At 43.2% G+C, this 144179-nt stretch overlaps 4 protein-coding genes and 1 long non-coding RNA gene across 10 annotated transcripts in view; 3 read left to right on the plus strand and 2 right to left on the minus strand.

Moving 5' to 3' along the window:
* Window positions 1-12910: 12910 nt before the first annotated feature.
* LOC135510617 (ATP-dependent RNA helicase DHX15) lies at window positions 12911-50841 on the minus strand. 4 transcript variants are annotated; one of them, XM_064931680.1, is made up of 15 exons: window positions 50415-50841; window positions 49190-49202; window positions 48197-48500; window positions 47255-47448; window positions 46800-46959; window positions 44539-44757; window positions 34215-34382; window positions 27699-27785; window positions 27083-27232; window positions 26345-26453; window positions 19944-20135; window positions 18221-18343; window positions 17164-17354; window positions 14369-14538; window positions 12911-13984 (listed from the first exon to the last, which is right to left on the minus strand). In XM_064931680.1, exons 1-15 carry the CDS (start codon window positions 50461-50463, stop codon window positions 13867-13869), a joined length of 2247 nt encoding a protein of 748 aa, XP_064787752.1. In that variant the 5' UTR covers window positions 50464-50841; the 3' UTR covers window positions 12911-13866. The 4 variants fall into 4 exon arrangements, with proteins under 4 accessions (XP_064787752.1, XP_064787750.1, XP_064787751.1 ...); XM_064931678.1 differs by lacking the exon at window positions 49190-49202 and having other exon boundaries at window positions 50629-50841; XM_064931679.1 differs by lacking the exon at window positions 49190-49202 and having other exon boundaries at window positions 50407-50841.
* A 13434-nt stretch (window positions 50842-64275) lies between these two features.
* Window positions 64276-89121, minus strand: LOC135510618 (coiled-coil domain-containing protein 149-like). 3 transcript variants are annotated; one of them, XM_064931682.1, is made up of 13 exons: window positions 88976-89121; window positions 78623-78784; window positions 78341-78379; window positions 74871-74978; window positions 74664-74780; window positions 74303-74475; window positions 73851-73923; window positions 73513-73597; window positions 72369-72513; window positions 72019-72095; window positions 71643-71675; window positions 67061-67174; window positions 64276-65728 (listed from the first exon to the last, which is right to left on the minus strand). In XM_064931682.1, the coding sequence occupies exons 1-13, from the start codon at window positions 89024-89026 to the stop codon at window positions 65181-65183; spliced, it is 1725 nt and encodes a 574-aa protein (XP_064787754.1). In that variant the 5' UTR covers window positions 89027-89121; the 3' UTR covers window positions 64276-65180. The 3 variants fall into 3 exon arrangements, with proteins under 3 accessions (XP_064787754.1, XP_064787755.1, XP_064787756.1); XM_064931683.1 differs by lacking the exon at window positions 71643-71675; XM_064931684.1 differs by lacking the exons at window positions 67061-67174; window positions 71643-71675.
* Window positions 89122-92137: 3016 nt separating this feature from the next.
* On the plus strand, window positions 92138-100107 carry LOC135510621 (uncharacterized). Its single transcript, XR_010451138.1, has 4 exons — window positions 92138-92226; window positions 93297-93413; window positions 93647-93881; window positions 98616-100107. It is a non-coding gene; the product is annotated as an uncharacterized LOC135510621 (long non-coding RNA).
* Window positions 100108-103362: 3255 nt separating this feature from the next.
* LOC135510619 (zinc finger protein 883-like) lies at window positions 103363-112873 on the plus strand. Its single transcript, XM_064931685.1, has 2 exons — window positions 103363-103901; window positions 111280-112873. Exons 1-2 carry the CDS (start codon window positions 103604-103606, stop codon window positions 112251-112253), a joined length of 1272 nt encoding a protein of 423 aa, XP_064787757.1. The 5' UTR covers window positions 103363-103603; the 3' UTR covers window positions 112254-112873.
* A 25234-nt stretch (window positions 112874-138107) lies between these two features.
* The window catches only part of LOC135510620 (oocyte zinc finger protein XlCOF19-like), a 13044-nt gene continuing 6972 nt past the window's right edge, over window positions 138108-144179 (plus strand). Inside the window, exon 1 of the mRNA XM_064931687.1 lies at window positions 138108-138791. Within this exon, the coding sequence (XP_064787759.1) occupies window positions 138737-138791 (55 nt within the window). The 5' untranslated portion in view covers window positions 138108-138736. The remainder of the gene's footprint in view (window positions 138792-144179) is intronic.

The raw sequence follows: 144179 nt of genomic DNA on the forward strand, positions 1-144179 counted from the left end.
TTAAACTATAGTAGGCCTATAATTATTTCAATTTTATATTATGTTATGTATGACATTATAAACTGGATGGTTCGAGCCCTGAATACTGATTGTCTGACCGCCGTGGTATATCAGACCATATAGCACGGGTATGACAAAACATTTATTTTTTACAGCTCTAATTACGTTGGTAAACAATTTATAATAGCAATAAATCACCCTGAGGGGATGTGGTATATGGCCAATATACCATGGCCAAGGACTGTGTCCAGGCACTCCATGTTGCATTGTGCCTAAGAACAGCCCTTCGCCGTGGTATATTGGCCATATACCACAACCCCCCCAGGCTTTATTGCTTAAGAAGCCTACAGGTCAGGATATATTGAATGGGTGATGTCACCTCACATGTCATGATAAGCCTATCAAGTTTCCAAAGGTTTATTTGGTGGGATGTCCCAGCATGGGGACAGTGATGTAGCCATAGTGCAGTAAAGCAGCATAGTGTGAGGACACCATAAGAATTAGGCTAAATTTAAATAAAGACAACTCTTCTTAAAGTGGGAATCAGGAGTTCAAATAATATTAAAGCTTTTCCCGCCCATGTTTCAAGGATGGGGCTGGAGAAATGTAACCACTCAAGTTCATAGGGATATGGATGCAAGGGCTGACCATCCATGATATCAACATTCTAGTTTTAACCATGTTTTGAGGCTATAAAATGTTTTATATTTACTTTGTTTTCAAACATTGTAATAAAACAAGTTTATATGTTGGGTTTTTAATGGGGTACGACCGTTGAACTAAGCTCATGAGGGACTTCTAAATTATATTCTTCAAGAATCAAAATGGGTACATATTTAATTCATTTATCATTCAAAAAATGTATGTAGCAACTGCTGATTGCCCCTTTAACTGAATTGTCGCCATCATCACGTTGCATTTGCCAGACATGGTTCAATTGCTTTGCACGATTTCCTCAACTTCATTTATGTCTACCTCGGTTATTAAAATGATACTAGCAGCCTAGATAGACTACGAGCTATTAACTGCTGCGCTTCTCAATGGGTTTGAATACATCCTAAAGCATGCACCTGCTCGCGGCAAAGGACAGGATGGATACTTTCATAGAGTCGGCGAGGAAGAGCGGAGTCACGTTCCTACCTGCTCATAAGAATTCTCCCAGGTGAGGTTCAGGAGGCAGGAGGAAAACAGCTCATCTTCTGTCAGCGCATAACCGTCCATGGTCTGTTGTGTCGCGACGAGTGAGTAGAATTTTTGGTTCGGAAAGGTTTTATTTCTTCCCTCGACGAGTGTTTCTGCCCCGCTTGCTGCTCTGGCGCCGTGTATTAAAACGAACGACCGCTGTATTGCTTGCTGGCTCCGTCACGTGGGCACCTTCTCCCCAAAATCGGGGATGCAGGACACCTTCACTGGACCAAGATTCTAGCAAACTCGTTTTTTTGGTTTTCATTCCCTGACGACAGTCAATGGACTGTCAGCACAATAATTGAACCAACGTTTTGCAAACGTATTTGCAATTGTTGCCTCGCAGTCAGACGTTGTGCTGGTGGTGACTTGGCATAAACTTCAACAGGTAGCCAGCCTAGTTACCTCATGGGGGCTTTTCTCCATCATGTTGCCTAAGAAACTAGGCTACATCAGGTACTCTTTCATACAGAGACTGAAATAACTGAAATGTATCTTTTTTGAATGTAGTGAAACCAAGTCCAGTACCCATAGATAGCATTAGAGTGCCATCCCATTTATATGGTACACATAGCCTACCTGTTGTTGTGTGCATAATAGGGGAAAGTATAACATCTACAGTATGTGGTTCATTGACCATACTTCTAAAATGTCTACATGGGAATTTGCTCTGCATTTCATCATTGGGAAGCCATTGATTGGTCAAGCTAATACTGCATTGTATGTCGGGGATTCACATGTACTCTCCCCTACTTATTTACTTGGACAGTGAAGCTACTACTTTTAACGTGGCACTATAGTCCAGCATTTTGGATTTGAGATCAAATGTTTGAGGCAACAGTACATAATGTCACCTTTTTAATATGTATTTCTATACATCTCTTTGACCGTTTAGAAATGAATGCACTTTGTGTGTCCAGTCCCAGCATTTAATGGTGTTATACACAAAACATTAAGAACAGGTGCTCTTTCTATGACACACCAGGTGAATCCCGGTAAAACCTAGTATCCATTATTGATGTCACTTGTTAAATCCACTTCAATCAGTGTCGATGAAGGGGAGGAGACAGAAAGGATTTTTTAAAAGTCTTGAGACATGGATTGTGTATGTGTGCCTTACAGAGGGTGAATGGGAAAGGCAAAATATTTAAGTACATTTGAACGGGGTATGGTAGTAGGTGCCAGGCGTACCGGTTTGTGTCAAGAACTGCAACACTGCTGGGTTTTTCCACGCTCAACAGTTTCCCGTGTGTATCAAGAATGGTCCGCAAAGGACATCCAGCCAACTTGACACAACTGTGGGAAGCATTGGAGTCTACATGGGCATCCCTATGGAACAATTTCAATACCTTGTAGAGGCCATACCCAGACAAATTGAGGCTGTTCTGAGGGCAAAAGAGGTAGGGGCAGGGGTGCAACTCAATATGAGGAAGGTGTTCTTAGTGTTTTGTACACTCAAGCAGTATCAGCCTCTCTCCAAAGGTGAGTCCAGCAAGCAACCCATGTACAATACACAATAGACAACTTAGTATTTCACAGACATGGATCTGCTAAACTGGACACGACAATGGCTGGGACGTAATACCCAACCTTCAACAAAGTAAAAAGATGAAAAAAGTCTAGGCAAAAACACCAACTCAGACATGCATTTCAATAAACATTTATGGAGTGTGCAACTCAATATTAGAAAGGTGTTCCTAATGTTTTGTATACTCAGTATAATTATTCAGATAAATGTAATTCACTAAGTTAATTTATCAAAATCTATTTGTTCCCATATTCCAAGCTCGCAATTACTACCTCAAGCTTGTGACTACAAACTTGTTGGATGCATTTGCAGTTTGTTTGGTTGTTTCGGTTTGTTGTACACAATAGAAATGAATAGTAAATCATGTATGGTGTCATTTTTGGAGTCACTTTTATTTTAAATAATAATAGAATGTCTCTAAACATGTCTACATAAATTAAGGTAATTCATGAATGAATCATGAATAATGTTGAGTGAGAGTTGCTCAGCACAACACAACCAAAACAAACTGCAAATGCACCTAACAAGTTTTTTGAGTCACAAGCATGATGTAGTCATCGCGTGCTAGGAATGTGGGACCAAACACTAAACCTTTGATGAAATGTAATACACTAAGTGAATTTGTCCAAATACATAAGACACCTTCAAATGGGGGGGACTAGATACATAAAGTGCTTTAATATCTAAACGGTAAAAGAGATTTTTATTTTTTTATTCAGCAATCAACACACAATGCCCCATAATTAATTGGGAGTAATTGGTAAATTCAATTGATTGGACATGATTTGGGAAGACACACCTGTCTATATATAGTTGAAGTCGGAAGTTTATACACGCTTAGGTTGGAGTAATTAAAACGTGTTTTTCAACCACTCAACAAATTTCTTGTTAACAAACTATAGTTTTGGCAAGTCGCTTAGGACATCTACTTTGTGCATGACACAAGTAATTTTTCCAACAATTGTTTACAGACAGATTATTTCACTGTATCATAATTCTAGTGGGTCAAAAGTGTACATACACTAAGTTGACTGTGCCTTTAAACAGCTTGGGAAATTCCTGAAAATTATGTCATGGCTTTAGAAGCTGCTGATAGGCTAATTGACATCATTTGAGTCAATTGGAGGTGTACCTGTGGATGTACAAGCTCTACCTTCAAACTCAGTGCCTCTTTGCTTGACAACATAGGAAAATCAAAAGAAAATCAGCCAAGACGTCAGAAAAAAAATTGCGGACCTACACAAGTCTGGTTCATCCTTGGGAGCAATTTCCAAACGCCTGAAGGTACCACGTTAATCTGTACAATCAATAGTACGCAAGTATAAACACCATGGGACCACGCAGCCATCATACCACTCAGGAAGGAGACACATTATGTCTCCTAGAGATGAAGAAACATTGGTGCGAAAAGTGCAACTCATTACCAGAAAAACAGCAAAAGATCTTGTGAAGATGCTGGAGGAATCAGGTACAAAATTATCTATATCCACAGTAAAACGAGTCCTATATTGACATAACCTGAAAGGCCACTCAGCAAGGAAGAAGCCACTGCTCCAAAACCGCCATAAAAAAGCCAGACTACAGTTTGCAACTGCACATGGGGACAAAGATCGTACTTTTTGGAGAAATGTCCTCTGGTCTGATGAAACAAATATAGTACTGTTTGGCCATAATGATCATCCTTATGTTTGGAGGAAAAAGTGGGAGGCTGCAAGCCGAAGAACACCATCCCAACTGTGACGCAAGGGGGTGGCAGCAACATGTTGTGGGGCTGCTTTGCTGTAGGAGGGACTGGTGCACTTCACAAAATAGATGGCGTCATGAGGAAGGAAAATGATGTGGATACATTGAAGCAAAATCTCAAGACATCAGTCAGGAAGTTAAAGCTTGGTCGCAAATGGGTCTTCCAAATGGACAATGACCCCAAGCATACTTCCAAAATTGTGGCAAAATAGCTTAAGGACAACAAAGTCAAGGTATTGGAGTGGCCATCACAAAGCCCTGACCTCAATCCTATAGAAAATGTGTGGGCAGAACTGAAAAGGTGTGTGTGAGCAAGGAGGCCTACAAACCTGACTCGGTTACACCAGCTCTGTCAGGAGGAATGGGCCAAAATTCACCCAACTTATTGTGGGAAGCTTGTGAAAGGCTACCCGAAACGCTTGACCCAAGTTAAACAATTTAAAGGCAACGCTACCAAATACTAATTCAGTGTATGTCAACTTCTGACCCACTGGGAATGTAACGAAAGAAATCAAATCTGAAATAAATGCTTCTCTACTATTACTCTGACATTTCACATTCTTAAAATAAAGTGGTGATCCTAACTGACCTAAGATGGGGCATTTTTTTTTACAATGATTAAATGTCAGGAATTGTGAAAAATGGAGTTTAAATGTATTTGACTAAGGTGTATGTAAACTTCCAACTTCAACTGTAAGGTCCCACAGTTGACAGTGCATGTCAGAGCAAAAACCAAGCCATGAGGTCTAAGGAATGCTCCTGAGAGCTATGAGACAGGATTGTGTCGAGGCACAAAAAAGGGTACCAAAACATTTCTGAAGCATTGAAGATTCCCAAGAACACAGTAGCCTCCATTCTTAAATGGAAGAAGTTTGGAACCACCAAGACTCTTCCTAGAGCTGGCCGCCCGACCGAATTGGGGGAGAAGGGCCTCTGACAGAACTCCAGAGTTCCTCTGTGGAGATGGGAGAAGCTTCCAAAAGGACAACCATCTCTGCAGCACTACACCAATCAGGCCTTTATGGTAGAGTGGCCAGAGGGAAGCCACTCCTCAGTAAGACTCACATGACAGCCCTCTTGGAGTTTGCCAAAAGGCACCTAAAGACTCTCAAACGTTGAGAAACAAGATTCCCTGGTCTAATGAAACCAAGATTGAACTCTTTGGCCTGAATGCCAAGCATCGCATCTGGAGGAAACCTGGCACCATCCTGGTGAAGCATGGTGGTGACAGCATCATGCTGTGGGGATGTTTTTCAGCATCAGGGACTGGGAGACTAGTCAGCATCGAAGGAAAGATGAACAGAAAGTACAGAGAGATCCTTGATGAAAACCTGCTCCAGAGTGCTCAGGGCCTCATACTGGGGCAAAGAATCAGCTTCCAGCAGGACAACAACCCTAAGCACACAGCCAAGACAACGCAGGACTGGCTTTGGGACAAGTCTCTGAATGTCCTTGAGTGGGCCAGCCAGAGCCCGGACTTGAACCCGATCTAACATCTCTGGAGAGACCTGAAAATGGCTGTGCAGCGACGCTCCCCATCCAACCTGATACAGAAGAATGGGAGAAACCCCCCCCCCCCCCCTCTAGCCTAGTGGTTAGAGTGTTGGACTAGTAACCTGAAGGTTGCAAGTTCAAACCCCCGAGCTGACAAGGTACAAATCTGTAGTTCTGCCCCTGAACAGGCAGTTAAACCCACTGTTCCTAAACCGTCATTGAAAATAAGAATTTGTTCTTAACTGACTTGCCTAGTTAAATAAAGGTTTTAAAAAAAGAAAATACAGGTGTGCCAAGCTTATAGTGTCATACCCAAGAAGACTCAAGACTATCAAAGTACTGAGTAAAGTGTCTGAATACTTATGTAAATGTAATATTTCCCTTATTTTTAATTTGCAAAAAATTCTAAAAAAACAGTTTTTGCTTTGTCATTATGGGGCATTGTATATAGATTGAGGGGGGGGGGGGTTAATTGAATACATTTTTGAATATGGCTGTAACAATGTGGACAGTGAAAGAAAAAAAAGAAAATAATACAAGAAGTCAAGGGGTCTGAATACTTTCCGAATGGAATGTATGAAAATACCCTCAAATAAAAGGTGACATTCTGTACTATCGCCTAATATAAATCATTTCATCTCAAATCCAAAATGCTGCAGTAGAGCTAAATGTAAAGTTTTAGCTTCACTGTCCAATTAAATAGGTAGGGGAGTGTACATGTGCAGGAGAAGAGACATAACAGCAAGATGTCATATTGACCCAGAAAAATGTCAGAGGAGGGGGTGTGTCAGCTAGCAAAGAGAGTCCACCCTGGTTCCTGCACTCGCACTCGGCCAAACATCTACGTTTTTTCTCCAAATGCAAATCATGTATCTTCCCGGAGTCCAGCGCTCACACAAAGTTTGGTTTTGGGTTGTTGAGATTAAAGCAGTGGTTCCCAAATGGTTTCGCCTCGCGACCCAATATCTGAAAAGTATTTGTAATGCTATATTGATAGAAGTAGCAATTATATGACAAAGGAAAATTGGAAATAATTACATGTTGCCCATATTCTTCATTAAGAACATTAATAAGATCACTATTTTGAGACCATCAAATTGACCAAATCCGCTAAATAGCGCTGCTAATAGCATAAAAGAATGCCATTTCAATTATTGAATCACTTTCTACCTGGGTTTAGTTATTTAAATTCAGACTGGAGTATTTCTAAACCCCAAAAAATATATAAATATATTTTTTCCCCAGACACCTGGACCCATTCAAAACCTCACAACCCAACAGTAGAGAATCACTGGATTAAAGGATACCAAACGTTGCTCATCAAACAAGGCTGATTCTCTTGCCTGTATTCTCGACTCACTTCAACTAGGTCCACCAACAGAGCTTGTTTGGAGGGCTGTCTTTCGCCTGTTTATCATGACTTGTTGCTGAGGACCACAAAGCAGCCGGAGCCTTTCATTCTCTCCCTGTATCTCTCTTTGCTCTCCTCCTCGTTTGATTTGACGTGTGTTTGTCACGCATCAGCTGTGACCTTTTTGAATTTTGGTTGAGTGGCTCAATGTTGTGCATTTTCATTCACACACAACTTGTCATACACTTCACTGGCTAGAGTAATGTAAAAATGAAATGGACACTGATGGTATTAACAGGGAAGGAGAAACTGTGTTCACTGTAAAAGGCTTTTCATACAGCAATCAGATTTCAGTATGGTCACTTGGTTTGGAGGAAGATAAGAAAAACACATGTTTAATGTGTCACAGTTAATGTGGCCAATAGGGAATTCATGTATCATGCAAATTTCACATCAAAATGCATACTGTAATTGTATTTAATTTGTCAATTAAATATGATCAAATTGTCTTAATTGGGATTTACCACCAAGGATCATTAGTGTCATGTTTCCACTATAATTTCTCCTACACATTCCTCCTATATTTCCCTGGACTAGTGATTGCAAATGACCTTTCCTATTAAGGTCATTAGTTAGAATTCCCAAGTGTGGTACTGCCTTATAGAATGACTGTAAATAGCCTAAACCTAGTTTCTATGGGTCGAAGAAAAAAATAGGTTAACCAATTAAGTAGTAAGAGTAAGGAGGCCTAGATGAAAGTATAGAGAATGGGGGGTGGGGGGGTGACGCATGCTATATGAACACTGGGGGGGGGTGCGTGGTTTGTGCTTTATCTCTGTCATAATCTACCATAATCTGTCCTCTACTGTAGATTAATTTAAAGATTGCAGAGCACCATGCATTTACACAGCAGAGGGGAGCTGCACAGCGAGAGAAATCCCAATAGTCTGAGCAAGCTCTTTAAAAACAAATGTATTACGGCACACGCTACCCTTCAGGGTCCATTGCAATGTACTGAATCTTTGCTTTCTGTGATCTCCCTTTCTTATTACGTCTAATTCTAGGGGCATATTTGTTTTTCAGAGAAATCGCATTGACAGGTAGTAATAATCCACTGTGACAATCATGTGTGCCATTTCAAATACTGGTATATTTTAATAATTTCCTATTTGTTTTCATAAGGGGACCACACCAGTGAACTGGTTTGGTGATATGTCAGGATATCTATCTACTGAGCTTGAGGAAATAGATGAAGTCACAAATGATGCAAATATTGTTTTTCCATTTCCTGCCAGCATGTTTCTGCATAGATCCCTCTAGTTGGGGGGCGAGATTAATTTCCAATTGGCAGCTCAATTTTAAACATGCAGACTACCACCCACCTCCCCCTATATAGCCAATCTATCAAGCCTAACCCGGTGGTTCATGCATATATACCATATCACATAAAGGGCTGGCAAGCGACTGTCAGAGATGGCATGATTGAATTGTTCCGTTGCACTGTCACCAGAGAGGCTATTACTTCAAATTAGCATACAAATTCAAACCAGGACAGATGGATTTGTCACATTCCAGTCGCCATCTTCCTGTGAGATTGGCTGCTCTTGTGCTGCGTGATGGAGATAAGACACCTGTCTGGGCTCGTATTGGGAGGAAAGTCTGGTGCAGGATGGTAGGGGGCTAGATGGGTTAGATGGTGGAAAGGGTTTGTGAAACGCTGATGTGTCTTGCAATAACCCCCTCCCAAACTGATGAGGCCTCCATCCATCGCCCCATGGGTGGTCCAGAGATGCAGTCGTTCCCATACAAAGTGGTGATTTGTGTGCCGGTTGGCTAGCCATTTCCTCGTCCTTTTGTCTCAGAATTTGTGGTTTTGGTAACTTATGTTCGCAGGCCATTGTTGAATGGTCCCTTGTGTTGTCCTCTGTCACATTCAAAGGGGGGCACATCAGCAAAGGCTGAGAATGACCATGTCAGCAGGTGAGGGTTGGGTGAACAGTGATGATCTGAGGTTACTCTGGTTCAGGCAATTTCCTTCCTCGACCTAATAATGTATCCATGGCCTTTTATCACCCAGGACTAAAGGTTCCTCTAAAATAGAATGCATTTGCTGAAATTATACAACTCCTTTATACTGAAGCATGAGATTACTAAACTTCAATCATGACTGCTTAGGCATAAAAGAATGGCTTTTAAAAATGGGGAAACATCAGCTAGTATGTGGACGGTCCATGTTGTAAACTATTTAAGTACAATTGAGACACAGAGGACATTATGTTTACATAACACACATTTCACCATGCCACTGAAATGAACCGTACGACACACCATTGTCTTCCGACAGATGGAGACACTAACGCAGCAAACGTTGTCAGTGCAGACGGCCGTCGTAATTCCAAAGGATATATGGTGGATGGGTCTAAAGAAGGACATTTTGTTAAATATATGTTATACTTTCACTGTGTGTCATTAGCCACTCACTAATAACTTATAACCCCCCCCCCCCCCCCCAAAAAAAAGGAGTGATTTTTATTTTCTAATTATGTATGACAGAATGGGTGGATTGGAAATATTGAGCATGACAATATCCCAATCAGCTCAAACCTATGGGTTTTCCGTTGGCTTCAGTTAGGGGTGCTAATCTCCCTGGCACCATCTCGTGGTTACATTCATGTTCCTGTGGAAAAAGGAGTCGATTTAAAAACTTGAGCTGAAAAACTTGCCTCCCAACAGTCTGGAAATATAAAATAAACATACTAATCTCCTGACTTTGCATACTGCACAAACCATAGCCTTAATACTCCCTCAGTAGTATAAGGTGCCACATTCCCCTCCTCTCTCTCCTCTCGCTACTAAAGACCGCTCTGAAAACACTTAAACTTCCCCTCCCCACTTGGCTGACTTGCCTTTGAAACTTCAATCAGGGGGCAAATGCCAAGTTAAGGGTCGCTTTTGAAGTTCGTCTTCCTCAGTAGTGTCTCTTAGCATAAGACTCAACACTTCTCAGGCACACGGGTGAGATATATTACGCCATAGGTGGAGAAAAAAATTATTTGGTCCTCATGTAAGACTAATGGATCATCACGGAGCTAAAAACAAAAAAGACCCCTTGGGTGCCGTGGCAAACTGCATTCTCGCCCACGTAGTCAGCTGCAGAAACATGAACCGTGCTGCTGCAAATGCTTCAGTTTTTGCCCAGCAACACAGGGGCAGCCATTTTTAAAAGAAATGGACATAAAAGTACCTGCAATGGCAGAGGTGTCCCAGACACTTGCTGCCATTCAGGTGAGATGAACTGGACACTTCATAGCCTTACTGAGAATATACAATGAGGTAGAGAAAGAGGGGAAAAAAGAGAAATGTCACAACAGGGAAAAACCAACAGAATTCACCCGCAACGGTCAGAGTGCATAAAGCACCATATATTAGGGAATAAGCACTAAATCTCAAAGAACTGCATCCACAGCCATTGACATTTTTCTTAAGGCATGATCTACCATAGAGGGACTAAAACGCCAGAGTTCATATAACTGCCAGGAGGCTTTAACTCTGAATAATACAGAGATTTTATGGAAGTTGCAGAGCCTCAGAGCCAGCTGAAGCTGCCTTGGACACACACTGCGAAACCCCCTCAACCCAAAGCAGCCACGAGGGAGCCTTGAGGGGTGGAAGGACCCAAGATGCTCCACCAGTTGGGCTAGGTCTTCTTTGGGACCTGGGCTGACCTGAGCCTGGGGAACAGCCCTGTCTTCAAGGCTCTCATCTCTAAGGAGTCCTGCGTCCAATTTCCTGTGGCTTCACGCACCGCCTCACACAGCGATGATGTGTTTAATTTGGGCTGCTGGCCCATCGGATGACAGGGGAGCTCTCTAAGAAACTTCTCCAGGGCACATCAAACTTTCTTGGCTAGAGAAGCAAATAAATATTAAATTCCTTTGTTCAAAGTTTGATAAGAAATTGCTGTCCAATCCCAATGACAAATTAGGAAGTGGACTGAAGAACGTTTTGAATTTTATTGGGTCCTGTTTCAAATTACTATGCAGCCTCATCAGTGGCTTGACAAAAGCTTGAGCAATTTTATGCAACTATAGTCCCTACCACTCCAACAGATGCAGGCAAAGAGATTGCCACATCTTTTTAACCCTCAAACGTTTGTAATTAACTCATCTATGATTACTTTTGACTAAAAGTGATATCTGGAATTTTCCTGAAATGTGCAGACTTCAAGTTATGGGCTGATATACACTGAACAAAAATATTTTAAAAACGCAAAATGTAAAGCAAGCCCATTGTCGTGCCATTCATCCGCCTCCATCAACTCATGTTACAGCATGAAAATGCGAGGCCCCATGTTGCAAGGATCTGTACACAATTCCTGGAAGCTGAAAATGTCACAGTTCTTCCATGGCATGCATACTCACCAGAAATGTCACCCATTGCGCATGTTTGGGATGCTCTGGATCGACGTGTACGACAGCGTTTTCCAGCTCCAGCTAATATCCAGCAACTTCACACAGCCATTGAAAAGCAGTGGAACAACATTCCGCAATCAACAGCCTGATCAACTCTATGCGAAGGAGATATGTCATGCTAAATGAGGCAAATGGTGGTCACACCAGATACCGACTGGTTTTCTGACCAAAAAGTATGTGGACATCTGCTCGTCGAACATCTCATTCCAAAATCATGGGCAATATGGAGTTGTTCCCCCCCTTTGCTGCTATAACAGCATCTACTCTTCTGGGAAGGCTTTCCTCTAGATGTTGGAACACTGATGCAGGGACTTGCTTCCATTCAGCCACGAGCATTAGTGAGGTCGTGCACTGATGTTGGGCAAATAGGCCTGGCTCGCAGTCTGCGTTCCAATTCATCCCAAAGGAGTTTGATGGGCTTGAGGTCAGGGCTCTGTGCAGGCCAATGAAGGCCTTCCCCAAACTGTTGCCACAAAGTTGGAATAACAGAATCATCTAGAATGTCATTGTATGCTGTAGCGTTAAGATTTCCCAATCTGCCAAACTCAAGATTCGTCCGTTGGACTGCCATATGGTGAAGCATGATTCATCACCCCAAAGAATGCTATTCCAGAGTCCAATGGCGGCGAGCTTTACGCCACTCCAGCCGCGCTTGGCATTGTGCATTGTGATCTTAGGCTTGTGTGCAGAAACCCCATGAAGCCCCCGACGAACAGTTCTTATGCCGACGCTGCTTCCAGAGGCCGTTTGGAACCTGGTAGTGAGTGTTGCAACCGAGGACAGATGCTTTTTATGCGCTACATGCTTCATCACTCAGCAGTCCCATTCTGTGAGCTTGTGTGGCCTACCACTTCGTGGCTGAGCCGTTGTTGCTCCTAGTAGTTTCCACTTCACAATAACAAATCCACTAATTTGAAGGTATGTCCACATACACTATATATACAAAAGTATCTGTGACCAAAAGATGCATATCTGTATTCCCAGTCATGTGAAATCCATAGATTAGGACCTAATTTATTTATTTAAATTGACTGCTTTCCTTATATGAACTCTTTGAAATTGTTGCATGTTGCATTTATATTTTTGTTCAGTATGCAGAGTACATATCTATATGCCAAAAAAATGCAAAGACCTTCATTACAAATTATTACAGTTTATTCATGTTATCTAAAATGGATGACCAGGTGATTTCCCAGTCTGCACACCACTATAATCTCACATTTGTTCACACAAGGGGATATCCCTTGTGTCCATTTACATACATTAAAGGCCCTATGCATCTGTTTTTATATCAATATCAAACCTTTCTTGTTAAATAAGTACCTTACTGTGATAGTTTTCAATTAAAATGGTCAAAAATAAAAAAAATAAAAAAAATAACTTAGCTTGGACTGTCTGGAAGTGGTCTGAGTGGCGAAGGGAAAACAGAAAACTAGCTGTTATTGGCAGAGGTTTGGAACTCTTTCTTATTGGTCTATCAACTCATTTACAAAAGTCCATCCCATCAAAACAGGCTGAAATGTCAGGCTCTTTTCAAACAGCTCTTACACTAAAAGGGCATTATCATTTTCACAGTATTATTCCAACCTCAAAAACAATATATAAAACACAAGACAATCACGTTTTTAACATTTCAACCTATTGAGCCCCTCCCCCTAACATAACACCAAAGTCTGGTAGCTATACAAGCAAGACGGTGGGCGCTAAACCGTCCACGCTGGTATTTTTCCTTAAATTGAAGTCAAAGTTGGTTCAATGAATTAGCATGGAATGTCTCTACCTAAGTACATTTCAGTAAGAGTTCACACTTTCTAAAAAGGAATGTCAACATCTACATAAATGGTCATGCTTTACCATGGTCAATGGCAGTAACTGTGTTGACCGCTAACTCCTACCCGGATCGGCCGCAGTGCCAACCACCTGTTAATCACAAATGACTACAGGTGGTCAAAATAAGGAAGACCCAAACAAAAAGTATGAAAAGAATACATTATGAACCAATGAGAAGAAAAGGCTTTGGAAGAAAATGAAGAGTGCTCAGATAAAGAGTTCAGATGCCCTTAGTGCTGGTATTGTTCTCATACACACTTGTGTTAGTACTGAGAATATTCCTTGGTTGAGAGTTTAGCTACGATGCGCTCCAACTGTCTCTTGGCTTCACAGTTGGGGAAGTTTCCCATCTCATAGTACTGCGGGGCGATTTTCACCAGCCTGGGAAAGGACACAAATAAACAGTCATGAAATGTGTGTGTGTATGAGAGAAAGAAAGAGAGAAAGAGAGAAAGAGAGAAAGAGAGAGAGAGAGATCGGTGCAGACATGTAAACCAACAACGCGCACAGTCCCACAAAAACATAAGGAGCGGCCTGACTGCTTTTTTTTACACCCGCTACTCACATTCTCACCAGTCTAGAAGGAAACATGAACACTAGAAGCTGTAGTCTCTCTCTCTGGAATATGTATCTAGGAGCAGGCGGGTTTGACTGCAGGCAAGCACATTCACAGACGCCTAGAAGAATCTAGGCGAGGACCGACTATAGTCAGGAGCACACGCACTAGACAAGATGGACCTGGGGCTAGGCAGGATGTGAGCTTACCACTCTGGTTTGATGTCGGTGCAGGTGCGGATGTAGTTCTTGGTGGTCAGCACAAACTCATTGTACATCACCCACTCCGGCTTGTGGTCCAGCACAGTGGAGGGGTGCAGCTGGACCACCTGGTTGTCCTTCACAGTCAGGTAGTGGCCTGTACGCTCCAAATGGGCTACCTGTCAATCACATACAGAGACAGTAGGCTAGATAGAAGCTGCACTGGGCACTTGTTCACACAAGACTAACTACATTTCAAGAGGGCTTCCATTGACATTTATTAACAAAATCTCACTAATGCATACAGTATCAAGTCCATAGACGAGGGATATGCATCTTTCTCTTTCAAGACGATTCGATGTGTATCTAGATACATGGGCTCCGATACGATACAGAAACAATACGTTTTAGTTTGAAATTATTTGGTGCGGTTCGGTTTGATTAGAGGAATGAATCGATGCGGTTCGGTGGGATACTCGGTTCAATGCTCTGACATCTGTTGCATAAACACATTAATTTTCAATTCAAATCTGCTGAGCTGACTTGTGTCTAAATTATGTCCAATATATGTCTATGGTGTATGTAGTCACCTGAGCTACTGTTAGATTGGGGGGCAATGTATGATTTTCTCTTTTGATCTGAATTAAACATGTTTTAGCTAGTAATGTATTAAATAATTAGCTATGGCAATGAATAAATAGCACAACTTTGGATTTAACCCCGTCTCAAAACGAATAGTTTTGGTCGTTATGTAATTATCAACTTGATCCTGTATATCTAAAACTGACCATATACACAGATTATTTAAAGCAAAACAACCAAAACTATTGCTGAAGGGGAACCTGAATATAAGCCCCGATCAGCAGGTATAGTCTATAGCCAGATGAAAGTTGTCTCCGGTAGCTTACTTTTATTCCAGTAAAACACATTTTTCAACTGCACAATAACCTATAAAATTACATTGGTTTTCACTCAACTAATAAAGCCTAATATTGTGCAAGCCAGTTTACAAGCATTTGAATGCTGAAGGTGCCGCGCAAAGGTGCAAGATCAGGAATAGTCCGCCTACATCTTGTTGGTCTGCGCACGAGGCAGCACAGTGAGCAGTTTGACTCGGCTACTGATATTGCCTGTGGTGTTTCAGCATGAAAAAGGACTTGTAGATCAATGACGTTCAACACAGTTACATGCTTAGCTTGACACTGAAGAAGAGGACGTATCAGTTGTCACAAAAGAGTAGGTATTTTCAGAAGGTAGAAAAAAGTCATATGAGCAAAACGTTTTAGTGAACCGGCGATTCATAACGTTTGAATCTATTTTCTGACCGATGCATGCAACATTTGGAACGGTTTGAGGTCCCACAGACCGATGCACTCAAATCTTAAACATTTGAACCAGGGACCAATGCATATCAAACATTACATCCCTACCATACACGCACAGAAACACAGTATCAAAGGTTTGCTGATCAGGCACTCATGTTTTTTTTTAATCCTGAGGTGATTTAACATGGTAAAAAAAACTATCTATAATCCCTGCAGCCGAATCGCCCTATTCAGGTTTGAACTAGACTGACCCCTTGGAATGTAGTGTACATCTTAAAGTACAATGAACACAATCAATTACACAGAAAAGGGAAGAAGAGGCAGCTCTGGGCTTAGGCGTTTTAACTTCAGCAGAATTTGCCAAGTTAAAGAGGGCGGTTCAATTTTGGTTTCCGTTCGGGGTACTTCAATATGCAGACGATGGCTGCTGTGATTAACGAGGCCAATCAATCAGTCTCAATAAAGACCTCTCCAAACAAAGATGTGCGCTCAAACGTCTCTGAACTACAATATGAGCTACAAATGTGTCTTTGCGATAAAAGGTTAATGTTGACAAATATTGTTATATTAACGGCGTAATTCAACTTGTCAGGTCCCTTGTTTTCAGGTTCCCCCAGAAATGGACTTTCAACAAAATGTCATTTATTTTCCCTTAGCAGGCAGCAAATTGCCTTGAATTCTTATTATGTGTTTAACTGGTAGTGCCTGTGTGCGCACACTTAGGGGAGGCGATCCATTACAATAAGCATCTTGACGTGTTGTGTTTTAAGCAACAGTGTAAACACCTGTTAACTAAACAGACATGGTGAGTATCGAGAAAACACCACCAAGGTGAAGCACAAAAGCAGCGCTGCATCTTACTTCAGTCTTAAAGGGGCAATCTGCAGTTGCTACAAAGAATTTAACTTCTGTCTCGTGAGTTTAGTTCAACTGTCGTACCCCATCAGAACCCAAAATATAAGCTTGTTTTACGCCAATGTTTGTTAAAGTAAATGTAAAATTATAGCCTCAAAACATGGTTAAAACTATCATTTTTAGATCAGTCCTTGCATCCATAGCTCTGTGTATGAATTTGAGAGCGGTTACATTTCTCCAGCCCCATCCCTCAGCTTTTTACTGAAACAGAGGTGTGGAGTACGCTTTGTTATTGTTTCAACTGTTGATTGCTACTTTAAGGGATGGCATTAGTTTGACAAGCTAACAAGCTTATATTGAAGACGGGTTATCTAACCATAAGTCAGTGGTACAGTGCTATTTTCCAATTTCAAAACATTGACTAGGGTTAACTGACTAATCCACATACTCTACTCTGGCCTGTGACATTTTTGGAACATGTACAAGGGACTAGCCAACTACCCAAAGGTCAAAACCAAGTGCTGTGTTGTTGGGGGACAATATGGCGCCATAGAGCATGACAACACATTCCGAGACAGAACCCTCTGGGTCCTTCCTTTCTTTGTTTGGCCAGTGAGCACTGACCTGCATGAAGAATCCTGTGACCAGCGCTCTGCGAATGTTGATGTAGTAGTCTCTGCTGGTGAACTCTGTGCTGCGGCGGGGCAGGCTGAAGCGGTCCATGATCCGGGACAGCTGCTGGCGCACGTTGTCGGCTGACATCAGCGACCTGTAGTTCACAAAGTTGTCGTAGCACCACTGTGTCGACTCATGGTCTGTGAGAGGTGAGATATAGATGCTTTCAGAAAGTATTCACACCCCTTAATTTTTCCATATTTTGTTGTGTTAAAGCCCGAATTTTAAACTAAAGTAAAACTACAAAACATTTGACAAAGAAATTAACTTTTTGTCCTGAATACAAAGCGTTATGATTGGGGCATATCCAACACAACACATGAGTAGCACTTCATATTTTCAAGCATGGTGAAGGCTGCATCATGTTATGGGTATGCTTGTCATCTGCAAGGACTAGGGAGTTTATGATAAAAATAAATGGAATAGAGCTAAGCAGAGGCAAAATTCTACAGGAAAAACTGTTTCAGTCTGCTTTCCAACAGACATTGAGAGACAAATTCACCTTTTAGCAGGACAATACCTTAGCACACAAGGCCAAATATACACGGGACCTGCTTACCAAGACAACATTTAATGTTCCTCGTTACAGTTTTGACTTAAAATTGTCTTGAAAATCTCTGGCAAGCAATGATTACCTACCAACGTGACAAGAGCTTGAATATGTTTTTAAGAATAATGTGCAAATGTTGTACAATCCAGGTGTGCAAAGCTTTTAGACTTACCCAGAAAGAGTCACAGCTGTAATTGCTGCCAAATGTGATTCTAACATGTTCAGACTCAGGGGGTTGAATACTTATGGAATCAAGATAAAACACTATCTTTCACAAACATTTTACAAAAGTTTGAATTTTTCTTCCACTTTGACATTGCAGAGTATTTTGTGTAGATCGTTGACAAAAAGGCACTGTATGTTAGGTGACATTAAGGTTGGCTTACCGGACACAGATTAAGCCTAGTCCTGAATTCTAATGAAGCATGCTCAATGGACATTCTGTGGGACACGTACTCTGTTTGAAGGCGTGGTAGACATTGAGGAGGGTCAGGTGGTCTCCGTCAATGTGGGCGAAACGCATCTTGGACTCGTCGGCCGCCTTCCTAGCCTCCGTGGGTCGTACGAAGCACTGTGGGACTAAACAAGGTTGGTATGGGCCCCAACACAGCCGCCCATAGGGATGAGTTAAGCAATTCCCACAGAGAAGAACAAGGCCTCGGGTCAGAGAGGCCAGAAAGAGCACTTCACGGGGCACAGAGCATTGCCACAGGTGCGTGTCGGAAGAAGGGGGTGAAGGGGGGTGGGAGAAGGCAAAGGAGGGTTGGCTTTCTCCTGCTTTGCGCAGGAGATGAGAGGGGCAGGGTATGAGAGGGGCATAGAAAGGGGCTCCAACCCCCAAAACATTATCTTTACTCAAACTGTTTTGCTAAAGGGCATTTATGAGGCAAGCCTGCATCTGACTCATAAGCTCTTTAAGCGGTGGTGCAGAGGGACACCAAAGAAAGTGTCCTCTGAACCACTCAATCTTTGCCTGAGCACTTTAGAGGGAAACCCGTGGTCTTGCATCCACACGGAAAAGCACTTGTACATCAAAAGGCTGCATCAAACACCTCCCGCCTTCCCAAAACTTGTTGTGAGCAGCCTAACGTTAAAACATGCTCCCATCGTGGGCTTAACGGGTGAAAGCTGAGTGTTTATCGATTCGAATCCCTACACTTGGTTGCCTGGGCAATGCGAGGCCTAGTATCCACTGCTGACTCGGTAATGAACTCAGCAGAAAACCGGGTTCCTTGACACACCAGTTATAGATGTGCAGCCTGTCCAAACAGCTAGTTAAATTCCCTTTCCCTCTGTTCAAAAGCATCGGATTCATCTCAATGAGCAGCACTCTGCTTTGGCAAGCCTAAAGTGCAATTACTGCCGCAGCACATTGGTGCTGCTCAGACTATAAACTCATTAATTTACTGTAGACACACATTTTTCCTGCCTGACAAATATTAACTGACTGACACCACCAACTCCTTCTGCTCTACTCTTTCTTCCTCACTGTGTTCAATGGGGTCGTGTGCAAAGTTAAGGCCCATTAGAGATTAAATTTGCTATCAGCCGCAAGTCAAATCACATTCATCAACATCGTTATTGAAATTCACAGTTGCAGAGATGGAGTTCAGATTACACCCCCTATACACAGCTCTTTTTAGAACTCCATCAGTACTAGAGTGATGTCATTGTTACAATGACAGAGAGGCATGGTTTTATGTTCTTTCCCGGACAAATATGTTTTTCTAACGAACCAGGTGTGAAATGCTCGGACCAGCTCTAGACACCAGACAAACAAATCTAATGTCAACAACTACATATCAAAGGCTAGATAGAGTAGAGTCTTCATGTTGTGTCTGCAAACACAATCACATTAAAGTCTTGAGTTTCAGGAGAAGTTCATGACTTTTTTATTTTACTTAACTAGGCAAGTTCATGACTTTAAACATGTCATCTAATTATCTCCAAAACCTGTCTGGTGAAATAGACTAAACAAGAAAGGGGTCAAGGGTGAAGGGATCATCGTCTGGACAACTAAGAGAAAAGAAATTGCAGATGCAGGGCACTGAATTCATCGTTTGTGGAGGATGAAGTGCAAATTTGTCATGAACATACAACTTTCACAGGAAAATTAAGTGTGCACAATAATGACGGTGGCTTGTGATGGGCATACCACACTTTTCTCCCTGAGTATTACCTGACAGCATGGCTGTGATGGAAAGAATCTCATTGGAGCAGTTGAACTCGCAGGAGGCAATCACCATCTTGGCTAGCTGCGGGTCTAGGGGGAACTCGGCCATCATGGAGCCTAGCTCCGTCAAGTCGCCGTCATCGTTGAGCGCCGCAACGTAGTTGAGCAGCTCCAGGGCCCGCATCAGGGTTTCCGGTGCTAGGGGGAGACGAGGGTAAGAACATATTTGTACAAACTGGAAGTCTTCCGACTAGCTTGGAAAGACAGTACCGTGCAGTACCGAAGAGCCCTTACTGCTGCTCGATCATCCTATTTTTCTAACTTAATTGAGGAAAATAAGAACAATCCGAAATTCCTTTTTGATACTGTCGCAAAGCTAACTAAAAAGCAGCATTCCCCAAGAGAGGATGGCTTTCACTTTAGCAGTGATAAATTCATGAACTTCTTTGAGGAAAAGATCATGATTATTCGAAAGCAAATTACAGACTCCTCTTTAAATCTGCATATTCCTTCAAAGCTCAGTTGTCCTGAGTCTGCACAACTCTGCCAAGACCTAGGATCAAGAGAGACGCTCAAGTGTTTTATTACTATTTCTCTTGACACAATGATGAAAATAATCATGGCCTCTAAACCTTCAAGCTGCATACTGGACCCTATTCCAACTAAACTACTGAAAGAGCTGCTTCCTGTGCTTGGCCCTCCTATGCTGAACATAATAAACGGCTCTCTATCCACCGGATGTGTACCAAACTCACTAAAAGTGGCAGTAATGAAGCCTCTCTTGAAAAAGCCAAACCTTGACCCAGAAAATATAAAAAACTATCGGCCTATATCTAATCTTCCATTCCTCTCAAAAATTTTAGAAAAGGCTGTTGCGCAGCAACTCACTGCCTTCCTGAAGACAAACAATGTATACAAAATGCTTCAGTCTGGTTTTAGACCCCTTTCATAGCACTGAGACTGCACTTGTGAAGGTAGTAAATTACCTTTTAATGGCATCAGACCGAGGCTCTGCATCTGTCCTCGTGCTCCTAGACCTTAGTGCTGCTTTTGATACCATCAATCATCACATTCTCTTGGAAAGATTGGAAACCCAAATTGGTCTACACGGACAAGTTCTGGCCTGGTTTAGATCTTATCTGTCGGAAAGATATCAGTTTGTGTCTGTGAATGGTTTGTCCTCTGACAAATCAACTGTAAATTTCGGTGTTCCTCAAGGTTCCGTTTTAGGACCACTATTGTCTTCACTATATATTTTACCTCTTGGGGATGTCATTCGAAAACATAATGTTAACTTTCACTGCTATGCAGATGACACACATCTGTACATTTCAATGAAACATGGTGAAGCCCCAAAATTGCCCTCGCTAGAAGCATGTGTTTCAGACATAAGGAAGTGGATGGCTGCAAACGTTCTACTTTTAAACAAAAAGGACAAAACAGAGATGCTTCTTCTAGGTCCCAAGAAACAAAGAGATCTTCTGTTGAATCTGACAATTAATCTTAATGGTTGTACAGTCGTCTCAAATAAAACTGAAGGACTTCGGCGTTACTCTGGACCCTGATCTCTCTTTTGAAGAACATATCAAGACCATTTCAAGGACAGCTTTTTTCCATCTACGTAACATTGCAAAAATCAGAAACTTTCTGTCCAAAAATGATGCAGAAAAATGTATCCATGCTTTTGTCACTTCTAGGTTAGACTACTGCAATGCTCTACTTTCCGGCTACCCGGATAAAGCACTAAATAAACTTCAGTTAGTGCTAAATACAGCTGCTAGAATCCTGACTAGAACCAAATAATTTGATCATATTACTCCAGTGCTAGCCTCCCTACACTGGCTTCCTGTCAAAGCAAGGGCTGATTTCAAGGTTTTACTGCTAACCTACAAAGCATTACATGGGCTTGCTCCTACCTATCTCTCTGATTTGGTCCTGCCGTACATACCTACACGTACGCTACGGTCACAAGACGCAGGCCTCCTAATTGTCCCTAGAATTTCTAAGCAAACAGCTGGAGGCAGGGCTTTCTCCTATAGAGCTCCATTTTTATGGAACGGTCTGCCTACCCATGTCAGAGACGCAAACTCGGTCTCAACCTTTAAGTCTTTACTGAAGACTCATCTCTTCAGTGGGTCATATGATTGAGTGTAGTCTGGCCCAGGAGTGGGAAGGTGAACGGAAAGGCTCTGGAGCAACGAACCGCCCTTGCTGTCTCTGCCTGGCCGGTTCCCCTCTTTCCACTGGGATTCTCTGCCTCTAACCCTATTACAGGGGCTGAGTCACTGGCTTACTGGGGCTCTCTCATACCGTCACTGGGAGGGGTGCGTCACCTGAGTGGGTTGAGTCACTAATGTGATCATCCTGTCTGGGTTGGCGCCCCCCCCCCTGGGTTGTGCCGTGGAGGAGATCTTAGTGGGCTATACTCAGCCTTGTCTCAGGATGGTAAGTTGGTGGTTGAAGATATACCCTCTCGTGGTGTGGGGGCTGTGCTTTGGCAAAGTGGGTGGGGTTATATCCTTCCTGTTTGGCCCTGTCCGGGGGTGTCCTCGGATGGGGCCACAGTGTCTCCTGACCCCTCCTGTCTCAGCCTCCAGTATTTATGCTGCAGTAGTTTACGTGTCGGGGGCTAGGGTCAGTTTGTTATATCTGGAGTACTTCTCCTGTCCTATTCGGTGTCCTGTGTGAATTTAAGTGTGCTCTCTCTAATTCTCTCTTTCTTTCTCTCTCTCGGAGGACCTGAGCCCTAGGACCATGCATCAGGACTACCTGACATGATGACTCCTTGCTGTCCCCAGTCCACCTGGCCGTGCTGCTGCTCCAGTTTCTACTGTTCTGCCTTATTATTATTGGACCATGCTGGTCATTTATGAACATTTGAACATCTTGGCCATGTTCTGTTATAAGAAGAGGACTGGCCACCCCACATAGCCTGGTTCCTCTATAGGTTTCTTCCTAGGTTTTGGCCTTTCTAGGGAGTTTTTCCTAGCCACCGTGCTTCCACACCTGCATTGCATGCTGTTTGGGGTTTTAGGCTGGGTTTCTGTACAGCACTTTGAGATATCAGCTAATGTACGAAGGGCTATATAAATAAATTTGATTTGATACTATTGTCAACCGCTGCCATCTTGGACCAGGTCTTTTCACACAAAAATTTGATTTTATATCAAATGAGAGTAACCTGGATAAATAAGGTTTATATAAAAGAAAGGTTTAAATAAGAAATTGAAGAGAAGCACAGGAAGCTCAAGGGAAAGTGAAAAAAAGAAACCGCAGAGGAAGATGGAAAGAACACAAGGGGAGATTAAAACAAGCACCTCTTTATGTGATGGCCGGTTACCCCGAACGGAAACTTTAATCGTGGAGTGGAGGCTCATTTTTCATCTTCCGCTCCGCTGATTCAAAACAACTAATGCAATTACAGGGGAACCCTTCACTTAATGCATCAAAACAGGGCTCCCACGTTTGGTTAAAAGATTTTCCCCAAGATGCAATTATTGACCTTCGGCTCGGGAAAACTGAAGCCTAATGACCAGTTGCATGTCAACTGAAAATTAGCTTCGGCTTCAGCTGAGGGCCACGTTGTCCACTTTAATTTCTCTCAAATAAGGAATCAAAAAAAGCCTTTTTCAAAATACAAGCAGGTATTTTCTTATGACGAACAAATCGATTCGGGGGCATCAAACCTGCTTTTGCTATAGAAAAGTGAGATTGAGCCACATGGCTTGTGGCAGACGCACTCCTTTTGGAGGAAAATCTGATTTTGCAGTATCTGTAACATGATGCACAAGTGTGGAAATGCAATCTATACATGATGCACCTCATCAGAAATAAACTATTGACCACCTCAATACATGAGAATCCAATATATTAACCAAGAGCCAAATCAATGGGACTAAAGGCTGAAAGGTACATTAAACTCACATTGGCTTTGAAATGTACTACTCTGCAAATGTCAAGAGGCAAATGAATCCCACCTAAGGCTGGTCCTTCCTGTAAATCGCTACTGATTTCTCTGGGACTTTATGTGATTTGGTGAGCCGCTTCACGCCACTGCCACTGTGCTTATTGAGCGTGGCAGGTTGACAGAGAAATAGACTGCCCGCTCGTGTGCTCCATGGTTACAGGGTGGAAACCAAGGTTCTCCATTAAGATTCAGGCCTCACTCAAATGCAACACAAACTAAAAGCCAATGGCCTACATGCCTGGGTTCTTTGGTTAACCTTAAAATATATGGACCTCTCCAATCCTTGCCCACTCCAAGGTATCACCCTGCCTGCACCGTTTCATTGCATACAGCCACAGAAGAGAGCAGCAGCTCAATGACAGTGTTCCCACTTGCCTTAATGACAGCAGCACAAACCCAAGTCGTGATTAAATCCTTTTAATGTGCCCAAATTGATGATAAATTAAAACAAATGGCTGATGGGACTCATCCCCCCACCATCATAGCAGAAGAGGTTTTCAATCGTCTCAAGGAAGCATTCCATCTCTCAAGCCCTTTGAGGAGCTGACATTTTATTCATTGGGTTGTCTGGCCTCATCAGTCAGATGACGGTGTGTGGACAATCCAAATGGCTACAGGCTAAGGCAGGGGTTCCAAAACCTTTTTTGGTCCGCAACCCCATTTGTGATCCCAATTTTTTTTGCAGCTCAATTTTTACTTTTTTAATTGGGGCTATGCCAGTCTATTACAAACTGGGACGAGCGCTCTGGCCTGGCGTTTAGAGCGTTGGGCCAGTATTTCAGAGTTTCTCTCACGACCCCATTTTTCAAAATCAGGAGACGCCTAGTTTGGGAAACGCTGGGCTAAGGAGCAAAACATGTTCCAATCATGCCCCTCTACCTGGAGTCCCACATCCATTGCTCTCTTTAACCAGTTCCAGAGATCCACTTGGCTGAACCCAAAACTCTGGCATAGCCATCCTGGGAGTGGTTCTTCTGCACCGCATGTCAAATTGACCTGTGCGCCGGCGAGATACAAAGACTTTTCTTGGAGGAGAAGCTTTGAAGTGCGTTGGAGCGAGGGCACAGCATACTACGGCTATTCATCTTTCTAGTCCAATCAGCTCGTGTTCCCGGGGCGCTAAGCAGCTAGTTAGACGGACCCAGTGCCTCCACTGACAGCGTGTAGAACTTCCAGGGACAGCCTTTTTTTCTAAGTGGATGAATAAGGTAATCATTCCTTCCCCTCATTCCCAGTTAGACTAAATGGACAAGGCTTGAGTGGACCAGGCGGGGGGCTAACCCTTAAGTGCTAGGAGACGTATAGTTGTGGGAGAGAACTGAAGGGGGTGGGTGGCGGAGGTTGGGGGAATAGGTCAGTCACGTTTCACCGGCGGAATATAAAGAGAAGGCAATAGCCAAGGTGATACCGGGGCTATTGATGTAACCAATTTCATTCTCAAAATGGTGTTTGGCGCCGTGGATGGGGAGAGATGGGTTTAATCTCAGAGGTGAGATGAAAACTGTATTAAGGTGGTGGGGGGGTCTGGGGTTGAGGCTATGGACAGAGAGTCCGGGGGGGGGCAGTTCTCCTTGGGGAGAGTAAGAACACACGCATGGTGTGTTGGCTCCAGGGCTGCTGGGAAGAGAAGTAAGTGACATTGGGACGAGACAAGGCACCTCTTGTGCGCTTTGGCCAGGCTCCAGCCCAGTGTAGATGAACAGGGGGAATAGGGGGTGCCTGGAGAAGTGACAGCCCAAACACACATCGACTGACCAGCCAAACTACTCCTCCCTAGTCACTACACCATGTCCACCCAGAGCGGGTAGAAACAGACTTGTTTTGACAGTGCAGTTTAACTACCTATTCCGGCAAAGGAGCAAAGAACCACAAGGTCCAATGTGGCCATTATGCTCAACTTCCAAGACAGAACAATTATTTTAGACTACAAACACTCCACATTTTCTCTTTTTCATTTTTCTAAGCTCATAGCTGACCCAGATTGGGTGTCATACATCAAACATTTTCAGTTCAACAAAAATGTTTTTGTGGACCTGAGCTGTACCCATCCATACCTATTCATTAGCCCTTAACAGATGATTCTGTGATTGAAATGAGACAGAAATTCACCATGGTGTTATCTATCAAAACCCAAACTTTACCACTTGAGGCCCTATTCAATCAATCTCCGTAACTGGGTTTCCAGGATAAGTCAAGAACATTAATCTCTTTTAAGTAAAAAAAAAAGAAAGTAATGTTTGGCTATGTGATTTACACTGTGAAACAAAGAAAAACTCAGCAGCATATACAATCACACTGTGTACACACACTGTGCAGAAAATAAATTAATTTAGCCTTGACTGAGATTGACTGAATAGGTCCCCTAGTAACACAAAAACAAGATATTAACACAACAAAAAGATCTATCCCTTTTGTCAAAATGCAATAAAAGAGTTATTACCTGGTGGGTCCATGAAGTCGAAATGGACCAAGTCGTCGATACCTAGCTTCTTGAGCTGCAGCACGACCGAACCCAGGTTGGACCTCAAAATCTCTGGATACGTGTTGTCCTGTGACAGAAGAAAGGGAAACCGGAGGAGACGGTTTCAAATCAAAACAAATTAGTAAGGGTGCTGATTATCTCTTTACACGCACTCGTACGTCAAAGTGAACAGAAAATAGAAGCCTAGGGCCGCTCGAAGGGCTATTTAACTTGTTTTAAAATGCCCTCTGCCAGTCAGTGTGACGTGAAAGAATTACCCTGTGGAGGACTGGGTCTTTCACGTGTTCATTTGTCACGGGGGGGATCCGTGTCATTGGCGCAGGTTATTAAAAAGGGCTGTGGGTGATTGGTGGGGAATCTGTCAGGGTGGAAAGGGCTGAATAAGGAGTAGGAGACTTGTGTTCTAAGTGGAAATACTGGATAGCTGGGAAATTTATTTTCAGTGTACAGGTATAATTAAGCCTCATATGCCTTTTCTCTGTATAGTCTAGAGGTACAAGTGCACTGCACTTATAAGAATCACGGATACAAGTAAGCAATGAACGACGATGCTCTGTACACTCTCTGGAAATAATGTAAGATGTAGGTATCTCGACCTGGGGACATTAGCATTCCTAGGCAGCTACAAATAATCAAATTGGTTATAGACAATTCATCTGGGACTAATATAATTCTTATAGCAGTACTACTACTAACCTGCATCTCGGTCTTGTAGGCCTTCTCTGTGTAGAGGCGGAAGCATTTCCCTGGGCGTGTCCTCCCGGCGCGCCCCGCCCTCTGCTGGGCCGAGGCTTTGCTGATGGCCGTGACCAGGAGGGACTCCACTCTGATACGAGGGTTATACACCTGAAAGGAACAGCAAGGGGGACAGGTGAGGTATTGAGAGGATTCAAATCACAAACACAGGTACACAATCATTTACAAAAGGGATGAGGCATAGGGGGCATCATGGTTGAGAAATAGACCAGCATTTATATCCAGGTTACAGGGGGAAATTGAGTTTCACACATACACAAGAGACACTAACACACATATTCCCAAATCACATACACACACAAGCACAAACACACATGCACACACAATCCAACCGGGAAAATATATCATCTCTGATTGAGCCACGTGTATGACTTGGCTCTGGGCTAGAGAAATGTCAGAGGAATAAATAACAGGCTTTTCCATCTCTGCCGCTGTCAGGTGCAGCGCTGCTCTGTTTATCTGGGGATTTTCAGGCAACAGAGGCAGATGATCGGAGAAGATTAGGCTAAGGAGGGGTGGATGGGGGTGATGTAGGGGAGGAAGGACAGCAGCAAACCTTTTGCTTGGCAAATCCGGGATCAATTACAAACACCACACCGTCAATGGTCAGGGATGTCTCAGCGATGTTTGTCGAAACCACGACCTGCGGAAATTAGTACAGCTGGGTTTAGAGTCAGTCGTTAGGGAGGAGTTGTAACATGGGTCAAGGCCCTGTAATGGAATGGCACTATTCAATCACTCACTCACTCATTCCGGTATTTGGTCATTTGATAGGTTAAAAATTCAGTCATTCACATATCCATGAATTCTCAATTTTGACACTGAGTCTAGTCATAAGGTGTTGAATATGTGAGGGAAATGATTAGGTCATAGGTCAAAACCTACTGCCATTGGGGGAGGTCAAAATATCTTAGTATGAGAGCGAGACGGAGCAAATGTTTTAATAAAGGGAAAAATGACCAATAGTTAATGTGGCCCCATACAAATCCCCCTTTAGTGGAGACACTGCTCAACACTCAAGTCACTACACTTCTACAGCGAGCACGCATCAACATCTGAATGAATTAAGTTCTGCAGACACTTCCATGGCCCATCGCAGACACATTGTCTAATAGGACCCAACAGGGGAGTACTGCAACAGTTGTTGCAATCAAGTCGAATGAGGCGTCTGCAAACTGCAGCGGGCTGCCTCGCCGCTGAGTGTCCCTTCCACATGTATTACCACTGCTCTTTTTGGAGGGGGTGCCGCTGTCAGCTCGCAGCACGCTACCAGTCTCCACGAGATGTCATCTTCTCTCTTACAAAAAGCTCCTCCCACAGGTCTTCAAAATTACAACAAATAATTGATGTAATAGTTCCTTTTCCAGCGGGTGGCCTGCATTTAAAATGCAGTTCTTTCAGAATCACTGTGTACGTTGACGTTCATCCTCCGAGATTATAGTCTGACAAGACTGGAGGAATTTGTTTTAGATTAAAATGAAAGTTGCGGTGAAAAAAATGAAAGGAAATCAAATTCTGACTTGCTTTCTGAGTAATGGAGCCTGTCGCCTTCAACAAACAAAGCAACACGCGGATGTTTCATGCGCCCCAAGGTGCAGGCGTCATGTGGCAGCAAGAGAGCGCCCACCAAATTAAAATCACTCACTCCGGCAATCAGAGATGTGCTCAAAACCCACCTCGAAATAGAAGCGAAGTTGCATTAAAATTAATAAGCTCGGAGGATTGCGGCAATTATGTTTAGAGTCACAAAAAATGAGTCACGGCAAAATGAGGCTCTAAACTAGAGCAGGTGATGAGAACAGAGATTTGTTTTCAACTGCTTCAAAGCTAAGGAGGGGGTTTTCTTTTCCTATGATTCCCCATTTCCAAGTATAATGTTAGAAATATTACAGCTGGGTTTCTTTAGGAGAAATTCCTCCGAGGTAACACATAGTAATACTTAGAAGAAGCAGAGGGGAGACGAGGAGGGAAAAAAGCCCACTCCTCAGCTGTCAGAAGGGTGCGTCGGTTGATCAAAGCATCAGGGCCCGGCTGCAACATTTATTTTCCCTAAAATGTAATAGGGTGCAGACAAATACTGCGTAAGGGAGGGGAGAGAAGGCAGAGAAATAACAAATGAAAAGCCGTTTGGGTTGTGGTATCAACGCAAACGGGGAAGCTGCTGTGGAGTTGCACGTTTCCCAGTCCCAGATCTTTTTCTATTACAATTATCCCCTATAGCAAGGCTGTCTATGAGCAATGACAGCTGAATCGGAGCATCGAAATCAAATGAGTCACATCACCCTATGGGTCTCTCTCTGTCAGCGTTTACACAAACAGGAGAGGAGGGGAGGAAGGCAGATCTGCAGCTGCTCTCACGCGAGCCTTGACCGCCGCTGGGGGGGTGTTCCCGTTATGTAACGATAGAGCCTGATTGGCCCCAGAACCCTTCAAACTATGTTGTGCACCATGGCACTGGAGACTGGAGTCAGACAGGCAGAAACCTGCTGTACTGGGAACTTCCACTCCCACTCCAATGTCTCAGCATAATGTAGGGGGGGTGGTAATAAAATTGCTTCATTGCATATTCTGTGCACTGCCACTTCTTTCATATGGAAAAGTGATACCAGTTCAACTACAAGCACAGGAAAGATGCTAATAATGAAAGTTTCCCATTTACATTAAATCTCCAAAAGCATTGAACAGACACTTCCTTACAACGAATGACAGGCGTGAGAAACATTCTTCCAAGGAAAAAGACAGCATCACTTTCCTCTAACAAATCTGCCAATCATGTACTTAATTTGTTAGTGTACATGTGGCTTGTATGTGAATGCATTTAGTTAATGCTTTCACATCTTTTGATCAAACATTTGCCGGTACAAAAACACTTCTGTGAGTTATCATCCATCGATATGGGTCCAAAACAGATTCTGAGCACTTGCCGCCCATCCTGCGTAGCTCCGTTTCGTTTGGCTGTCTAAAGCGGTGAGCCTTAAAGCCTTTTCAAAATCCTACCTTTTAAGCGAGGATTTCTCTCCAGCCAGAGAATGCCTGACTGTTTAGTTATTAATGCCTTGGACATTTTTGGGGGGCCCAGCCCTTGGCCTTGTGTAATTCTGCCGTTAGAAGTAGAAGCATTCTGCTTTCTATTCATGCTGAGGAGAGAGGCAGCATCCAAAGACGACCCATTTTAAACCTGTCAGAAGGCAGCCTGGCCAAGCCAACGGTCACTTCGATTAGTTTACACCTCCCCCTCGGGAGGGATGTACATCTTGATCAGATTGAACACTAGAGGTGCATTGCAAGAATCCACGGTGGCAGGTATCACTTCACAATACGTCTGAGGGGATCTCTTTGAACTAAGAGGAATCAACCACCTTTTGAAACAAAATTACATGCTGACAACTAGAGCAAAACTGTAATTAAACCAAAGCCAATTGCTTGGCAAAAAGTTCAAGACATTAAGAACACCTAGCCATATTCAGTGACCCGTAGGTGTGGAGAAATTGCGTCTTCTTTGAGTCAATGACCCAGCTGATAAGCAATCTTGAACAAAGTTGGCTAGCCTAGCATGGACCGGCAGGTTGGGCCATCATCTCTGGAAAACAACAATGTCGGCCAACATTTCCGCAAAAGGAACGGGTGGCAAGGAGCACTTCGTGTCCTGTTCAATGGGATGACTCCCACCAGTTTAGGCCAATGACCTGTACGTCAGGGAAGACTAAGTCAGTGCTTTAGCAGCTGCCACAGTAGCTAGCCTGCCTCCTCACATTTCATAACCATATAGGAGGGCCTCTCATTGACTGCATTGATTCAGAATGCGTCTGGAGGCTGGGGCCTGTTACACAGAGAAGCACAGTGCGGCTCCTTCCTGTCTGTCTGTCAGCTGTATTGAGCGTTCCAGACTTTTCATCAGTAATATCATTAGAGCATCATCTCTGCGCATTATTTCTGGGTTATTAACCTGCAGGGGGTGAGCACTGTGGCTAACAGGGGCTATCTTTCACTCCAACCCTCTGGGAGGAACTGCCTGTTGAAAAATAAAACCTTCCCTTGATTGGTAAAAATGGAGGGCGCCTCGAACAATTTGGGCCCTGCCACATCAGTGACTTACTGGAATGGATCCCAGCGGGCGTGCGTCGCTGACTATTGAAGGGATATCCACACACGTGAGGATGATAGAAAACAAACCTAACGCTAAACAAGAGCCCATTTGTCAAAAGCGCATAATGATGATACTTTGAAAGGGAGAGGGGGGATTAAAGTCTTTGCTAGTAATCACAGTGAATTGAAGCTCCAACACTAAATCATTAAAATGTTCTAAAATGGGAGATCAGTGGCTTTTCTGGGGAGACATGACGGGCAAGCAAGTTATGTTAATGGAGGGAGTGCTTAATGCAGCCATTAGCATGCGGGACAGCAGAGGCCGGGAGCCTTAATTCTTTCATTGTCTCTCCTTGGACTTGCTTGGGTGACATCTCACCTCAGCTAAGGCTCAGCCACTGACGGCGTCAGACTGACAACAGAAGGCCAAACTCACTCTGTGCATGCTTTTGTCCATTCAAGACAAATGCCATTGGCTGCCACTGCTACATTCAAGACCCTTGACCAATTAAGCTAAGTGAGAGACCAGAATTGATGATATTCATCAACCTGGACATTGAGTGAAAGCAAGTCATATGGTGTTCCAATGATCATTGCGACCTACACGGTCATTTTAGCCTCACTCTCCCCTTTTGCAATGTAAGTTCAGACACCGACAACAGCTCACCTCCATGTGACAGTCCCTTCAGGTGAGGAATGGGGGACAACATGAAGAAAAAACTACCTGAGAGGTAGCACGCTGTTGAGACGGTCTGTAAACACCAGGGAGGAGTCTGGCACTGCTGAGAGTGCATATTGGGAAGAGGTTCTTTGTTCAAAGAATTGTTGAATGCAAATTTACAGCCACTTAACAATTCTCCCAACCATCCAAAACACCCCGTCCCGATCTATTAAGATGTGGAAGTGGCGTCTCCTGGGACCAGGCATCCAAACCACTCCCTGTGCTGCCTGTGTCCTTCTTTCATGTCAACATCCCTTTGAACAGCGCAAGCAAACACAGGGATGATGTTTGAACTTTGGAAAGATCCCAGGCCCTGGCTTAGGCCAAACTGTTGAGCCTACTTTACACAAAACGCACACACGTGGAGGAGAGAGATAAAATAATGTCACACCGGGAGGGTGAGCGAGGAAGGCCGGAGCAAGCATTTCATCCGACTTGTCTTGAACAGCAGAAAAAGATGGGCCTGTCAAAATGCTGTGGGTCAGACCGCAGCGGTAGAAAGGAACGTGATGACAGCAGCCTTCCTAGACTTGCCTTCGGAAAGTACTCAGACCCTCAACTTTTTCCACATTTTGTTACGTTACAGCCTTATTCTAAAACTGATTAAATATATGTTTTTCCCCTCAGAAATCTACACACACCACCCCATAACGACAAAGTGAAAACAGGTTTTTAAGAAATGTTTGCAAATGTATTAAAAACAAACACAAAAATACCTTATTTACAGTATTCAGACCCTTTGCTTTAAGATTCGAAATTGAGCTCAGGTGCTTCCTGTTTCCATTGATCATCCTTGTGATGTTTTTACAACTTGATTGGAGACAACCTGTAGTAAATTAAATTGATTGGACATGACTTGGAAAGGCACACCTGTCTATATAAGGTCCCACAGTTGACTGTGCATGTCAGAGCAAAAACCAAGCCATGAGGTTGAAGGAATTGTTCGAAGAGCTCCGAGACAGGATTGTGTCGAGGCACAGATCTGGGGAAGGCTACCAAAAAATGTCTGTAGCATTGAAGGTCCCCAAGAACACAGTGGGTTAGCCGTGCAGCAATGCTCCCCATCCAACCTGACAGAGCTTGAGAGGATTTGCAGAGAGGAATGGGAGAAACTCCCCAAATAACGGTTGGATGAAGGGTCCCTTGGTTAAAGGGTCATACCCAAGAAGACTCCAGGCTGTAATCGCTGCCAAAGGTGCTTCAACAAAGTACTGAGTAAAGGGTCTGAATACTAATGTAAATGTTTTTAATACATTTGCAAAATAAATATGGGGTATTGTGTGTAGATTGATGAGAGGAGAAAAAAAAACAATTAAACCAATTTTAGAACAAGGCTTTAATGTAACAAAATGTGGAAAAAGTCAAAGGTTCTGAATACTTTCCAAATGCACTGTATATAATAAAAATGATCAGGCGGTGACTTCATTATTACAAATAAGTCATCAATAATCTTTCGGGGCTCCAATGACAGCCAAATCAGCCTCAATTGGGTAGGCAGCACACAATGAGTCATTCATCAAATCCCAGTCAGATGTTGGGGCAAATGTTCGCAAATTACTGGCGGTGTGACAGGGTTTTGATATTCCATCAGATTCCTTGCCAACAGCGTGGCCGTCCAGGTGGTTCCACTGCTGTGATTATAGTGCGCTCGTTTGAACACCGAGCCATAAACAAAACGCTGGACAGGTTTGCGGCCCGTATTAATAATGGAACATGAAGTCGAAGGGCCGTACATTGCTCTGTGGGACCAGTTCAGGACAAGTGAACAAGAAGAGGGGAATGTTCACACATTCTTTTGTAGATGAGCAAAGTTCCAATAATGCATGCTGCCTTTCCCTGGCACTGAGAAGACCAGATGATTGTGGCCTCTGTTCTCTGAGATAGAGGCTGTGCAAAACCAATAGAGGAGCGCAAGAGATTAAAAGACTGTGGCTTCAGTGCTTTCCTCAGGCATGGAGGGAGTGAGTAATACCCCAGTTATATTTTAGAGCAGGGAATCATATGCTGACAAAAGCAGCATATGTTGTGTGAGTCAGTCCTGCACCAAAGCAGAAGCGGGAAAACAGTTTTTCTAACCCCCCCTCCCACTCCTCCCTCTCCATATCCACCTACCTACTTCCCCGTCTCTCTGCCACTCTCCAATTCTCGCTTCCTTTAGCCCTCTCACTTTCTCCCACTTTCACTCCCTCCCTCCCTCTCTGGAAGGGAGATATTGAGTTGCTGGGATGCCCTGTGCTGCTGAGGAGTGAATCGAGTGGCGTTTACCTTCCTCCCGATGGCTCCGTTGGGCTTGCGGGGTGGTGGCGGCTCAAAGATCCTTTGCTGCTGCTGGGGCGGCAGCGTCGAGTACAACGGGATGATTTTGATGTCCCCCGCGTCGTGTCCCAGGTCGTCGATGTCCCTCTTGATGCGCTTGCAGGCCTCGTCGATTTCCTGAAAGATGAAGCGGAAAAAGTAAAAATGGGCAGGCAGGTGAAGGGTGGCTGACGAGGAGCAAGCACTTGGGCACACAGTAACCTGGGGCTTGGTTTGAATAGCACCTTGAGAGACAATGGGGAGAAAAAGGTCTGAAGAGGAGAGTAGGGGTTAGAAGGAGAACATTTGTTCTGCCCATCTCTCCGTCTGACTGAGGAAATTAAACCTGGACTGCCGCGTGCTTGGTTGAGCTCCCCATGGCTGTGTTGTCAAATGCAGCAATCAGGAGAACACAGACACACGGTTCATTATTCCATACCGCAATATTGTAGGAGAAATGTGAAATGAGAATGCTGCACTGATGCATAACCAGCGGCAAATCATGGCAGATCAGTTTAGTGGAGCTGAACATTATAGAGCCAGTGGGCTCCCAGACAGAGAAACTTAACAACCAGGGGAATAAGAAAACATGACAGACGACAAAAGGCTAGGACTCCGACTGAACTAGGCAGCCTGAATACAATAAACCAACATGGTACGGACTGCCATAATGTGACGTTAGCAAATGCAACATATCAAATCGGTAAACGGCCCATGAATAATTAAGACTATTACTTTGCAATCGACCATGCCCACGAGAACCCTAAGTGACAAGCGTATATACAGCCTACATAATACTATATAGCCTGATAGGTGTCTATGATTCCTGGAATATCTACACTAAACACCACACTTGTTTTGTCCCCCCATCTCCAGACATTGGACAATGTTAGCTATGAAAAAGACCAGAAAACGTACTGAAGCGATAGCCACTGCATTTTCATGTTCATACTTAAAGGAAAGGTTGCACCATATATATATATATATATATATATATATACATACATATATATACATACACACATATATATACATACACACACACACACACACACACACAGTGGGGCAAAAAAGTATTTAGTCAGCCACCAATTGTGCAAGTTCACCCACTTAAAAAGATGAGAGGCCTGTAATTTTCATCATAGTTACACTTCAACTATGACAGACAAAATGAGAAGAAAAAAAATCCAGAAAATTACATTGTAGGATTTTTTATGAATTTATTTGCAAATTATGGTGGAAAATAAGTATTTGGTCACCTACAAACAAGCAAGATTTCTGGCTCTCACAGACCTGTAACTTCTTCTTTAAGAGGCTCCTCTGTCCTCCACTCGTTACCTGTATTAATGGCACCTGTTTGAACTTGTTATCAGTATAAAAGACACCTGTCCACAACCTCAAACAGTCACACTCCAAACTCCACTATGGCCAAGACCAAAGAGCTGTCAAAGGACACCAGAAACAAAATTGTAGGCCTTCACCAGGCTGGGAAGACAGAATCTGCAATAGGTAAGCAGCTTGGTTTGAAGAAATCAACTATGGGAGCAATTATTAGGAAATGGAAGGACATACAAGACCACTGATAATCTCCCTCGATCTAAGGCTCCACGCAAGATCTCACCACGTGGGGTCAAAATGATCACAAGAACGGTGAGCAAAAATCCCAGAACCACATGGGGGGACCTAGTGAATGACCTGCAGTGAGCTGGGACCAAAGTAACAAAGCCTACCATCAGTAACACACTACGCCGCCAGGGACTCAAATCCTACAGTGCCAGACGTGTCCCCCTGCTTAAGCCAGTACATGTCCAGGCCCGTCTGAAGTTTGATAGAGAGCATTTGGATGATCCAGAAGAAGATTGGGAGAATGTCATATGGTCATAATGTCATATGGTCAGATGAAACCAAAATATAACTTTTTGGTAAAAACTCAACTCGTCATGTTTGGAGGACAAAGAATGCTGAGTTGCATCCAAAGAACACCATACCTACTGTGAAGAATGGGGGTGGAAACATCATGCTTTGGGGCTGTTTTTCTGCAAAGGGACCAGGACGACTGATCTGTGTAAAGGAAAGAATGAATGGGGCCACGTATCGTGAGATTTTTAGTGAAAACCTCCTTCCATCAGCAAGGGCATTGAAGATGAAACGTGGCTGGGTCTTTCATCATGACAATGATCCCAAACACACCGCCCGGGCAACAAAGGAGTGGCTTTGTAAGAAGCATTTCAAGGTCCTGGAGTGGCCTAGCCAGTCTCCAGATCTCAACCCCATAGAAAGTCTTTGGAGGGAGTTGAAAGTCCGTGTTGCCCAGCAACAGCCCCAAAACATCACTGCTCTAGAGATCTGCATGGAGGAATGGGCCAAAATACCAGCGACAGTGTGTGATAACCTTGTGAAGACTTACAGAAAACGTTTGACCTCTGTCATTTCCAACAAAGGGTATAAAACAAAGTATTGAGATAAACTTTTGTTATTGACCAAATACTTATTTTCCACCATAATTTGCAAATAAATGTATTAAAAATCCTACAATGTGATGATTATGATGGAAATTACAGGCCTCTCATCTTTTTAAGTGGGAGAACTTGCACAATTGGTGGCTGACTAAATACTTTTTTGCCCCACTGTATATATATTCCACAAATCTAACAGCTAAACAGCCTTCATGCAAAAATGTACTAAATAATTAATGCACTTCTATTTTCGCAATTTGAATTAAATGCATTAAAACCTCATACCAACAACACATTGCGGCTTTGACGTCAAGAGAGGAACAGCCTGCTGGTGGCTTCGGTGATAGAGGCGATTCGGGGAAAGTAGGTACTAAAGTGCCCAAAGAGTTTTGTCATGTTATGTTGCTAGTAGATTATTTAAAAAAACAAAACTTAACTATTTTGTGCATTTCACAAAATAGATGGCATCATGAGGCAGGAAATGATGTGCATATATATTGAAGCAACATCATCAACATCAGTCAGGAAGTTAAAGCTTGGTCGCAAATGGGTCTTCCAAATGGACAATGACACCAAGCATACTTCCAAAGTTGTGGCAAAATGGCGTAAGGACAACAAAGTCAAGGTATTGGAGTGGCCACCACAAAGCCCTGACCTCAATCCTATACAACATTTGTGGGCAGAACTGAAAAAGCGTGTGCGAGCAAGGAGGCCTACAAACCTGACTCCGTTACACCAGCTCTGTCAGGAGGAATGGGCCCAAATTCACCCAACTTATTGTGGGAATCTTGTGGAAGGCTACCCGAAACATTTGACCCAAGTTAAACAAGTTTAAGGCAATGCTACCAAATATTAATTGAGTGTATGTAAACTTCTGACCCACTGGGAATGTGATGAAAGTAATAAAAGCTTAAATAAATAATTCTCTCTACTATTATTCTGACATTTCACATTCTTAAAATAAAGTGTTGATCTGAACTGACCTAAGACGGAATTTTTACTAGGATTATATGTCAGGAATTGTGAAAAACTGAGTTAGCCAAATACATTCTAAGGTATATGTAAACTTCTGACTTCAACTGTAACTTGCAGGATATCATGGTGGCTGATGTTTGTGTTAGCCATTACACCTGGATTTACTGTTACTACTGCTAGTAACGTTAGTACTCAGGTTAGCATGTGGCTAGCTATAGCTACCATCACCCAACAACAGTTTGGTTATAGATGTTCAATGTCTACTATGATGGTAAAGGTTAACTTTGATTTTGTGTAACAGTACAATAAATGCTGATGTGCTGAACTGCTAATACAGTGCATTCGTAAAGTATTCAGACACCTTGACTTATTCTACATTTTGTTAAGTTACAGCCTTATTCTAAAATGGAATGAATTGTTTCCCCCCCTTATCAAATCTACACACAATACCCCATAATGACAAAGCAGCAAAAATCTGGTAAAATTGCACATGTACATAGGTATTCAGACCCTTTACCCAGTACTTTGTTGAAGCACCTTTGGCAGCGATTACAGCCTTGAGACTTCTTGGGTATGACGCTACAAGCTTGGCACACCTGAATTAGGGGAGTTTCTCCCATTCTTCTCTGCAAATTCTCTCAAGCTCTGTCAGGTTGGATGGGGAGCTTCGCTGAAAAGCTATTTTTAGGTCTCTCCAAAGATGTTCGATCGGGTTCAAGTCAATGCTCTGGCTGGGCCCCTCAAGGACATTGAGACTCGTCCCAAAGCCACTGCTTTGTTGTCTTGGCTGTGTGCTTAGGGTTGTTGTCCTGTTGGAAGGTAAAACCTTGGTCCCAGTCTGAGGTCCTGAGCGATCTGGAGCAGGTTTTCATCAAGGATCTCTCTGTACTTTGCTCCGTTCACCTTTCCCTCATTCCTGATTAGTCTCCCAGTCACTACAGCTGAAAAACATCCCCACAGCATGGTGCTGCCACCACCATGCTTCACCGTAGGGACGGTGGCAGGTTTCCTCCAGACGTGACGCTTGGCATTCAGGCCAAAGAGTTCAATATTTCACCAGACTAGAGAATCTGGTTTCTCATGGTCTGAGAGTCCTTTAGCTGCCTTTTGGCAAACTCCAAGTGGGCTGTCATGTGCCTTTTACTGAGGAGTGGCTTCCATCTGGCCACTCTACAATAGGCCTGATTGGTAGAGTGTTTCAAAGATGGTTGTCCTTCTGGAAGGTTCTCCACAGAAACTCTGTCAGAGTGACCATTGGGTTCCTGGTCACCTCCCTGACCAAGGCCCTTCTCCCCCGATTGCCCAGTTTGATGGTTCCAAAGAGTCTTGGTGGTTCCAAACTTCTTCCATTTAAGAACAATGGAGGCCACTGTCTTCATGGGGACCTTCAATGCTGAAAAAAAATGGTAGCCTTCCCCAGATCTGGGCCTCGACACAATCCTGTCTCGGGGCTCTACGGACAATTCCTTCAACCTCGTGGTTTGGTTTTTGCTCTGACATGCACAGTCAACTGTGGGACCTTTTATAGACAGGCAAGTGCCTTTCCAAATCATGTCCAATCAATTGAATTTACCACAGGTGGACTCCCAAGTTGTAGAAACATCTTAAGAATCATCAATGGAAACTGGATTCACCAATTTCCACTCAATTTCAAGTCTCATAGCAAAGGTTTTTTATAAATTTGCAAACATTTCTAAAAACCTGTTTCTAAAAACCTGTTTTTGCTTTGTCAGCATGGGGTGTGCAGATTGATGAGGATAATGTCTTACTTAATACATTTTTAGAACACGGCTGTAACGCAACAAAATGTGGAAAAAGTGAAGGGATCTGAATACGTTGATGTTTCAAAGCTGTTTGTGGGTAGGTAATAGGGCTGTAAAAGGGGCAATGCTAAAAGCATGTGTACTATAAAAGTGATTAAAAAACATTTTTTATCTGATATAGAATAAAGAAATCACAGGATATGGTCAGATGATAAGTTGGCTTTATTCAGAGTGCCAAAAATATTTTTTCAAAAACAATGACGACTCTATGATGTGGGTCTTTACCGTCTTATGTGGACAGTGGCTTCACTCCTGTTGTGTCCTCCTCTTGACATCACTTGTCCGAAACGCTTAAAATTGATATGTCGTATTGGGACTTTTAGTTGGAAGGATGAAACCAGTCAGAATGTTTAAAAGAAACCTAATTCTGCAATCTTCCTTTTAAACAAGAACACCAACATGTAAAACGGTCACAGCCTGTGCTGTTGCTCCACCTTCAGGCCCTAGGGAACTGTGCAGCTCCTTCTATAGTTTGTTTCGGGGTCACGTGACAATTAGCACTTACAGATTAAAATACATTTTTTATTGGAGTGCGAAGGAGACGGGGGCTGGGGCAGGAAGGGGTATAGGGGCTTGGTGTATTCTGAAATTATGGGAACCATATTTGATACCAAAGCCACAATGTGACTCTGACTGCAACCTAGAAATACCCAGTAGAACAGATGCTCTCCTTTGACCTGGAGCGTTTACTCTTTATGTGGCATTTACTTTACTCAGGGTAAGAACTGGCAAGGCTTTGCCCCGATTGAGTAAAACACAAAAACATAGGGAGCCTCAGCTAGGATCTCTTTGTGTGTTTGTGGACTTTGTTTGCAGACAGTAATGCATTCCTAGCCCAATTTTTCCCTGCTGTGTTCACTCACTACACAAGTCAAATCCATCCCACCGATGGCCATGTAATCAACACGTTGACAAGTTAGAGTGGAAAAGAGTAATGAATAGATTGGTAAAATTAGCCTGGGTATTAATAGACCATCAACCCTCTGGATGCAGCAGCTGTCATGAAAAGTGGACGCCGTTGCCAAGGCGCCAGGATTGAGCTGGTGTGCCAGTGCCCAAAGAGAAATGGAGCGCGTGCACAGCGGGGCGGCCAGCCAACTGTGAGAACCTGCACACCAGCCGGCCCACGCGACCCCAGGAGCGATGCGGTGGAGCACCAGGCACCTAACCAGACTCAATTAGGCACTCGCCTCGGTCCACTTAATTAGCAGAGGCCCGGGCGAATCTTTACGTTTTGAAGTGAACCGCTGGGGGGGCAGCTTAAATGGTGGGACTTATCAGGGCGAGGCAGCTGTGATAAGTTTTGCCTCTCTTTTTTGGGGAGTTTTGAGTTTGTCTGTTTTTTAATGGTTCGCGGCAGGGACAATCACCCCCAAATACTTGGGAGGGAAAGGAACCCGCCCCCTTCGCTTTTCATTTGTCATAAATGAAAACAGCTTTACCTCAAAGACGTTGCAGATCTGCGTACCCGATCATTAGTCAACATCAAAGTTGCGGGACGACGAGAGGTTGAGATGCGCTCCGGGGAGGCACTATTTTAACGCCCATCTCCTCCAGAGCTACCTCACATTGACTTCTTTAACCCAATTAGGAAAGTGTTAATGAACTCACCGTGGGAGTGCTCGCTGACTGCACTGCTTGCTTTGCCTCGGCAGCTTGACACCCTGACGCGTTCAGCGTTATTGAGCTAGGGGAGGTGGCAATGGGGGTGGATACTCAGCAAGAGACGTATCAATGTTTAACGCATTTCCCACAAATATTCTGTTCTCCTCTGCACATTCAACGAGGGGAGGCCAATGCTGTTCCCTGGCTGTCTGAGTGGCTGGAACACCACTAATCTAATCTACCAGCCCCTTGAAGGATACCACTTCAAATACAATGCTCCTCTGTGACTTCATCCCTACCATAACGAACCAGGCATTGATCCGGCATCTGCAAATAAAAACGGATGTAGATGCGCAGTAGTGCCATCACGCCGATGAATGACAAATGACTGTCGTTAATGAATAGGCTGCCATATTATCTGACTGGGTGAGCCCTCGGCAGATATGATTTATGTTTAAAGATGGCTACGCTGGATGATGACGTGGCGCTAACGTAAGGGAATCCATACATTCAAAATGAGAAGCTCCAGGCACATTAACATTCACGCTCGGTCACGAAGGATACTTAGAGATTTATCTAGCCTACTTCCCCAGTCAGATGAACTTGTGCATACCATTTCTATTTCTCTGCATGCAGTTTGAAGGAAGTTGCTAAGTAGCGTTAGTGCAATTTCTAACTAACTGTTCCCATAGACTTCCAGTCAAAATCAAATCAAATTTTATTTGTCACATACACATGGTTAGCAGATGTTAGTGAGAGTGTAGCGACATGCTTGTGCTTCTAGTTCCGACAATGCAGTAATAACCAACAAGTAATCTAGCTAACAATTCCAAAACTACTACCTTATAGACACAAGTGTAAGGGGATAAAGAATATGTACATAAAGATATATGAATGAGTGATGGTACAGAGCGGCATAGGCAAGATACAGTAGATGGTATTAAGTACAGTATATACATGAGATGAGTATGTAAACAAAGTGGCATAGTTAAAGTGGCTAGTGATACATGTATTACATAAAGATGCAGTAGATGATATAGAGTACAGTATATACGTATACATATGAGATGAATAATGTAGCGTATGTAAACATTATATTAGGTAGCATTGTTTAAAGTGGCTAGTGATATATTTTACATAATTTCCCATCAATTCCCATTATTAAAGTGGCTGGAGTTGAGTCAGTGTGTTGGCAGCAGCCACTCAATGTTAGTGGTGGCTGTTTAACAGTCTGATGGCCTTGAGATAGAAGCTGTTTTTCAGTCTCTCGGTCCCAGCTTTGATGCACCTGTACTGACCTCGCCTTCTGGATGATAGCGGGGTGAACAGGCAGTGGCTCGGGTGGTGTAGGTGTCCTGGAGGGCAGGTAGTTTGCCCCCGGTGATGCGTTGTGCAGACCTCACTACCCTCTGGAGAGCCTTACGGTTGTGGGCGGAGCAGTTGCCGTACCAGGCGGTGATACAGCCCGACAGGATGCTCTCGATTGTGCATCTGTAGAAGTTTGTGAGTGCTTTTGGTGACAAGCCAAATTTCTTCAGCCTCCTGAGGTTGAAGAGGCGCTGCTGCGCCTTCTTCACAACGCTGTCTGTGTGGGTGGACCAATTCAGTTTGTCTGTGATGTGTACGCCAAGGAACTTAAAACTTACTACCTTCTCCACTACTGTTCCATCGATGTGGATAGGGGGGTGTTCCCTCTGCTGTTTCCTGAAATCCACAATCATCTTCTTAGTTTTGTTGACGTTGAGTGTGAGGTTATTTTCCTGACACCACACTCGAGGGCCCTCACCTCCTCCCTGTAGGCCGTCTCATCGTTGTTGGTAATCAAGCCTACCACTGTTGTGTCGTCCGCAAACTTGATGATTGAGTTAGAGGCGTGCGTGGCCACACAGTCGTGGGTGAACAGGGAGTACAGGAGAGGGCTCAGAACGCACCCTTGTGGGGCCCCGGTGTTGAGGATCAGCGGAGTGGAGATGTTGTTGCCTACCCTCACCACCTGGGGGCGGCCCGTCAGGAAGTCCAGTACCCAGTTGCACAGGGCGGGGTCGAGACCCAGGGTCTCGAGCTTGATGACGAGCTTGGAGGGCACTATGGTGTTAAATGCCGAGCTGTAGTCGATGAACAGCACTCTCACATAGGTATTCCTCTTGTCCAGATGGGTTAGGACACTGTGCAGTGTGGTTGAGATTCCATCATCTGTGTACCTATTTGGACGGTAAGCAAATTGGAGTGGGTCTAGGGTGTCAGGTAGGGTGGAGGTGATATGGTCCTTGACTAGTCTCTCAAAGCACTTCATGATGACGGAAGTGAGTGCTACGGGGCGGTAGTCGTTTAGCTCAGTTACCTTAGCTTTCTTGGGAACAGGAACAATGGTGGCCCCCTTGAAGCATGTGGGAACAACAGACTGGGATAGGGATTGATTGAATATGCCCGTAAACACACCAGCCAGCTGGTCTGCGCATGCTCTGAGGGCGCGGCTGAGGATGCCATCCGGTCCTGCAGCCTTGCGAGGGTTAACACGTTTAAATGTTTTCCTCACGTCGGCTGCAGTGAAGGAGAGTCCGCATATTTTGGTTGCGGGCCGTGTCAGTGGCACTGTATTGTCCTCAAAGCAGTCATTGTGCTATTGCTAGTTAGCCTTGGCTCGCAAAACTACCTCTTGACATCGTTTAAACTGGACACAGTGACATCTTTTTTCCATTTACCTAGGCAAGTCAGTTTAGAACAAATTATTATTTACAATGAGTGCCTTTCCCCCGGCCAAACCCAGACGACGCTGGGCCAATTGGGACCCCAATCACGGCCGGATATGATTCACCCTGGATTCGAACCAGGGACTGTAGTGACGCCTCTTGCACGGAGATGCAATGCCTTTGACCGCTGCACCACTTGGGAGCCCAGACATACAATTGGTATCCACAAGTTAATCTGACTCTGAGGAAGTAGATAAAGGGTTTAAAGTATCCCTTTAAACTCAGTCTAGGGTTGCAATCATACAAACCTCACTTAATTAGTTCTCATGTCACAACCATAAGCTACACGAACTGTTACATTACGTAGTGAGAGAATGGTGAGAATAATAGTGTGGCACTGCTGAGCCCTGAGACGGGCTGCCTCTCCCACTCGTGAACTGGGAGGCAGACAGATGTTTCTGGGGGAAGGCAGGCAGGCGTGCGCCCGCCCAGCTGTGACCAAATTCATCATTATGGGCATAAACCTCGCCCTCCATTACACATTAGTATACAACATTTTTAGGAGTGAAATTTCAAGGATTCATGGGGCAGGCAAAATCTGGGACATTGTCTTTTTTTCCCTCTTACCAGGGTAATGTTCCAAACAGGAAAGGCCACATGCATTCAATACCTCTCTTCATCTAAGCATTGATCATCTCAGTTGTGCGCGTGTGAAAAGCTGGAATGGTGGCAGAAAAGGGCCTACCTCTTGTCCAGTGAGGAAGAGCAGACAGTCGCCCTCCTCCTCTTCACACATGTGGATCTGAATAACGGTGCGGATGGCTGCCTCCAGGTAGTCCCTCTCAGGTTCCGGCGTGTAGAAGATCTCTACCGGGTGCGTGCGTCCCGGGATGGTCAGCAGCGGACAGCTGTCAAAGTACACCTGGAACTTGCCGGCATCCAGCGTGGCGCTCATGACGATGACCTGATGAGACAAAGGACAGGGTGTTGAGAGGTGGACTGGGAAGAGAAAATGGCTGCCGATGGGGTTATATGATGCTATAGGATTTCGTTGCCCCTAGACACTGATCAGAGTTCTAGATTATATTTTGGCCTAATGGTTCAGATTCTGATTAGCGTTATCTTAGATCAGTGTCTAAGGGCAACCCGAAACAGCAGCTTTTAGCAGGAGCAATACTGTGAAGAGAGGAGCTTACATATAACCAGGGGACAGCAGCGATAGTATAGCGTAGGTAGATAAAGGTTAAGGTAGGAGTATTTAGAAGTTGACGAATGGTAGGGTCTGGTGTAGTCTCACCACAGGGTAGTTAAGAGTGATAGTTAACACATGTGACTGATGAAATGGATAAGGCCTAGGACATAGAACATACAATACATTGGGAAAGTATTCAGACCCCTGGACTAAATAAACAATAATGATCATCAATCTACACACAAATACCCCATAATGAAGGCAAAATGCATTAAAAAAGAAAGAAATAGGAAACATAATATATACCCTCTATGCAGGAGAATAGGAAGTGGGTGTGAGACAGAAAGAGAGTGTAGATTGGACCCTGGCCAAGTGAGAGGAAACAAAATGGTGGACATATCACAGGAGGACAGAGCCCCTGACCCATGAGGATCACAACGCTCACTGCCCGGATAAGTCTCGCGGGCACACCATGTTCTCCCCTAGGGCCCATTAAGCACATTAAAATTCTGATGGTGGGCGGCGCACCTCTCTGCTCTCCCATTTTCACTCTCAAATATTTCGGTCCACGGTCTATGCGCTACTTCGCTTTACGCATAACAAGACATTATAATTCCTCTTAATCAAGGCAAATTACACTTCAAATTTGGGAGAGGAGGGAGACTGGGAAGAGGGACATGAGCAGGGCCGGTACGATCATTGCCACTAACCTAGACCTTATTTAAAAGTCTGTGAACATGTGTGTAACCTTTGATGCCGTCCCTGACAACAACAAGTCATTACCCATCTGTTTTATGAGAATTGTGTCCGGCACATTCGGTCTATAAAAACTGAACCCCCACCCCACCCATCCCTGTCTGATTCTCTTAAATGGGCTGACCCGGGCAGCAATCTCAGTGCTGCCGCAGAGGAGACTCGCCGTGCATTTCTGAGCTGAATGGCTGACGTTTGTCTTTTCCTCAATAGACACATAGCAGTCAGCCCGTGGAGAGACTTCCACACTAAGGCTTTTTAGGAGGGGGGGGGGTAATAATTGAGTGTGTGTGTACACAACCAGGTGTGTGCACACAGAGAGGCAGGCTCTCATGAAGGATAGAGGACTAGGTCAGAGGTAGGATTTGAGTCTAGGAGAGTGAGCTGAGGAGAACACATGAGGATCAGACGGTACAGGGCTTTGAGAAGCAGTAAAGAACACAACAGAAACTGCTTCTCCAATAGAAATCCCTGATCCCTTGTAGACGATGTCATGGTGACGTTAGTTAGCTAAGCTCATGCGCAGAAACACGTCATAGGTATGCAGGTTGTGTCTAACTGTGGCCATGAAATCAAACGCACTCTTACAATATAAAGTTGTTTTTGATTAAAATGAAAATGTGTCAGTTTGTCACTTTCACAAGGTTGTAGTAACGACAGGTTCAGCTACTTGAGACACTGGCTTAGAAATCCATTAGAAATCAAGAAAATGAACAAATAAGGAAGAATTTTTCACTTCTCTCACTGACTTCTCAAACCATAAAAATGTTATTCCCACCTTTGGATTTAGAAACTCTGTGGCATGACTCTATGAGATGCTGTGGAATGCAGACTGGTGAGAGGAAACTTGGCAAGGCCGGGGTTGCATTCAACTGGCACGGATCAGATCACTTTCAAGAGGTGCACAAAGTTAGGAAACATTTAGATAGAAACACACCATAGAACTGACATGCTCCTCTGACAAGTAGAGTCAAGTACAAATAAGGTCAGCTCTGTTCAGGACATCTCTACCTGCAAGGTTCAGTACATTGCACCCAGGGGTATGAGGATTTGACGTGTACCTTGAGGTCTGACCTCTGTCGGACCACCTCTTTGAGGACGCCCATGAGGATGTCTGTGGCAAGCGTTCTCTCGTGGGCCTCATCCAGGATGACGACGCCGTAGCGCTCCAGCAGAGGGTCATTCATGGCCTCCCGCAGCAACATACCGTCTGTCATGTACCTGCACCGAGGGAGGAAACACAACGGGTAAGTCTTTAAAGTGGACATTTTCGTCAAACAATTTAACTGCTAACTGTGTACTGCCAAATCAGCCAGTTCTCTCTTGTAAAGAATATTTGAAATCTAACTTTTTTTTCTAACAGTAAAAAATAGGGAGATACTATCTGAACATGCCAAATGTTCAGATAGCAATACATTTTTCAACGGAAAACATATCCTTCGAAGCGCCCAACTGAACCCTAGTGAAATAAAACAGTATCTTTGGCTTTTCAACTTCAGTAGAGACTGGCACTTACTTGAGGAAGGTCTTGGCCGAGCTGCAGTCCTCGAATCGAATGGAGTAACCGACCTCCTGGCCCAGCATGACGTCCATCTCGTCGGCCACCCTCTGGGCCACGCTCATGGCTGCCACCCTCCTGGGCTGGGTACAGGCCACTGCCTTCTTAGGTCCGCCCAACCCCTTCACCATGTCCACACACCACTGGGGGATCTGAGGAGAGAGGGGGGGAGATAGCGAGAGGAAGAAGTTACTCAACCACACTCACTTTTAGAATCCCTTGACCTTCCACAAATCAGCAACCAAACCAATACCAATCAAAAGCGCTTTATAAAATGGCACTGAAGACAACTTTAAGTCAAAAAAATGAATGACAGCATGGATGTTTTGGAGAGCAAAGAATAAAACGGCCAGATACTGTCTGTCAACCCCATGCCACCATCCCCGATCACTTCCACTCTCTGATAATCAACTGCGAGCTCCAGAGAAGTTGAGATGATAGCTTGTATTAGACAGTCTGCCAGCTTTCTGCTGATAGGCACTCCCGGTGGGGATCCCCTGCTCACTGTTCAAAAGACGAGGGGACCTGCTAAGAGCAGCCTAAAGTTAGAAACTGTTTCTTCTGCCGGATTAGCCTTGTGCTCGGATGAGTGCCCGTCAGTGGCAACCAACCTCTTTGCTACGGGGAAGGGAAACACACACTCTGCATTTAACATTTCAACAAATCAAGAATGGGGGAAAGGAGATGAGTCACAGCAGCAGGATTCATTTGAAAATAACGGGAAAGTGTGTGAGGGCATCAAGGCATCTCATAGGAAACAGTATTGAGTTATCAGTTGGCTTTTCTCGGCTGTGTTACTGTTTGTTTGTGAATACAATGATATATTGCTTGGAGAACATTTAATAGATACAATCCGTCTCACCACATGAATGTAAAGCCTCTACCCCTTGTCCTGCTTACCTGCGTGGTCTTGCCCGAGCCCGTCTCTCCGACGAGCACAAAACTCTGGTGGCGTCCCAGGATGTCGTTGAAGCGCTCCTTGTACTCCCACACTGGCAGCTGCAGCCTCTTCTTCAGGATCTCGTAGTAACGCGGCGTGTGGGGCAGGTTGGTGAACGGGTTGATCTGCTGCTGCATGGCCGTCTGCTTGTGGGAGAGGCCTGCGCTGCCAACAGCCGGGTTCAGGGCCATGCCAGAGGGCTTGGCATCCCGGTCTCTGTTCCTGTCCTTCGACCGCTCGTTGCGGTCCCTGTCGCGGTCTCGCCTGTGGTCGAAGCATGAATGTGAGTAGTGTGACAGACGAGACAAAGCTTTTTTTTTTTTTTATATCGGCCAGGCCCCATTCCCTTCTCTTTTCCCATCACCATTCCAAAATGGAATGAACCCAACAACCAACACAGAAATAGGACGGCTCAGATTCTACAATGTGCCGCGGCTCGGCTATGTCATGTCCTTTTCCTCAAATAACATGAAAAGGTTACTGCGCATTTCCCTTTCACGCTGCAGAAGGATGTAATCAAGTGTTGCATGCAAAGGTCACATTAATAAAGAAATTAATAGGCTAAAATATCAAGTCAAAAGGGGCACACTTTCCTTTTACAAATGGGTGATATCTTTATTTCCTTTTAATTATGCTACAACACATGCCTGCACCCCAGAACCAAAGTATTGAATTTCCTTCTTTGATGAGACCAATGTTGAAGACTCCATTTGATGAACTGGCAAAAGGCTAAAACGGGTTGTGGCAATGTAGCGGGGCGAGATCTTTATTATGCTACAATGCATGTCTGCACCCAAGAACCAAAGTATTGATTTCATTCTTTGATGAGACCAATGTTGAAGACTCCATTTGAAGAATCGGCAAAAAGCAAAAACTGGTCTTAGCAATGTAGCCTGTGTCATGAGCAACTACACTATTTCCTAGGACATGTCGGCTTGGGTACATACATACACACACCAGTTGACCCTTCAGAACTCGTGTCATGTTCTTATGGGCCTAGAATGTTGACATTTCAGTACCCAATTATAGCGAAGGACTTAATGAATGAATCTTGTTCTGACAAAGCACCACTTTGTCAGAGGACATCAACTGAATCATCAGATATACAAAATGAGACATTTTATATAGCCCGGGATTATAGAAATGATTCTAGAAATGTATAAAGCCTGTGACTTAGCTAGTTAACAGTGTGTTGTTTCTTTAATCCATATTTTACCAGGTAAGTTGACTGAGAACACATTCTCATTTACAGCAATGACCTTGGGAATAGTTACAGGGGAGAGGAGGGGGATGAATGAGCCAATTGTAAACTGGGGGTGATTAGGTGGCCATGATGCTATGAAGGCCAAGTTGGGCATTTAGCCAGGACACCGGGGTTAACACCCCTACTCTTACAATAAGTGCCATGGGATCTTTAGTGGCCAAAAATAATCAAGACACTCGTTTAACATCCCCAATCACTGCCCTGGGGCATTGGGATATTTTTTAGACCAGGGAAAGGGTGCCTCCTACTGGGTCTCCAACACCACTTCCAGCAGCATCTCATCTCCCATCCAGGGACCAACCCTGCTTAGCTTCAGAATTAAGCCAGCAGTGGGATGCAGGGTGGTATGCTGCTGGCATACCCAATGGACAGAGACGGCTTTTCGGGTAGTTTCAACCAAAACAAACCTAAAGCATGTCAGCTAGCCACTTATGTTTAAAAACACAACTATAATAGTTAGCTAATATAACTAGTTAACATTATTAAACTTGGCATGATAGCGGTCTAGTTAGCATTAGCAATACTACTGACTGGACGCTAACTAGCTAGCTACATACCTAAGTTACCTACCTACCTTATAGCCACGTGCAGGAGGCTACCCACGTGCATGCATGATGCAGCTTTTGCACTGTTCGGTAACGTTAGCCTGGTTTAGGAGCTTCCTAGCTATGTTAGCTTACACTGCGTGTTTATTTAAAAGACTAGCTAACTAACGTAACTAGGCTAGAATACTTTTCCGCCGCATGCAAGTCCCTGGACGTTTTGTCCATTCGCCATTTACATTTTATCTAGCTTAGATAGCATGCGAGCGACGTTAGCTGTAGCCCAAAAGAACTCCTGCACTGCAGTGCCCATCAAACACGAAAACAAAGGATCCTCTCCCTATTATTCCCTATACACACCCACCAGAAGACTCTTTTCACTCGATGAATAACAACCTCCCAAATGATGTCGTTTCGACATTTTTTGTTTTACACATAAATAGCTATCCACAATAAGGAACACAAGTAGGTCAATGCCATACAATTTCTGCACACTTCTGCCAAATATATTTAGAAATCGGTCCTTGTTCTATCTGTGCTGCTGCTATTGTTAAGCACCACAAGTATGGCGACCGGAAGCACTTACCTCATCATTAATATCTCTGCGTAAATGACAGAAAAACAGCAATTTAGCGTGAGTTTCGTCGAGCCAGATATATTAAATAACGTTTTTATATTAGCAAAATATTGCGACTTAAATATTTGCGCCACGGGGAACTGTAAAGGACAGCTGTGGACGTGGAGTCAGTTGTTAGCTGTCTGGGGGATGTTGTGGCTTGCACCAAACTCAGCCTCCCCCTAATACATAAAAAAAAAAAAGTGGGTCCGTGTGCAATACCAACATTGACCGAATTCGATGGTGAAACTCAGTTGTAGAATTCATCCCAAAGCCAAACATTTTATAAATAACATTATACGAAAAATATGTACTTGAAGAGGGCTGTCAAAGTGTTTGTTATTGCAAGACAGCATTATGCACATTCTGGATGTAAAGGAGTTTTTTCAAGCCATGTCAATCTTTCAAGAACATTTGACAAACATTTTCAATGTATACACCTTCCAAGTTTTTCTTAAACGTTTCAACCTATAAGATTATGTAGTGACGAATCAGCTGACACCGGAGACAATCATTGCCGTTGACACAGGTAATTACACAGCCTGGACATTCCTAACAAGCTTTGTAATGGCAAATGGCTCATTGCTTGTAACCAGGGATTGATGGTGATAGGGAAGGAGAAGTCAACGTTATAACAAAGCTTTACTGATGCTCTTTATCCAAGGCTAATTTAAAATATCAGGTATTTTTCTCCCTTTCTTTCACAGGCAATTAAATAACAGTCCAATTGTGTGTGAAATAGGTCTGCCAAGCAGAGCTGCTGACAGACAGAGGACCAACACTGACACAGGAAAGAATAGCGCTGTTATTTCAATGTGAAAGGGACAATAGCATGCAATCTGAATGGAAACAACCTCTCAATAACATCAAGATGAATGAATTGCAAAGCTGCACTTGAAACATCAAGTAACTGTATAAGCTATGAATAATTATTATTGCCAAGTGACAGTAAACAGGTATTGTTTAAAATAGTTATTTCAGATTTTCAGGATCTACAACTTGTTCATAGTTTGCACCACAGCTGTTTAGTCATTCACCCACATTTTTTTACTTTGACCCCACAGAATAGAATCAATAACAAGTCAAGTAGAGGAGGTAAATGCCATGTGCACATTGAACAGGGTAACTAGCCCCCCCCCCCCCCGGGTAACTGCCCCCTGTACTCTCACAGAAACCACTTTCCCTGGCTGCCGCTAGTCTTGCTCAGCTGAAAATGCTATAGCGCTCATATAAAAAAATGCAAGTCACTACCAAAACGATTCTGAAATAAGTTTTCTCATTTAGAAAAAATTATATACACTACTGTTCAAAAGTTTGGGGTCACTTCGAAATCTTTTTTTCCATGAAAACATACATGAAATGAGTCACAAAATCAATAGGAAATATAGTCAAGACGTTGACAAGGTAATAAATAACGATTTTTAATTGAAATAAGTGTCCTTCAAATGTTGCTTTCGTCAAAGAATCCTCCATTTGCAGCAATTACAGCCTTGCAGACCTTTGGCATTCTAGTTGTCAATTTGTTGAGATAATCTGAAGAGATTTCACTTAGAGATTTCACTTCCCACAAGTTAGATTGGCTTGATGGGCACTTCTTATGGTCAAACTGCTCCCACAACAGCTCAATAAGGGTTGAGATCCGGTGACTATTATGGCCACCCATTATAGACAGAATACCAACTGGCTGCTTCTTCCCTAAATAGTTCTTGCATAGTTTGAAGCTGGGCTTTGGGTCATTGTCCTATTGTAGTAGGAAATTGGCTACAATTAAGAGCCATCGCGCAGGGTATGGCACGGCGTTGCAAAATGGAGTGACAGCCTTCCTTCTTCAAGATCCCTTTTACCCTGTACAAATCTCCCACTTTACCACCACCAAAGCATCCCAAGACCATCACATTGCCTCCAGCATCTTTTCATTTTATCTGCATCTCACTAATCCGAACACTTCAAACTGAGATTAATCTGTCCATAACAATTTTTTTCCAATCTTACTCTGTCCAGTGTCTGTGTTCTTTTGCCCATCTTAATATTTTCTTTTTATTGGCCAGTCTGAGATATGGCTTTTTCTTTGCAACTCTGCTTAGAAGGCCAATATCTCGGAGTCGTGTCTTCGCTGTTGACATTGAGACTGATGTTATGCATGTACTATTTAATGAAACTGCCAGTTGAGGACTTGTGAGGCGTCTGTTTCTCAAACTAGACACTCTAATGTACTTGTCCTCTTGCTCAGTTGTGCACCGGGGCCTCCCACTCTATTCTGGTTAGAGCTAGTTTGCGCTGTTCTGTGAAGGGAGTAGTACACAGCATTCCAAGAGATCTTCAGCTTATTAGCAATTTCTCACATGGAATAGCCTTCATTTATCAGAACAAGAATAGACTGACGAGTTTCACAAGAAAGTTTTTTGTTTCTGGCTATTTTGAGCTTGTAATCAAACCCACAAATGCCGATGCTCCAAAAACTCAACTAGTCTAAAGAAGGCCAGTTTTGTTGCTTCTTTAATCAGAACAACAGTTTTCAGCTGTGCTAACATAACTGCAAAAGGGTTTTCTAATGATCAATCAGCCTTTTAAAATGATAAACTTGGATTAGCTAACATATCGTGCCATTGGAACACAGGAGTGATGGTTGCTGACAATGGGCCTCTGTATGCCAATTTATGTATTTTTTATTTCGCCTTTATTTATTTAACCAGGTAGGCTAGTTGAGAACAAGTTTTCATTTGCAACTGCGACCTGGTCAAGTTAAAGCAAAGCAGTGTGACACAGACAACAACACAAAGTTACACATGGAGTAAACAATAAACAAGTCAATGACACAGTAGAGAAAATAAAGTCTATATACAGTGTGTGCAAAAGGCATGAGGAGGTAGGCAATAAATAGGCCATAGGAGCGAATAATTACAATTTAGCAGATTAACACTGGAGCGATAAATGAGCAGATGATGATGTGCAAGTAGAGATACTGGTGTGCAAAAGAGCAGAAAAGTAAATAATATGATAACAGTATGGGGATGAGGTAGGTAGATTGGATGGGCTATTTACAGATGGACTATGTACAGCTGCAGTGATCGGTTAGCTGCTCAGATAGTTGATGTTTAAAGTTGGTGAGGGAAATAAAAGTCTCCAACTTCAGCGATTTTTGCAATTTGTTCCAGTCACTGGCAGCAGAGAACTGGAAGGAAATGAGGTATTGGCTTTGGGGATGATCAGTGAGATATACCTGCTGGAACGTGTGCTACGGGTGGGTGTTGTTATCGTGACCAGTGAACTGAGATAAGGCGGAGCTTTACCTAGCATAGACTTATAGATGACCTGGAGCCAGTGGGTCTGGCGACGAATATGTAGCGAGGGCCAGCTGATTAGAGCATACAGGTTGCAGTGGTGGGTGGTATAAGGTGATTTGGTAACAAAATGGATGGCACTGTGATAGACTGCTTCCAGCTTGCTGAGTAGGGTGTTGGAAGCTATTTTGTAGATGACATCGCCGAAGTCGAGGATCGGTAGGATAGTTAATTTTACTAGGGTAAGTTTGGCCGCGTGAGTGAAGGAAGCTTTGTTGCGAAATAGAAAGCCGATTCTAGATTTGATTTTGGATTGGAGATGTTTAATATGAGTCTGGAAGGAGAGTTTCCAGTCTAGCCAGACACCTAGGTATTTATAGTTGTCCACATATTCTAGGTTGGAACCGTCCAGGGTGGTGATGCTAGTTGGGCGGGCGGGTGAGGGCAGCGAACGGTTGACAAGCATGCATTTGGTTTTACTAGCGTTTAAGAGCAGTTGGTGGCCACGGAAGAAGTGTTGTATGGCATTGAAGCTTGTTTGGAGGTTAGTTAGCACAGTGTCCAAGGAAGGGCCAAAAGTATACAGAATGGTGTCGTCTGCATAGAGGTGGATCAGGGAATCGCTCGCAGCAAGAGCGACATCATTGATATATACAGAGAAAAGATTCGGCCCGAGAATTGAACCCTGTGGTACCCCCATAGAGACTGCCAGAGGTCCGGACAACATGCCCTCAGATTTGACACACTGAACTCTGCCTGCAAAGTAGTTGGTGAACCAGGCGAGGCAGTCGTCAGAAAAACCAAGGCTATTGAGTCTGCCGATAAGAATACGGTGATTGACAGAGTTAAAAGCCTTGGCCAGGTCGATTTAGATAGGCAGGGCAGAATGGATATAGGTCTGTAGATATTCCATTAAGAAAAGCTGTTTCCAGCTACAATAGTCATTTACAATATTAACAATGTCTACACTGTATTTCTGATCAATTTGATGTTATTTTAATGGACAAAAAAATGTGCTTTCTTTTAAAAAACAAGGACATTTCTAGGTGACCATAAACCTTTGAACGGTAGAGTAAGTATTCATAACCTTTACTCAGTACTTTGTTGAAGCACCTTTGTCAGCGACTACAGCATCGAGTCTTCTTGAGTATGACGCTACAAGCTTGGCACACCTGTATTTGGAGAGTTTCTGCCATTCTTCTCTGCAGATTCTCTCAAGCGCTGTCAGGTTGAATGGGAAGTGTCGCTGCACAGCTAATTTAAGGTCTCTCCAGAGGTGTTTGATCGGGTTCTAGTCCGGGCTCCATCTGTGCTACTCCTGTTGGAATGTGAACCTTAGGCCCAGTCTGAGGTCCTGAGCGCCCTGGCACAGGTTTTCATCAAGGATTGCTCTATACTTTGCTCCGTTTATGTTTCCCTCGATCCTGACTAGTCTCCCAGTCCCTGCCACTGAAAAACATCCCCAAAGCATGCTACCACCAACATGCTCCACTGTAGGGATGGTGCTAGGTTTCCTCCAGACGTGACACTTGGCATTCAGACTACAGAGTTCAAGCTTGGTTTCTTCAGACCAAATTATCTCGTTTCTCATGGTCTGAGAGTCCTTTAGCTGCCTTTTGGCAAACTCCAAGCGGGCTGTCATGTGCCTTTCACTGAGGAGTGGCTTCCATCTGGCCACTCTATTTTTTTGTACACTTCCCAAGATCTGTGCCTTGACACAATCCTGTCTCGAAGCTCTACAGACAATTCCTTCAACCTCATGGCTTAGTTTTTGCTCTGACATGCCCTGTAAACTCTGGGACCTTATATAGACAGGTGTGTATCTTTCCAAATCATGTCCAATCAATTGAATTTACCACAGGTGGAATCCAATAAAGTTGTAGAAACATCTCACGGTTGATAAATGGAAACAGGATGAGCTCAATTTCGAGTCTCATAATAAATGTGCAAACATTTCTAAAAATCAATTTTTGTTATGGGATATTGCGTGTAGATTGATGACAGAAAAAAACAACTTCATCCATTTTGGAATAAGGCTGTAAGGTAACAAAATGTGGAAGCAGCTAAGGGGTCTGAATACTTTCCGAATACACTGTATATACCATTAGGAGAGACTAAAGATAAATAATATACTTCATTAGAGATCAATTTTTAATAAAGAAGTACAATCTAAGGTGAGTGTGTTGGGGTCAATGAGAAGTGTTGCATAGAATTAAAAAGGTATGTCGGATATTATTCATCCTAAATCAGACAGGTTGTTTTTACATGGATGTATATTATCTCTAATGTAAGACAAGTACTCCAAATAATAGAACACTATGAAAAATATGGGAAACCAGACCTGGTATTCATAGCGGACTTTTGATAAAGTACAATTTGAATTTACAGTTGGGCAAAAAAGTATTTTATCAGCAACCAATTGTGTACCTATGATGAAAATTACAGGCCTCTCTCATCTTTTTAAGTGGGAGAACTTGCACAATTGGTGGCTGACTAAATACTTTTTTGCCCCACTGTATATATAAATGCCTGGAATATTTACATTTTGGGGAATCTCTTATACAATGGGTTGAAGTTATGTATAGTAACTCTAGGTGTAAAATAGTAAATAATGGCTATTAGAAAGAATTCAACTGTCAAGAGGAGTAAAACAAGGTTGTCCATTATCGGCATATCTATTTATTATGGCCCTCAATTTTAGCTATTAAAATCAGATCCAACAATAATATCAATGGGCTAGAAATCCAGGGCTTAAAAACAAAAGGTGTCATTTTATGCTGATGATTCATGTTCTTTTAAATCCACAATTTGGATCCCTCCCAGCCTCAGAGGATCTCCATCTTGTCTCATCGCTGCAACTCCCCAATGGGCTCGGGAGGCAAAGGTGGAGTACAATGGGTCGGAAACACTGTTCACCCGATGACAGAGGTCAGCCTGTTGGTATTTAAAATGCCATTGATAAAATGCAATTGTGTTCATTGTCAGTAGCTTATACCTGTCCATACCATAACCCCACACCATGGGGCACTCATTGACATCAGCAAACTGCTCACCCACACAAGACCAGACACGTGGTTTGTGGTTGTAAGGCCGGTTGGACGTACTGCTAAATTCTCTAAAACAACGTTGGTGGCAGCTTATGGTAGAGAAATGAGCATTCAATTCTCTGGCAAAAGCTCTGGTGGACATTCCTGCAGTCAGCAAGCCAAATTCACCCTCCCTCAACTTGAGACATCTGTGGCATTGTGTTGTGTGACAAAACTACACATTTTAGAGTGGCCTTTTATTGTCCCCAGCACAAGTTTCATCTGTGTAATGATCATGCTATTTAATCAGCTTCTTGATATGCCACACCTGTCAGGTGGATGGGTTATCATGGCAAATATGAAATACTCACGAACAGGATGGAAACACATTTGTGCACAAAATTTGAGAGAAATGTACAGTGTACATTCATGAAATAAACATTTACTTAAAGCGTCACTCAGCAGTTGAAACAACGCGACCTCACCGTTTCGGTAAAAAGTTGAGGGATAGGGCTGGAGAAATGTAGCCACTCTCAAATTTATAGGCAGGGCTAAGGATGCAAGGACTGACCATCCATGAAATCAAAATTATAGTCTTAACCATATTGAGGCTATATAGTGTTTGTTTACGTTTACAAACATTGGAGTGAGGAAAGCTTATATTCTGGGTTCTGGTGGGGTACGACATTTGAACTAAGTTCATGAAGCATTTATAAGTTATATTCTTCAAGAATCAATAGGTTTATTTCATTAATTCAGAAGTCCAAAAATGGATGAAGCAACTGCAGATTGCCCCTTTAATGTAAACATATTGTATTTTGTTAATGTCTAGTCCTGATATGTCTATATACAATCTGAATGCATTCATACACTCAAAAGAAACAAAATGTCTGCGCAATATACAATTAAATAACAAGAACACTATCACATTTTACAGGACCACTGTAGGAGACAGACAGCTTTGGGAAACTACAAATCACACAGTTAAACAGCTGCCCTACTCACCTTACAATAAAACCTCTTTTTTCTGTACATAGGACAAGTTAAAGCACTTTCAAGGGATAGTGTAACATTTAGGTTAAATGAAGCCTTTTTTTGTTTTTACCCAGAGTCCAATGAACTCATGGATACCATTTATGTCTCTGCTTGCAGTTTGAAGGAAGTAGAAGGCAGTTTCTGGAGCCATTACTAGTGTTAGCGCAATACCTGGAAGTCTTCAGGAACAGCTAGCATGCTAGTTGTTCCTGAAGACTTCCAGTAGAAAAAAAGGGCTTCATTTCCAAAATGTCACAGTATTCCTTTATTAAGGTGTGGAAAATAAGTCACCCTATGCCCATGCATGAATTGCAGCATTCTTTCATAAAGTGACAGCAATATCCATGGTTTAATCACAAAGTTAGCCACATTTGGAATGCTAAAGGTCAGTGCTGATGAGCACCTTAGATGGGGAAACCACATAAATATCAAAATTGTATATTAGTATTTTCACCCCTTATCCTTTCAGATATAAATAGAAAAGGTTTAATATGCCGGTGTCCCAACTTCAATCATTCTAACTGTAGACACACAAATTGATGTGGATATGTCTGCTTGTTGTCACATTACATTAAGCGAGCTAAAGCTGGTTGACTCATCAGCACTGTGTGAGCTAACGCTAACTCTCCGACATCCACTGTATACATCTCTCTTGGCAACTGTGTGGTCTGGAATGATGTGTTTGCTCAATGTGACGCCCTAACCTGCTTTTAAAGGCTTAATCCGTGACTTTGCTCATGCAGGTGTGTCATTTCATTTGACAGAAATAGCTCAACCATTACTCACACTTGAAAAATAAAAGTGTTTTTCCCCCTTCAACATTTAGCTCTAGTCATCCCGATCTCATTTTAAAACACCAGCCATAACAAAGCGAGTGACTAACCAGGTTGTTGGGTGGCTCATTTTGCCTGAGTGAGACAGTGTTGCAATGATCAAGAGGGAGTGTGTGGGAGTTCTAGATGACAAAGCTGGCAGTTTCTAAAGATGGTTGTCACACACTGGAGTAATGGGGGCCCTGCAGGTAGTGATGCCCTGAGGCGATGCACTGGAGCAGCCAACTCTAGGCAGGGTGGACATTGAAACACCCTGACAACAATGTGCCAATGTGCATGATGGGGCTTCTCTCAGCAAGGAGAGGGCACACAGACAGGCACAACACACATTTTCAATAGTTATGCCAAAGATTGAGTAGGGGGGGGGGGGTTGAAGGATACTCAATAACACAACATGTCAATTGACTATCCTGTAGAAGCTCCAAACATATCAGTCAAACTCATTCCTATTCAGACCTGGGTAGAATGTGTATTCAAAATATCATAGTTGCGCTTGATTTAGCTCATCGGGCACAACAGCACTAACAGAATAGTCATGCAGGACAAGATAAGCTCGTCTGTCCCCTTACTGCATGGGCTAGATCAGTGGTTCATGTCTCCTCTTATAGCTCCAGCCCACCCTCTTATCTTAATAGAGATCACACTGTAGGACTACACCTTGACAGTGTGCTGACCCCCCGGCGTGGCCTCTGCTTATTGGCCCACCACAACTCTCCCTCTATCCATAACGTCATCTGATGCTGGCCTCACTGGGGCCCACAGAGCCATTTAGGTGCCGCGGTCGCTTGTTTCCTTAAAGAATAAGCGGAAACTGCAAGGTAGGTCACAATGGATAAAGAACCCGTCAACAAATGTAGAAGAGCGACGTGGATGGAATTGTCTAAAGTCGAGCGAGGCGCCACTCGACACGACGCGATTAGCCACTCAACTTGGGTGATTTACAAAAATAATTTACATAACTGCCCACGGATTCTCCAACTCAATTCCCTGTGCATAAACAAATCAAATTTAATATAAATAAGGCCATAAAAAGCAACAACCCGAGCGGTTCCGCGTGTTGTTTCCCTGGGACTTTGCCCTTGTGAGGAAGCACGACACATGTAATTGAATGTAATAAATAACAGTGGAGAGACGTAACTCTACAGTATATCTAGGACATTCGTGGAGGTTGATGTTGGGTTTGGGTGATTGATGCTAATGTTAATCCTGACAGGCGGCTGCTTTATTTGCTTCTTTAATCAAGGACAGTATCATCGAAGCCATTGCACTGACGTATAGGGATCCGAATGAATAGACGTAATGTAATAATCACAACATTGTTCAATAACCAGTTGCTCGCACAAGGGTGGGAACGAGGCGTATGGCTCATCCATGCGTGGGTGACAAACAAGCAGGAAAAAAGATCTGACAAGACATTTCACATTGTTTTTCCACCTCCCCATGAGAGATAATGACAGACCCGTCATCCACCGAGCAGAAAGTTACACTTTTCACATCACCAGGTGACAACCTGGTGGGCTCGCTCGGTGCACTCTGATTGGTTCCCTCTCTCAGGGATTGCTGACAGAAGTCAGGTAGCATAAAGAAGAGAGAACTGAATGAAGCGCAGGACATAGACACAGCCATTGGCCATCAGTGGCCAGGGCACCTGGCTGGTAAAGTAATTAACCCCGCTGAGTGGTTGGCGTGGACACCGCTGACTCAAAGTGTCCCACCCCCTCCCCTATCCCCCTAGTTCCCTTGGCGATGATGGGGTGTCAAATCCCCTCACATCCAGCTGCCTCCTGCCTCCTCAAATCACACCTATTAGAGCCAGCAGGCCCCGTGGTGACCCGGCTGGGCCACTGCGTCTGTCTGTCCAGGGTAGTGTGTGTGAGTGTGTGTGTGTGTGTGTGTGTGTGTGTGTGTCCAGGGTAGGAGGAGAGGGGGGCAGGTGGCTTGGCTGAAGCATTTGGAGCAAAGCATCTCACCACCACTCCCTGTGAGAATGTGATTAGATTGCAGTGCTGCCAAAATCACCACACTGGATCTCACACACTCACTGTGAGGCACATATAAAGGCACAGCTGTGCACACACACACACACACACACACACACAAACACACACACACAGTGTTAACAAATACTATTCTAAACAAAACTACATTACTATTCTAAACAAATTCATACTAACATAAGGGTGGGGTATGGGTCGGGGATGTCTCTGTCAGAGATGTGGGGCTGAGATTAGTTTTGGCAGGGGCTGCACAGTGGTGACCATGACCTAATTCTACCTGCCGTGGCAGAGAGACCCACTCAAGGGGCAACAGCAAGCTAGCCTGGCAGCGCCCTGCTCTGTGACAACTACTTAACAACCAAAAATAGCGCATAATATATATATATATATATATATATATATGTGTGTGATTTTCTGGATTTTTGTTTTAGATTCCGTCTCTCACAGTTGAAGTGGACCTATGATAAAAATTAAGTTTTGTAAGTAGGAAAACCTGCAAATACACTGTGTGTGTGTGTGTGTGTATTAGCCAGCCACCAATTGTGCAAGTTCTCCCACTTAAAAAGACGAGATAGGCCTGTAATTTTCATCATAGGTACACTTCAACTATGACAGACAAAATGAGAAGAAAAAAAATCCAGAAAATCACATTGTAGGATTTTTAATGATTTTATTTGCAAATTATGGTGGAAAATACGTATTTGGTCACCTACAAACAAGCAAGATTTCTGACTCTCACAGACCTGTAACTTCTTCTTTAAGATGCTCCTCTGTCCTCCACTCATTACCTGTATTAATGGCACCTGTTTGAAATTGTTATCAGTATAAAACACACCTGTCCACAACCTCAAACAGTCACACTTCAAACTCCGCTATGGCCAAGACCGAAGAGCTGTCAAAGGACACCAGAAACAAAATTGTAGACCTGCACCAGGCTGGGAAGACTGAATCTGCAATAGGTAAGCAGCTTGGTTTGAAGAAATCAACTGTGGGAGAAATTATTAGGAAATGGAAGACATACAAGACCACTGATAATCTCCCTCAATCTCGGGCTCCACGCAAGATCTCACCCCGTGGGGTCAAAATGATCACACGGTGAGCAAAAATCCCAGAACCACACTGGGTGACCTAGGGAATGACCTGCAGAGATCTGGGACCAAAGTAACAAAGCCTACCATCAGTAACACACTACGCCGCCAGGGACTCAAATCCTGCAGTGCCAAATGTGTCCCCCTGCTTAAGCCAGTACATGTCCAGGCCCATCTGAAGTTTGCTAGAGAGCATTTGGATGATCCAGAAGAAGAGCGGGAGAATGTCATATGGTCAGATGAAACCCAAATAGAACTTTTTGGTAAAAACTCAACTCGTCGTGTTTGGAGGACAAAGAATGCTGGGTTGCATCCAAAGAACACCATACCTACTGTGAAGCATGGGGGTGGAAACATCATGCTTTGGGGCTGTTTTTCTGCAAAGGGACCAGGACGATGATCTGTGCAAAAGGAAAGAATGAATGGGGCCATGTATCGTAAGATTTTGAGTGAAAACCTCCTTCCATCAGCAAGGGCATTGAAGATGAAACGTGGCTGGGTCTTTCATCATGACAATGATCCCAAACACACCGCCCGGGCAACAAAGGAGTGGCTTCGTAAGAAGCATTTCAAGGTCCTGGAGTGGCCTAGCCAGTCTCCAGATCTCAACCCCATAGAAAATCTTTGGAGGGAGTTGAAAGTCCGTGTTGCCCAGCAACAGCCCCAAAACATCACTGCTCTAGAGATCTGCATGGAGGAATGGGCCAAAATACCAGCAACAGTGAGTGAAAACCTTGTGAAGACTTACAGAAAACGTTTGACCTCTGTCATTGCCAACAAAGGGTATATAACAAAGTATTGAGAAACTTTTGTTATTGAACAAATACTTATTTTCCACCATAATTTGCAAATAAATTCATTAAAAATCATACAATGAGATATTCTGGATTTTTTTTCTCAGGTTTGTCTGTCATAGGTGAAGTGTACCTATGATGAAAATTGCAGGCCTCTCTCATCTTTTTAAGTGGGAGAACTTGCACAATTGGTGGCTGACCAAATACTTTTTTGCCCCACTGTATATATAGAGAGAGCCTCCCAGGTAATCCTGTCATAGGGAGAGGAGCAAAAGTAACCCTAGATGTCAATCAATCTGTGAAATAAGATTGTCTTTAATAATTATATGAGGCTAGATGTGTTTTTTATTCTTCTAAATCATGGATAGTTAAGCCTCCTTCTGGAGAGCTATTGGGTGTGCAGACTTTTGCACCAGTCATGCTCTAACACATTTGGTTCAACTGCAGGATATTGATTCGCTGATGTGTTAGAGCAGGGCTGGAGCAAAAGCCTCCACACCCAATAGCTCGCCAGGAAAGGTTGGCCACCTCTGCTTAAGATATTGGAATGTCACGTCTGATACAAAGGAATTAGATAATAAAGTCAAGCCATATCTAATGAGTCTGAGTCTTAATGCAATTTGTTGTACAGACCTGAAGAGTTAAACAATGAGCATAGCTTTCCTTTGCAAATGAGAATAGAAATTACTTTAAGAGAATATAAAGTATACTGGTAGTGAGACGCGGGAGGATTCTGACTTCCCACAGTGCAAGCGGCAGGCTGTGACAGACCATCAGGGATCGGTGCAGGGAGGGGGGGGCAAAAAAGGGAATTGTCAACTTCAATCCATGTCACAACTTGAGCAACCCAGCGAGAGCAGCTGAAATTGCTCACTTCTTCAATGCCCAGGGCTCTTTGAGCGGCAGTCAGTTTTGGTTGACTAGTACAGGGCAGGTCACGCATTGTAACCTAGGTTACAGTCTCACTTCTACAAAACGACAACTACCAGCTCCACGCCACTGCTCAGAAAATAACACATTTGTAGTTCTACTGTTTACCCCTTTGAGTAGTTAAATTTCACACAGACATTAAAGTCAAATTAGGCAAGATATCGGAGGATGAGGAACCCCCTTATCGTGGTGAATTGGCACGCAGGTTAGGCATTTCGCTAAAGCCCAAGGCACCACGTCGTTTCACAATTTCATTAGCAGCAAATCCCATCTGCTTTATAAAGTCATCAGATTCCTCGAAACGCCTCGCCAATATGCCAAATAAGCTGGCTGGCAGTGGGCCTACTCTCTCTGTGTGAGTGTGTGTGTGTGAGTGTGTGCGTACTACGAACACGCCACGGCTTCCCGGGATTCTATATTTTTTTCCTTCCTCCTATTTTGTGTCAAAGAGTAAAAATAGCAAGCAGCCTTCTGCAGAATAAGCACTTCATGGATTCTGGCTTTGAGGCCGTTTGCTTGGAGAGGCCAGCTGCCACCTGAATGTGGGAACAACTGAATCTGAATACCTTAGCAGGGCCTGGACTTTGGCTGTAAGTGCGTGTGTGTCAGAATTTTGGGGCAAGTACATGAAACTTTGTGTGACAAAATTAGTCAATGTGTTTATTTACAAAAGTGTAGTAAGACTGTGTGTGTGTGTGGTTATGCAGCTGGTAAACAAAGCTTTATAAGAGTAGACAACCATGACAATCAGTTGGTTGTGAAAACAAGGACATTGACATTCCTCAGGCAGCACTGAGGCCCATATTGATTATATGTCTGTGCTCCTATGCAACAAGTTAGACATGTGACACTGCAAGATATGACATTCAAAAAGTCAGTCAAGCTCCTTCAAAAGGATTTAAAAATGTAAAATGAAATATTCCAGTGTATATAAGGCACATGCAGTCACAAGCCAACATCTACTTTTCCATTAGAAACAGAATAAGAAAACGGCTCCATAATTGATTAGTGACTGTAACTATAATCTATATACATAAAGCTACAATAATACAAATACATTACAAACTCTCGAATAATGTTCTTCACAGATTTCCATGCAAATCTAATACATTCATCACACTAACTCACAATGGCTCCTGTATGTGGGCAACGGAAAAAAAAATAAAACAGCTCTCATTTAACTAGCAACCCTTAGGAATAAACAGGAAGCAAACAGCTGGGATTATCCTACCATGGAGGCAGTTTGCGGGGGGACTTTGCCATCTTTGCTATTTTCTTTGCTAAATTACTCCTGTAGGACATTAGACTTGCAAGTGGATTGATTTCAGGATTGTCTGCTCTTTTCAGAGCAACAACACTATCTAGATGCAAAGTACACTTCAGGCACTGACTGTCAATGGGAGGCTGAGAAAGTGTTCTCTCTATCCATCTATAGACTCATGCAAAGAATGGCTGGGAGCACAAAGGGGGGGGGTGTTGGTCTGCATTGTGGAAATGTTGCTAGTTAGTAGTAATGCAGCCAAGACAAACTTCACTTTTCAATGATTGTCGCTATGGCAACTGTCACTCTGTCCTGATTGACAGTGCAGGTCCCATCCATCTGTGCCACCCCAGTCTGGGGTCTTGAATATGGAAGCTGGCTTAGAGGCATCTTCTGTGTTAGGGAGTCCTGTAGGCTCCACTGCTTGATCATGGCAGGTCAAATGACCCGCCTCAAGGGTGTCATCTATGGTAGCTTGCCTTACAGGCAGCTGTGGGAGGTTACCCAAGTCTGACTCCGCCTCTAAGGGTGGGGCATCAAGCGCCAGGGCTGCCTCCTCTCCCTCCTCCACTGTGGAGCCCAGCTCCTCGTCCACTTTCACCTCATGCCCCTCCTCCTCCACGGGACTGTGCCCCTCTTCCAGCTCCGCGGCAGCCTGCTCCTCCGACAGCGTCACAATCTCCACTCCCCGCCTGTCACTCAGGCAGATGCAGTTAGCCTCCGCCCCGTCACTGGGCTCGGGTGCGCCCTCCCCGCCGACGCCATCTGCGCCAAAGTCACCGCCAGCTGTGGCCCGTTCCCACGACGATGCTCCCATTCTGTCGTCTAGTCACATTGGGAGAGAGGAGAAGAGTTCATTGTGAGAGGGTAGTTATAATGAAGCTGTAACACCCTCTTAACTCTACCTAGTGGTAAATTGTCCTCCCGGAGAGCTTCTGCGTGTCCAGGCTTTTCCTCCTAATCTGCTATAACACAGCTGGTTCAGCTAATCAAGGTTTTGATAAGCAGCTGAAGCATAGTCGAGTTTTAAATCAGGTGTGTTAGAGCAGGACTGGAACAAAAGTTCCCCAAAGCCCATTGGTAAACTAGGTTGAGCTTTTCCTTCCACATATACAGTACCTTAACAGTCCTATCAGGGCCAGTTTCATAATGCGCCTCAGAGTAGGAGTACTGATCTAGGATCAGTTTAGCTTTTCAGATCATAATGAACTTGGCACATATGGACAGAGGGGGCTGATCCTAGATCAGCAGTTCAAAAACACCAACGTGTTCGGTGCTAGGGGACGCAGTCTGCTGATATTTGCATGTTGCAGTAATGCTTGATAGCGGTCAAAAGACAGTGGTGACCCAACCAAATTCCTGTCGGTCCTTAATCCACATGCAATATTCAACCAGCCTGGGTGTATGTGGAGCTGTGTAAATGGATAATGCATGAGTGGAAGCTATGTAAAATCAACCAAGTTATGTGAGTGAAGATGCAGTGTGAACGTTACGGACATTGAAAACAACTCCACACCACATTACTCTGAGCACCTGTAAAGAGTTGATTGTTAAATCCTCCATTTAAAATTGACAGAGAATTAAGAAGTCATTACAGGATTAAATAACTAGCCACCACTACTTCTCTTTGGAGTTGGGGGCTGTGTCAATTGACAAAAAGTTATTTCGATAACTTGTGACTCAAGCACTTCCACGGCAAAGGGCTAAAAATAGCGACACCCCTAAGTTCTGCTTCCTCTCCAAAATATTTCTCTCATTCCGCGGATTACTGACCCATATTTGTGAATGTTCAGTCAAAAAGGTTAAAGACAGACCACAGAGAACACTTGCCCCCCACAAAAGAGAGGGAAAGAAAATTCATGCCAGCATCCATATTTATAGGGCCCCCCCTTCCAAAAACACACCAACTTTTTGAATGTCAGCGGGCGAGAATTGTGCTCACATTTCCAAAATGCCATGGCATTTGAGGAGCATCAGGTACTTAGCCACCAGCACCAATGAGAGGCCAGCGTTGGAGGAGAGGCGGGAAAGGGGACTGGGCGCAAAATGAAGGGTGTGTGGGGAGAGGGGATGGAGCTAATTACAGCGTTTTAGTCGCTGCCCGAGGGCGACGTTTAACGAACGGCGAAGCCCAGTTACACACAATTACACACTCACCTTTAGGTGGCTGTGTTGCTGCGCGCGTGTGGGGCTGAGGTGGATACGGCGTGATGCTGGGCGATAGGAGCTCGGGTCGCTGGCTCTCGCTCAGCATAATGTTGTCTCGTCCCCCTGTTAACCCAACAAACCCACAGGGGAACAAGAGTTACCTTCTGGGGAAGTTTTCCCCCACCCAGTCAGAAAATAAAAACACCCAACAGACACAGATGCTAAAAACATGAGGGTGGTTTTCAAAAAAGGTGCGTGTGTAAGCAGGTAAGGACTGCGCGTGCTCCTTCACACAGATAAAGTCATATTCATCCAAATGCACACACACACACACACAAAACTGTGCTCACAGGAAGTGGCTGCAGTTCCCTGTCATCAGTCTTCATTAGTGATGGCTGCACGCCTCCTGGGCTGACGCCATATGCTACTCACAGGGGACCGTGCACCGTATACCAGACATCACACACATACCCACGCAAGCACAAACACACTCGACACAAACTAGGGTCACTCAAGTGTGAATTACGAACTAAAACATTAAAACATAAACAAAAGCAGAAGAATGCTAAACATGGATGTCAGCATGTGAAACATGTTGACTGTCAAGCATGAATGGCACAAACATTTGTGTTATGAACGCAGGGCACTGCTCATCTTTTCTATAGTACACCAGGGGTTGGGGTCAATTCCTCTTCACGTCAATCTATGGCACTGGATGCACACCGTACTTTGATTGTCCTGTGTCGTTCCCCCTTTTACGCTGCAACTTAGTTTCTGTACACCTCATTTCACACATTAGCATATTCGTCTTAAATAAATGCCCATTGGGATACATGCAATGGCAAGGCTAAGTAATACTTCAAACTTTCATCTAGGCGCTAGCCCTCATACAGGCTGAGAGCCTTGCTCGTTCGGAGTTGAGAGGGCCTTTGGTGACTTGAGTTTCTCAGGCTGCTTTTTAAAGCCAGTATTAAAGTGGTGATTATGTATGCAGAGCAGGGCCTGGGCTGAACGCAGCAGGTTTCAGCCCACGTCGTGCTCAGGAGGAGGTATGGAGGAGTGGGTTTATACCCTCCTGACAGCTGCCCATCCATCCGTCCATTCCTCCTCTCACAGACGTGCGCGCACACACACATTAATAACTGCACACACACTAAGAGACAGACATCCCAACTCGCACGCACAGATGCATGCATGAATGCATTAATCCTGAAGCCTATTTCTGCCAAAACATATCCTACATACATGCTAAAACAAAGATAGTAGAGGTACCAAAGGAAGTACAACCTCCACGAATAGAACTACTGCTTCTACCTTTACACTGACACCCAAACGATAACACCCCATACTGTAGGCCTATCTCCTACATCCAAAACAGACTTCGGACATCTCTCTGGTACCCAGCTTCTCTAGTCCCTACACCAGGCTCCGGGGGGGGGGGGTCACCCATCTCTTATTTTGACAACAAGGCAGGTCTGTCACACCCAATACACCGCCTTTGTGAGATGCCGGCCCGCGCCCTCATGGTAGTTGATCCGCGGAGAGGTGGCAACAACGACAGGGAAGAGTGTGGGAGAGAAAATAAAGAAATCTTTGTTTAAAAATACCTGGGTAATGACATGTCTATCTATCAGGGCATTGCACAATGTATCTTCTTCTCCAGTGTAGTAGGCTACTGTATATGCGAGTCTCACCCCGTTTGCTATTGAGTGTGGTTGATGCGTCCAGACAGGCTTTCAGTCTGCGTGTATTCCAGCACTCATTGAACAGGGGATCGCTCCCAGGGGTGGTTTGGGTAGTCGAGTAAATCACAAGTCTATTTGAGTGAGTCGCTTTTGTTTTTTTACTCTCCCTTTTAACTTGTCGTTCGGGAACAGCAACGCATGGCATGTCCAATGTTTTGACTCGAGGCCTGCCCCCAAATCGGCCCCTCTGGTTTTTGTTCTCGCCCCGTCGTGACTGTCCATCTTGACAAGGCCACTCTCTCTCTCAATCTCCATCTCTCCCTCTCCCTCTGCCCTATGCCGATTGTGGTGGACAGAGTCATGAGGCACTTTGGGCCTCGTCTACAAATCCCCTAATAACAGCACATTCCCCTAAATGTGTTTGTAATGTGGGCAATCATTTTCAGTAATGGATGCTTGTCAGTTTTATGGCGGGAGAATGACAGTCTCATGACAGGCGAGCTTCATCGAGCTACAGCTCGCCACCTAAATCCCACCAATGCACTTTAAACACAGCACAACACCCCCCTCTGGTGTACACTGGAGAAACTGTTCTATAATCTCAACGTTTGACTGGCATGTCTGTGCATTGTACATTTGCTGTTCTTTCCATTAGATTGAGGGAAACTGTTAAACTAGTTCAGATATTTACTAAATCATACGCTTAAAAAGTTAGTCTATTTCAGTATCTGAAAGCAGTAGGAATTGCCCATTTCGTAGGACTCTTATGTGACAGCATCAATCTCACCAAATTACCTGTCACTCATTAACCAGTAGTTTTGGAACAAATATATTTGTCCTGTTTCACTGCATGTACAAGTGGGTAACCTGTACAAGTGGGAGGTGTGAAATGGAAATGTGTTTTTTGCATATCCCAACTCCCCCCGAAACGTCGGAGAGTGGGGTCACGGGCCAGGGATCAGCCATTATTTACGGCAACCCTGCTTAAGTGCAGAGCGACAGATTTCTCACCTTGTCGGCACGAGGATAAGAATTATATAAATATAAAATGCAACATGTATTGTGTTGGTCCCATGTTTCATAAGCTGATAAGATCCCAGAAATGTTCCATACGCACAAAAGCTTATTTCTCGCAAATTTGGTGCACAAATTTGTTTAACGCCGTTAGTCAGAATTTCTCCTCTGCCAAGATAATCCAGCCACCAGACAGGTGTGGCATATCAAGAAGCTGATTAAACAGCATGATCATTACACAGGTGCACCTTGTGCTGGGGACAAAAGGTCACTCTAAAAATGTGCAGTTGTGTCACACAACACAATGCCACAGATGTCTCAAGTATTGAGGGATCGGGCAATCGGCATGCTGACTGCCGGAATGTCCACCAGAGCTGTTGCCAGAGAATTATGTTAATTACCATAAGCTGCCACCAACACCGTTTAAGAGAATTTGACAGTACGTCCAAACAGCCTCACAACCAGACCACGCCATCCCAGGACCTCCACATCTGGCTTCTCCACCTGAGGGATCTTCTGAGACCAACCACCCGGACAGCTGATGAAACTGTGGGTTTGCACAACCAAATCATTTCTGCACAAACTGTCATTAGCACTATCAGGGAAGCTCATTAGCATGCTCGTCGTCCTCACCACGGTCTTGACCTGACTGCAGTTTAGAGTTGTAACAAACTTCAGTAGGCAAATGCTCACCTTCGATGGCCACTGGCGCGCCGGAGAAGTGTGCTCTTCACGGATTAATTCCGGTTTTAACTGTATCGGGCAGATGGCAGACAGCATGTATGGCGTCATGTGGGCGAGTAGTTAGATGTCAACATTGAGAACAGCGTTGCCCCATGGTGGCAGTGGGGTTATGGTATGGGCAGGCATAAGCTACAGACAATGAACACTATTACATTTTATCAATGGCAATTTGAATGCACAGAGATATCGTGCCGAGATCCTGGGGCCCATTGTTATGCCATGTTATGCGATCCCCTGCCATCACCTCATGTCTCTGCATGATAATGCATGGCCCCATGTCACAAGGATCTGTACACAATTCCTGGATGCTGAAAATGTCCCATTTCTTCCATAGCCTGACTACTCACCAGACAGGTTACCTATTGAGCTAGTTTGGGATGCTCTGGATCGTTGTGTACAACAGCGTGTTACAGTTCTCGCCAATATCCAGCAACTTCGCATAGCCGTTGATGAGGAGTGGGACAACATTCCACAGGCCACAATCAACAGCCTGATCAACTATATGTGAAGGAGATGTGTCATGCTGCATGAAGCAAATGGTGGTCACACCAGATACTGACTGGTTTCTGAGCCTTTTTTTTGGTATCTGTGACCAACAGATGGATATCTGTATTCCCAGTCATGTGAAATCCATAGCTTGGGCCTAATGAACTTATTTCAATTCACTGATTTCCTTAGATTTTACTGAGTTACAGTTCATGTATGAAATTGTTGCATGTTGCGTTTATATTGGTGTTCAGTGTAGCAACCTTTCGGTTACTGGCACAACGCTCTAACCTACCTGTAATTGTACCGACATTCAAATATATACAAAAGACGGACTCACCTTTTATACTGATAAACAGAGCAGTAAGTAGTCTCTCAGGAGAGACTTAACACAAATGTTATGAATCGAGTAACCAAACTGAGTAGGTGGCCATTGTACAAGTGTGATTTAGCTCTGGGTTCCGAGGTTAAGCCGTAAGTGACTACGTATAGCAGGTGAGAAGATCCCAACAGGTGACATGAATGCACAAGGAGTGGCCTTGGGCTAGAATGGAGGTAGCATTAGGGCGATGGATATGAGATGGCAGTTTTTGGGAGGATGCCAAGGTGGCATGACAATGGAAAGCATGGGCTAAGAAGGGTGGTATATACAGAACACATACTCCCTATTCCCAGAGAAACGTGGTAGGTCAGGCCTGTAGGCAGCCGCAGCCAGGGAGGAGATTAAGTTAATAACACAGCATTTCATTGGACTGTTCACCACCAATTGGTCAGTTCATTGGTAAATTGAAGTGTCAATAACAAAATTCTCAGTAGGTAAAGCTGGGTAACATTTCATCATACAGTCCCATTGGAGCTAGCACTAACCAGATATTTGCAAATAAATGTTGGTAGACAGTGTGTTTGCTAATGGTGTGGTGCTTTGTTCTCTGTAGTGTTATTTAGCTGCAAGATCTAGCATTATCCACCCAACTAAAACCCCACTGTCTAGGATTTACACTCATGTCAATGCGTTTGAACAACGTTACTGTAACTAACCTGGAAGACTCCACAAGCCGGACACCTCTAATGTCTTCAACTTCCTCTCCAGCTCAGCAACTCTATTCCCCAGAATCCTGTGTGGAAAAGGTAAACTGGAGGGTGAGTCACAAGGTCCCTTATGGCCCAGTGGCCAGACTGTAAACTAAGTGTGTCTCCACTGTTTGATTAGTAGGAGTGGAGAACATTGTGTGGCTAGGTTTATGAACTTACTATGGGTAAAGGTCAATGGAGACAAAGCACACAAAGACGTAAATAAAGGATATGAAAGAATAAGAAAGGGAATGTGTGGACTGTGTGTGTGTAGGCCTGTGTGTGTACTGTAGAAATGTGTGTGCCAGTGTATATACCGGTTGGTGTGTCTCTGGTGCTGAATGACCAGGTTCTTCTCATGAATGGTCTCTAGCAGGGCCGTGGCTAGGGACTTTAGGTCAGAGATGGACTGGGGCGTGGCCGGGAGACTGCAGCCCTGCTCCTCAGACAACAACTCCTGCACTGCAGCGACAGAGACAGAGACAGAGCGAGAATACATCAGGAAAAGGGGTAAAGAAGGGGGCATAAAGGGGAGAGAGGAGTAAGTCGTTGAGAAGGAAAAAATAAAAATACAGGGAGGGAGAGAGAGAAGGGAATAGAGAGAGTACGAGAAGAAAGGGGAGGACATAAGTGAAACAGAGTGAGGAGGGAGATGAAAACAGATAGCAAGACTGACAAAAATAGGAGAGAAACAGTATATAGACAGGAGCGACACACAGGGTAGATGAGGGATAAAGAAAGAAAGAAAACGAGAGAGAGAGAGAGAGAGTGAAAGAGTGACAGAGCGATAGAAACAGCCGTCTGTACAATAGGTTACCTCCCTGCTTCCTCTAGCTTGAACTGCTGCCCTACTGTGCTGGCTCTGCCGAGAACTGTCAATCAAGACCTAAGCTTTGCATCTCTGCCAGAACTCTGAATACAAATTAGGGCGAGTCTCAGGTGTTTCAAAAGTTAGGCACTGGAGACTAACATAACTCTAATGAAGAAATAATGTCTACTTCAGACAGAATGGGCATTACAGGTACTTATTTTTTATCTAGAACTGGAACCCTGGTGGTGTAGAATAAATATGATAGGCTTTTACAAGAGCTGAAAATAGTTTCTACACGTCAGTGTGCTACTGTAGCTTGATTTCTTCAAGTAAATAATGTAATGCAACTCACACTGCCACGCTGAAATACAGGTTCTAGAATAGATCCTTCAAATCTCAGGGAAGGTTAAATCATTGCAGTGGGCTTGCACTCACTAGCTAGCTAGTTCACATCTTCTACACTTATGCGTCCCTGGGCTATGCATTACCTAGATTCAATGACAGAGGAGATCACTTAGAAAGTTCCTAACTGCTCTTCTCGGATCAGTTGCTCTGACCAGCATTCTTATCTTACTCACTACGGAGCTACCAGTCTGAATTGGGACCTGCCATGTGGTAGCTGGACGCATCTGTATGCGATGGTGGTGTACCTTGTCTGGCAGAGAGGACTCCTGTTAGAGCACTGCTGTTGGACTTCCCAGACAATTTAGAGCTCTTCCTCCTCTCCAACGCAGTCTGCAAAACAAATACACCCACCTTTATCAGCTGTCATCTCTAACCCTCTTTGGGACTGTCAAGAGACACTGGCTGGAATTCAATGTAATTGCAATGCAATGTTGACACAGCGCCTTTGTTTACTGCACGCACACACACACACACCTTATTCTGAAGTATCTAAACGTGAGGAGAGTCTAACTGATGGTAAAAAAGTTACTCGTTACTGCAATGCGGGTATTGAGCACACAATCACAGATAGACACCTCTCTACCTTGTATTTCATGATGTTAGACTTCAGCAAGTTCACTTCCTCTTGGACTTGGTTGAACCGCTCATGTAAATACCTGACAGAGGGAGAAAAAATTACTTTAGACTAATCTTTCCAGGCAAAAGAAGAAGAAAAAGCAGCAGCAAATAACAATTCTTCATCGAGAAACACACAGAACACCCTATGCCTACCTGGAATAGGAAGACATTGAAATAGTGCCAACCTCACAGTGTATGAAAATGTCTCCTTCTATGGTGTACAGAAGTAAAAATACATTGTGCGGGCATAGCCTAATATACATTGGGGGGTATTTAATTGTGTTGAACATTGTGTGGCATGTAGTTTGTTAACCTACCTTAATTGAATGCACTGACTGTAAGTTACTCTTAATAGGAGCTTCTGCTAAATTACTCAACTGTAAATGTAATACTAGCAGAGAAGAGTCCACCCCTCACCTGTTCTCCATACAGAGGGCATCCACATCGATGATCCGGGTCTCGTGGCCACCCAGGATATGGTTGAGCTCCAGGTTGAGGCGCTCAGCCTTCTCGCTGAACACGCCACGCTCTGCCTTAACGTCCTCCAGCTCATCAGTCAGTGCCTTAACACTGTTCTCCAGCTCCTCCATCTGAACACACAGAGAGAGACAGTGGGCGAGAGAAACAAAGAAAGCGAATAGGACACGGTTGTCTCCAATCTTCCATTTTTTTGCACTATTCTGAAAGTGCTGAAGAAGGAGAGGCACTGGGTCGTGTTCATTAGGGCACGATGTACCATAGAAAAAGAGCATTCCCATTGGACAAGATCCCTTCCCACCTGTAGCCCTGCCTTCTCCAGTTGGTGGACCAGATCTTCTCTCTCATGGGCGGGAAAGTGGCGTGCCCCCACCTCCTCATCCCCCAGCCTCTGTCTAGTGATTGTCATCCTCAGCAGCTGTGGACCAGGGAGAGACGGGTCAAATAGAGGAACAGATTCACTGAGTTAGTATGAGAGATGTAGGTTTGTGTGTGTGTGATGCCCGACCTTGTTATCCCCCTGGGCCTCTGCCAGTCTCTGATTTAGCTCCTTCACCTCCTCGACTAGCTGTTTCCCTCGCTCCCTTGCGTTTCTCAGCAGCTGAGCCAAGTTCACCTGGGGAGAGGTCAGAGAAATAGAAGAATGCTTTTATTAATTCATACGAGACATAAATGTCTTCTGCTGTACTCAACCCCTCAGACACACAAGGTCGGAGATTGAAAGCGCAGGATCAAATCAAGTCAAACTGGGAAAGCGTCAGATAAAGTTGTCCATCATATAAACATTGTGATAAAAGTACAACATGTTTAACAGTTTGAGGGATATACAATTGAAGTCAGATGTTTACATACACTTAGTTTGGAGTCATTAAAACTCATTTTTCAACCACTCCACAAATTTCTTGTTAACAAACTATAGTTTTGGCAAGTCAGTTAGGACATCTACTTTGTGCTTGACACAAAGTAATGTTACCAACAATTGTTTACAGACAGATAATTTCAAATATAATTCACTGTATCACAATTCCAGTGGGTCAGAAGTTGACATACACTAAGTTGATTGTGCCTTTAAACAGCTTGGAAATTTCCATAAAATTATGTTGTCTTTAGAAGCTCCTGATAGGCTAATTGACATCATTTGAGTCAATTGGAGGTGTACCTGTGGATGTATTTCAAGGCCTACCTTCAAACTCAGTGCCTCTTTGCTTGACATCATGGGAAAATCAAAAGAAATCAGCCAAGACCCCAAAAAACAAAACAATTGTAGACTTCCACAAGTCTGGTTCATCCTTGGGAGCAAATTCAAAATGCCTGAAGGTACCACGCTCATCTATAAAAACAATAGTACGCAAGTACACTGCTCAAAAAAATAAAGGGAACACTAAAATAACACATCCTAGATCTGAATGAATTAAATATTCTTATTAAATACTTTTTTCTTTACATAGTTGAATGTACTGACAACAAAATCCCACAAAAAGTATCAATGGAAATGAAATTTATCAACCCATGGAGGTCTGGATTTGGAGTCACACTCAAAATTAAAGTGGAAAACCACACTACAGGCTGATCCAACTTTGATGTAATGTCCTTAAAACAAGTCAAAATGAGGCTCAGTAGTGTGTGTGGCCTCCACGTGCCTGTATGATCTCCTCCCAGACCTGGACTAAAGCATCCGCCAACTCCTGGACAGTCTGTGGTGCAACGTGGCGTTGGTGGATGGAGCGAAACATAATGTCCCAGATGTGCTCAATTGGATTCAGGTCTGGGAAACGGGCGGGCCAGTCCAGAGCATCACTGCCTTCCTCTTGCAGGAACTGCTGACACACTCCAGCCACATGAGGTCTAGCATTGTCTTGCATTAGGAGGAACCCAGGGCCAACCGCGCAAGCATATGGTCTCACAAGGTGTCTGAGGATCTCATCTCGATACCTAATGGCAGTCAGGCTACCTCTGGGAAGCACATGGAGGGCTGTGCGGCCCCCCAAAGAATTGCCACCCCACACCATGACTGACCCACCGCCAAACCGGTCATGCTGGAGGATGTTGCAGGCAGCAGAACGTTCTCCACGGCGTCTCCAGACTCTGTCACGTCCGTCACGTGCTCAGTGTGAACCTGCATTCATCTGTGAAGAGCACAGGGCGCCAGTGGCGAATTTGCCAATCTTGGTGTTCTCTGGCAAATGCCAAACGTCCTACACGGTGTTGGGCTGGAAGCACAACCCCCACCTGTGGACGTCGGGCCCTCATACCACCCTCATGGAGTCTGTTTCTGATCATTTGAGCAGACGCATGCATATTTGTGGCCTGCTGGAGGTCATTTTGCAGGGCTCTGGCCGGAAGTAGCGGTCCTGCTGCTGGGTTGTTGCCATCTACGGCTTCCTCCATGTCTCCTGATGTACTGGTCTGTCTGCTGGTAGTGCTTCCATGCTCTGGACACTACGCTGACAGACACAGCAAACCTTCATGCCACAGCTCGCATTGATGTTCCCTTCTCGATGAGCTGCACTACCTGAGCCACTTCTGTGGGTTGTAGACTCCGTCTCATGCTACCACTAGAGTGAAAGCACCGCCAGCATTCAAAAGTGACCAAAACATCAGCCAGGAAGCATAGGAACTGAGAAGTGCTCTGTGGTCCCCACCTGCAGAACCACTCCTTTATTGGGAGTGTCTTGCTAATTGCCTATAATTTCCACCTGTTGTCTATTCCATTTGCACAACAGCATGTGAAATGTATTGTCAATCAGTGTTGCTTCCTAAGTGGACAGTTTGATTTCACAGAAGTGTGATGGACTTGGAGTTACATTGTGTTGTTTAAGTGTCCCTTTATTTTTTGAGCAGTGTATAAACACCATGGGACCATACAGCCATCATACCGCTCAGGAAGGAGACGCATTCTGTCTGGTAGAGATGAACGTACTTTGGTGCGAAAAGTGCAAATCAATCCCAGAACAACAGCAAGAGACCTTGAAGATGCTGGAGGAACAGGTGCAAAAATATCTATATCCACAGTAAAACAAGTCCTATATCGACATAACCTGAAAGGCCGCTCAGCAAGGAAGAAGCCACTGCTCCAAAACCGCCATAAAAAAGCCAGACTACAGTATGCAACTGCACACGGGGACAAAGATCATACATTTTGGAGAAATGTCCTCTGGTCTGATGACACAACATTTTTACTGTTTGGCCATAATGCCCATCGTTATGTTTGGAGGAAAAAGGGGGAGGATTGCAAGCCGAAGAACACCATCCCAACTGTGAAGCACGGGGGTGGCAGCATCATGTTGTGGGGGTGCTTTGCTGCAGGAGGGCCTGGTGCACTTCACAAAATAGATGGCATCATGAGGCAGGAAAATTACATGGATATATTGAAGCAACATCTCAAAACATCAGTCAGGAAGTTAAAGCTTGGTCGCAATTGGTTCTTCCAAATGGACAATGACACCAAGCATACTTCCAAAGTTGTGGTAAAATGGCTTAAGGACAACAAAGTCAAGGTATTGGAGTAGCCATCACAAAACCCTGACCTCAATCCTATAGAAAACTTGTGGGCAGAACTGAAAAAGCGTGTTCGAGCAAGGAGGCCTACCAACCTGACTCAGTTACACCAGCGCTGTCTGGAGGAATGGGCCAAAATTCACCCAACTTATTGTGGGAAGCTTGTGGAAGTCTACCCGAAACCCGAAAGTTAAAACTGTTAAAAGGCAATGCTACCAAATAATAATTGAGTGTATGTACACTTCTGACCCACTGTGAATGTAATGAAAATATATAAAAGCTGAAATAAATAACTATTATTATTCTAACATTTCACATTCTTAAAATAAAGCGGTGATCCTAACCGACCTAAGACAATACATTTTTACTAGGATTAAATGTCAGGAATTGTGAAAAACTGAGTTTCAATGTATTTGGCTAAGGTGTATGTAAACTTCCAACTTCAACTGTAGCATGGGCATTAGAGACAGCTTAACTTACCTGGTTGCGTTTTTCAGGTGGTAAAGAAGGATCGCCATCCTGAAAGGAATAAACATCTCACTATAAGGTGAACAGAGCATGAACAGTGGTCCCATTGCTTTTCCCTCAAAATACTAAGCTCTATTTAAACAAACATTCATGGGTCACCGATTTTCCAGGTCCATAAAAACACTTTTTAGAAACCATTAAAACAAAGTCAAAGTCGTCATTTGGCCAGATTATCACTAAGGCAAATCATTACAGATAAAGATATCGGAACATAAATCCTTTAGACAGACTCACAATGAGCTCCCTGTACTTTTTCTTGAGTCCTTGGTGGTGTTCTCGCAGCTGGTTGGCCATCAGCTTATACTGGTCTCTCTCCTGTTGACAGGTGTCCAGCTCTTTGGACAGGATCAGGAGGGCCTCCTTCTTGCTGTCTAGTTTACGCTTACACACCAGGAACTAAGAAACCATATAGGGGAGGGTACGGAATGGGAATTAACACCGGTTCCTACTGTGGATGCTCAAGTTGCATGTTCGGATGTCAAAGGAAAAAAAACTATTGCTCCCATTGTTATAAAGTGTAAGAACAGGTTAGTATTTCAGAAAGTGTGGGCTTTGCACCAAGTGTTGAATAGCTTTCATTTCATCTGATTCAAAGCTTTGAAAGGTGAAAATAACATGGTGAAAAACTATCAAGGCCCTTTCATTGTTATTGAACAGGAAAAATAAAATGAGGAAACTAAACAGTTAAGCAGTTACAACCATGGTACGACTTCCCAATTAACCTCATTACTTTTGCATACACAGTTTACTGACAATTCAAGATTGTGGGACTATAAAAAAAGGTTATATCTGCACAAAGCATTGTTCTGAGATATTCAGCATTAAAGTTCACATCCCAGAACTGTTTAGTAGTGAATTCTTCTTTCACAACACATCAAAGTCCTAACCTTAAAAAGGTAGAGCATCAAAATCCTAAAGACATTTGCAAATCGTTCTTTCCTCTTTTAAAGGGGGGGGGGTGGGTGCAATTGCAGACAGATCCGTATGGCTCTGAAATGGTTCAGCCAAAAGCTCCAGACATTTAATGAATAAAGACAACACCCTTTCATCTTTCTAATCACATGATCAAATTAATGTTCATCACACATTTGTTAAAGCAATATTTCCCTAAAATGATAAATACACCTTATCATATGGATAACTAGCAACATTGTTCAAGTTTAGCTCTGGATGAGTAAACTGATATATTTGTCTGGTCTCTGACATCCAAAGTCAGTTAACTACTTGCTAGTTATCAATAAAATGTAAGTTAGTAATTTTAGTGAAATACCTTGTTCATGGAGCTTTTCATATTGATATAGAACAAGAAAAAAACAGCAATGCCTCTAAGGGCCTTAAACGTGCTCTAAAGCACCTGTATTTGTTTGTTTGGGTTTTTACCATAAAGAGCTTCTTCTTCAGGAAAGGTGATAAAATAAAATCAATTCTAAGTAAGAAGAACCTATGATATTAAAAATAAAGGACTTGAGACTATACTGTTCTATCTGCAAAATACATAGTTTTGAGATTGAGTATTTTTGCTGCACCGTAGGGATGGTGCCAGGTTTCTTCCAGACGTTATGCTTGGCATTCAGGCCAAAGAGTTCAATCTTGGTTTCATCAGACCAGAGAATCTTGTTTCTCATGGTCTAAGAGTCCTTCAGCAAACTCCAAGCGGGCTGCCATGTGCCTTTTACCAAGGAGAGGTTTTCGTCTGGCCACTCTACCGTAAAGGCCTGATTGGTGGAGTGCTGCAGAGATGGTTGTCCTTCTGGAAGGTCCCGGACCTGCGGTGTTCGCGCTGTCTAACTCTGAATGCTCGGCTATGAAAAGCCAACTGACATTGCTGACCTGTTGCACCGCTCTACAACAATAGTGATTGTTATCATTTTTCTAGTCACCGTGCTTCTGCATTGCTTGTAGTTTGGGGGTTTAGGCTTGGTTTCTGTATAGCACTGTCACCACGGCGGAAGTTAAAAGGGCTTTATAGGCACTGGAGGAACTCTGGAGCTCTGTCAGAGTGACCATCGGGTTCTTGTTCACCTCCCTGACCAATACCCTTCTCTGATTTCTCAGTTTGGCCGGGCAGCCAGTTCTAGGAAGAGTCCTGGTGGATTCAAACTTCTTCCATTTAAGAATGATGGAGGCTACGGTGTTCTTTGGGACCTTCAACGCTACATGAATGTTTTGGTACCCTTCCCCCGAGCTGTGCCTCAACACAATCCTGTCTTGGTGCGCCATGAACAATTCTTTTGACCTCATGGCTCGTTTTTTTTCCTGACATGCGCTGTCAACTCTGGGGCCTTCTATAGACAGGTGTGCGCCTTTCCAAATCATGTCCAAATCAATTGAATTTACCACAGGTGGTCTCCAATCAAGTTGTAGAAACATCAAGGATTATCAATGGAAACAGGATGCACATGAGCTCAATTGTGGCTTGTAGCAAATTTAAGTAAAATAAGGTATTTCTGATTTTGTGAAATTTCTAGCAACCCGTTTTCACTGTCGTGTTGGGGTATTCTGTGTAAATTAATGAGGGAGAAAAGTTTTATCATTTTTAGAATAAGTCTGTAACGTAACAAAATGTGAAAAAGGTCACGGGGTCTAAATACTTTTTGAATGCACTGTGTTTTGCAGATAGAACCTTATAGCACCAAGTGTTTGCGGCCTCCCGAGTGGCGCAGCTGTCGAAGGCAATGCATCGCAGTGCTAGAGACAACACTACAAACCCAGGTTCAATCCCAGATTGTTGTAGCCGGCCACGAACGGGAGACCCATGAGGTCGGCGCTCAATTGGCCCAGCATTGTCCGGGTTAGGGAAGGGTTTGGTCGGCCGGGATGTCCTATTGCACTCTAGCGACTTCTTGTGGCGGGCCGGGCGCATGCACGCTGACTGCGGTCACCAATTGGACAGTGTTTCCTCCGAGTTAAGAGAGCAGAGTGTCAAGAAGCAGTGCGGCTTGGCAGGGTTGTGTTGTTTCGGAGGACGCATGTCCCTCGACCTTTGCCTCTCCTGAGTCCGTACGGGGCAAGACTAACTACCAATTGGATATCACAAAATTGGGGAGAAAACAGGTGTAAAAAATGTATAATCTGGAGTTTGCGCAGATAGAACTTCCCGATTAAATGTTTATTATCGTAAATGTACATCTCACATGTAAAGGACCACCTAAAGAGAAACTATGCGAATAACTCATTTTTTAAAACCAAAATGTCAACTAGAACCTTATAGTCCCAAGGTCTTGAATTGTTACAGAAAAAAACAAGTCCAAGAAATGATCAGCCCAATTATTGACTGAAATAAAAATCATATACAGTAACACTTGTCAGCTAACAGTAACAGGTAAATCACCTGTAACTTGACTTACAGTATCACCAGTGTGGCTGCTAGTTCAGCACTGATGGAAGAATACACAGTTGGCTATGCACAATATGCATTGTGTGAAGATAAGAAACACTGGAATATTCATGTGGAACCTTCCCCCCCACATACAGGTTGTCATGATAACAGGCACTCAGTTATGCAAATGATATAGAAGTGATAACCAGTTGTAGCAAAGTGTAATATCCGCAGTAAGGACACGACACAGCCTTCTCAATGAATGAACTAACTGTGTTCCCTCAGCCATCATACTTGGTGTGGTACAAGGAATGACTGTGTGATTGGTACACTTTTTGTGCAAACATTAAGTGTGTGCTCAATTCTGAAGCCCAATAACGGGTAGGAGATTACAGGTCATAGCTGATTATTATTAAAAATCAAGCCATTTTCAAATTCTAACCAACGGGACAACGACTGCCCCCTCTCATTGAAGCCACAGAAGTAAAATTCAGACTGCTGTACTGCAGGCATTGTTTGCAGAAAACATGATCCCCCATTATAGTAAATGGAAAAATCACCATCGTTGTGGTCAATCTGTGTAAAAAATATATATAATTGTTTTCTAATACACCAGATGTATGTCCTTTTGTTTAAATCACACACATAAGAAGTTAAGGATACTTGTGTTGGTAATGGCAGCCTGCAGTACCCTGGTCGGCCTTCAACTTGAGTTAAAGGTGCTGCATGGTCAATCTGTTCTCTGCATTTACAGTGATAAGGCCTCTGCAGAAGTCAGGGCATTCATACTGTTCAGCAGAGCTGTTGTGAAGGACATTTTCAAGGAAGTGAGTTTGTGTTTATACAGGACCTCTCGCCCCCAACTACTGTCAACCAATCATGTCAATGCAGGGATATATAGAACCCTCTGCACTGTTGCAAAAATTGGGAGGCGCACGGCTATGCAGTACAGAGCTCAATTTGACCTCTGCATGCCTCTGGAGACTCCGCAATTGCATTACACCCTCCATACGGACCGTCCAACCACATTTTCAGATCAAGCATAAATTAGCTCTTAGTCAATAAGAGGGGGCAGCACTGAGCTCGCCTGCAATGTCACTTCCTGGAGTAGTCAGAGAGAATAGGCAAAGCTAGAACGATAACTGAGCCCAAAATCTGTCTCCTCCAGCAGGTGATGTTTACATTTTTTTTTATTATCATAAATTCACTCACCAAGCAAGTTTTTGTATGAGTTCAATGAGAGAGTGTTGAATTTGGTTAACACATTTTTTTATAGCTTATTTGCTACATGTGGTTTATTTGATCGAATGGAAGTATCATAATGATTAGGTTGTTACGAGTGTAGTGATAAGTAGGACACGTGACATCCCAGCAACTTTGAAAAAAAAGTTTTATATCGGAGTTGTGCCTGGTTGTCACTAGATACCACAGCCAAAGTTGTAAACCCTGCCTATTTCCATTCTTAAAATGTGATTGACACGAACCTCAACACCGCTAACCTTATGCCTAGCCTTGAATTAAGACCAACAAGCTAATTGTTGTGTTCATGAATTTTTACGATATAGTCCATTTTTACTTTGTGGCTGTAGTAACTAGTGGAAACTGTTGTTCCTATTGTTCACACGTATCTGCCCTCTAATTGTCTGGAATGGTCCCATCTAATCTTGCCTCCTCCCAACTGCATTCCAGTTTTGAAGACATTTCTTTTCATTAAAGCAGCCACTGGAGTATCTAGTTAATATAATGGATAATCCGTGGAGTAGTTCAAACTTCGACTTCATCTTGTCATTGATGCCATGTCTTGTTTTGAGTGGTTTTAAATTGATTTCATGTCAATGCTAATATGTGTCAAATTCGCTAGCTAGCCGAACCATCAGCTATGTATTTGAGAGACAAGTGGTCATTGTGCAAATGTATTTATATTCTCAATAAACATTGTAGACCAAATATAGCTTAAATGTTGTCAACATTCTACGCAAACCTCATCATTGTTGTTGCTAAACAATCAACCTGTCTATTCATGGTTTGCATGTTGTCACAATATTGTTTTTAACGTTTGTTTTGGACTGATAGGTGAGTAGGTGAACGGATGATCCCTACATGTGTGGTTCCCACCGTGAAGCATGGAGGTGGTGGTGTGATGGTGCTTTGTTGGTGACACTGTCAGTGATTTATTTAGAATTCAAGGCACACTTAACCCACATGGCTACCACAGCATTCTGTAGCAATACTCCATAGAGGGACTCAATTGTTTTTCAACAGGATAATGACCCAACACACCTCCAGGCTGTGTAAGGGCTATTTGACCAAGAAGGAGAGTGATGAGTGCTGCATCAGATGACCTGGCCTCCAAAATTCCCCCTTCCCAAACCCAATTGAGATGGTTTGGAATGAGTCAGACCGCAGTGTGAAGGAAAAGCAGCCAAGAAGTGCTCAGCATATGTGGGAGCTCCTTCAAGACTGTTGGAAAAGCATTCCAGGTGGAGCTGAGAATGCCAAGAGTGTACAAAGCTATCAAGGCAAAGGGTGGCTACTACAGTTGAAGTCAGAAGTTTACATACACCTTAGCCAAAAACATTTAAACAGTTATTCACAATTCCTGACATTTGATCCTAGTAAAAATTCCCTGTCGTAGGTCAGTTAGGATCACCAATTTATTTTAAGAATGTGAAATGTCAGAATAATAGTAGAGAGAAAGATTTATTTCAGCTTTTATTTCTTTTATCACATTCCCAGTGGGTCAGAAGTTTACATACACTCAATTAGTATTTGGTAGCGTTGCCTTTAAATAGTTTAACTTGGGTCAAACTTGTCAGGTAGCCTTCCACAAGCTTCCCACAATAAGTTGGGTCAATTTTGGCCCATTCCTCCTGACAGAGCTGGTGTAACGGAGTCAGGTTTGTAGGCCTCCTTGCTCACACACGCTTTTTCAGTTCTGCCCACAAATTTTCTATAGGATTGAGGTCAGGGCTTTGTGATGGCCACTCCAATACCTTGACTTTGTTGTCCTAAAGCCATTTTGCCACAACTTTGGAAGCATGCTTGTGGTCATTGTCCATTTGGAAGACCCATTTGCGACCAAGCACGTCAATTAGCCTATCAGAAGCTTCTAAAGCCATGACATCATTTTCTGGAATTTTCCAAGCTGTTTAAAGGCACAGTCAATTTAGTGGATGTAAACTTCTGACCCACTGGAATTATGATACAGTGAATTATAAGTGAAATAATCTGTGACATGCATAAAGTAGATGTCCTAACCAACTTGCCAAAACTATAGTTTGTTAACAAGAAATTTGTGGAGTGGTTGAAAAACGAGTTTTAATGACTCCAATCTAAGTGTATGTAAATTTCCGACTTCAACTGTACATGATTCCATGTGTTATTTCATAGTTTTGATGTCTTCACTATTTTTCTACATTGTAGAAAATAGTAAAAATAAAGAAAAACCCATGAATGAGGAAATTAGAAATGGCAGACGGGCTCGTCGACCAAATCCTGCACCCGCAAACCTATGTGAACTTTCCTCCACATCTAAATGTGATGAGTTCACAGCATAAGATACCCAGCCTAATGTTTGTTATCAGACAAGCAAGACCTGATGAGAAGTTTGATGATATGTGCCCTAGCCCACCATGCAAAGGCACTATGGATAAGTGACATCACAACTTAAGCATTCTACCTGCCTTCTCGATTCTATCCCAACCACCTTCAAAACAGTTTTTAAAATGCATATTTGAAGAAGTGCCAGCTATTGTTAAAATCATTCACAATTCACAGGCACTTTCCCCACTGCACTAAAAACTGCTATGGTGACACTCCTTCTGAAGAAAATTAATCTAGATTCTTCAGCTCTCAGCAATTTCAGGTCAATCTCCAACCCTCCTTTATTATTTTTTAAAAATTATTTTAAAATGTATTTGTAATTTTACCCCCTTTTCGTGGTATCCAATTGTTAGTAATTACTATCTTGTCTCATCGCTACAACTCCCGTACGGGCTCGGGAAAGTCGAAAGCCATGCGTCCTCCGAAACACAACCTAACCAAGCCGCACTGCTTCTTAACACAGCACGCATCCAACCCGGAAGCCAGCCGCACCAATGTGTCGGAGGAAACACCATGCACCTGGCGACCTTGGTTAGCGTGCACTGCGCCCTGCCCGCCACAGGAGTCACTGGTGCGTGATGAGACAAGGATTTCCCTACCGGCCAAACCCTCCCTAACCGGACGACGCTAGGCCAATTTTGCGTCACCCCACGGACGTCCCGGTCGCGGCCGGCTGCGGCAGAGCCTGGGCGCGAACCCAGAGTCTCTGGTTGCACAGCTAGCGCTGCAGTGCCCTAGACCACTGTGCCACCCCCAGGAGGCCCAACCCTCCATTCTTAAGCAAAATTCTGGAGAAATTGGTTTTCAAACAGCTTAATTACTTTAAGTGCCAACTAACTCAATTCTTAAAAAAGTTTTTTATTCCAAGTTGGTTTTCGGGCCCACCACAGCACAGAGACCGCTTTAGTTAAAGTGGTAAATGATCTTGGAGCCAACAGAGTCCAAACAGCTCTATGTCCTTGTACTCTTGGATTTAAGTGCTGCATTCGACCCTATTGACCATGATGTCCTTCTGAATAGACTGGAGAGGTGTGTTGGCCTCTCCAGTCCAGTTCTAAATTGGTTTAGGACCTATTTAACCAGTCAAGAGTTTGAGTCATGTTCACCAAGGGTGATGACAGAGAAAATAGATATCACATGTGGCTTTCCACAAGGTTCGATTTTCATTCCGGTATTGTTCAGTGCACCCACCCACCCACCCACCCACCCCCCCACCACACACACACACACACACACACACACAATCCCTTGGCAGTGTTATCAAAAAGGTCAGCATTGATTTTCACTGCTACGCAAACGATACACAAATTCACATTTCGGTGTCCGAGTATTTTAGCTCCACCGAAATTATTAGACTGTATTAGTTATTTAAATATCATGGCGCACAACTTTGTCTAGCTAAATCAAGACAAGAGCAAGGTACTTATTGTTGGGGCCAAAGCACAGCGAGAATACTGCCACACATTTTAATTCACGGGCAATAAAGATAAAATCCCAGGTAAAAAAAACCTAGGTGTTATTTCAGATTCTGAACTCAATTTCAAAACACACATTAGGAATGAGACCAAATTAGCTTTTTTACCGCCCGAGGAACATTGCCAATGTGCGGCCATTTCTCTCTCAGGCTGATATAGAGAGACTCATCCATGATTTTTTTACAAGCAGGCTTGACTACTGTAATGCTCTCGTCTGGTCTACCCAAGAAAGCCATTGGTCAACTGCAAAACAAACAGAATGCTGCAGCACAGGTGTTGACCAAGACCAGACGGAGAGCACAAAATACATCGGTTTTAAGGTCTCTGCACTGGCTGCCTGTCAGTTTTAGAATTCATTTTAAGATTCTATTGGTTTTTAAAATCAATCTATGATTGTGCACACCAATAAATGTCAGACATGCTTTTTAAGTTAGACTACATGACCAAATGTAGACACCTGCTCGTCGATCATCTCATTCCAAAAACATGGGCATTAATATGGAGTTGGTCCCGCCTTTGCTACTATAACAGCTCCACTCTTCTGGAAAGGCTTTCCACTGGGTGTTGAGAGATCGTTGCGGGGACTTGCTTCCATTCAGCCACAAGAGCATTACTGATGTAGGGCGATTAGGCCTGGCACGCAGTCACCGTTCCAATTCATCCCAAAGGTGTTCGATGGGGTTGAGTTCAGGGCTCTGTGCAGGCCAGTCAAGATCTTCCACACTGATCTCAACAAACCATTTCTCTATGGACCTTGCTTTGTGCACTGGGGGGCAATGCCATGCTAAAACAGGAAAAGGCCTTTGTCAATCTGTTGCCACAATGTTGGAAGCATAGAATTATTTAGAATGTCGTATGCTGTAACATTAAGATTTCCCTTCACTGGAACTAAGGGGCCAGCCCAAACCATGAAAAACAGCCCCAGACATTTATTCCTCCTCCACCAAACTTTACAGTTGGCACCATGCATTCGGGCAGGTAGCGTTCTCCTTGCATCGCCAAACCCAGATTCGACCGTTGGATTGCCAGATGGTGTAGCGTGATTCATCACTCCAGATAATGCGTTTCCACTGCTCCAGAGTCCAATGGCGGTGAGCTTTACACCACCCCAGCCAACGCTTGGCATTGCGCGTGGTGTTCTTAGGCTTGTGTGTGGCTGCTCAGCCATGGAAACCCACTTCATGAAGCTCCCGACTAACAAGTATTGTGCTGACGTTGCTTCCAGAGGCAATTTGGAACTCATAGTGAGTGTTGCAACCAAGGACAGACAATTTTTATTACTTGGCGGTCCCGTTCTGTGAGCTTGTTTGGCCTACCACTTCACAGCTAAGTCGTTGTTGCTTATAGATGTTTCCACTTGACAATAACAGCACTTACAGTTGACTGGGGCAGCTCTAGCATGGCAGAAATTTGACAAACTGACTTATTTGAAAGGGGGCATCTTATGATGGTGCCACGTTGAAAGTCACTGAGCTCTTCAGTAGGGCCATTCTACTGCCAATGTGTGTCTATTGAGATTGCAAGGCTGTGTGCTCGATGTTGTACACCTGTCGTGGCTGAAATAGCCAAATCAACTCATTTGAAGGGGTTTCCACATATAGGTTATGTACCCAGTAGGTCCCTCAGGTCCTCTGGCACTAACTAGCCTTTTATCTATCCCATAGCCTAAGACCAAGAGGCATGGAGAGGCAGCCTTTAGTTACTATGCCCCAAGCCCCTGAGAATAGCCTGCCAGAGAACCCGAGGGGGCCCAAAACTGTGTACATTTTAAAAGAGATATTAAAACACCTTTTTAGCTTTGCTTTTCCTTTAGGGTGCTTTTAAATCATTCAGTTCTTGTTATTTTGTTTTTTACCCTCTCATCTCTGTTGTGTAGTAAATATTTCAGTTTGTATTTTCATTTTTTCTATTTGTTTTTTTATTCTGAGGCACATTGTGTTGCATTCCATGTCTGAACGGTGCTGTATAAATAAAGCTTGGTTTGATTTGGAGGATTAGTGTTAAAAAATACGCTGTGATAGGCAATATGCGCACACACAGCCATATAATTATTCAAATTGGCTAGATAATAGTAACAAAATACGTATCTCGAAGTAATTTATTTTCCCATATGGCAACCCAATTCTATATGCTAAGCATCACTAATGGCTCACGCAACCGATTGTCACAGTGTTTTTGCAGCGCACTCACCTCGCTCACCAGGCCTTGCCAGTCACTTTCACTCCTTTTCGAAGAATTCATAATTTCGCAGTCTCTTCCAACACGTAAATTTCACGGTTTTCCTGTATTAGTTGGTACGCTACTGCCTTCAGCAAGGTGACTTCTCTTCTTTTGACTCCTCCTCCGCTTCGCTGTATCTATGGCAGTTATATTAAGCTGGCCCGCACTGAACCAGCATCTGGCTCATCACGTGACCGGGCGAAGTCGGCGAGGGAGGAGCGCCACTCAAATCGAATAGCATTCTGAGCTGCTTGGTTATGTTGTCAACCAGGCAGCATGGTCAAGCGTTCAAAAACATATACATATTTTTTCCATAAAGTATATGTTCTCGCTTTTGTTTTGAAAGCGATATGTTCTCGCTTTTGTTCGTTCCATATCGAATGCAATCAACTTTCAGCCGATGCAAAACACGCCAACACGGGCGTCCGGGCGAGATTAATCGAATCCCCTCTGTTATTACTCATGTCAGCTGTTGCAGGTGGGCGGGGATGTCCGGGTGGGTCGGCAGAGGATGGAAATAATACATTTCTATTTTATCCGAGGCCTATTGTATTGAGAGAGGTGGTCAGTTCATATAAACAGTGAGCAGAGATGGAACATTTTGACAAAGAGGATATGAGAAAGTCCTTGTAAGATATTTGATTTACCATAGAATGAAAGACACTACAGGGACTTGCTCTGGGGTTGTTCTAGCTGACTAAATTCCACTCAATGGTTAAGGACGTTTTTGATGAACTCCAATGTAGTGGAGCTGAGACCAGTCTTTGTGGAATTCAGCTCTGACGACATCGATTCGCCCAAGATAATACTTAAAAAAAATATTCTGTCCTTTGTAGTTGCATGCCTTTCTTTGTTTGCTGAAATCCATACTTGTTCAATAAATGCTAATCAAATACAACCACCCACTGTTTCTTTATCGGGATTCCATTGTCACATGCCCATTTGCGCTGAGTTTCATTTTACAGCAATGAGCAGTCACCGATTGTGATTAAAGTTTATTGAAAAAGTATGGCTTTCAGCAAACAAAGTGAGGCACGCAACTACAGAGGACAAACATAGGTACAAGGTTAGCGTTTCATAATTATTATAAAGTATTGTTCTTGGATGAATCGATGTAGTTGGAACTGAATTCCACAAAGCCTGGTCTCTGCTCCACTCTGTTATAGAGTTCATCAGAAACTTTCTTCACCGTGGAGTTTAGTCTGAACCAGTATCTGGGCAGAGGAGGAGAATATGAATTTGACGAGTCTCCTCTCAAGCCCAGTTAGAAACCATTAATTCTCACATTAGACCAATTTGAAAGCGTAATGTCAAAATACATTTGTTTCTCACTAAATATGGAGTTTCGTTGAGCAACTATCATAATTTACTGCCATCAGCCCGGTATGTACTTGCCAATTTTTTTCTTTCTTTTTTTTTTACAAGCAACCCGAAAAATGGTCTCGTCTCAAAAGTGCCTTCAGAAACGTTTTACCCCCCTTGGCTTTTTCCACATTTTGTTGTGTTACAGCCTGAATTACAAATGGATGAAATTGAGATTGTGTGTAGATCCGTGACAAACAATAGCCATAATGTCAAAGTGGAATTATGTTTTTACAAATTAATACAAAATGAAGAGTTGAAATGTCTGGAGTCAAGAAGTATTCAACCATTTTGTTATGGCAAGTCTATCACGGTAATTTCAATCACAGATTCTACCATAAAGACCAATGGTTCGCAAAGGGCACATATTGGTAGATAAATTAAAAAAAGCAGACATTGAATATCCCTTTGAGCATGGTGAAGTTATTAACTACTCGTTGGATGTTGTCCAGTCACTACAAAGATACAGGCGTCCTTCCTAACTAGGAAGGAAACCTCTCAGGGATTTCACCATGAGGCCAATTAGGATTTTAAAACAGTTACAGAGATTAATGGCTGTGATAGGAGAACTGATGATAGATCAACAACATTGTTGTTACTCCACAATACTAACATACATGACTGAGTGAAAAGAAGGAAGCCTGTGCTGAATACAAATATTCCAAAACATGTATAGTGCAAGAAATGTGGCAAAGAAATAAAACAAATTGTCCTGAATACAAAGAGTTATGTTTGGGGCATATCCAACACAATACATCACTGAGTACCACTCTTCATATTTTCAAGCATAGTGGTGGCTGCATCATGATATGGTTATGGAATTGAGCTAAGTACAGGCAAAAACATCAAGGGAGACTTGGTTCAATCTGCTTTCCAACAGACACTGGGAGACATTCACATTTCAGCAGGACACTTACTTAAAACACTAGGCCAAATATACACTGGAGTTTCTTCCCAAGATGACATTGAATGTTCCTGTGTAACCAAGTTACAGTTTTGACTTTTTAAACCGGCTTGAAAATCTATGGCAAGACTTGAAAATTAAGCATCAGCTGTTAGAGCAGCTTACCGATCGATCACTGTACCTGTACACAGCCAATCTGCAAATATCACACCCAACTACCTCATCCCCATATTATTACTTATCCCCTTGCTCTTTTGCACCCCAGTATCTCTACTTGCACATAATCATCTGCACATCTATCACTCCAGTGTTAATGCTAAAAAGTTATTATTTCGCCTCTATGGCCTATTTATTACCTACCTCCCTACTCTTCTACATTTGCACACACTGTACATAGATTTCTCTATTTTTATTTTTTATTGTGTTATTGACTATGTTTGTTTATGTGTAACTCTGTGTTGTTGTTTTTGTTGCACTGCTTTGCTTTATCTTGGCCAGGTTGCAGTTGTAAATAAGAACTTGTTCTCAACTGGCCTACCTGGTTAAATAAAGGTGAAATAAAATTTTAAAAAAATTTAAAAAATCCAGGTGTGCAAAGCTCTTAGAGACTTACCCAGAAAGACTAATCCCTGCCAAAGTTGATTCTAACATTTATTGTCTCAGGGGTTTGAATTAATACTTATCTAATCAAGATTTATTACTGTTTGATTTTCCATTTTAAAAAGTATTTTGTGTAAATCCATTTTAATTACACGTTGTAACACAACAAAATGTGGAAAAAGCCACGAGGTGTGAATAATTTCTGAAAGCAGTATTGTTTTTGATGAATTCTCTTTGATTTTCACCTGTCGGCGAGGTGAAATGTGGAATGCCTGTCATTAGACAGCCAACACTTCCTGTCCCTTCAAAATACGAGTTCAACCTTCGAACCAATAGCTGCCTATACCGTGCCAAGGTGAGATTTCTCAATTTTACTTCAGATTTGATTAAATAAATGAAAACTACACTTTACAGTTGTGTTCGAATACCCATACTAACATACTATTAATTTATACTAAAATGCTGTAAACGAACAGTATGCTTTCAGTTGAGCGTACAAGCTCGTCGCCAAGCTACCGGAAGTAGATGCTGTTGCTATGCAACCTCTTGCTCGCTCGTTAACGTAACAAATTACTAGTTAGACATTTTACGACTTCGGGTGTGTTCTTAAATTCAATGTGGAGTGCGCTCCTAAATTCGGAGCATTGTCGGATTGTCTGTTTGTAAATTAAGAGCGTTTCGCCCTCAAAGCGCACACTGGACGCTCGAGAGGTTTAGGGTTGATTTGAACATTCTGACCTTACAACTGCTGTCAAGCACCCAAGCTAACGTCCATCCAGACACAAATGAGACCACTCTGACCATTGTATTCCCCCTATCAGAGCTGGTTAGGCAGTTTTCATGTTATCCAGAGCGTTGGTAAATGTAACTGTGCTGCTGGCAACAATTTAATTACGCTTTTTTTGCTGATGTTTACCGACACCGGCCATATTAAACGGGTGTTGAGCGCTACTAAATTCATTATTCCACGCTCTCTCTCTCTCTCTCTCTCTCTCTCTCTCTCTCTCTCTCTCTCTCTCTCTCTCTCTCTCTCTCTCTCTCTCTCTCTCTCTCTCTCTCTCTCTCTCTCTCTCTCTATATATATATATATATATATATATATATATATATATATAAGCTAGCTAAATTAGTGCTAACTTAACCAGCCACTTAGCTGACTAACAACAAAGTATATATATATATATATATATATTTATTTGTTAGAATGCCAAAAGTTCTATCGGCTATCTACTCTGATTTCAGAGCACTCTCGTCTGAGTATTCCAGAGCGTGGAATAATGAATTTAGTAGCGCTCAACATAATATATATATATATGTATATGTATGTGTGTGTGTGTCACAAATAGTACGGTTAGTATGAGTATTCGAACACAGCATTTGTCTGGAAATAAAATAAACTTCTCTCAACTGCGTTACCCATTCCAGTCAGCAGATGGCGATGTGCGTCTTTCGGGCGATGCTGCTAATGTGACGTAAATTCCAGTGGACGGGACCAGATGCTTCTTCAACAACAACAGCTATCGTTAGTTATTAACTACATCGGTAGGTTGATAGCCAACATAGCCGAAACACTCAAGCGCTTTACTGTCGGTTGTTTTGGTGTATATTAATCACAGTGTTTTATCTGCTTGTTACCCCATTTACTGTCTAATGTCATACTTTGTTGTTAGTCAGCTAAGTGGCTGGTTAAGTTAGCACTAATTTAGCTAGCTTTTATAACCGACTATGAGCTCACTAAACTACTCTCCCCCTGTAAAAAAAATATTTAAAAAAAGGTCTGCTTGACGGAGAAAGAGGGTCTGTGGCTGAACATTGTCGTGAAGGAAGAGGTTGATGTCACAAAAAAAGAAGTAGAGGGCGAGGCTGTGACAGTGAAAGAGGAAGACGCGTTCAGAATTAAAGACGAGGAGGATGTAGCCATGAAAGAGGCTACTGCAGTTCATGGAGTGAAGAAGGAAGGGGAGATTACTGTCACATTGACAGAGGAGACAGGATATCTGAATAACACTAGTAAGTAACTTACCGTCGTAATGGGTTTTACTTTAGATATTCAGAGTTCGCTAGTAAGTAGCTAGGTTTCCATCTAATTGGCAACAGATTTTCATGCGAGTATAAATAAAATCTTCGCATTTTCCAACCAGAGATGTTTCCATCAAATTCACTTGAGGATAAAAGTCGGCGCGTGATGACGTAGTGCACATAAATACCCTTTGCTTTAAATTCCCATGTACCGAATAATTGTATAACGATTATTACATTATGGACAAAAGAGCGATATTATATTCATTTTTCAAATGGCAGCCAAGCATCGATCACCATGTCAATTGAATAAGACCCTCGGTATTTATTGGAAAGTAGCATCAAGCTCATCAACTTGCACCAACCTGTGAAGTTCATAACTTATTGCATCAGTAGCCTAATACATTTTATCCTTTCCGTGCTTATAGACAGCTGCCATAACCATGCTTGCCCTATGAATAATATCATGCTGTTGAAGATGATGAATTCCCCTCTTTACTAGTTACTCCGTGCAAACCTCCACCCTCCAAAAAACCCAACATGAACCTTGACATCGTGGCATCTCCTTACTCATCAACTTCAGGTCTGAAGCCATTGAGAAAATGGTAGGCGCGAACACCATGGTTATCGAAGGCTTGAAAAAGACTGTGGAGTTTGCATGTGGTGAAATCATGGATGGGAAAATGAGAGTGGAAAAAGTTGAAAAAAGTGTGGAAAAGAATAACAATGTCTACCATAGACGTCTCACTGATCTGGAACAATGCACAAGAAGATGGAACCTGAGACTCGACTGCGTGCCAGAGGTGGAGAATGAGGATGTGTGAGGAGAGGCTATCTGCATCTGCCAAGGAGTTATGCCTGCAGAGAAGAACAAAGTTGGTGATACCGTCAATGTTGTGCATTGCCTCTGCAAGATGTAACAGCAAACGGTTCAAGACCAAGGGGTATCATCATCCTCTTCACTGCCAGATTCTACAGGGATGCTGTCTGGAAAGCTGCTAGGAAGAACGCCTTCCTCCAGAGCCATGGTATGCGTTTTGCTGAGCATCTCAGCCTGGAGGACATAGAAAGAAGGAACAAGTTGTGGCCAACGACCAAGAAAGCACTAAATGAGGGAAAGGCCGCTTACTTTGTCGGAGGATGAGGCTTCATCAACGGTTCAGAAATCCATATTCCTCCCTAAAATCTCACCAGAAGGAACAGATTGATGGTTTCGGCCATGGTATTCTCATTTTGCTTGTATTGATTAATGTTACCTAACAAGCATCAGGTGACTATTTTTCAGATTACTCCGGTACCTCAATTTATTTATTTATTCTTGTATGACCAGAAGGCCTATTTTGTTTACAGACTTACGAAGAAGACCGAAAGTTGTATTTATTTTTAATGTATACAGTAACTAAGATACTGTCGACACCCAGGGGGAAACAATCCCACCACTGAGGAAGTGGTGGTTGGAAATGTTCAGGAGGAGGCACAAGGACCTGAGCATGAGGAGGCCGGACACCCTAGACAGGGGCCAATTGTGCGTCTCTCAGTGTGCCACACATCCAACAATGGACACCTTCTTCACTTTAAAAAAAATATATACCCTTTTCTCCCCAATTTAGTGGTATCCAATTGTTAGTAATTACTATCTTGTCTCATCGCTACAACTCCCGTACGAGCTCGGGAGAGACGAAGGTCGAAAGCCATGCGTCCTCCGAAACACAACCCAACCAAGCCACACTGCTTCTTAACACAGGGCGCCTCCAACCCAGAAGCCAGCCGCACCAATGTGTCGGACCTTGGTTAGCGTGCACTGCGCCCGGACTGCCACAGGAGTCGCTGGTGCGCGATGAGACAAGGATATCCCTACCGGCCAAACCCTCCCTAACCCGGACGACGCTAGGCCAATTTTGCATCGCCCTGCCTCTCCAGGAACCAGCAGCACTGTGCCTTCCACCAGCACCTCCCCAGCAGGGAGGAATACACAAGTAGGTGAGAAGGAGAGGGCTGAGGCAGAGGAGAAAGAGCGTCGGCAGTCTTCAGGGCACAGGAGATGGCTGCCATGGATGAGGCCATCGCCTCTGCTAGACCCCCGCTGGAACCACTCCTGACAGCTGCATCACCACTGCCAGTGCCTCCCAGTGTGCAACACCTGTAGGAGCTGCCGGAGTCCCCAGCTGCAGAAGAAGGCCACGGGCTTGCTCTCCCGGCCACAACATCGCCAGCCCCTCAACCCCACGCTGTTGAATATGCTGTTAATACGAGGTGCTATGCTAGATTTTGGTTTTAGCGTTGGCAAACTGGCTTAGTCTTGTAGTGAGTAGCCTATAAAACGTTGCTGGATTCATAAACATTTTGGGGAATTTTTAAATGTATTGGAATAAATCACCAAACAATTAAACTAGCTAGCCAGTTATGGGTAACTGTAGCTAGCTAACTGACAAGAGTGCTAGCTACATACGTTAGCTTACTAGGTACATTAATAGCTTTAGATTGGTTGTTTTTAAGCTCAACTTCAAGATTTTCACCAAGGACGCTGCCTCTCCGATTATCACTTTCCCTTGCTTGGTAAGGGACATTTTAAGGTACACTCGGATGTGACAATGTAAAACGTCATTCAAGGGCTTGGGGTCGAGGGCTGTCTACTTTGAGTTTGAAACACCCAGGTGTTGGAACCGGTTCAGGGAATAGAACTAAAACCACTTTTTTCATAACTTTTTACCCCCTTTTCTCCCCAATTTCGTGGTATCCAATTGGTAGTTACAGTCTTGTCTCATCGCTGCAACTCCCGTATGGACTCGGGAGAGGCGAAGGTCAAGAACCGTGCGTCCTCCGAAACATGACCCTGCCAAGCCTCTGCTTCTTGACACACTGTTCGCTTAATCCGCACCACAAAGAATCGCTAGAGCGCGATGGGACAAGCACATCCTGACCGGTCAAACCATCCCCTAACTCGGACGATGCTGGGCCAAGTGTGGGCCGCCTCATGGGTATTCTGGTCTCGCCGTCGGCAACACAGTCTGGGATTGAACCGGGTCAGTAGGGACGCCTCTAGCACTGCGATTCATGCTTTAGACCGCTGCACCACCCGGGAGGCAATGGATTAAATTCTTCAATGCTAGTTATGGATACTGTAGTTATCACGTTTCACATTGGATTTAAAATGTTTTTTATTTCAATTCTGCTGCCTCTCTGCACACACAAGCTTGTTAGCCAGCTAGCTTGCTCTGGTCCATCGAAAGCCAACTCTTTCTTAAGTTCAAAGACATTCAAAGTTCCTTCATTGAATCCACTTCTCCATAACAACAAGATGCCCTGTGCTTCAAGCCAATGCCCCATACCTCAAGCCTCGCTTGTCACCTGCAACATTTCTGTCGCATCTCGCGCCCTACACTTGTCTGTCAAATGCATGTAAATAGCTTCCCCGTTCCATAGCAAGCAGCTCTATCCACACTGATTGGTGAAGTAACTTAATGTCTGTTTAAAAAGGAACAGAAAGGAACAATATAAATATTTTACTTTTTTGGATTCGAACCGGTTCAGAACTTTATTTTGCCAGGACGAATGGGCCAAAATTCACCCAACTTATTGTGGGAAGCTGGTGGGAGGCTACCCGACACGTTTGACCCAAGTTAATCAATTTAAACTTCTGACTCATTGGGTTTCCAACCCAATGCTTTGTGCATCAACTGTCATCTTCATTGAGAAGCAACTTTATGGATGGTAGTAGGCTAGTATGCAAGCCATTCTTTGGTTGTGTGCGTAAGAATGACCAACACACGCAAGGCATCTTCAGAGGGTGTTCTTTTTTTGGTATATCAAAGTAATGTAACGAGTTCCTTTCCACAAGTTACTTAACACGTTACTTTAAAAAGTAACATTCCCCAACACTGCAGCTATGATATGACACATTGAGTTTTGAAAAATCTATTTTGTTTATTGAACTACAGTAAGTGAAGTGGCTTAACATCCGGTAACATAATTACATAATGGGTCCATGAGCTGTACTATACAGAAATTCACAATTATTGTCATTATCTTCATGGTGATGTATTATGAATAGGTACACAAAGGTAGAAAATGTAATATCCTCTTTTGCATGTTTAGTTATTATTCTACACAATAGCTATTATTCTAATGAACTCCGCCCCTCATAGATGTCTATGTTTCACAAGTTTGGACATCAAAGTACAGATAACTAGAGTACAGCACAGAAGAGTAGGTTTGAGTTCAGTACAGTAGAATAGAGTAAAGTATTGTATTTTTCATTATAGAAAGTATAGTATAGGACAGTAGAGCAGTGTTTGGTAGAGTATCGTTCAGTAAATACAGTACAGTATACTGAAATCTACTGTACAGGCATACATAATTGGCATACATTTTAAAGTGAGTCTCAGGGCAATTCAGTAACTGTGGAATTGCCCAATAGCAATAAATCACTTCAGGGGTTTATTGTGTATATGGGCAATATACCACACCCCCTCAGGCCTCATTGCTTAATAATTGTGCTCTGCTGAGCCTAAAAACATGACATTCCAAGAGAGCAAGATTTAGATTTGAAGCTCTACATCATTCTTATACCCCCCCCCAGAAATGAAGAGAGAAAAAACGCAGCAAATTTTATATTTAATGATGAAATGTTGTGAAAACTAGCCTTCGGGTTTTGAGCAATCTAGTTTGGATTAAAACTCATGTGAAGACTGTTTTATCATTTATCACTCCATTTGTCTTTGGCAGGAGAGGGACCTGACTCTCGCCATGACAGCAGGAAGAGTCCTTCAGGGGAACCAGACCCAGAGACACCCAAACCACCGAGATGACACCACTGTTCTCAGTGTGGAAAGAGTTTTGCCAAGTTAGGGAGCCTGAAAAAACACGAGAGAACACACACAGGAGAAAAGCCTCACCACTGCGCCCCGTGTGGAAAAAGTTTTATTTGGTTATGTGACCTGAAAAGGCATGAGAGGACACACACAGGAGAAAAACCTTTCCAATGTTCCCAGTGTGGAAAGAGTTTTAACGATGTAGGGTACTTATTAATACATCAAAGAATACACTCTGGAGAGAAGCGTTACTGCTGCTCAAAATGTGGGACAACTTTTACCTGGTTAGGGAGCCTGAAAACGCATGTGAGGGGACACACAGGAGAAAAGCCTTTCCAATGTTCCCACTGTGGAATGTGTTTTACCCAGGTAGGGGCCCTAAATAAGCACAAGAGGACACACATAGGAGAGAAGCCCTTCCAATGTTCTCTGTGTGGAAATAGTTTTACTAAGTTAGGGGGCCTGTATAGGCATGACAGGGCACACACAGAAGGGGCTAAGACCTACCACTGCTCCCTGTGTGGAAATATATTTAGCCGGTTACGGTATCTGAGCGCATGAAAGGATACATACACAGGAGGAGAAGACCTACCACTGCTCTCATTGTGAAAATACATTTTCCCGGTTAGAGGACCTGAAATCACATGAGAGAATAGAAAGGCTGTGTTCAGACTTGTGTTTTTGACTTGAGAATGTGTTTTTGTTTATGCCTTATGAAATCATATTGTATATTTGAAAGCTTGCTTGAAAATAGGCTTATTTTTGTATTGTTTTGGACATGATTATATATAAATTCAGATATATTAATTTTGTATTATGATATATTGAATACAAGAATAAACCCCTTAGATGTTCATTTTATGATTTGGATATTTTAAAATGTAAATTGTTATTTAAATAACAACTTGCACAGGGCTTGGCTATTCTAAGCCAGAAGGCTGATAGGCTCCTGTTCCTATCTCCTATTTCTGTAGGTTGAGGCAGCTTGATGTACAAGTACACCACATGGACAGGACGTTAATTTATACAATTATTATATAGATTAATGTTATTTTGCATTTATTAATTCTAACCTTGAAAACCTCTTGAATTGAAAATATGATTTGGATATTGCTAATTTGATTGGATAAATTGTTTGGATGTTGAAAAATGTATTTGATAATGATTTGGATATTTCTAAATCTAAATGGTTAAATCAATGAATAGTGTGCATTTCTTGTCAATGTATTTTATTGAGTTAATTTGTGTATTCGTCGTCAAGCTAAATGTGTATGAAAATGTGATGTTGTTCTGAGAACATTGATAAGTTGTTGAAATGAATGTTCTCATCAGTATTATTATACCATGTCAGAGAAAATTCTCACTCATTTAAAGTCTGCACTAATCAATACATGCTTCTTTTTGTATGTTTTAGTGTGATATTATTCTTTAAATGGGGCAATTCGCAGTAGAAACAATAACAAAGCCTTCTTCCTGCCCATGTTTCAGTGAAAAGCTTTGGGATGGGTGTGCAGAAATGTAACCACTCTCAAATTCATAGACCGGTACTGACCATCTATGATATCTAAATGATCGTTTTAACAATATTTTGAGGCTACACGGTTAAGTTTTAAATATTTTGATTCAATCAATCAAATGTATTTATAAAGCCCTTTTTACATCAGCAGATGTCACAAAGTGCTATACAGAAACCCAGCCTAAAACCCCAAACAGCAAGCAATGCAGATGTAGAAGCACGGTGGCTAGGACAAACTCCCTAGAAAGGCAGGAACCTAGGAAGAAACCTAGAGAGGAACCATGCTCTGAGGAGTGGCCAGTACTCTTCTGGCTGTGCTGGGATGAGATTATAACAGTGCGTGGCCATTTAAGGCCAAATTGTTCTTCAAGATTTTCACACGTTCATAGATGACCAGCAGGGTCAAATAATAATCACAGTGGTTGGATAGGGTGCAACAGGTCAGTACCTCAGGAGTAAATGTCAGTTGGCTTTTCATAGCCGAGCATTCAGAGGTCGAGAGAGAGAAAGTCGAAAACAGCAGCATAGATACTGGAGTTGGGCCCTGATATGGCTAAGCCATATGGCTGTGGGCTACACTAGTTCATTTAGCAGACAAGATTTGCTTGGAATTCTGTGGCCTTATTATTTTATAGTATGAAGAATACAATTGAACATAGCTGAATAAAATAGAAATGATATTCAAGGAAGTGCGCAAATGTTGCTATTCTGTGTTGAGCAGTTAACAAAGAAACAGGTCCTCCGGTATGCTTAATTTAGAGTTATTTATGCAACTTTAGTTGTGATGCAAACGTCAGGCTGTAAGTTTTCGATTTTTAATACATTCTAAGGCTGCATAATGCGACTAAAGATGATTTGAAAAAAGTTTAATGAAAGGCATGAGCTCTGATTTGTTTATTGTGCAGGCTGCACACACTTCATCAGTCTCTCATTCATAATATATCAAGCACTTGATAATATTCTCACCAGCCCTCGAATTTCCTGGCGGCATACCATTGTGTGGCCGTAATGTCCCCTAAAAAAATCCATGCCTTTTGCGGCCGTTGTGCCCTTGGGATGAATATAATAATTATAATTCCCTTCTCCCAGCTGCCGTGCTCTGAATCACCTCTCACTCACATGGCTCTCTCAGATATGGTGGGGAGAACAAGTATTTGATACGCTGCCGATTTTGCAGGTTTTCCTACTTACAAAACATGTAGAGGTCTAATTTTGATCATAAGTATACTTCAACTGTGAGAGACGGAATCTAAAACAAAAATCCAGAAAATCACATTGTATGATTTTTAAGTAATTAATTTGCATTTTATTGCATGACAAGTATTTGATCACCTACCAACCAGTAAGAATTCCGGCTCTCACAGACCTGTTAGTTTTTCTTTAAGAATCCCTCCAGTTCTCCACTCATTACCTGTATTAACTGCACCTGTTTGAACTCGTTACCTGTATAAAAGACACCTGTCCACACACTCAATCAAACAGACTCCAACCTCTCCACAATGGCCAAGACCAGAGAGGTTGTAAGGACATCAGGGATAAAATTGTAGACCTGCACAAGGCTGGGATGGGCTACAGGACAATAGGCAAGCAGCTTGGTGAGAAGGCAGCAACTGTTGGCCCAATTATTAGAAAATGGTCTGGGGTTCCACGCAAGATCTCACCTCGTGGGGCAGGACTTGGTCAATGACCTGAAGAGAGCTGGGACCACAGTCTCAAAGAAAACCATTAGTAACGCACTACGCCGTCATGGATTAAAATCTTGCAGCGCACACAAGTTCCCCCTGCTCAAGCCAGTGCATGTCCATGGCCCGTCTGAAGTTTACCAATGACCATCTGGATGATCCAGAGGAGGAATGGGAGAAGGTCATATGGTCTGATGAGACAAAAATAGAGCTTTTGGTCTAAACACCACTTGCTGTGTTTGGAGGAAGAAGAAGGATGAATTCAACCACAAGAACACCATCCCAACCGTGAAGCATGGAGGTGGAAACATCATTCTTTGGGGATGCTTTTCTGCAAAGGGGACAGGACGACTGCACCGTATTGAGGGGAGGATGGATGGGGCCATGTATCACGAGATCTTGGCCAACAACCTCCTTCCCTCAGTAAGAGCATTGGAGATGGGTCGTGGCTGGGTCTTCCAGCATGACAACGACCCGAAACACACAGCCAGGGCAACTAAGGAGTGGCTCCGTAAGAAGCATCTCAAGGTCCTGGAGTGGCCTAGCCAGTCTCCAGAACTGAACCCAATAGAAATTCTTTGGAGGGAGCAGAAAGTCCGTATTGCCCAGCGACAGCCCCGAAACCTGAAGGTTCTGAAAAAAGTCTGTATGGAGGAGTGTGCCAAAGTCCCTGCTGCAGTGTGTGCAAACCTGGTCAAGAACTACAGGAAATGTATGATCTCTGTAATTGCAAACAAAGGTTTATGTACCGAATAGTAAGTTCTGCTTTTCTGATGTATCAAATATTTACAGTATGTCATGCAATAAAATGCAAATTAATTAGGACCTCTACACCAAGCGGTGTCAGAGGAAGGCCCAACATTTTTCAAAGACTCCAGCCACCTGTTTCTCTGTTACCGTACGGCAAGCGGTCTGGAACCAACAGGACCCTGTTGGGTGCTAGTCTACACCTGTTGTTTACAAATCATGTGACAAATAACATTTAATTAAATTTTATGTAGGCTGGGGGAGTATCGTATGCCAGTTGGGGTGAAATGCTACAATTGTGGTGGTGAATATGTGCAAATATGTGCCCTGTTAGAATATGTGCCCTGTTAGAGTGAAGGTGGCAAGTGTATGAGCTGACCACTATGTTTTGTATACGGAGGCGGTGAGAAGAGTGGAAGAAGAGAGTAATGTTGAAGAAGCAATGGTAGTTGGATTAGTGACACCAGTAAATGTTCCTAGCCAAAAGTATCTTGACATGTTGCATGTTAAAAAGATGGACTTTGTATAATTTATTGCATAGGTTACAAACTGCACAGAGCAAATAAAGAGGAAATCTGAGAAAATATGCATTGCCACTGAAAGTTTTTGGGGACTGCCACAAAGAAAAACTACATTCTCATTCACAACCCATATACAGTAGATGGCGACAATACACCTTCTCGGTTGTCGTCTGTCAATAAGCCTCAAAGAAGAAGAACAACAGCTAGTCAGCAACATCGGTAGCTTGCTAACCAACAACCGAAACGTTAAAGGTCTTTAGACTGTTTTGGTGTATATTATTCACTGTGTTTTAAACACACTGCTGTCGTGTCTTTGTGTTACCCCATTTAATTACATGTTACGTTGTTTCAAGCAGACCCACAGGCTGGTTAAGTTAGCAATAGCACTAATTTAGGCTAGTCGCTAATGTTAGCTAGCTAGCTAGCATCTCCGACCATGAGCTCACCCAGCTACTCTCTCCCTGCTAAGAAAGAGGTCTGCTGGACGAAGAAAGAGGGTATGTGGCTAAATATTGTCGTGAAAGAAGAAAGTGAAGAGGAGAACGTCACAGTAAAAAACGAAATAGAAGGTGAGGATGATACATTGAAAGAAGAAGAGAAAGACGTTTCAGTGAAAGAAGAGGAGGACGCATTCAGAGGGAAAGAGGATGGTGCCGTTTTTGGAGTGAAGGAGGAAGGGGAGATTACTGTCACATTGAATGAGGAAGATGAGACAGGAGATCTGATTAACACCAGTAAGTACTGCCGTAAATTTGTTTTCACTTTGGATATTCGGAGTTCGCTCATCAATACCTCCAGCGGAAGGCCCTGTGGTGAGAGGCACAATACCATACACATACACACATCTAAAAAATCAAATTATGGAATTACGAAATATTAGGAAGAGCAATGTTGGATTCCGGAGTGTGTGTATGATTGGATGTATAGACATGATGGATAGAATATTTAGTATATCTGAAGGATAGTATATGTACAGCAATAGTTAAATAGGCTAGGCCTCGACTATAATACAGCAGTATATACATATGAAGTGGGTAAAACAGTATATAAAAAAAAAGGAAAACACACACTGCTGCTCATGCTCCCTTATTTTATTTATAACGTTTCAAACCTTAGGTCTTCATCAGGCATCCATTTCCCAGATGGGTTGGAAGGTCCTACATATATACTGTATATACATATAGGGGCAGTACTCAATGATATCACTTACTGAAACAGGAGGTAAAAATATATAACATGTGTACACAATATTAACATTCAATGTATCAAAATATACGATCATACACAAGGAATGTGATAAATATTTACAAATATGTATATATATACAGTACCGGTCAAAAGTTAGAACACCTACTCATTCAACAGTATATATATTTTATATTTGAGATTCTTCAATGTAGCCACCCTTTGCCTTGATAACAACTTCCCACCTCTGGTCATTCTCTCAACCAGCTTCATGAATTAGTTACCTGGAATGCATTTCAATTAACAGGTGTGCCTTGTTAAGTTAATTTGTTGAATTTCTTTCCTTCTTAATGTGTTTTAGCCAATCAGTTGTGTTGTGACAAGGTAGGGTTGGTATACAGAAGATAGCCCTAAATCCATATTATGGCAAGAATAGCTCAAATAAGCAAAGACAAACAACAGTCCATCATTACTTTAAGACATGAAGGTCAGTCAATATGGAAAACATTTTAACAACTTTGAAAGTTTCTTCAAGTGCAGTCGCAAAAACCATCAAGCGGTATGATGAAACTGGCTCTCATGAGGACCGCCACAGGAAAGGAAGACCCAGAGTTATCTCTGCTGTAGAGGATAAGTTCATTAGAGTTACCAGCCTCAGAAATTGCAGCCCAAATAAATGCAGAGTCAAGTAACAGACACATCTCAACATCAACTGTTCAGAGACTGCGTGAATCAGGCCTTCATGGTCAAATTGCTGTAAAGAAACCACTACTAAAGGACACCAATAAGGAGAAGAGACTTGCTTGGGCCAAGAAATACGAGCAATGGACATTAGACTGTTGTAAATCTGTCCTTTGGTCTGATGAGTCCAAATTTGTGATTTTTGGTTCCAACCGCCATGTCTTTGTGAGACGCAGAGTAGGTGAACGGATGATCTCTGCATGTGTAGTTCCCACTGTGAAGCATGGAGGAGGAGGTGTGATGGTGTGGGGGTGCTTGGCTGGTGACACTGTCTGTGATTTATTTAGAATTCAAGGCACACTTAACCTGCATGGCTACCACAGCAACATGATTCCATATGTGTTATTTCATAGTTTCCATGTCTTCACTATTATTTTACAATGTAGAAAATAGTCAGAAATAAAGAAAAACCCTTGTATGAGTAGGTGTGTCCAAACTTTTGACAGGTACCGGTGTCTTGGATAAGTCGAATTACCTTGGGGCAGGGTACGAACAATGGATCCAATTCAGTAAAGTCTTATTTCTGGTCGAAATGCTGTTGACACACCGCTGCTCTGATATCCCAAAGTTATTTCCATCTGTATGTGAAAAATACATTTAAAAAATAAACATTTGGAGCTAATAATGTGAGGAGAGAAAAAAATAAAGCATGAACAGGGCGACCATGTCTATCTGCTCCATCTTGACCAGCTCTGAAATGGACATGACTAAAAAAGAGAGAAGATGTGAATAATTTGGACTTCAGCGAGAATCAACTGCCTGACTACACACACTGCTGGTTGTAGCAACATTGTAATAACTTACTCAGAGGTGCCGCAGGTCAGGGCAGTGAGACTGGAGAGGAATTCTGACTGAATTGACATTCTCATTGACTTTAGCCCAGATAACATAACGTGTCAGGTTCAGCTGATGGCGTCTGCTCTCATCTTGGTGTTGTGCTCTACGTTGGCAGGCCAGGGTCAGTGCTGTGTTGCAGTTGGTCTCGATCTGTGTTGTGTTGATGTCTGAGTCTATGTCCAGCAGCAGCTTGACCGCAGGGACGTGGCCATTCATTGTAGCCAGCCTCAAGAGGAGAGATACCCAATGTATGCACCCAATGGATGTTAATTATTTGACCCGGCTACCTGTATTTGACATTGTGTTGTTATTTTGCTGAACACTAGCTGGTTTAATTTTATTTTTGGCAGTGAGATGAGGCTACTCAGGCGAGAGAGAAAAAACTCACCCAAATGTATAGCCCCGTTGGAAAATCTAAATGGGACTGTTTGAAAATGTGAATCACATTTTTATTTGGTGTACCCCCGAGGTCATTATATGTGTACCCCAGTTTGGGAATACCTGATCTATGCCAACAGTGCACAGCAATGCCTATTTTATCGTAACCCTTACAGATAACTATTCCTAACTGCCCCATATACACTGAGTGTACAAAATATTAGGAACACTAATATTTCTCTCAGAACAGCCTCAATTCGTCGGGGCATGGACCAGCGTTCCAAAGGGATGTTGACTCCAATGCTTCCCACACTTGTGTCAAGTTGCCTGGACATCCTTTGGGTGGTGGACCATTCTTGATACACACGGGAAACTGTTGAGCATGAACAACCCAGTAGCTTTGCAGTTCTTGACACCATCAAACCGGTGAGCCTGGCACCCACTACCATACCCCCGTTCAAAGGCACTTAAATATTTTGTCTTTTTTTTTAAATATATATTTTTTATTGTAAATATTTTGTGTTGCCCATTCACCTTCTGAATGGCACACACATAATCCATGTCTCAATTGTCTCTAGGCTTAGAAATCTTTATTAAACCGTCTCCTCCCCTTCATCTACACCTATTGAAGTGGATTTATTAAGGGATCATAGCTTTCACCTGATCAGTCTATGTCATGGAAAGAGCATGTGTTCTATACACTGTTGTACACAGTGTATATTCACTCAATAAAAAAGCAAGTGCCATTTAAGATTAATTTACTGAAACCGTAATATCAGCTGGTTATATCTTCAAAAAGACAGTAACCCCAGCGGTGGTACTTGCTTGTAGAAGCCTATGGCTATGCAATGGAACAGCCTTGCTTTTGTTAATTTAGCAGACAAGGCACCCTTATTTCCAGAGCCTTTATCACAGTCAAGCCACACCTATGTTCAGGGATGCAAGCTAGTCATATTTCTGCAAAATTTGCCATTTTGAATCCAAAATATGTGACCTACGGCTTTGGATCACTACTGTCTGTAAGCGAACGAGTGATGCGCGTTTGGAGCAATACTGGCTGTATCCAAGGCTGAGCCAATCGTTCACATAACAACAGAATGCAGCACGAGACTGAAGAGAGGAGAGACAACCAATTTGCTAGTTACAGCATCAGCGCGCTCTGGAAAGATAGCGGAGAGTGGAATGGCAGTTTGCCAGTTACAGCAGCGCGTCCCCTGAACTATAACGAAGAGGTCGTTGAGAAGCCTGACCACTGAGATGGGGGTGAGAAGGTGATGAAGCGTACTTCAAGAGCTGTGACCAAGAACAACTGGCATTTGGAAAGTTTGAGGTGAGGGAGAAAGTGTAGTGGAACAAGTATTGTTAGCATTGTTACGTATCTTGCGAGCTGGATCGAATTCTCCGTTAGCTAGCCAGAGAAATGTTGAGCAACATTAGCCAATTTAACTGATCAAATAATTGAGTTCATGTTGTAAAAATTAGCTGGCTAATAAAGTCAGACAGCTAACGTTAGCTAGCTAACGTTACAACATCAGATGAGCTAACCTAACCAATTCACTATAGTATTAACTGGTATACAACACCTTGCCTTTCCTCAGATTATAACGCGTTAGTTGCTTACTGGAGCCTGGCAATATGTGTGAAATGTTAACTAGCTAACGAACTAATTACTATCTATGAACTAATGTTTTCCCTCTACAGTATGTGGTTGATTTTCAGAATGAGAGAATTAGGTGAAAATTAGGCATTGCTTTTTAAACAAGTGGGTTCAGGGATCAAGTGTAGCTGGAGCTGGGCTTGGCTTAAGCTGGATGCCACTATAGAGGTGAAAGGAACATCACACACTTCCCCTCTTTTTCACTTTTTTTAATACAGTGGATTAAAAGGGGTATGCCAGGTGTTCTCTCTGCCTTAAAGAGGTCAATTATGCCAACAAAGGGTATCATGCTCTGCAGGCACATTGTAGAACAGGTGACCACAGGCAGAAAGTGTACAATGTAGTAATGTGTTGTGTAATCCAAAGATATAGATTTTGTTGTGTTGAACTTGACAGTAACACTTGTGTGTGAGCGGGGATTATATATTTTTTAACTCTGTGAATGTTATTTTTGCACATGTAGCCTTGTGCACTTGATCGATGTCTACTATAGTGGCCATTAAAATAGAGAAAAGATAGAATGACTGTTTTCCCCAAGTGCAATATTTAGATGTTTGTGGTCACAAGCATTCTATTATAAATGCTGTCATGGCTAACTGCAATATTAATGTATTGTTTTTTTCTCAAGTCATTTGCAGTAAAGTTTAGGCAACAAATAATATTGGGTGGCTTTCTTTACATGTTTTAGCTGTGAGGTAGGTTCACATTAAAAACTTTGTATTTTACACACAGAGACTGATCATGTAGATCATATTCTTTGTTGTTTAATTAGTTAAAACCCGCATTTCCTCCTGGAAGGGATTTTTTGCATGTTTCAGTGCAGAAACAAAAGTGTCACCTTTATGGGCCCTCACCTGTTTGCATCCCTGTATGTTATAGTAAAAAGACATGATGTAAGATAACAGAATAAAATATAACCCAATATTTTTCCAAATTAATAAAGTTGCCAGTGCGAAGTCATACGCATCTGGAACAGTTATTCTCCAAGAGTGAGGATTTGAAACAGGGCTCAATTTGGCGAGTATTCATTTTTTCAGGGTCACAAACTTAAATTGTTTTTCTTTCCGATAAACAGACATTCCATGTTTTAAATAATTCTGATGGTTTGGAATTTTCCAAACGGATTAAGAATTCCACATTGAACACTGCATGGTGATAAATTACAGGAACAACATTCAGTTTAGTGAAAAGGCCTAGGCTTAATGGTTCTGATGAAAAATCTGCTCTTTGTCTTTATCAAACTAATGTTTTTGTATATTTTTAGTGTGGAACCTGTCTTTGTTCGCAAAGTAGCCTCAGTTGAAAAAAGACAGGACCCAATTATTCCAAAACTGCAGCCTGTTGTCGGAACACATATTACCCTATTTCAATCAACCAGTCCATTTTGAATTTGTGATAATACTGATGTCTTTTGGCAAGAAATGTAGCTTGTGTATCCCATCAGTTAGAACATTTTTATAGGCATTTATTTCTGTATGTCTAACTGGAGCTTGTGTGCGCTCTTAGCAAATGGCAGCTATACAGGACTCATCCAGAGCTCTTTGACTTCTGGCAGAAAGCTATTGTAAAATATCTGAGGGCTAACATTTACACGGAACAAAAATATAAACGCAACATGTAAAGGGTTGGTCCTATGTTTCATGAGCTGAAATAAAAGATCCCCAAGGGAGCGATCTGAACTAGGCTTGGGCGGTATCCAGATTTTCATATCATCCTTAACTCAACCCGGGATTTACGGTATTACCGACATAGCACACAAGGGGGTACTAAAAATGCCAGAAAAGCCCTATTGGGCCTCTAAAACCAGAATGTTAACAAAATTAGCACAAACTAATTGTGAAATCACAGACGCTGTTAGCTAACTGCTAACATGCGAAAATGAACAAACTAACTGCAAAGACAGGCAAATCCTGCTCATAAAGTTATACAAGCATAGCTAGTAGCTACCGAATGTCATTTTTGGTGAGTGCTAACATTTGCAAGCGAAAGTGAACGAGAGAAATTGTGCAAATGAACAAAGTTGTGATGAATGCTTTTCTGAAGGAAGAGCACCATGTGTACACGGAGCATAGAAGAGATTTTTTTAAACGCTATTAGGAAGCACAGGGGAAAAATGGCAGCTATACAGAACTTATCCAGAGCTCTTTGACTTCTGGCAGAAAGCCATTGTAAAATATCTGAGGGCAAACATTTACACAGAACAAAAATATAAACGCAACATGTAAAGGGTTGGTGCTATGTTTCATGAGCTGAAATAAAAGATCCCCAAAATGTTCCATATGCACAAAAAGCTTATTTCTCTCCAATTTTGTGCACACATGTGTTTACATCCCTGTTGGTGAGCATTTCTCCTTTGCCAAGATAATCCATCCACCTGACAGGTGTGGCATATCAAGAAGATGATTAAACAGCATGATCATTACACAGTTTCAGCATGTTAATGCATGGCCCCATGTTGCAAGGATCTGTACACAATTTCTCCAACTGAAAATGTCCCAGTTCTTCCATGTCCTGCTTACTCACCAGACATGACACAAATTGAGCATGTTTTGGATGCTCTGGATCAACGTGTACAACAGTGTTCCAGTTCCCAACCATATCCAGTGACTTCACACAGCCATCGAAGAGGAGTGAGACATTTCACAGGCCACAAACAACAGCCTGATCAACTCTATGCCCAGGAGATGTCGCCCTGAATGAGGCAAATGGTGGTCACACCAGATAGTTTCTGATACAGACCCCTACCTAATTTATTTATTTCAATTGACGGATTTCTCGAACTGTAATTCAGTCAAATCTTTGAAATCAAAATAGTTGCATGTTGCGTTTTATATTTCTGTTCAGCATGCATCTAAAACGGCTTGATGTTAGGTCTCTTGACTTCCCTCATACTACACCTACTAGAATTAGGCTAACATTTTTCATTTCACTGAGTTTATATGAATATTTCCAGTTAAGGGGTCTAATTTTCAATAAGTCACGGTCCATAAAACCTACAGATCAACAGACAAGTTCTCTGACCTCTCTTACCTAAGCTATACCAATTACTTTTTCAAAATATCTTCCCTTTGATTTCCTACAAATATTTCTGCTTAAATACTTTAGTTATTAGTTATGTGTACAGATCACATTTTCAAGAGAAAGATCACATTTTAAGTTCTACATTATTATCATTTTAATGGCCACCAAGTTAAAACAATTATGGACATTTTGTGTAAACTGATTTAGTACTTTATTAAACCTAATTGGAAGACAGTTTTATAATGTGAAGGTTTCATTCAAGTCTATATAACTACCACATTGTCTTTTTACAGGAGTGAAACCAGACTCTCACTCTGACTACGGGATGCGTCCTTCAGTGGAACCAGGCCCAAAGACGTCCAAACCTGCAAGACCACACCATTGCTCCCAGTGTGGAAAGAGTTTTACTAAGTTACGAAACCTAAAAGAGCATGAGAGGACCCACACAGCAGAAAAGCCTTTCCAATGTTTGCAGTGTACAAAGAGTTTCTGCTGGTTAGGGAAGCTAAAAGTACATGAGAGAATACACACAGGAGAAAAGCCTTACCACTGCTCTCAGTGTGGAACAAGTTTTACCCAATTAGGGACCCTAAAAACACATGAGAAAATACACTCTGGAGTGAAGCCTTACAACTGCTCTCAGTGTGGAACTAGTTTTACCCGGTCAAGGGACCTGAAAGAGCATGAAAGAATACACACAGGAGAGAAGCCTTACCACTGCTCACAATGTGGAAAAACTTTTACCTGGTTAGGTAGCTTGAAAACGCATGAGAGGACACACACAGGTGAGAAGCCTTACCACTGTTCCCACTGTGGAAAGAGCTTTCCCCTATTAGGGAATCTGAACAACCACGAGAGAACGCACACGGGAGAGAAGCCTTACCACTGCTCCCATTGTGGAAAGGGTTTTGGACAATTGGGGCATCTAAAAGTGCATGAAAGAACACACACAGGAGAGATGCCTTACCAGTGCTCCCATTGTGAAAAGGGTTTTGGACAATTGGGGCATCTAAAAGTGCATGAAAGAACACACACAGGGGAGAAGCCTTACCAATGCTCCCATTGTGGAAAGGGTTTTACCCAAGTAGGGAGCCTGAAAACACATGAAAGAACACACACAGGAGAGAAGCCTTACCAATGCTCGCATTGCGGAAAGGGTTTTACCCAGTTAGGGAGCTTGAAATCACATCAGAGGATACATACACGGGAGAAGAAGACCCCAGGAAGGGCAGCTGCTGCCTCAGCAGCAGCTAATTTGAGTCCATAATAAAAAATTCTAAAATATAATACTCCCAGTGTGGAAATAGTTTTGGACAATTAGAGCCCCTGAAATCACATGAGCTACTAGAGGCTGTGTTCTGAGTTATGTTTTTGACTGAGAAAGTGTTTTTGTTCATGCCACATGAAACTTAATTGTCTGAAAGATGTTTTTTTTCCATCACAAATTTGATTAAAATGTTAAAATGTGTATTTTATTTTGATTATAAACTTTGATTGATTAGATACAAGTATAAACCTTTAGATATTGCTTGATATATCAAATCAAATTTATTTATATAGCCCTTCGTACATCAGCTGATATCTCAAAGTGCTGTACAGAAATCCAGCCTAAAACCCCAAACAGCAAGCAATGCAGGTGTAGAAGCACGGTGGTTAGGAAAAACTCCCTAGAAAGGCCAAAACCTAGGAAGAAACCTAGAGAGGAACCAGGCTATGTGGGGTGGCCAGTCCTCTTCTGGCTGTGCCGGGTAGAGATTATAACAGAACATGGCCAAGATGTTCAAATGTTCATAAATGACCAGCATGGTCAAATAATAATAAGGCAGAACAGTTGAAACTGGAGCAGCAGCACGGCCAGGTGGACTAGGGACAGCAAGGAGTCATCATGTCAGGTAGTCCTGGGGCATGGTCCTAGGGCTCAGGTCCTCCGAGAGAAAGAAAGAGAATTAGAGAACGCACACTTAGATTCACACAGGACACCGAATTGGACAGGAGAAGTACTCCAGATATAACAAACTGACCCCAGCCCCCGACACATAAACTACTGCAGCATAAATACTGGAGGCTGAGACAGGAGGGGTCAGGAGACACTGTGGCCCCATCCGAGGACACCCCCGGACAGGGCCAAACAGGAAGGATATAACCCCACCCACTTTGCCAAAGCACAGCCCCCACACCACTAGAGGGATATCTTCAACCACCAACTTACCATCCTAAGACAAAGCTGAGTATAGCCAGGAAAGATCTCCGCCATGGCACAACCCAAGGGGGGGCGCCAACCCAGACAGGATGACCACATCAGTGAATCAACCCACTCAGGTGACGCACCCCTTCCAGGGACGGCATGAGAGAGCCCCAGTAAGCCAGTGACTCAGCCCCTGTAATAGGGTTAGAGGCAGAGAATCACTGTGGAAAGAGGGGAACCGGCCAGGCAGAGACAGCAAGGGTGGTTCGTTGCTCCAGAGCCTTTCCGTTCACCTTCCCACTCCTGGGCCAGACTACACTCAATCATATGACCCACTGAAGAGATGAGTCTTCAGTATATGATTTTGGTATTTAAAAATGTAAACTATTCGATATATTAATAAAATGTACATTTCTTGACTAACCTTGAAACCTCTTGAATTTAGTTTTATTTATTTTAGTTAATTTGTGTACTCATAAGAGCTTTGTTGTGTATAGAAAAGTAAATATATTGGAAATGTATATAAAATAGTTTGGATGATTTATGATTGCGGAGAAAGATCAATCAGTTTTGAATCTGGTTAACAAAAACATTAATGGATTATTTTTTCCCATGTGCATTTGATAAAATATAAGTTTTGTAATGCTAAAGTTGTTAGGAGTGTACTAATGTAAGTAGGACACGTGACATCCCGGCAACTTTATATCAGAGTTTTGCCTGTTGTTCACACACGTATCTGCCCTCTCATTGGCTACAATTGTCCCACCTGGTCTTGCCTCCTCCCGACTGCCTTCCGTTTTTGAAGACATTTATTTTAAATGTTAAAGTGGCCACTTGAGTATCTGGACAATATAATGGATAATCTGCGGTTGAGCTAATTAGGACAGCTGACTGGGGCTTGATATATATATATATATATACTGTGTTTTATACCATCTATTGTATCTTGCCTATGCCACTCTGTCATTGATCATCCATATATTTATATGTATGCGTTCTTATTCCATTCCTTTACTTAGTTTTGTGGGTAATAGGTAGTTGTGTGGAATTGTTAGATTACATGTTATATATTGCTGCACTGTCGGAACGAGAAGCACAAGCATTTCGCTACACTCGCAACAACATCTGCTAACCATGTATATGTGACCAATAAAATTTGATTTGATAGAAACGGGAAAACACCATGTAGAGCTTCAGTTTTCTACAGTTTCATTTGGATTTAATTTACCTGCTATTTTATCATTTTTGTACCTTTTGGGATTTTTGCAATTCATATCACTTGGAACCTGTTATACACTGATTTATATATGTACACTATATTACTGACACGGCATGCTGTTTTGAACCCACCGCGTTTCCATATTGGCACCCCCCCACTATTGTAAAAAAAAATATTTTGGAAGTTATAGAAAGGCATTTATTAATGTCTACATTTATTTTTGCCAAGTTTATTCTATTACAGACATCTGAATGCAGACGTTTAAATGTCATTGTGAGCTAAGCAAAAAACATGTAACAAATATAAAATCAATTTTATTTCAAGTATAATTTTTTAGAAAGTACTACAAAGAATAGTTAAATACATGTCATTTGTCCTTCCAACATTTAAATGAAATACTGAAGAATTCCGTTCTCCAAATGGTTTGACATTGGGAATGTTCTAAAATAGTTAATATCATTCTGAGTCATGTTCTCAAAATGTTCAAAGAACGTTAAGAAAAAACTTTCTGTACTTCAGCATAATGTTTCCTACAGGTTTCCTCGAGGGTCTATTTAAAGGCATGTTCTCAGAAGGTGAGAATTTCCACGACAGTATCAAAAATAAACAAATGAAGTAATCAGACCCTTTACTCAGTACTTTGTTGAAGCACCATTGACAGTGATTATAGCCTCGAGTCTTCTTGGGTATGACACATTCTTGGCACACCTGTATTTGGGGAGTTTTTCCCCATTCTTCTCTGCAGATCTTCTCAAGCTATGTCAGATTGGATGGGAAGCTTTGCTGCCCAGCTATTCCCAGGTCTCTCCAGAGATGTTCGATCGGGTTCATGTCAGGGCTCTGGCTGGGCCACTCAAGGACATTCAGAGACTTGTTCCAAAGCCACTCCTGCGTTGTCTTGGCTATGTGCTTAGGGTCGTTGTCCTGTCGGAAGGTGAACCTTGGCTCCAGTCTGAGGTCCTGAGCACTCTGGAGCAGGTTTTCATCAAGGATTTCTCTGTACTTTGCTCTGTTCAGTCCCTGCCGCTGAAAAACATCCCCACAGCATGCTGCTGCCACCACCGAGCTGGTTTCCTCCAGACGTGACGCTTGGCATTCAGGCCAAAGAGTTCAATCTTGTTTTCATCAGACCAGAGAATCTTGTTTTGGTGTCCTTTAGGTGCCTTTTGGCAAATGACTGGCAGGCTATGATATGTATTTTACTGAGGAGTGGCTTCCGTCTGGCCACTCTACCATAAAGGCCTGATTGGTGGAGTGCTGCATAGATGGTTGTCCTTCAGGTTATCTCATTTCCACAGATGAACTCTGGAGCACTGTCAGAGTGACCATCAGGTTCTTGGTCACCTCCCTGACCAAGGCCCTTCTCCCCCGATTGCTCAGTTTGGCCGGGCAGTAAGATTTAGGAAGAGTCTTGGTGGTTCCAACGTTCTTCCATTTTTTGGTACCCTTCCCCAGACCTGTGCCTCGACATAATCCTGTATCGGAACTCTACGGACAATTCCTTCAACCTCATTGGCTTGGTTTTTGCTCTGACATGTACTGTCAACTGTGGGACTTTATATAGACAGGTGTGTGCCAAGTCATGTCCAATTAATTGAATTTACCACAGGTGGAATCCAATCAAGTTGTAGAAACATCTCAAGGGTGATCAATAGAAACAGGATGCACCTGAGCTCAATTTCGAGTCTCATAGCAAAGGGTCTGAATGCAAACATTTCTAAAAACCTTTTTTTGCTTTGTCATTATGGTCTATAGTGTGTAGATTGATGAGGGGAAAAAATATTTTATTAATTTTAGAATACTTTTTTTTGTTAAGTAAAGGAGTCTGAATACTTCACAAATGCACTGTATAGCACAATTATTTTGTGAGAAAACCATCAGTAGAGTTCAAAATGCAACGGAAACCCATTTAAATTGTATGTTCTATTCAGTACATGGGAATTTAACCGCAAAACGTGTCATTACGCACAGCTTTTTATCTACAACAAGTCAATTTGATGGAAACACATCTCTGGTGGGAAAATGCTAATATTGTTTTTATGGGGATTTTAGGATATTTGCATGAAAATCTGTAGCTAAATGGATGGAAACCTTGCTTGCTTTGATTTATATTTTTTGATTTAACCTTTATTTTGTTGACAGGAAAGTCATACTGAAACTATGTTCTCTTTTAAAGATGAGCCCTGCATAAACACATGAAACACATACAATATACAAAATTACAAAACATATTAAGGAAAACAGACACATTTATGAACATCTAATTTCAGAGCGCTCTGGAAGTTGTTCCACATAAAGGGCGCAAAAACACTAGAAGCAGCTTTACCCAACTCTGTGGAGACCGAATTGTAAATAAGAATGTGCTCTTAACTGAATTGCATAGTTGAATAAAGGTTAAATAAATACATAAAATAAAAAATATATACAGTTGAAGTCGGAAGTTTACATACACTTTGGAATCATTAAAACTCGTTTTTCAACCACTCCACAAACTTCTTGTTAACAAACTATAGTTTTGGCAAGTCGGTTAAGACATCTACTTTGTGCATGACACAAGTCATTTTTCCAACAATTGTTTACAGGCAGATTATTTCACTTATAATTCACTGTATCACAATTCCAGTGGGTCAGAAGTTTACATAATGACATAATTTGAGTCAATTGGAGGTGTACCTGTGGATGTATTTCAAGGCCTACCTTCAAACTCAGTGCCTCTTTGTTTGACATCATGGAAAAATCTAAATAAATCAGCCAAGACCTCAGAAGAAACATTACAGACCTCCACAAATCTGGTTCATCCTTGGGAGCAATTTTAAAACGCCTGAAGGTACCACGTTCATCTGTACAAACAATAGTACGCAAGTATAAACACCATGGGACCACGCAGCTGCCATACCGCTCAGGAAGGAGACGTGTTCTGTCTCCTAGAGATATACGTACTTTGGTGCGAAAAGTGCAAATCAATCCCAGAACAACAGCAAAGGACCTTGTGAAGATGCTGGAGGAAACAGGTATAAGGTATCTATATCCAGAGTAAAACAAGTCCTATGTCGACGTAACCTGAAAGGCCGCTCAGCAAGGAAGAAGCCACTGCTCCAAAACTGTCATAAAAAATCCAGACTACGGTTTGCAACTGCACATGGGGACAAAGATCGTACTTTTTGGAGAAATGTCGTCTGGTCTGATGAAACAAAAATACACCTGTTTGGCCATAATGACCATTGTTATGTTTGGAGGAAACGGGAAGGCTTGCAAGCCGAAGAACACCATCCCAACCGTGAAGCACGGGGGTGGCAGCATCATGTTGTGGGGGTGCTTTACTGCAGGAGGGACTGGTGCACTTCAGAAAATAGATGGCATCATGAGGCAGGAACATTATGTGGATGTATTGAAGCAACATCTCAAGACATCAGTCAGGAAGTTAAAGCTTGGTCGCAAATGGGTTTTCCAAGTGGACAATGACTCCAAGCATACTTTCAAAATGGGTAAAGGACAGCAAAGTCAAGGTATTGGAGTGGCCATCACAAAGCCCTGACCTCAATCCCATAGAAAATGTGTGGTCAGAACTGAAAAAGTGTTTGCAAGCAAGGAGGCCTACAAACCGGACTCAGTTACACCAGCTATGCCGGTAGAAATGTTCCAAAATCCACCCAACTTATTGTGGGAGGCTTGTGGAAGGCTACCCGACACGTTTGACCCAAGTTAAACAATTTAAAGGCAATGCTACAAAATACTAATTGATTGTATGTAAACTTCTGACCCTCTGGGAATGTGATGAAAGAAGTAAAAGCTGAAATAAATCCTTCTCTCTACTATTATTCTGACATTTCACATTCTTAAAATAAAGTGGTGATCCTAACTGTCCTATGTCAGCAAATATTTACTTGGATTAAATGTCAGGAATTGTGAAAAACCGTTTAAATGTATTTGGATAAAATGTATGTAAACTTCCGACTTGAATTGTATATCATAAGGATGTGGTAGGCTTACAAAAAGCTTGCTTCTGACTAAGAGCTACAACAGTAAGTAAATAGCCATCTTAAAGATATCAGGTCATTTCGTCAAACTTGTGACTGAGGCTCTCCGTGCTCATTAGTTGCTTATTCAACATATTTTTTGCTACTTCACTCAATCCCATTTTAAAAGTCTCCCTTCCTAGCAGTGATGTAAAGTACTAAAGTAAAAATACTTTGAAGTAGTAAGGTAGTTGGGATTATTTGTACTTTACTATTTATATTTTGGACAACTTTTACTTACCATTACATTCCAAAAGAAAATATTTAATTTTTACTCCCATACAATTTCCCTGACACCAAAAGTACTTGTTACATTTGAATGCTCATGCAGGGAAGCAATATGGACCAATTTATGCACCAATCAACATAATGCTTTGTAATCCCCACTGCCTCTGATCTGGCAGACTCACTAAACTCAAATACTGCATTTGTAAATTATGTCTGAGTGTTGGAGTGTGCCCCTGTCTGTCCATAAAAATAAAATAAAAACAAGAAAAGTGAGCCGTCTAATTAAGGAATTTGATGTATAGCTTTTACTTTTTACTTTTACTCAAGTATGACAATTGAGTACTTCTTCCAACACTGTACATTTAAAACCAGATACTTTTAGACTTTTACTCAAGTAGAATTTTGCTGGGTGACTTTTACTTTTACTTGAGTCATTTTCTATTAAGGTACCTTAACTTTTACTTAATAATGACAATTGAGTACTTTTTCTACCACTGCTTCCTCTCTGAGACCAACCAGAAATGTTTCATTGGCCACTGCCACATATTCCCAGTGTTACATAAAACAGCCACATATTGGCTCTCATTTCTGCATCACCACATTTGGCGCAAGGAAAAATAATAGGCTAGGTGCGCTTAAATTATACAGAACAAGAATAAATGCAACTTGCAACAATTTCTAAGATTTTACTGAGTTACAGTTCATATAAGGAAATCAGTCAATTTAAATAAATTGATTAGGCCCTAATCTATGGATTTCATGACTGGGAATGCAGATATGCATCTGTTGGTCAGAGATACTTTAAAGAAAAAGGTAGGTGCGTGGATCAGAAACCAGTCAGTATCTGGTGTGACCATTTGCCTCATGTAGCGCAACACTTCTCCTTCGCATAGAGTTGATCAGGCTGTTGATTGTGGCCTGTGGAATGTTGTCCCACTCCTCTTCAAGGCTGTGCAAAGTTGCTGGATATTGGCAAAACTGGAACACGCTGTCGTATACGTCAATCCAGAGCATCCAAAACAGGCTCAATGGGTGACATGTATGGTGAGTATGCAGGCCATAGAAGAACTGGGAAATCTTTACAGATCCTTGCGACATGAGGCCATGCATTATCATGCTGAAACATGAGGTGATGGCAGCGAATGAATGGCACGACAATGGGCCTCAGGATCAGAATCTCTGTGCATTCAAATTGCCATTGATAAAATGCAATTGTATTTGTTTTCCATAGCTTATGCCTGCCCATACCATAACCCCACCGCCACCATGGGAAACTCTTTTCGCAACGTTGCCATCAGCAAACCACTCGCCCACACGACGCCATACATGTGGTCTGAGGTTGTGAGGCCATTTGGGACGTACTGCAAAATTCTCTAAAATGATGTTGGAGGCGGCTTATAGTAGAGACATTGACATTCAATTATCTGGCAACAGCTCTGGTGGACATTCCTTTAGTCAGCATGCCTCAAAACTTCAGACATCTGTGGCATTGTGTTGTGTGACAAAAACTGCATATTTTAGAGTGGTTTGTTATTGTCCCCACCACAATGTGCACTTGTGTAATGATCATGTTGTTTCATCAGCTTCTTGATATGCCACACCTGTCAGGTGAATAGATTATCTTGGCAAAGGGGACATGCTCACTCACAGGGATATAAATACATTTGTGCACAAAATTGGAGAGAAAGAAGGTTGTGTGTTTCAGGGATCTTTTATTTCAGCTCATTAAACATGGGACCAACACTTTACATGTTGCATTTACATTTTTGTTCAGTGTAGCTTGTTAGCTGATCGAGCTTTAACAAACATGACAAGTCTGCTGCCTCAGTTTGTATAATGGCAATTTGCATATACTCCAGAATGTTATGAAGAATGATCATATGAATTGCAATTAATTCCAAAGTCCCTTTTTGCCTTGCAAATGAACTGAATCCCCAAAAAACATTTCCACTGCATTTCAGCCCTGACGCAAAGGACCAGCTGACATCATGTCAGTGATTCTCTCGTTAACACAGGTGTGAGTGTTGGAGATCACTCTGTCATGCGGATTGAGTTTGAATAACAGACTGGAAGCTTCAAAAGGTGGGTGGTGCTTGGAATCATTGTTCTTCCTCTGTCAACCATGGTTACCTGCAAGGAAACACGTGCCGTCATCATTGCTTTGCACAAAAAGGGCTTCACAGGCAAGGATATTGCTGCCAGTAAGATTGCACCTAAATCAACCATTTATCGGATCATCAAGAACTTCAAGAAGAGCGGTTCAATTGTTGTGAAGAAGGCTTCAGGCCACCCAAGAAAGTCCAGCAAGCGCCAGGACCGTCTCCTACAGTTGATTCAGCTGCAGGATCGGGGCACCGCCAGTCTAGAGCTTGCTCAGGAATGGCAGCAGGCAGATGTGAGTGCGTCTGCACGCACAGTGAGGCAAAGACTTTTGGAGGATGGCCTGGTGGCAAGAAGGGCAGCAAAGAAGCCACTTGTGTCCAGGAAAAACATCAGGGACAGACTGATATTCTGCAAAAGGTACAGGGATTGGACTGTTGAGGACCGGGGTAAAGTCATTTTCTCTGATGAATACCCTTTGATTGTTTGGGGCATCCGGAAAAAAAGCTTGTCCGGAGAAGACAAGGTGAGCGCTACCATCAGTCCTGTGTCATGCCAACCGTAACGCATCCTGAGACCGTTCATGTGTGGAGTTGCTTCTCAGCCAAGGGAGTGGGCTCACTCACAATTTTGCCTAAGAACACATCCATGAATAAAGAATGGTACCAACACATCCTCCGAGAGCAACTTCTCCCAACCATCCAGGAACAGTTTGGTGACAAACAATGCCTTTTCCAGCCTGATGGAGCACCTTGCCATAAGGCAAAAGTGATAACTAAGTGGCTCGGGAACAAAACATCAATATTTTGGGTCCATGGCCAGGAAACTCCCCAGACCTTAATTCCAATGAGAACTTATGGTCCAGATGTTAATTGACAGCATGCCAGGGCGGATTGCAGAGGTCTTGAAAAATAAGGGTCAACACTGCAAATATTGACTCTGCATCAACTTCATGTAATTGTCAATAAAAGCCTTTGACACTTATGAAAGGCTTGTAATTATAATTCAGTATTCCATAGTAACATCTGACAAAAATATCTAAAGACACTGAAGCAGCAAACTTTGTGGAAATTAATATTTGTGTCATTCTCAAAACTTTTGGCCACAACTGTACATAGACTTATTTCTCTCTAAAACAATATTAGAAACAGTCTATGATATTAGCCATTCAAAGCTAGCTAGCATCAGCTTTGTTGTGGTATACAATATTTTAACGCATTTGATCCATATTTAAGGAGATCTCCCTGTTGGCAATGCCTGACAAAGCACATGAAAGGGCTCCCCGATAAGAGAACATCACTAGTTACCACAGCCACAAAGTCAGAAGCCCTGCTAACTCGGCCAATCAGATGAGTGAGTGTATTACCTCACGCTGCATGTCCCCATTCACTGAACCTTCTTCCAGCCAGGACAATGGAAACAATAGAGACGAAACAAGATATACACAAAGCAAACGTTTTACTTCATAATTATCAGCTAGAATTATGTGAATCGTAATCTAGCTAGCTAGTTAAACAGGCAAAAATGACCTAAAACTAATATTATGCAACATCATTAAGTTTGCCGATAACTCAATAGTGGTAGGCCTGATCATCGACAACAACGAGACAGCCTATAGGGAGGAGCTAGGGTTGCCAACTGTTGCGTATTAACAGGGATGTCCCTTATATTGGGATAAATTGGTTTGTCCCATATGGGACCTCCCTTGTCCCGTATATTCATCCAATCACAGTATAGCATAAACGCGCCGATTCCTGTAAAGTCATTTATGTTGTTGTTCTGTCGGTTTGGCATATCAAGGAAATGCAAAAAATAATAGACTGTGCAGCTACAACAAACAATAGGAAGCAAAAAAAGATGTGGGTTAAGCCCATCAGTGGTGACTCGAAGAAAGCTTTCTGTACTTTGCAACCCAGACTATTTGCAACACATTTACATTTACATTTAAGTCATTTAGCAGACCCCCTCACCCCCTCTTTACACCACTGCTACTCTCTGTTGTCATCTATGCATAGTCACTTTAATAATTCTACCTACATGTACCCTCTGTAGTGCCTTGTGGTAGGAGGCCGATCAGTTGCCATACCAGGCAGTGATGCAACCCGTCAGTATGCTCTCGGTGGTGCAGCTGTAGAACCTTTTGAGGATCTGAGGACCCTGCCAAATCTGTTCAGTCTCCTGAGGGGGAATAGGTTTTGTCTTGGTGTGCTTGGACCATGTTAGTTTGTTGGTGATTTGGACACCAAGGAACTTGAAGCTCTCAACCTGCTCCACCTCAGCCCTGTCAATGAGAATGGGGGAGTGCTCTGTCCTCTTTTCCCTGTTGTCCACAATCATCTCCTTTGCCTAGAACTTGTTGAGAGGGAGGTTGTTGTCCTGGCACCACACGACCAGGTCTCTGACCTCCTCCCTATAGGCTGTCTAGTCGTTGTCGGTGATCAGGCCTACCACTGTTGTGTAATCGGCAAATTTAATGATGGTGTTGGAGTCGTGACTGGCCGTGCAGTCACGAGTGAACAGGGAGTACAGGGGGGTACTGAGCACGCACCCCTGAGGGGCCCTTGTGTTGAGGATCAGCGTTACCTACCCTTACCACCTGGGGGTGGACCATCAGGAAGTCCAGGATTCAGTTGCAGAGGGAAGTGTTTAGTCCCAAGGTCCTTAGCCTATTGATGAGCTTTGAGGGCACTATGGTGTTGAACGCTGAGCTGTAGTCAATGAATAGCATTCTCACATAGGTGTTTCTTTTATCCAGGTGGGAAAGGGCAGTGTGGAGTGCAGTGGAGATTGAATCATCTGTGGATCTGTTGGGGCGGTATGCAAATTGGAGTAGGTCTAGGGTTTCTGGGATGATGGTGTTGATGTGAGCCATGACCAGACGTTCAAAGCACTTCATGGCTACAGACATGAGTGCTACGGGATGGTAGTCATTTAGGCAGGTTACCTTAGTGTTCTTGGGCACAGTGACTATGGTGGTCTGCTTGAAACACATTAAACAGGGAGAGGTTGAAAATGTCAGTGAAGACACTTGCCAGTTGGTCAGCACATGCTCGCAGTACACGTCCTGGTAATCTGTCTAGCCCTGCGGCCTTGTGAATGTTGACCTGTTTAAAGGTCTTACTCACATCGGCTGTGATCACACAGTCTTCCAGTACAGCTGGTGCTCTCATGCATGTTTCAGTGTTATTTGCCTCGAAGTGAGCATAGAAGTAGTTTAGCTCATCTGCTAGGGTCGTGTTACTGGGTAGCTCTTGGCTGTGCTTCCCTTTGTAGTCTGTAATGGTTTGCAAGCCCCGCCACATCCGACGAGTGTCAGAGCCGGTGTAGTATGATTCAATCTTGAGCCTGTTTGATGGTTCGTCGGAGGGCATAGCAGGATTTCTTATAAGCTTCCAGGTTAGAGTCCTGCTCCTTGAAAGTGGCAGCTCCAGCCTTTAGCAATTGCTGCTTGTAATCTATGGCTTCTGGTTGGGGTATGTACATACAGTAACTGTGAATTTGTCGATGCACTTATTGATGAAGCCAATGTCTGATGTGATGTACTCCTCAATTGCATTGGAGGAGTCCCGGAACATATTCCAGTATAGTGCTAGCAAAACAGTCCTGTAGCATAGCATTTGCTTCCTCTGACCACTTTTTTCTTGATCTCGTCACTGGTGCATCCTGCTTTCATTTTTGTTTGTAAGCAGGAATCAGGAGGATAGAATTATGGTTATTATTTGCCAAATGGAGGGCGAGGGAGAGCTTTGTATGCGTCTCTGTGTGTGGAGTATAGGTGGTCCAGAGTCCTTTTTCCTCTGGTTGCACAGGTAAAATGCCGATAGAAATTTGGTTAAACAGATTTAAGTTTGCCTGCATTAAAGTCCCCGGCTACCAGGAGCGCCGCCTCTGGGTGAACGTTTTCTTGTTTGCTTATGCCGGAATACAGCTCATTCAATGCTGTCTTAGTGCCAGCCTCTGACTGTGGTAGTATGTAAACAGCTACAAAGAATACAGAAGAAAACTCTCTCGGCAGGTAGTGTGGTCTACAGCTTATCATGAGATACTCTACCTCAGACGAGCAATAGCTCGAGACTTCCTTAGATATCGTGCACCAGCTGTTTGTTACAAAAATACATAGACCGCCGCCCCTTGTCTTATCAGCCGCCGTTGTTCTATCCTGCCGGTACATCGTATAACCAGCCAGCTGTATGTTGATATTATCATCGTTCAGCCACGACTTTGTGAAGCGTAAGATGTTACAGTCTGTAATGTACCGTTGGTAGTTCAATCTTCCACGTAGGTCATCGATTTCATTCTCCAAAGATTGCACATTTGCTAGCAGAATGGAAGGAAGTGGGGGTTTATTTGATCTCATACGAATTCTCATAAGGCAGCCTGTTACTTTCATTTATTTTTATTTATATATATTTTTTAAACTGCATTGTTGGTTAAGGGCTTGTAAGTAAGCATTTCACTGTAAGGTCTACACCTGTTGTTTTCGGGCGCATGTAACAAAAAAAATGATTTGAAGGTAGATGTCAATTCTTTGTGGCTAGCTAGCTATCCCTATTGCCTTACTATGGACTTACCCATTCACTGAAACCTTCCGTCTAGCCAGGACAATGGCAATAGAGACAAAACAAGATATACACCAAACAAATGTTTTACTTCTTAACTGTCAGCTAGCTATATGTGAATCCTAATAATGTAGCTAACCAGATAGTATAACAAGCAAAAATGACCTAAAACCAATGTTATCCAAGTTAGATGTCAATTCTTTGTGGGTAGCTAGCTAATAATTATTTGTGGCTGTCTGGCTAGCTAACAGTCGGCAGCTAACCAGTTCTCTATTGATTTACTATGGGCTTATGATTTACGCACACTACAGTCGGTATTTTAGGCAGGTAACCATGCCAAAATTAACGCAGCGTGTGTTTATTAAGGTATCAAGATAAAATATCGTAGCAGACAATAAATGAGATGTGAATTGACAACATTTCCTTCCGAAGTCTTGGTTTCACAGACAAGGCTTAAGCCTTGTCCCAGAATAAAAGGCCTGTTTGAACTGTTATAATTCAAACTGACTTGCACAGTCTTATCTTAAAATAGTCGTAGATTTAGCCTGTTCTGAATTAAACAAAGCCGAAAGAGGATTAGAGCTACTCTAGGACTAAATTGAAGCTTAAATTAATCCATAGAAGTGTCAGGTTTAACTTCTGACTAGTTCTGTTTGTGAGGGAGCATGGACTATTTGGAATATCTAAATGAAGACCAACATGTACTACAGTGGCCAACCAGACGAGTACTTGTGGATAGGAGTAATCCATTAAATTACTTTGATGAAATAGCTGTTCGAGACCGCTTTCGTATGTACAAAGAAAATGCATTGGAGAGAATATCTTTGCTTGAGCCTAGACTTTCCTCTCGGTCTCAAAGAGGAAGGCCTCTACCCGATTCTCTCCAAGTTCTGATAACTTAGAGGTTTTTGGCATCTGGAATCTTTCATCGTGGAACTGGTGATTTGTGTGGTGCCAGTGAAGAAACTGTGTGTAGAATAGTTCATAAAGTCTGCAGGGTCCTTTGTGTACTAAGGAGTCTTTACATCAAGTTTCCTGATTCTGCTTGCCAAGCCAACTATAAAGTGCAATTCTATGAATATGGGCACTTCCCAGGAGTGATTGGCTGTATAGATGGATGTCATTTTCCCATCAAGTGTCCAGCAACTTCTGATGCTGGGGAGTACAGGAACCGTAAGAACTGGTTTTCCATCAATATATGCACTCCTAATTTAGAGTTTTCAAACATAGTTGCCTGTTGGTAAGGTGCTACTCACGATTCAAGGATTTTTCTCAACTCTTCATTGTGTGCTCAGTTTCAGAGGACAACATAGTGGACTACTACTTGGCGACAGTGGATATGGTCAGAGTAACTTTTTATTCACTCCATACATGAATCCCACAACAACTGAGCAGCAAAGATACAACCGAGCTCCGGACGAAAGGGATTGGTCGAGCATATGTTTGTAGTATGGAAAAATTGATTCCAGTATTTCCGCAATACACTTGGTTTCAAGCTAAGAAGATGCTGCAAGGTGATCATTGCTATAGCTGTGCTGCACAACTACCTGAAGCAGCATTGCTTCCTCCAATGGAAGATCAGGATCAAGCAGATGTGCCCATGGCTGAGGCAGGCAATGACCAACGAGGACTTGCACACAGAGTTGCTTTCACATTGCAGCACTTCAACTAGATCAGGACTAGATCTGACCAGGGTTCAGGTCACAAGTAATACATTATACAGGGAAAAGTTATACGGAATACGGTGCCCTTTGTAATGCATTCTGATTGTTGTATTTATTATGAATCCCCATTCGCTGCTGCCAACAATTAAAAACATTACATTTCATATTTCTGTGTTTTGAAACTTACATATCTTGATCGCTGACAAGCAAAACGTTTTGGGATTATATCAATAATGGACTCATATAACATACCAAAATATAGTTTTGGGGTGGAATTTTCCTTTAAGTGTGTGCCCTCAGGCCATACTCTACTACCATTTATCTACAACACAAAATCCATGTGTATGTTATCATGTGTGTGTGTGTGTGTCTCTTCACAGTCCCTGCTCTTCCATAAGGTGTCTTCTTATCATTTTTTATCAGATTTTGCTGCTTGCATGAGTTACTGATATGGAATAGAGTTCCGTGTAGTCATGGCTCTATGTGGCCATGAGCCCCAACCTGCCTATTGTAAACCATTTCTCCATCCCATTTCCCCAGCTAAGCAAACGAATGGGAGAGGCTATAAGAGTGACTATAAGTTATGTAGTAAATTACTTTTCCTGTCAATTACTTTATTTGATAAATGCCCTTTATTTTGTATGTGTGTCCCTTTTGATGATTTAATAAAACCTTCACTTAGCCAAGAAATTCATATTTTCATTGATTAAATATTCAACAGACTAAACAGTCATGTATCAGTGAGATGAATTAGTTGCATTGCAGTTGTGTGTGATGTTGATGCCATTTGACCTCATCTAGCGTTGGTACGGAATAACTGATAACTGACAAAGTACCTCAGCCTCAGGAAATCATTGGGGAAAGAAGTCACACTACCAGTTTGCACCAATCTCTGTTGTAATACAGTATAAAAGCATACATTCAATATAACAATGTCTTCATTGTATTTTAATTTAAAATGAAAGCATAGTCTTCCTTTATTCACCATTTCAACAATGAAAGGGCAATACCAGTATTAACGGCCAGCAGGGTCAGATAATATCCATAATGACAATAGAGAAAGTATTCACACTTCAAGACCCTATGCACAGACAACTTTTCATAAAGTCATATGTTAAGTAAAGAAAGGCACATTTCTGGGTGTGTGGGGAGTGGGTCAGTGACTTGAGGGGGAGAAATAATCAGTGGAGGCAGCAACACACTGGTAGGGGGGGGGGGGGATTGGGCCAGGCACGTCCAGGCGCCAGGCCAGGGTTTTCTCAGTCGCGCTCCAAGAGCCTCAGGAAGGGGAGACAGAGAAAAGACAAGGGTTAGTGAGAGCATGGCTAAGACCTGTTATGTACTTGAGTGAAGACCCAAAAGCGGTTTTAACAGAAAACAGAGTTCTTTAATGAAAAACAGGAATGGCATAAATCCTCTTCCAACGTTGACAATGGAACAAAAAGAACGTAGTATAGTGCAGGATGCACCTGCCAGGCAGACTCCGACAGGATAGGACAAGGTGGAAGCAAACGAGACGACAGCTTGCTTCTGGCATCAAAAACACAAACAAGAATCAGACACTGAAAGTAGCAGGAACAGAGAGAGAAATAGAGACCTAATCAGAGGGGGAAGAGAGAACAGGTGTGAAAGAGTGAATGAGCTAGTTAGGGGAGATGTAGAACAGCTGAAGAATGAGAGACAGAGAAGGTAACCTAAAAAGACCAGCAGAGAGAGACAGAGTGAAGAGAAAGGACAGGAACAGACATAACAAGACATGACAGTACCCCCCCCCACTCACCGAGCGCCTCCTGGCGCACTCGAGGAGGAAACCTGGCGGCAACGGAGGAAATCATCGATCAGCGAACGGTCCAGCACGTCCCGAGAGGGAACCCAACTCCTCTCCTCAGGACCGTACCCCTCCCAATCCACTAGGTACTGATGACCACGGCCCCGAGGGCGCATGTCCAAAATCTTACGAACCCTGTAGATGGGTGCGCCCTCGACAAGGATGGGGGGGGGAGGGACGAGCGGGGGCGCGAAGAACGGGCTTAACACAGGAGACATGGAAGACCGGGTGAACGCGACGAAGATAGCGCGGAGAAGAAGTCGCACTGCGACAGGATTAATGACCTGGGAAATACGGAACGGACCAATGAACCGCGGGGCCAACTTGCGAGAAGCTGTCTTAAGGGGAAGGTTCTGAGTGGAGAGCCATACTCTCTGACCGCAACAATATCTAGGACTCTTGGTCCTACGCTATTAGCGGCCCTCACAGTCTGCGCCCTATTACGGCAAAGTGCCGACCTGACCCCCTTCCAGGTGCGCTCGCAACGCTGGACAAAAGCCTGAGCGGAGGGGACGCAGGACTCGGCGAGCTGAGATGAGAACAGCGGAGGCTGGTACCCGAGGCTACTCTGAAAAGGAGATAGACCGGTAGCAGACGAGGAAGCGAGTTGTGGGCGTACTCTGCCCAGGGGAGCTGTTCTGACCAAGACGCAGGGTTACGAAAAGAAAGACTGCGTAAAATGCGACCAACAGTCTGATTGGCCCGTTCGGCTTGACCGTTAGACTGGGGATGAAAGCCGGACGAGAGACTGACGGAAGCCCCAATCAAACGGCAAAACTCCCTCCAAAATTGAGACGTGAACTGCGGGCCTCTGTCGGAAACGACGTCAGACGGAAGGCCATGAATTCGGAAAACATTCTCGATAATGATCTGAGCCGTCTCCTTAGCAGAAGGGAGCTTAGCGAGAGGAATGAAATGAGCCGCCTTAGAGAATCTATCGACAACCGTAAGAATAACTGTCTTCCCCGCTGATGAAGGCAGTCCGGTGATGAAATCCTAAGCGATGTGAGACCACGGTCGAGAGGGAATGGGAAGCGGTCTGAGACGGCCGGCAGGAGGAGAGTTCCCAGATTTAGTCTGCGCGCAGACCGAACAAGCGGCGACAAATCGACGCGCGTCACGTTCCCGAGTGGGCCACCAGAAACGCTGGCGAATGGAAGCGAGCGTACCCCGAACGCCGGGGTGGCCGGCTAACTTGGCAGAGTGGGCCCACTGAAGAACGGCCGGACGAGTAGGAACGGGAACGAACAGAAGGTTCCTAGGACAAGCTCGCGGCGACGGAGTGTGAGCGAGTGCTTGCTTTACCTGCCTCTCAATTCCCCAGACAGTCAACCCGACAACACGCCCTTCAGGGAGAATCCCCTCGGGTCGGTGGAGACCTCAGAAGAACTGAAGAGACGAGATAAAGCATCAGGCTTGGTGTTCTTTGAGCCCGGACGATAAGAAATAACAAACTCGAAACGAGCGAAAACAGAGCCCAACGAGCCTGACGCGCATTAAGTCGTTTGGCTGAACGGATGTACTCAAGGTTCCTATGGTCAGTCCAAATGACAAAAGGAACGGTCGCCCCTCCAACCACTGTCGCCATTCGCCTAGGGCTAAGCGGATGGCGAGCAGTTCGCGATTACCAACATCATAGTTACGTTCTGACGGCGATAAGCGATGAGAGAAAACGCGCAAGGATGGACCTTGCCGTCAGAGAGAGAGCTGAGAAAGAATGGCTCCCACGCCCACCTCTGACGCGTCAACCTCAACAACAAACTGACTAGAGATGTCAGGTGTAACAAGAATAGGTGCGGATGTAAAACGATTCTTAAGAAGATCAAAAGCTCCCTGGGCGGAAACGGACCACTTAAAGCACGTCTTAACAGAAGTAAGGGCTGTGAGGGGAGCTGCCACCTGACCGAAATTACGGATGAAACGACGATAGAAATTAGCGAAGCCCAGAAAGCGCTGCAGCTCGACGCGTGACTTAGGAACGGGCCAATCAATGACAGCCTGGACCTTAGCGGGATCCATCTTAATGCCCTCAGCGGAAATAACGGAACCGAGAAAAGGGACAGAGGCGGCATGAAAAGTGCACTTCTCAGCCTTCACATAAAGACAGTTCTCCAAGAGGCGCTGGAGGACGCGTCGCACGTGCTGAACATGAATCGAGAGAGACGGTGAAAAAAATCAGGATATCGTCCATGTAAACGAAAAAACAAAAATGTTCAGCATGTCTCTCAGGACGTCGTTAACTAGTGCCTGAAAGACAGCTGGAGCGTTAACGAGGCCGAAAGGAAGAACCCGGTATTCAAAGTGCCCTAACGGAGTGTTAAACGCCGTCTTCCACTCGTCCCCCTCCCTGATGCGCACGAGATGGTAGGCGTTACGAAGGTCCAATTTGGTGAAAAACCTGGCTCCCTGCAGGATCTCGAAGGCTGAAGACATAAGAGGAAGCGGATAACGATTCTTAACTGTTATGTCATTCAGCCCTCGATAATCCACGCATGGGCGCAGGGACCCGTCCTTCTTCTGAACAAAAAAACCCCCGCTCCGGCGGGAGAGGAGGAGGAGACTATGGTACCGGCGTCGAGCGAAACCGACAAATAATCCTCGAGAGCCTTACGTTCGGGAGACGGCAGAGAGTATAATCTACCCCGGGGGAGTAGTTCCCGGAAGGAGATCAATACTACAGTCATACGACCGGTGTGGAGGGAGAGAAGTGGCCTTGGAACGACTGAACACCGTGCGCAGATCGTGATACTCCTCCGGCACCCCTGTCAAATCGCCAGGCTCCTCCTGTGAAGAAGAGACAGAGGAAACAGGAGGGATAGCAGACATTAAACAGGTCACATGACAAGAAACATTCCAGGATAGGATAGTATTACTAGACCAATTAATAGAAGGGTTATGGCGCACTAGCCAGGGATGACCCAAAACAACAGGTGTAAAAGGTGAACGAAAAATTAAAAAAGAAATGGTTTCGCTATGATTACCAGAGACAGTGAGGGTTAAAGGCAGCGTCTCACGCTGAATCTTGGGGAGAGAACTACCATCTAAAGCGAACAAGGCCGTTGGCTCCCCTAACTGTCTGAGAGGAATGTCATGTTCCCGAGCCCAGGTCTCGTCCATAAAACAGCCCTCCGCCCCAGAGTCTATCAAGGCACTGCAGGAAGCAGATGAACCGGGCCAGCGGAGATGGACCGGAAAGGTAGTGCGTGATCCAGAAGGAGAGGCCTGAGTAGTTGCGCTCACCAGTAGCCCTCCTCTTACTGATGAGCTCTGGCTTTTACTGGACATGAGGTGACAAAATGACCAGCGGAGCCGCAGTAGAGACAGAGGCGACAGGTGACTCTCCGTTCCTTCTCCTTGGCCGAGATGCGGATACCCCCAGCTGCATAGGCTCAGCATCCGAGCCGGCGGGGGAGGGTGGCAGTGATGCGGCAGGTGGCAGTGATGTGGAGAGGGGAGCAACGGAGAACGCGAACTCCTTTCCACGTGCTCGGCGACGAAGATCAAACCGTCGCTCTATGCGAATAGCGAGAGCTATTAAGGAGTCCAGACTGGAAGGAACCTCCCTGGAGAGGATCTCATCCTTAACCTCGACGAGGAGACCCTCCAGAAAACGAGCGAGCAAAGCCGGCTCGTTCCAGTCACTAGAGGCAGCGAGAGTGCGAAACTCAATAGAATAATCCGTTATGGATCGATTCCCCTGACATAGGGAAGACAGGGCCCTGGAAGCCTCCTCCCCAAAAACAGAACGGTCAAAAACCCGTATCATCTCCTCCTTAAAGTCCTGAAACTGGTTAATACACTCAGCCCTCGCCTCCCAGATTGCCGTGCCCCACTCACGCGCCCGTCCGGTGAGGAGAGAAATGACGTAGGCGATGCAGGCTGCGCTCCTGGAGTAAGTGTTGGGCTGGAGAGAGAACACCACATCACACTGAGTGAGGAATGAGCGGCACTCAGTGGGCTCCCCTGAGTAACAGGGCGGGTTGTTGATCCTGGGCTCCGGAGACTCGGAAACCCTGGAAGTGGGCGGTGGATCGAGGTGGAGTTGGTGAACCTGTCTTGTGAGGTCGGAGACTTGGACGGCCAGGGTCTCAACGGCATGTCGAGCAGCAGACAATTCCTCCGTGTCTGCCTAGCATCGCTCCCTGGATCTCGACGGCGGAGTGAAAAGGGTCCGGAGCCGCTGGGTCCATTCTTGGTCTGATTCTTCTGTTATGTACTTGAGTGAAGACCCAAAAGCGGTTTTAACAGAAAACAGAGTTCTTTAATGAAAAACAGGAATGGCATAAATCCTCTTCCAACGTTGACAATGGAACAAAAAGAACGTAGTATAGTGCAGGATGCACCTGCCAGGCAGACTCCGACAGGATAGGACAAGGTGGAAGCAAACGAGACGACAGCTTGCTTCTGGCATCAAAAACACAAACAAGAATCAGACACTGAAAGTAGCAGGAACAGAGAGAGAAATAGAGACCTAATCAGAGGGGGAAGAGGGAACAGGTGTGAAAGAGTGAATGAGCTAGTTAGGGGAGATGTAGAACAGCTGAAGAATGAGAGACAGAGAAGGTAACCTAAAAAGACCAGCAGAGAGAGACAGAGTGAAGAGAAAGGACAGGAACAGACATAACAAGACATGACAAAGACCATAGTACACCACATACACTGGGATAGAGAATAATTAATAATGTTGCTGTGGACACTGGATAATCTGACACACACACACACACCTTTTTGACCTCGCTGTGATACTGTAGGCATACTTATGTTCATTTTCTGAGTCAATTCAGATCGGATTTAATTGCCCTGCATTTGTGTTAACCATGGCAGCCACCATTGTAAATAAAGAGATGTGCAGAAAGATAATCAGCTTCTGTCTTTGGATCCTTTCCCTTCAATGTATTTTTTACGTTAGCCAGGCCCATCTTTTGAAAGAACAGCCATTTATTTCAATCTCTAGTTGAGTAAGGAGTTTCACTTCTTGTTTCCTGGTAAATAACCAACAACCATGTTGTGGAAAAAAATCTTACACAGGGACACTCAAAGTCAATCATAAATGAATCATTGTTTATTGTCAGCGCGCTGGAGAGGTTCAAACCAACTCAATGCACCATAGTACACATGTCAATCAGGAGCTCTGCATGGGCAGACCCAGCAGTTGTATTATATACAGCTATACACAGTTATATTTGCATGATTTGGCATTATTTATTTTTATATTTTTTACCCCCTTTTTCTCGGTATCCAATTGTTAGTAGCTACTGTCTTGTCTCATCGCTACAACTCCTGTATGGGCTCAGGAGAGACGAAGGTTGAAAGTCATATGACCTCCGATACACAACCCAACCGGCCAAACCCTCCCTAACTGCTTCTTAACACAGCGCGCATCCAACCCGGAAGCCAGCCACACCAATGTGTCGGAGGAAACACCGTGCACCTGGCAACCTTGGTTAGCGTGCACTGTGCCCGGTCCGCCACAGGAGTCGCTGGTGCGCGATGAGACAAACCCTCCCTAACCCGAACGTCGCTATGCCAATTGTGCGTCGCCCCACGGACCTCCCGGCCGCGTCCGGTTACGACAGAGCCTGGGCGCGAACCCAGAGTCTCTGGTGGCACAGCTGGCACCCAGTACAGCGCCCTTAACCACTGCGCCACCCGGGAGGCCCGATTTGGCATTATTAATCATTACCATTTTGTTTCATTCATGTAACCGATCAATACTGTTTCATAACATGTGGCAGACCAACACCTCACAAGGCTTCTCCTCTCTAAGCTAAGACCTTGAGATATCTTTAGTTTGTTCTCAAAATACGGTCTGGGCGTACTGCCAAATTGCAGCTACTGATAGTAAGGATTTGTAGTCAGCCACTTGTATGAACACAGCAATTGGTTTATAGAACAGCACATGAATAGAACACAGAAATTAGTTATAAGAATAGCACAAACATTAAAATGTCCCTTACAACCACAAGGAGAATAAGGCAAGGAAACAGCTTATGTCAGCCAGGCCCATCTTTTTAAAGAAACAAATTATTTAAATCTCTAGTTGAGTAAAATAAGTAGTTTTGTTCTGGTCTCAAGATAATCCAGAAAATTGTGGTCGGCACGAAAACACAAACCTTCGAAGAAGGGGCGGTAGCAAGTTCAAACCCCCGAGCTGACAGGGTACAAATCTATCGTTCTGCCCCTGAACAGGCAGTTAACCCACTGTTCCTAGGCTGTCATTGAAAATAAGAATTTGTTCTTAACTGACTTGCCTAGTTAAATAAAGGTCAAATTAAAAACACAATTTAATTATATCTCTATTTGAGAAAAATACGTAGTTTTGTTGTGATCACAAGAAAATTCAAACATTTCAGGTAAAGTCAGGCAGACATCTGAATGTTCTATCACAAAGTGAGAACAATTAGTTTCTCTGGCGGATATTGCTTATATTTAGAAGTAAGAGTAAATGAATAGATGACATTCACTGCTATAAACCTGTCTCCAATATAATCGCATAATTTACACAGACCAAACGTGGACCATGGTCTCTTTTGTTAATTAATGAGCTCAGTGTATTCCAAAGGCTTGTGGTAACCAGATGATCGCAATAATTTAGGTAACACTGTAAACGACGCCACCTCCGGGATGTTCTATTGTGAATTGTCTGGGACTCGTTGTTGTTTCCCTCTTTGCTACTCAAATATATTTTACTTATGAAGTCAAAATACGAAATTAACTGCAATATACTGGTCTCAAATATATTAGCATAACTAGGACACACAGAACAATGGCAAACCCACTGTAAAATGAGAGGCTTTTTTCTTGTATTAAGCCTAGCTCTGCCCACTGGGGGCGCTGCTTTCGGAGCGCTCTCTGAAATAAGCGCTGGTATCGTCGGATTCCACGAGAGTTATCTCATCACACCGTCATTGATTTAAAGAAAATGTGCGTCATTTTTATGTGGTTGCATCATATTTCTTTGCATACTTTCCGTTGAAGCATGCATTGATGCATGCTTCAACATATGTACAAACGGAGTATACATTCGAGAAGTGCCCTCCATGCTCCGTTATGCATTATTTGATTTGGACTCATACTCCAACCCCCCTGCGCTCCAATGTGCGTGCTCGGAGCACGGTAGTTTGCATTTTGAGTAACATCCCACATCTGAGCAGCACAGTGTTGCTGATGAAGAAGATTTCTGTCCAAGAGGACCTCTAAAGTGTTCCAGAGGCAATGTGCAGGCTATCTTAACGATATCACAGACCTCAATTATCATTAGAGTGACCACATTTCAAATTTCAAAATATGGAACAGGATGATTTTGCGGGACAGTGTAGTCTACATGAATCATTTTGACTAATTCATCATTATGTGATCTTCCAAGACATTGATTCAGCATTGCTCTAACTTACTAAACAAACACCACTGTGAGGAGTGCAGTAGCGACGCTCCTGTGCACTCTGGCAGCACTACACCCTTGCCACTCCGGCTGCTCTGAACGAGGTAATTTAAGCACACCTAGCCTATTATTTTTACTCACGCAAAATGTGGTGATGCAGAAACAAGAGCCCACGTGTGTGGCTGGTTTATGAAACTATTTGAATATATGGGAGTGGCCAAAGAAACGTGCCAATTGTCATACTTAAGTGAAAGTAAAGATACCTTAATAATAATTAAATGACTCAAATAAAAGTAAAAGTCACCCAGTAAAATTCTATTTGAGTAAAAAAAAGTCTAAAGGTATCTGGTTTTAAATGTACTTCAATCCAGTGGTGGAAGAAGTACTCAATTGTCAGTAAAAGGAAATGCTATACAGCAAATTCCTTAATTAGATGGCACTATATTCTTGTTGTTATTTTATTTATGGAAGACAGGCACACTCATAAATAATTAACAAATGCAGTATTTGTGTTTAGTGAGTCTGCCAGATCATAGGCAATGAGGATTGGAAAGCATTATATTGATAGGTGCCTGAATTGGTCCATATTGCTGTCCTGCCTGAGCATTCTAAATTTAACAAGTGCTTTTCGGTGTCAGGGAAATGTATGGGAGTAAACAGTACATATTTTCTTTAGGAATGTAGTATAGCAAAAGTAAAAGTTACCCCAAAAAACTACTTAAGTAGCCTAATACTACTTTAAAGTAGTTTTACTTAAGTACTTTACACCACTGATAGGTAGGGAGCACGGGATTGGGTGCTAATGCACATAGAGAGCCTCAGTCACACATTTTATTAAATGATATCTTTCAGTATAATATGGCTATTTACTTAATTTAAGAGCTCTTAATCATAAGCAGGCTTTTTGTCAATTGTGAGGCCTAACTCGCCTCTTCAAATTTAGCTGGAATTTAGCCTGAAAGGATTTCAGAAATATGATTGGTTGATGATAGGCATATGACATTGACCAACATCTCATCTTGCACTGCGCAGAATATCAGATCTCCACAATGATTGGAGAAGTGTTTAACGTAACTAGTAATCTTAGGCTAAAACATCCTAATATATATATATATATATATATATATATGGGATAAATCAACTTTTCTTCCAAAATGCGTTGAATTTGTTGATAAACAAATTATTGTTTGGTTGCAGGACACGGGACAAAAATATAAATAGTAGAGTAAAGTACAGATACCCCAAACACTACTTAAGTAGTACTTACTACCCAGGGTCGTTACAGTATTTTTATTTAAGTACTTTACACCACTGCTAGGGAGACTTTTAAAACTGGATTGAGTGTAGTAGAAGAAATATGCGAAATAAACAACTAATGCGCATATAGAACCTCAGTCACACATTTGATGAAATTACCTTATATATTTCAGTCACATGTAGCTATTTACTTACTTTTGTAACTCTTACTCAAAAGCACGCTTTTTTTGTAAGTGATGAGGCCTAACTGTCCTCTCCAAGTTTAGCTGGAATTTAGCCCGAAAGGATTTCAGAAATAGGATTGGTTGATGATAGGCATATGACATTGACCTACATCTCATCTTGCGCTGCGCAGAATATCAGAACTCCACATTGATTGGAAACGTTTTTAACATTTAAGTTTAGGCTACTACATCTTAATGATATAGAGAATATATTTCCATAAACGGAACGTGCCTGCAAATAGACAGGTTGGAATGTCTGACTGAAATACGGGACAAATCAATTGTTTTCAAAATTTGTGGTGTTTGAATTTGTTGACAACATGCGGAACATGGTTGTTTGGTTGCGGGACAAAATGCAGTCTTTCCCCGCACACTCAGGGACATGTGGTCGCATGAGTAGGCGAAATAACGCCACCTGCTGGGGGGACACAGCTTTTCCGCCGAGTTTTCCTCTCTCTCCTCCTCGCCACTTCGATACGGAAGTGACTTCTTCGTAGCCGGTTAGGATAATTTACGTAGCAGGTTAGGAGGCCAAGGTTGAGGCTAGGAAAGGGTTAGGGAAAATAACTTCCGGTCGTAGCTGTATGCAGTGGCGTGAAACGTGTCCCTTCTTCAAATACAACAACAAGCTAGTAAGTCACTTCGGTAGGTTGCTAGCCAACATCGACGAACCTTTGAAGCTCTATACGTTTTCGGTGTAACGTTACATTTATAGCCACTGTGTTTGTTTTAAACACATTTATGTTGTATATCTAGTTACCCTCTGTAATTGCACATATACGTTGCTAGTAAGTTAGCTGGATAACACAGCACCAGGCTAGTCGCCCATGCTAACATCCCCGACCATGAGTTCACTAAACTACTCCTCCCCTGATAAAGAAGAGGGGGTCTGCTTGACGGAGAAAGACGGTATTTGGTTGAACATTGTCGTAAAAGATGAGAAACAAGAGGAGGATGTCACAGTAAAAAAAAGAAGAGGGTGAAGCTGTTACAGTGAAACAAGAGGAAGAAACGTTCAGAGTGAAAGAGGAGGATGTTACCGTGAAAGAAGAGGAGGAAGAGAAAGAGGATGCAGTTTTTGGAGTGAAGATGGAGGGAGAGATGACTGTCACATCGGAAGAGACAGGAGATCGGATTAACACCAGTAAGTAGTGAAGGGGGTTCGATTGAGTGCACCGTGTGACATGAACCGGCAAAAGCGGCGAACCGTAATCTGCACAGCTCAGTCATGGTGTCAACAAAGCAGCCTGATGCATTTTTCAGAAACATACAAACATTTTTTTTCTCCATAAAATATATGTTCGAGTTTTCGTTGGGAAGGCAGACGCGTTTTTTTTTTAAAGAAAGAAAAAAGCAATCACCTTTGCATGTGAAAACCGAATTCTACTCATTAGGGTAATTTGGGGTTCAACTCCCCATCTTGTAATTCTCATAGCAACCACTTTGTCACCAATTTTCCAACACTTTCCCTGGATACTTCTGGTCTTGCGCAACAAAAACATCTGTCTCATCTCAACTTTTTAAGTCACTCCAACATAACGGTTTGGAGGTACATTGATCTAATATTTCTCATTTAGAAAGAGTTATATATTCAGGACCGGTCAAAAGTTTGTACACGCCTGCTCATTTAAGGGTTTTGCTTAATTTGTACTACTAGAATAATAGTGAAGACATCCAAACTATGAAATAACACATATGGAATCATGTAGCAATCAAAAAAGTGTTAAACAAATCTAAATATATTTTATATTTGAGATTCTTCAAAGTAGCCAGCCTTTCCCCTGATGACAGCTTTGCACACTCTTGGCATTCTCTCAACCAGCTTCATGAGGTAGTCACCTGGAATGCATTTCAATTAACAGGTGTGCCTTGTTAAGTTAATTTGTGGAATTTTCCTTCTTAATGCGTTTGAGCCAATCAGTTGTGTTGTGACAAGGTAGGTGTGGTCTTTTTACCCTATTTAGTAAAATACCAAGTCCATATTATGGCAAGAACATCACAAATAAGCAAAGAGAAAGAAAAGCCCAACATTACTTTAGGACATGAAGGTCAGTCAATCTGGAAAATGTCAAGAACTTTGACAGTTTCTTCAAGTGCAGTCGCAAAAACCAACAAGCGCTATGATCAAACTGGCTCTCATGAGGACGGACACAGGAAAGTAAGACCCCGAGTTACCTTTGCTGCAGAGGATAAGTTAATTAGAGTTACCAGCCTCAGAAATTGCAGCCCAAATAAATGCTTCACATAGTTAAAGTAACACACATCTCAATGTTAACTGTTCAGAGGAGACTGCGAGAATCAAATCAAGGTTTATTTGTCACGTGCGCTGAATACAACAGGTGTAGACCTTACAGTGAAATGCTTACTTACAGGCTCTAACCAACAGTGCAATAAAATAAAAAAGATATTAGGTGAACAAAAGGTAAGTATGGAAATAAAAACAACAGTGAAAAATAACAGTAGCGAGGCTGTATACAGGCACCGGTTAGTTGGGCTGATTGTGGTAGTATGTACATGTAGATACGGTTAAAGTGACTATGCATATATGAAAAACAGAGAGAAGTATCAGCAGCGTAAAAGAGGGTTGGGGGGGGGGGGCACAATGCAAATAGTCCGGGTAGCCATTTGAATACCTGTTCAGGAGTCTTATGGCTTGGGGGTAAAAACTGTTGACAAGCCTTTGTCCTCGACTTGGCACTCCGGTACTGCTTGCCATGCGGTAGTAGAGAGAACAGTCTATGACGGGTGGCTGGGTTCTTTGACAATTGTTAGGGCCTTCCTCTGACGCTGTCTGGTATAGAGGTCCTGGATGGCAGGCAGCTTAGCCCCAGTGATGTACTGGGCCGTACGCACTATCCTCTGTAGTGCCTTGCGGTCGGAGGCTGAGCAGTTGCCGTACCAGTCAGTGATGTAACCAGTCAGGGTGCTCTTGAAGTTGCAGCTGTAGAACCTTTAGAGGATCTGAGGACCAATGCCAAATCTTTTTAGTCTCCTGAGGGCGAATAGGTTTTGTCGTGCCCTCTTCAGGACTGTCTTGGTGTGTTTGGATCATTCTAGTTTGTTGGTGATGTGGACAACAAGGAATTTGAAGCTCTCAACCTGCTCCACTACAGCACTCTTGATGAGAATGGGCGTGTGCTCAGTCCTCCTTTTCCTGTAGTCCACAATCATCTCCTTTGTCTTAGTTACGTTGAGGGATAAGTTGTTATTCTGGCACCACCCAGCCAGGTCTCTGACCTCCTCCCTATAGGCTGTCTCATCGTTAACGGTGATCAGGCCTACCACTGTTGTGTAATCGGCAAACTTAATGATGGTGTTGGATTCGTGCCTGGCCATGCAGTCGTGGGTGAACAAGGGAGTACAGGGACTGAGCATGCACCCCTGAGGGGCTCCAGTGTTGAGGATCAGTGTTGCAACCTCACCATCAGGAAGTCCAGGATCCAGTTGCAGAGAGAGGTGTTTAGTCCCAGAAGCCTTAGCTTAGTGATGCGCTTTGAGGGTACTATGGTGTTGAACGCTGATCTGTAGTCGATGAATAGCATTCTCACATAGGTGTTCCTTTTGTCCAGGTGTGAAAGGGCAGCGTGGAGTACAGTTGAGATTGAATCATCTGTGGATCTGTTGGGGCGGTATGCAAATTGGAGTGGGTCTAGGGTTTCTGGGATGATGGAGTTGATGTGAGCCATGACCAGACTTTCAAAGCACTTCATGGCTACGGACGTGAGTGCTACGGTTCTGTAATAATTTAGGCAGGTTGCCATCGTGTTCTTGGGCACAGGGACTATGGTGGTCTGCTTTAACATGTTGGTATTACAGACTCAATCAGGGACATGTTGAAAATGTCAGTGAAGACACCTGCCAGTTGGTCAGCACATGCCCAGAGCACACATCCTGGTAATCCATCTGGCCCCGCAGCCTTGTGTATGTTGACCTGTTTAAAGGTCTGACTCACACCGGCTTCGGAGAGTGTGATCATAGTCGTCAGGAACAGCTGATGCTCTCATGCATGCCTCAGTGTTGCTTGCCTCAAAGCGAGCGTAGAAGTGATTTAACTCATTTGGGAAGCTTGTGTAACTGGGCAGCTCTTGGCTGTGCTTCCCTTTGTAGTCTGTAATAGTTTGCAAGCCCTGCCACATAAGATGAGCATCAGAGCCGGTGTAGTACGATTCAATCTTAGCCTTGTATTGATTCTTTGCCTGTTTGATGGTTCGTCGGAGGGCATAGTGGGATTTCTTAAGCTTCCGGGTTGGAATCCCACACCTTGAAAGTGGCAGCTCTATCCTTTAGCTCAGTGTGAATGTTACCTGTAATCCGTGGCTTCTGGTTGGGGTTATGTACGTGCAGTCACTGTGGGGACGACATTCTCAATGCACTTATTGATAAAGCCAGTGACTGGTGTGGTGTACTCCTCAATGCCATTGAAGAATCCCAGAACATGTTCCAGTCTGTGATAGCAAAACAGTCCTGTAGTTTAGCATCTGCATCATCTGACCACTTTTTTTTATAGACCGAGTCACTGGTGCTTCCTGCTTTTATTTTTGCTTGTAAGCAGGAATCAGGAGGATAGAATTGTGGTCGGATTTACCAAATGGAGGGCGAGGTAGAGCTTTGTACGCGTCTCTGTCTGTGGAGTGCAGGTGATCTATAATTTTTTTCCCTCTGGTTGCACATGTAACATGTTGATAGAAATTAGGTAGAACTGATTTGTTTCCCTGCATTAAAATCTCCGGCCACTAGGAGAGCCGCCTCTGGGTGAGCAGTATCCTGTTTGCTTATTTCCTTATACAGCTGACTGAGAGCGGTCTTAGTGCCAGCATCCCTCTGTGGTGGTAAATAAACAGCCACGAAAAGTATAGATGAAAACTCTCTAGGCAAATAGTGTGGTTTGCATTTTAGCACAAGATACTCTACTTTAGGTGAGCAAAATCTAGAGACTTCCTTAGATTTCATGCACCTGCTGTTGTTTACAAATATGCACAGACTGACCCCCCTCATCTTACCAGAGTGCTGTTCTGTCTTGCCGGTGCAGCGTATGTCCTGCTAGCTGAATATCCATGTCATCATTCAGCCACGAATCCGTGAAACATAAGATATTACAGTTTTTGATGTCCCGTTGGTAGGATATTCGTGATCCTATCTCGTTTCATTTATTGTCCAATGTTTGCATGTTGGCGAGTAATAATGGCAGATTTCCCACTCGCCTTCTGCAGATCCTTATGATGCACCCCGCTCTGTGTCCTCTATACCTGCGTCTCTTCCTCTTGCAAATAACTGGGATGTTGGCCTTGTCGGGTGTTCGGAGAATGTCCTGCTTGTTGAAGAAAAAAATCTTTGTCTAATCCGAGGTGAGTGATCGCTGTCCTCATATCCACGCGGACAAAAACACATAATAGCACAATTGGTTGGGCGCCCGTAAAACTGCTGACATTTCTTCCGGGGCCATTTTTTCAAATGGCCTTCATGGTCAAATTGCTGCAAAGAAATCACTACTAAAGGACACCCATAATAAGAAGATACTAACTTGGGCCAAGAAACATGAGCAATGGACATTATACTGATGGAAATTTGTCCTTTAGTCTGAGTCCAAATTTGTCTTGGTTAGACCGAGTAGGTGAATGGATGATCTCTGCATGTGTGGTTACCACTGTGAAGCATGGAGGAGGAGGTGTGATGGTGTGTTTTTTTGCTGGTGACACCGTCTGTGATTTATTTAGATTTCAAAGCACACTTAACCAGCATGGCTATTACAGCATTCTGCCATGATACGCCATCCCACCTGGTTGGCACCTTTGAATGGGATGGTGTGTATATATAATCTAATGAAGTTGGCTCTATAAAATTAATAGATGCCATTCGGGGAGCCTAAAGATAAATAATCCACTTGGTTAGAGACATTTAAAAAAAAAAGAAAAGTTTATTAAGTATTACATGAATGGGGGGGAAACAAGATAGTGTCAAATCGCCAATTGGAAAGCCATCCCTTATGGGATTAACTGACACATAAACAAGCATTACAATAATTCACCAGGGTAGTTAAGTGATGATGATTCTTCCCGTTTTCTCTGCATTGCGCAACGCAATAAAGAGTGGGGAGGAAAAAATATCAATACATAGTAGTAAATAAGCTTATCCAAACAATAATTATATCCCTAGAGCAGTAAAATAATATACAGTTGAAATCAGAAGTTTACATACACTTAGGTTGGAGTCATTAAAACTCGTTTTTCAACCACTCCACAAATTTCTTGTTAACTTCTTTCGGATCAGGTCCCACCTCGACAACATCCGGTGAAATTGCAGAGTGCTAAATTCAAATTAAATTACTATAAATATTTAACTTTCATAAAATCACAAGTGCAATACGTCAAAATAAAGCTTAACTTGTGGTTAATCCAGCCGCTGTGTCAGATTTCAAAAAGGCTTTACGGCGAAAGCAAACCATGCGATTATCTGAGGACAGCGCCCAGCAGACACAACTTTACATACAGTTACCAGCCAAGTAGACTAGTCACGAAAGTCAGAAATAGCAATA

Source organism: Oncorhynchus masou, chromosome 23 (genome assembly GCF_036934945.1).
Source record: "Oncorhynchus masou masou isolate Uvic2021 chromosome 23, UVic_Omas_1.1, whole genome shotgun sequence".
Classification (NCBI taxonomy): Eukaryota; Metazoa; Chordata; class Actinopteri; order Salmoniformes; family Salmonidae; genus Oncorhynchus; species Oncorhynchus masou.

Bases quoted from the DNA above. Each gene is read 5' to 3' on its own strand.
- LOC135510619 (XM_064931685.1), top strand. From the start codon at position 103,604: ATGAGCTCACCCAGCTACTCTCTCCCTGCTAAGAAAGAGGTCTGCTGG. The intron at 103,902-111,279 runs GTAAGTACTGCC...GTCTTTTTACAG, and splicing joins AGGAGATCTGATTAACACCA to GAGTGAAACCAGACTCTCAC.
- LOC135510618 (XM_064931682.1), bottom strand. From the start codon at position 89,026: ATGAATTCTTCGAAAAGGAGTGAAAGTGACTGGCAAGGCCTGGTGAGC. The intron at 73,924-74,302 runs GTGAGGGGTGGA...TCCCTCTGTCAG, and splicing joins GCCCTCTGTATGGAGAACAG to GTATTTACATGAGCGGTTCA. The intron at 72,096-72,368 runs GTATATACACTG...TTTTCCACACAG, and splicing joins CACCAGAGACACACCAACCG to GATTCTGGGGAATAGAGTTG.
- LOC135510617 (XM_064931680.1), bottom strand. From the start codon at position 50,463: ATGTCGAAACGACATCATTTGGGAGGTTGTTATTCATCGAGTGAAAAG. The intron at 47,449-48,196 runs GTAAGCAGGACA...CTCTCTCCTCAG, and splicing joins GCTCGGGCAAGACCACGCAG to ATCCCCCAGTGGTGTGTGGA. The intron at 20,136-26,344 runs GTAATAACTCTT...GTCTCCCCCTAG, and splicing joins CGACTTCATGGACCCACCAG to CACCGGAAACCCTGATGCGG.